Source organism: Lepus europaeus, chromosome 8 (genome assembly GCF_033115175.1).
Source record: "Lepus europaeus isolate LE1 chromosome 8, mLepTim1.pri, whole genome shotgun sequence".
Classification (NCBI taxonomy): Eukaryota; Metazoa; Chordata; class Mammalia; order Lagomorpha; family Leporidae; genus Lepus; species Lepus europaeus.
This window is the reverse complement of record NC_084834.1, coordinates 50264705-50408883: the sequence shown is the minus strand read 5'-3', so window position 1 is coordinate 50408883 and position 144179 is coordinate 50264705. Positions and strand designations below refer to the sequence as shown.

Sequence of the window (144179 nt, the reverse complement as noted above, 5' to 3'; positions counted from 1 at the left end):
GAGAGAAACAGGGAGACAGAGAGAGACAGAAAATCTCGACATTTTTCTCCACACATTTGTACTATTTTTAAGAAAGATGAAAGGAAGAAGCATTCTTATTGGAAAATCATGAATTAAATAATATGTGCAAATGGAATTATGAAGGAATATGGTTAGAGTTATGTGAGAAGTAAGTACAAAAATGAAGCTTAGGGGCCAGCATTATGGCTCAGCAAATGAAGCCACCACCTGCAGTGCCGGCATCCTACATGGGCACCAGTTCAAGTCCAAGCTGCTCCAATTCTGATCCAGCTTCCTGCTAATGAATCCAGAAAAGCAGCAACAGATGGCCCAAGTGCTTTCATCCCTGCACCACATCGGAGATCCAGAAGTGGAGCAGCCAGGACTCAAACCGGTGCCCATATGGGATGCCGGCACTGCAGTCGGCGGCTTTACCTGCTACGCCACAGCGCTGGCCCCACAGGGCGTGTTTAAGATTTATTTTATTTATTTGAAAGGCAAAGTGATAGAGAAATGGAGAGGCAGAAAAACAAAGAGATCTACCATCGACTAGTTCACTCCCTACATGTCCCCAGTGCCCAGGGTGGGGCCAGGATGAAGCCAGGAGCCCAGAACTCCTTTCTGGTCTCCCACATGAGTAGCAGGGATCCAAGTATGTGCGCCATCCTCCAGTGATTTCCCAGGTGCATTAACAGGAAGTTGGATCAGAAGCAGGTCAGTTAAGACTCAAACTAGTTCCTGGATATGGGATGCTGGTGTCATAAGCTGCAGCTTAACCCACTGTGCCACAATGCTATCCCCATTAAATCACAGGACTTTTTGTGAACATTATTATAACCTTCATATGCTACCATGGGTCAAGATAAAAAAGAACAAAAAAGGTAATAAAACCTATAAGATATGAAGAAGCTTCTCCTTTCCAGTCCCTTTACTGGAATTCTTATGAGAGTTTTTCTTCATGAAGAAGCTCTAAGAGGATATATGTCAGACACTTGATTAAATACACTGGCACATGTAATAGGTGAGGAAAAAGCAGGGCAATATTTCTCCCATTAAAAATCAGAATGGAGGGAGAAGGCATTTTGCTTAGTGAGTAAGACATACATGTCTCACATCCCCACACCAGAGTGCCTGAGTACAATGACCAGCCTCAGCTCCCTAACCTCCAGCTTCCTATTAAAGCAGACACTAAGGTGCAGAAGGCAATGGCTCAAATAATTGGGTTCCTGGATTGCGTTCCTGACTCCCAGCTCCGATCCTGGCCCAGTCCTCTCTCTCTCTCTAAATCTCTCTCTTCCCCCTCTCTCTGCCTCCAAAATAAAAATAAATTTAAATTACTTTTAAATTAGAAGAAGAGACATTGGTTAAGGCAAATGCTGGAACCACAGAAATTTCAAAGGCCACTTTATATTCTAATGGTCAACCGATTAATTCCTAACAGCCATGTGCTCTTCAAACACTATATTCCATAAATATAATTCCTTTTATTCAATTTTTTCCAATGTAACAGAACATATAATAAAGAAAAAATGGCTTTTCATTAACTAATCCTTGGTCTGTCAAAAAGAAAAGAAAAAAAAAACTTTTTGTCTGCTCATGAGTTAAGTCTTCTGCAAAGTGAGAGACAAAATAAATAATAATTAAAATTTGCACCATTTTTCCTCTGGCAAAATTTATATAATTCTGTCTCATTATTATTCCTTTTCCCTTTTCTTCTCAATTTGCATCAAACCTTGGTTCAACATAGTCTCTGACCACATCGGCAAGGTTGACATAGGAAAAACTACCAGCCCAAGCCTGGATCCAGACAGTTGAGTGTTTAAGAACAATTCTTTTTAATGAGCTGACAGGAAACTCCATAGATACAATATAATGTGCTTCTGGAGCAAAAATCAATCGATTGTGCAACTTAGATCCAAATACCTCTTTTAAAATTCATATACTGGGTTCAGTACTGTGGCACAGTGGGTCACAGTCCTGGCCTGCAGTGCCAACATCCCATATGGGCACCAGTTCAAGTCCCGGCTACTCCACTTATGAACCAGCTCTCTGCTATGGCCTGGGAAAGCGGTGGAAGATGGCCCAAGTCCTTGGGCCCCTGCACCCACATGGGAGACCCGGAGGAGGCTCCTGGCTCCTGGCTTCAGATCGGCTCAGCTCTGACCATTGCAGTCATCTGGGGAGTGAACCAGCGGATGGAAGACCTCTCTCTCTCTCTCTCTGATTCTACCTCTATCTGTAACTCTTTCAAATAAATAAATCTTAAAAATAAAATGCATTTACAAAATCAAATGATACAGAAGAAAAGTGATTGTGTTGGCCTAACTATGCCAGTTACTATTAACCCTAACTTCCTCTTCTTATTTATCATGATACAACTTTTAGTGGACAGTGTGTGTGTGTGTGTGTGTGCAGATAGACACAACTGTTCTTTACATTTGCAATGTATTACACAATTCTTTTATTTTATCATGTGATATTATTTACATATATATAACAGCCTCTCTTTTTTCTAGTTTCTTCTCATAACCCTCCTACCATCATAAAGCAAAGGGTATATCTTTGTATGGGAGATCCCCCAGACCAAGCATGATTGCATTCTATTTGATAGACATGGCAGTACATCTATTCTTTAAACAATTATGTGTAGTATTAAATTTAGATAAAATATATGTGTTTTCCCTAACATATAAAACCTAAATTGAGCATAGCCAGAAGCTGATTATACTATGAGTATTTTCAGCCTAAGCTGAATTAATTCTCTTCCAGTTCTTTATATCCAGTGCTCTCAGCCTAGGTACCATGGCTCTAAGTTCCTAATTGCTATAAAATAGCTTTCTTTCCTTTAATTAAGGCTAATCACCTACCTCTAAAAGATGACCTCCAGAATATAATTTTCTATGAAAGGGCCCAGTCAAGAACAATTTTACATACTATAACCAAACCTAATAAAATTCACAATGGCATCTCTACCTTTCCTGAGGAAATAAAAATACAATAATATGCCTATACTTAAAATAATTTTATCTAAATTAAACATTTTCTTACAGTTCTTTATCTTTCCATCTTTACATATCCTTAACAAATGATTAATGTTCAAGATTTCAAACTCAAATTTCTTTCTTTTAATTTTGGACAAGTTTACAAATTTAGGGTTTGCTGGTTTTACTATGGGGAGCATGTACTTTGACATGAGGATCCAGTGCCTGCTTCATTTTTCAAGAAGGAATTTCGGAATCTCTTGCTAAACTCTTTAGTTATTTAAATAATCAAATAAAATATAAAGCTGTTATCTTTAAATTTTAAAATATAGAAATAACTAATTGGAACTTTTCTTAAATAACTACCACTAAAACTAGGTAGTTATTCATTTATTCTAGACCTGTTTCCTCATCCAGAATACAGTCAAGATAAGAAAGAAAGCTACCTTAGTAAAAAATCTCCAAGATTTACTACCAATAACATATATATACATCAATCATACCTAATGAGAATAAAGCTGCAAATGTCTTAAGATTTTTTTTTTTCAAAAACAATGCAGTAACAATAAATTTTCTACTTGTAAAATGAACTAACTTCTGCTTTCAGGCAGGCAAGAGCAATTCTTAGTGGAGCATGTTCTTACACTTGCAGACATCGTCCATGGCCATGATGCTATAACCCAACCAAATCACCCTCCCTCTTCTTCCTATCAAGAGCATTTGCTAGTACTTATGACTTAGCTAAGAACTGAAAATTGAGGTATAGTTTGCAGGAAGAACTTTTTTCCAGCAAAATTGCTCACATCAGCTCTCAAAAATATCCTCAATATATGGAATGAAAGCTTTCAGAATCAAAATGGAGTCACTTTTTGTCTAGTCCTAGCAGAATCAATAATAATAAATAAAACAGGGAGCTTATGAAGGAGAAGTTCTCAAGATGTGTGCCTGATAACAATAACTATTCACAAACCATACTGGCAGAACCACAACCTTGCACCAAGGCCATCACAACCTTACACAAAAAACATTCCTGCAAGGAACTCAGCCCAACAACTCTGTTTAATATTGTACTGACATCACCCTAGCTATTGATTCTTACACCTAAGATTTACTGTCTAAACGTAAATTATGTACTCCTTTTTTCATTTTACCTTTAAAACTTACCCTTGCCTCAATCTCTGTGAATACTCACATACTTTAATAGGGCATACATATTCCCATTGCAATGCTGGGCTATTCTCAAATCAATAACACTATTCTATGGGAAATGTCTCTGATTGTTATTCACATTGACACTGAGATTATAAGCCAGTCTGCCTAATGTCTCCTAATTTCCAATTCCACTTACAAGTAAGACACTGATTCACAAACGGAGCAGAATGTGTCCAAGGCAGGAGTCTCTGAGCACTAAATGGTGGCAGCGTTACTGAAAGAGCTTCCCAAAATTCAAGCATGACTGAAACAGAGGAAGCCTGACGCACCCAGGAGAGGGATTCAGGAGACAGTTGTGGCAGTAGAGAGGCCAGGAGAAACATTCAAGAAAAGGAAGGAAGGTGAAGAGTGCAAAGTTATAACCATTGGATACTTGAAGAATTGGGAAAATACTTTAAATAAAGCATGAAGTACAAAACGGGGACAGGAAGTTGTATATAGTATGATCCCATTTTTTGATACAATTATGTGCTTTCTTCCAAATATTAACAGGGTTTGCAGGTAGGAGTTTTCCCCCAGTAGATTGCACTCTTAAATTTTTCATTATATTTTTCTGTTATCTTTTAAGCATTAATTGTGCTTTGGGTGATAGAAAAGTACACACTACACTGACATATTTCATGAAAACATGATTTTTTTATTATCTGTAACTGATATAACATGTTGTTCAGTTCCCACACTCAGCGGAATTAGGAACAAAATTAAACCTTTTAATTCAGGCTATTCATTTTCTTCCAGTTGTACAACATACACCTCCAGGCTAGAAAAGAGTAACTTCCAGGTAATAGTAGCCACTTTGGGGTAACCAACAACTGAGGGAAAGACTCAACTATGCACTGTCTCCCGGCTCTCGCCATCTCTGGCTTTGCCTTCTATCTTTGGGAGCTCACCTTGTTCATGCTGGGGTCATCTGACTTTTGGGCCCCATGCAGGATCTCCAAGGTGCAAAGGGAGACTTCCCAGGTATCCTCTCAGGTGGATAGTGAGTTCTCTCCACTGTTCCCAATCGCTGGCATGCACCAAAGAGGCTGCACAGCACCAGCTCCCCACTGGCCTGCACAGCAACACCAGCACAGTCCTTGCTCACGTGACTCAACTGAACTGCACAGGACAATCCAACCTGAGCCAGAACATACACCTCTTGTGCTGCGTTTTATTTCTTCTAGACAAAAGGAGGTGCTTCACACTTCCTATTCCCAACAACAGTTTTTCCTCCAGAGTGAGACCACAAGAGTTCCTGCTTTTTTAATGCCCCCTTTCCCCAAGAGGTCTGCCCAGTCAGAGTAGCCAGACACATATGTCTTACCACTTGTTTCCTCAAGCTCTGCCTGGCCACTGTGTTTATGTGGGCCTTTCTTAGGTTTCCCTTATTTACATCCATAGTCCTCTTCCCTCAGCAGCAATTTTTCCCTGCTCCGGAACCATAAGGTGGAAGTGCTGCAAGGAAGCAATTAGCAATTTCACAGGGATTTAGAAAAGCAATTTAGTATTTTCTGAGTACTCTGGCACGTATTTTCTACCTCTGTAATCCCTTCCCCAGAATATTATCTTTAAAGTGTCGAGAAGGGAGCCCTTGGGTCATTCTGAGTCACTGACTTCTTGGTAATTCTCAATTACTGTCCACAAGATAACTTATCCAGAAATATGTTGCATTTTGGATTTCCAAAGAACGTGTTGCCTTAAGAGAGGGTGATAAAGACCTGTGTGCCCCTGATAACATAGAAGTGCCTGGCCTCCACAAATTTTGGTATTCCATAATGTTAGCTATTGTTACTATGCTGCAGAAAGCAGTGGGGGGGCAGAAGCTAACTTAGAGTGCCAAAATAGGAAAAGAATTGATATTTAAAGTGCTGACTCCCATATCCACATGGGGCCATACCAAGCTAAAATGACCACCAATACCATCAGCAATTTCAAGGCCTACCCCTGTCCAGTGGACAAGGAGCACACATGGGTACCTCTTATCTCACTTTACATAAAGTACACTGCAATACTGATCCTGAAGAGAAATCTTGCCACCACTATTAAATTCTATCATCTGGTGAAAAGAATAAATTAATCATGTACAGAAACACAGTTTGAAATAAAAGTACATAAAATAAAATGCTATACTACAGGGTTTCACTATTTTTAGAAAATGTCACGCCAGAAATGAAAAATAGATACACAATTGGAAATACAGAGTTGTACAGCCTGTTATACTAGTCACTGAGAGAGATAAACAGAGGGAGAGGAGGAGACAAAAGAATCTAGCTAACCTAAACTGAAATCAGGAGGTAAGGGGGATGGGGAGGGAATGAGCAGGTGAACTGCTGTAGAAGATGAATTTTCTTAGGAAACATAAGGAAATCATTCAATTAGGTTAACTGATTTTTGATAGATTGATAGATTGGGTTACAGATAGAAGCAGTAACAAATTTAAGAGCTCTTATTTTCATTTTATTTATCTTCTTTGAATGAGGTAAAATCCCAATATGCAATTGGTAAAAACACTACAATGTTCCTCCTCATTTAAGCAACTCTACTTAACAGAACAAACTCATATTTAATTATTTGGAGGTGAGGGTTTTCCTCAACAAGCTACAACAAACGACAAATACATATAAGAGAAAATCTGGTAGGTCATTTGCAAGCATATCAAATTAAAACTAACAACTACCACTTTAAATGCTCTTGACTTTTTATGTTGTGTAAATGTAAAACATAGTTTAAATTGTTTTAAAATATGCTACTTGATACACTGCTCAGGATGTAGTCATTCCAGAAATCTATTTTGAAAGGCAAAGCAATGCTGCTGACTTGACTGCAATCTTAACAGTCAGGTAGAAAATATCACGGGTGCAAGAAGCCCTTTCTCCTGAGTACATCAATTAAAGGAGTAAAAACCAAGATGCCATTGCAGCTATTTCAGGTGAATTCTAAGGTACTACTGGAAGCGCACATCACTTTGTCAGGAAAAAAGCAATTTTTGTTGCAGAATGGTTAATGGTGCTTCAAAATCACTAGAAGTATGTATTTTGTAAATGATGGTTAATGTCATGTGTTGACTCAAGTAATGTTCAAATGTACAATAGTAAAATAAAAATTGCAGAGGGGGAAACAAGAAGTTACAAATGTAGAACTGTGTTTTGAACTGAAAGGAAGTTAGATCAAAACAAACTATTTTCATATTTTAATAGCTCCCAAAACTTGAATTTTCCTATAACCAGAAAGGCTAACTTCCTGATAAGCTCATACACAGTCAGTGCTTATGCCTCTCTCAAACTCGTTATATTTGATTATACTTTTCTGGATGCCAGAGAAAATCTCACTGAGATGAAAATACCCTTCAGAGTAGAATTTCTTCTCCAAACACTACAACTTTACAACTTGAAGAGTCACAGTGCCCTCTAGTGACCCAATGATAAGACCCACCCATTTCTAGTTCACTTTTCAAAGAACAATAGTTCAGTGAAATCTTATACACTTTCAGAGTTTTTCCTATAAATATTTATAAATGCTAAATTTTGCTTCTGGGAAGAAAAAAAGTGTAATTTATAATCAATTAACCACCTAGTACACTAGAGAATGACTCTACTTAGTCCATGGATCCCGGCTACATTCTACCAGAAGGGCAAACAAAAATATCTAACTCCAACCCTACAAAACAAGGTACACCAAAATGTAGGGACGTAAAAAAAATTAATCTAATATGTTAAAAGGACAAGTTTGTGAAGTTGTAGATTTGTATTCTAGTCCCAAATTTTTTGATGCCTGAAATGAGGCCAAGGAATTTATCTCACTACACTTCACTTTCTTCATCTATAAGTGAAAAAAAGTTGGCAGTGTATGTAAGGATGTAGAGAATGGACACTAAACATTTCTGGTGGGAAGACTGATGCTACAGCCTCTCTGGAGAGAAAATTTACAATAGGGGCTAAAGGTTGTGGCACAGCAGATTAAGCTATGGCCTGGGATGCCGCCACCCCATATGGGCATCAGTTCAAGTCCCAACTGCTCCATTTCCAATCCAGCTCCCTGCTAACATCGTGGGAAAGGAGCAGAAACTGGACAAGTACTTGGGCCCCTGAAACCCATGTGGGAAACTCAGATTGAGTTCCAGGCTCCAAACTTCCGCCTGGCCCAGCCTCTGCAGTTGTGGCCATTTGGGGAGTCAACTAGCAGATGGAAGATCTGTCTCTGTCTTGTCCTTTCTGTAACTCTGCCTTTCAAATAAATACATGAATTTATTTTTTAAATTCACAATAACACCCAAAAAGACTCTAATGGACATTGCCTTAGTGCCAACATAATAACTACCATTTAATTAACTCTCATATGTTGTTCTAAGTACTTTATGTATATTAACTCACTTAACCCTCAGACCAATTCTATGAGATAGGTACTATAATTAACCTCATTTTACATATGAGGAAGCAAGGCACTAAGCCCAAATTTACACCATCAATAATTGGTAAAACCTATATGCAAACCCAAGCTGTATGACTCAGAGTCCTAATCACAGAATAGAAAGCAATGATTTTTATTTTCCTTTTTATGTCCATTTTCCAACATGTAATTCTAAAAAATCTTGTTTTTAATGATTTATTTAGTGCATGTATGCTCTGAAATACTTGCTAGCTCGAAATGTCTATGATTTTGAACACAATAAGTAGAAAATAGCCATGAATTTTACAACCAGAGGGGAAACATTTACCATCTCTCTAGCACGTCCCACATTGCCGTGCTCCTCATAATCACCTGGGCAAATCAATGTACAAACTTCCAGCTTCCCTTTCTCCCCAATCCAAATCCCCTGAGAATAAGATCCAGGTGATTCTTATGCTCTGACAGTTTGAAGAATTACTGACTTACTCCTTTGCATCATTTTAATCCCCTGACTGACACATAAATCTGCACTCGAAAGCCAAATGCAGATCAGAACCGTCATCTACTACTGTCCATTATAGGAATATAATATTGAAAAAATTTAATTTCACACTCAATTCATTAATTTTCTTGAGGAAAAATACTTCTTAAATCAAAAAATACTAATAAAATGCTTAGTTTAAAAAATCAGGAAAGTTAGGCCACCAACACTGAGCAGAAAATATATTCACATATATGAGTATATTCATTGTAAATGGCTTTTTCATATTTTTCAAGTATGTGCTATTTAAATAAACCAATATCTGTCACGTAGTACACACAGGTTTGCAAAACAAACTGAAGACTCAAGAAAAAAAAAAGAATATTTAGTACTATGTTGGGGGGGGGGGGTCCATTACTGCAACAAAGCAGTTTTATTTAAACAAAGGGTGCCCTAAAGTTCTCAATAGTCTGCTTGCACAAAGGAAGGAAAATCTATCCTGGGCATACAGTGAAGGCATTTATAAATAAAGAGTTCCAGAAGGAAAGACACATGGGAAACTCTTCCACAGAGTTCCAGAACTCAAACATTTGTCTCTTTTACTGAAGCCACTTGGCATGTTTCTAGAGCAGCAATTCATTTTGGGGGCATGATAACCTTAATGCCTCTCAAACTGTAGAAAAATAGTAACTCTAACTCATAGGGTGATGCCCATCACCACTTCAGGTCTATCATATTGGACACTGACTTCAGCTCATAGTAACCCCTTGTCAGCTGGTACATGAAGACATTTTTCACAAGGTATGCCCTCAAGGAAACAGTGACTGACCACTGATCTAAAAGAGGGTAAGTAAATAAAAATGAAAGATAAAGAACGAAACCCAGTCATTTGCAACAAGATGGAGCAATCTGGAAAACATCATGCTGAGTGAATTAAGCCAGTCCCAAAGAGAAAAATATCATTTGTTTTCCCTGATCGGTGACAACTGAGCGCCAAAGGGGAAACCTGTTAAGTGAAATGGACACTATAAGCAACAATGAACTGATCAGCTCCTGTCCTGACTTTAGATGTACAATGTAATACTTTATCCTTTTTAGTATTTGTTGTTGTTGTTGTTGTTCTAGTACTAGTGGTTGAACTCAGTAATTAACACACAATTATTCTTAGGTGTTTAAATTTTAACTGAAAAATGATCCCTGTTAAATCTAAGAGTGGAAAAAGAGAGGGAGGAGATGAACAATTTGGAACATGCTCAATCGGACTGGCCGCAAATGGTGGAGTTAGAAATGTACCAGGGGATTCCAATACAACCCCATCAAGATGGCATGTACCAATGCCATCGCACTAGTCCAAGTGATCAATTTCAGCTCACAATTGATAGCTCTGATAGGTCTAAGAGTCAAAGAGATCACACAAACAAGACAAGTATCTGCTAATACTAACTGATAGAATCAAAAAGGGAGAGAAAGATCCAACATGGGAAGCGGGAAACACATCAGACTCATAGAATGGCAGATGTCCTAAACAACACTCTGGCCTCAGAATCAGCCCTCAAGGCATTCGGATCTGGCAGAAGAGCCCATGAGAGTATAGCAGGCATGGAAAGCCAAGATATCATGGAAAAAAAAAAAAAAGACCTAAATGAATGATCTCTGTGAGTGAGATCCCAGTGGAAAGAACGGGGCCATCAAAGAAGGAGGTACCCTTCTCCGAAGGGAGGAGAGAACTTCTACTTTGACTATGACCCTATCGGAATAAGATCAAAGTCAGCGAACTCTAAAGGCTTCCATAGCCCTGGCAACTCATGACTAGAGCCTAGGGAGATTACTGACGCCATGAACAGGAGTGTCAAATTGTTAAATCAGCAACAGGAGTCACTGTGTACTTACACCCCATGTGGGATCTGTCCCTAATGTGTCGGTTAAAGCGAAGTGATGCTATAACTAGTACTGAAACAGTATTTTTATACTTTGCGTTTCTGTGTGGGCACAAACTGATGAGGTCTTTACTAATTATATACTGAAGTGATCTTCTGTATATAAAGAGAATTGGAAATGAAAAAAAACAACCTGGTGTTAAAATGGAAATGGCATAGAAAATTAATTAATTTGAAAAAAAATTATGTAGGATCTCTGTCTTTAATGTGCTGTACATTGCTATTTAATGCTATAATTAGTAATCCAATGGTAGTTTTTTCACTTTATGTTGCTATATGGGCAAAATGTTGAAATCTTTACCTAATATATACTAAACTGATCTTCTGTATATAAAGAGAATTGAAAATGAATCTTTACATGAATGGAAGGGGAAAGGGAGCGGGAAAGGGGAGGGTTGCAGGCGGGAGGGAAGTCATGGGAGGGGGGAAGCCATGTAACCCATAAGCTATACTTTGGAAATTTATATTCATTAAATAAAAGTTTAAAAAAAAAAGAATATTTCATTCTCTTGAGAAGGAAACAAGTCTTTCCCAAGGTAAAATTATGTAGGCATCTTATATCCTTATCTTTTTTGTTCCCACACTTAATATTTAGTATTTGTTAATCTCTTCAAGTTTTTTATGTTACCTTTGATATAGGTATTTATAAGGGAAAGCAAAACAAAACATTATAGGAGAATGCTGACATTGATTGAATTTTGTATAATTTCATCAAGCAAATGTTAATAAACTACCAAATGTACAGGTGGCATTTTATTCCATGCTTAGAACACTAGCAGCAACAATAAAAGCTGTGACTATAAAAAAAAAAAAAAGAGTTCACCTCCAATTTCTACCTCTCAGAAATACATCCTGATGTAACAATACCAACAAAAACATATAAGGTTACTTCAAAAACTCATGAAAAATACATATTATGGAAAACTGTGTGTGGATTACAAAATTTTTGTACTAAAATAAACTTATCTTTTAATTCAATTTTCCACAAAAATCTCTGAAGTACTATCACAAATACACACTAAAAAATACTTAAAAATCAAAAACAGAGGGCAAGTGTTGTGGCACAGTGGGTCAAACTTCATATAGAGTCCTAATTCCAGTCCTGGCACATCTACTTCCAATCCAGCTTCTCGTTAATGTATTCTGGGAGGTAGCAGATGACGGTTCAAGTGCTTGGGCCTCTGTCACCCGTGTCAGAGACCCAGATAGAGTTCTGGGCTCCTGGCTTCCACTTGGCCCAACTCTGGCTGTTGCAGGCTTTGGGGAAAGACGACTCTCTATCACTTTCTCGCTATCTCTATCTCTATTTATCTCTGCCTTTCAAGTAAATAAAAATAAATAAATAATTAAACATTGTTTAACTTCTTAAAAAAATAAAAACCAAGACCAAGATTAAGTTAAAAAGATCAATGAAAATAGTTTGGCAAGAGTAGCAACTGAAGCAACAAGAACTGTGGACAGCCTTCATAGTTGGTTTGATTGCTTGGGTGACTTGCCAGGTGATACCTTCCCCCAGGCTATAACTGCAAACTCTGCTTCAATTACCTTACCTGAGCTTTCATTCTGCTTTCTTACAGTCCTGGAAAATGTTCTACTTAAGGCAGCATATATACATTTACCCCAGATGCACTATAATTAAGGTGGCAAGAAACCAAGGAAAAGAGCAGTCAGTATTAGTTCAATTATTTCCTTTGCACGGGTAGCAGATGGACTCCAAAGTCTAATAACCCTTTTGTACCTCCACTAAGACTGACAATACATCATTATACTCAGATGGGAGGAAGGAGAAGGCGCCTAGCAACTAGGACTTGGAATGCTTGAGCTTTTGTCAATTTACGTCATAATCTTAATATTAAACAGGCTTGCTCTCATTTGCCAGTCATCACCTCATTTTATGTTTTTCAAATACAAGAAGATTAAAAAGTCTTTCCTGAAAGTACTTTGGCCTCTTAGATATAGAACAGTAGTAGTATTTAAGAGTCTCCCCTTACAAATACATACATAAAACTGCCATGAGCCTTGATGGAAATTATATCAGTAAGTTGGGAGGCCTACCATGGGTAATATTTTTATTAGCCACAGTATGCAACATAACCCAGACTCTTTTTGGAATCACTGGAATAACAAGGACCAGTTCTCAGATTCCATTATCCTTATGTTTGAGTGCTTTAAATACATAAGAATAAGTTATTAACATACATTTATGTTTTAGTTTTATCTGTCCCTTTCTAATCTCTATTTGGCTATTTATAATGCAAATAAAATGTATATGTGTTTGGATTATGTGCTCAAATATTTTTTACATGCCTTTGGCATAGTCTGCTCAATTAATAATTAATGAAGGAAAGAAAGAATAAAAAAGGAAAGAGAACTGAGAAAGAATCAAAATCAAGGGATAGTTAGCCATGTGCCCTGCCTTATAGCACAGCATAGCAGAAAATTCTATTAGTAGTGGACAATAAGGAGAATGGAAACCTCCACTTAACTCCAATGTACTAGTGTGGTGTTTAATTATGTCAATCCAGGAGCAAAAATAAGACTGTTGATCATTATTTTGACTCTATTGTAAAGATAAGAAATATTGGGAAAAGTTAATTTCTATCAGAAAATCAACAATATGGTTGAGGAATAACTTAGCCCATTTTGTACTGCTATAATCAAATAGCTGAAATTAGGCAATTTGTAAAGAACAGACTATTTCTCACAGTCCTAGAGGCTGAGAAATCCAAGATCAAGGGGTTTTTCTTCTAGCAAGGGTCTCCTTGCTGTATTATCCCATGGTAGAAGGCAGAAGGGGAAGAGAGTATGAAAGCACAAAAGGGAATAAGAACATGCTTTTATAATAAACCCATTGCCATGATAATGACATTAACCCACCACCTCTCAAAGGTCCTACCTCTCAACATTGATGCATTGGGGATTGAGTTTTCCCCTCATATGAACTTTAGCTGAGATAGAAACAGTACACCCACTCCTCAAGACTCAGGCAAACAACTAAACATATGGCTCACATGACTTTTTCATTGCAAACACCAATGAAAAAGAAGAAAGATAATTATATAGATCATATATCTGAGTCACTGAACTCTTGCAAATCATTTTGACACAAAAAAGTGGAATGATAAAACATTGCCAGCAGTATTATCATTAATTATGATGATAAATATATAATCACAAATGTTATCCCTAACAGGACCCATCCTCCCCAGTAGCCATGGCTATTTAGAGTCTTCAGTAACTTCAAGAGGGCAGAAAATTAGGATATTTTATGGACCACATACCTCCCACCAAGTCAGGGAGAGAAAGGAATGTCCCAGTCCCAGCTTGATTTGAAAAAGGAAACTTTTTCCAACATTGTATTGATTAATGTTAGTCAAATAATCTAACATTTTCTTCATTCTTCTTTCAGTGCTATTAACTCTCCTGTCATACAACAACCTCCTGTGAGAAAAGTTCTGAGGCTTTATCTCATCCTTATCTTCTCCCCATCATCCTATGGGCCATAGCCTTATACTTGGAAAATCTCAGGTTAAGTAAAAATTTAAAAGGCCATAAAATAGTACAGAGAGGGGGGAAAAAATGAGAAAAGCTGTTGTACTGTAAAACAATTAGAGAAGCCAAAAAAGAAAGAAAAGGAAAGTCATTACAGCCAAGTCATTCATGGCTTCTCCCTTGAGTGGACAATCTCACATTCCTGTTTCAATGCAAAGAGGAGGTTGGATGTTTCTGCCTTACCTTTCACAGCCATTACAAATTATCATTAGACCTTTTCAAAACTAGGGTTAAACCTCTGTTAGCTTTAATGTTTTAGAATTCCTTATGTAAAGGAATAAAAGGAGTAAGATATCCTTCTCCACGGTCCTAGTTTTAGCTGGACAATTGACCTCTTGTAGAACTTTGAGAATGTTTTGTACCCCTTCCAGGTTAAGTCCCTGGCTTCTCCATTGACAAAATTATCTTCCTATACTTTGTCATAAATTGTAGTGAGATCCAAAAAACTTCTCAGAAATTACGAAGCATTTTGTAACTTTTTTTTCCTCAAAAGATAAAAAAGAGATCATCTCTCCAATGGGAGAGAAACATGAAATCTACAGTATTAAGTCATTTCAGATGCTCACATATACAGCATTCTTAAAAAAGAAACTCAAACCTTCAGCCCTGGATAACCTCTCACAATGGAGCCACTGTTTTAATACATTCTTATAATGCCAAGGCTTTCAAAAAGAGGGTAAAAATACCTTCTTTGGGCAATTTGTGTGCAAATGGAACAGCTTATTAAAGATTCCCTCAATGAGAATGTGTAAACACTGGCCTTGGCCACAAAGAAACAATTTCCTGGGGCAAACTTCATGGTCTGATTTCCCAGAAATACCCTGGAAACTGAACAAAAGGAAACGCCTTATACTGCTTTGTCTGTAGCCACAAAATATACACATAGGGTCCCACCAAGCCTGAGTTTAACCCTATGCCCCCTCAAAAAGAACAAATAGAGTAACAAGAGTCTCCTTAAAAGGCCACTGTACACGTAAAAACAGTATTATCCACACTACCTGCACATGAAGGTCAGTATAATTATGGCCCAAGACTCCGACCATTCTTGAGATTGGAAATGTGAACAGGTGCCCCGTCACAGAATTTTCTAGGCAAGAAAACATTCAAAGTTGCTGCCACTCCCCTCTGATCTACTAAGCTGAAATCTATCCTGGAGAGGGGAATTGGGTAGCATTTGCCAACTAATTCAGTTCAGAGTATTTTGATAGACTTAGGTGAATATGTACAAAATACATCTACCAGATATTAACTTGAAATAAAACCTGTCATTATTGTAATTGTGGACCTAACAAAAGAAAGTTTAGAACAAATCAAACAATTTTTGTACAAACAGCCTTCAAAAAGTTCATGGGAAACTACAGATTTAAAAAAAAACTACCAAAATAAATTTATTTTTCAATTCTATTTTCCACAAGCTAACTGTATCTCTGCTACTATCTTATGTCCAGAATCAAGTTTATTGATATCTTTCTGTCCTCATCCAATTCTGCAAACTAGTTTACCACCAAGGCTAGTCACGTCCTTTAGCACACTGGATCTACGGAGTCAACATCGACTTCTCCCTATCTGATAGTGCTTATGCTCAGTTGATCATCATTCCCTATTTCCTCCACCACTACCACGGTCCAGACCCTTGACATCCTGTTCCATCGGTTTCAACCCTGCCTTTCCACCATCTCTCCTCTCAACTAGTTGCATTTCAAAATTATCTTGAAAAATGTGAAAATACCCAAACCTTTTACACAATAATCTCTGAAGGGTAAGCACCTGTTACTTTCCTGCTTTGCTCAAAAGAATAAGACCATTTAATGTAGTGAAATATGCATTTCATTTTTAAATCAGTTCTAAACTGTATTACTTTACAGTAATATTTGTACGCATATTGTCAGAGAACATACTAGCTATTTCTGACCCCAGAGTGTAAAGCGCCTGTGCCATTCATTTTGTAGGAGAGATTTTTCTCACCTGAAATTACCAGCGGGCTATAAGCTACTGTAACTCAGTTGAGAGTAGTTATTGATTGCAGGATGTAATTAAAAGGGCACAGATCTAGGTAGTCATCCATCACCAGAGCCTGTGACATGCTCTGGTCCCCGGGGTGGCGCTGAAGGCAATGGTGGTGGTGCAGCCCTGACTCAGCCCGAACGCTCTCTTTCCGCGTGGCGCACACCCGGGCCTGGGAGCCGGTGGGCCTGGTGCTGGGCCTTGCGGAAGTCGAGGAGAACCGACCTGGCCCACGCGGCCTAAGGCCGGACTGGGCCCAGGAAGCCCTCAACTCGCAGGACCCTCAGGTCCGGAGGCAGCGAGAGCGCCCGCGGCCGAAGGCAGGCAGGACCTGTGTGGTGCCAGGGCTTGTGGGTTGGTCCTCCGCGGACCGTGCAGAAGGCGAGCCAAGCAAGCCGAGGGCTTCCTCCTCCAGCCACAAAGCCGCGGTCCTGCCCTGTCCTCCCAACCCCAGGGTCTTTGCGGGCGGGGCCTACCTTGCTCTGCGACCTCATGGCGGGGCCTCAGGGACTGGCGGTGAGGAGACGCGAAGCCCGGAAAGCCCGAACCATCCAGCCCGCAGCTTCCGTGAGCTTGCGGAAGAAGTCCGGCGGCGGCTCCTTTCAGGCCTCCTCACGTGGGTTTGGGCTTAAACTGAGTCAAGCCTGTGGCGACGCGGCGTGTACCCTGCTTAGCAGCCACCAGAAGCGTACCATCACCAGCCACACTGCTTGCCGGGGTTAGGAAGGCGCCTCCTGGCGGGGGCTGCCGGGGGAGAGGCTGGGGGCGACGCCCACCCAGATTCCGGCCTGGCTTCAGGAAGGGGAAAGGTTGGCCAAGGAGCGCTAGAGGGGCTCCTTGACAATGGGGAAACAGCAGTACCCAGAGAACCTGGCCGCAGAGGAGGAGGGGAAGAGGGGAGGAGAGGGAGAGGAGCAGGGAGGGGAAAAATAATAATTCCCCTTTCTTCCTCAGAGTTATTGTCAAAATTAAATTATTATAAGGTGCCAAGCAGGTAGCCAGCCATCTGCAACACCGACACCCTATATGGGTACCCATTTGAGTCCTAGCTGCTCTACTTCAGATCTAGCTCCCTGCTAATGGCCTGGGAAAGCAGCAGAAGATGACCCAAGTGATTGGGCCCCTGCACCCATGTGAGAAACCCAAATGAAGCTCCTGGCTTCAGCCTGGCCCAGCCCTGGCCATTGTGGCCATCTGGGGAGTGAACCAGTGGGTGGAAAATGGCTCTCTCTCTCTCTCTCTGTAACTCTTTCAAAATAAATAAGTACATCTTTTTAAAATAATGAGGTTAAATACATAAATATATATATATATATATATATATACTTACATATGTGCATTTTATTTTTAAGCAGACTACAAACCCTTAGGTTTATTCTAGTTTGTCATAGGTAAATATTGCAAAGAAATAGCATTTTCTACAGAGCTATTGTCTCTGCACTCAATTATGTTCTAAATACCAGAGACAGCCTTCTCTATTTATAGAAAAGCAAGTGAGAGTATGTAGAAGCCCTCTGGGCTGCCAGCACTTTCCCCCTCATCGGTAATCATTCTCTGCTGTCCTTGGCAGCCCTCCCTGAATCTGCAAATAATCCCCACCCTCTAATTTCAAAGACAAGAAAAAGCAGACCAACCAGCAGGTAAACTGCCAACCATGTCGCTTCCACATTGTGGTTCATCAGACCTGGTTAGCCTCTGAATTCCACTGGGGAGGGGGAGGTGAGAATGCAAGAGCAGCTGCCGCTGAGGTGCTCACATCTGGTGAGGGTGCTGCTTCCTGCGCTTGCCTGTGAGAACCTAACAGTGTGTCTACATGTAAATCAACAGAAAATTACTGAATGGATGCAATGCAAGGTGGAGGGCCAAAACTAGTTTTAGGCCATGCTGCACAACAGACCCTGGGGCAGAGGTGAATCCTCCTTAGATCCCAAGCCCCCACTTGAAATTTAATCCAGGCCGTAAGAATAATCCATAATGGGGTTTCTAACGATTCCCCAATATACCAAGTAAATTTCAAGTTCAGATCTGACTATAACTTTCAAAAAATCTTTCTCAGGAAATACATCAAAACTCCTTACTTTGATAGTTAGAAATGTGGACAAGTTTTTGTTTGTTTTTTGTTTTTTGCTTTTTTTTTTTTTTTTTTTTTTGACAGAGTTAGACAGTGAGAGAGAGAGAGAGAAAGAGAAAGGTCTTCCTTCCATTGGTTCATCCCTCAAATGGCCGCCACGGCCGGCGCTGCACCCATCTGAAGCCAGGAACTAGGTGCTTCCTCCTGGTCTCCCATGCGGGTGCAGGGTCCAAGCACTTGGGCCATCCTCCACCACCTTCCTGGGCCACAGCAGACAGCTGGACTGGAAGAGGAGCAACCGGGACAGAATCTGGTGCCCCACCCGGAACTAGAACTCGGGTGCCAGCGCTGCAGGTGGAGGATTAGCCTAGTGAGCCGCAACGCCGCCAATATGGACAAGTTTTAACATCAAATAGAGAGGTCTTCAAAATGTTCGTGGAAAATGCATATTGTGACAAAACCATGTGTGCATTTCAAAAAAAAAAAAAACATGTTTACATGAAAATAAACATCTTTTAATTCCATCTCTCCATGATCCAACATCTTGTACATGTTGCTAAACACAAACTTAGGAGATTCTCCAATTAAACTGTTAATGCAAAATTCAATTATTTCCTTTATTCAGTTGATTATTTATTTAGAAATTATTATGTTTAAGGTACTGATATAAAATTTCAATTGGAAAAATACATATTTTTTCTCCTAGAATTTTTTTTTAAATTTTTTTGACAGGCAGAGTGGACAGTGAGAGAGAGAGAGAGAGAGAGAGAGAAAGGTCTTCCTTTTGCCGTTGGTTCACCCTCCAATGGCCGCCGCGGTTGCGCGCTGCGGCCGGCGCACCACACTGATCCGATGGCAGGAGCCAGGTGCTTATCCTGGTCTCCCATGGGGTGCAGGGCCCAAGCACTTGGGCCATCCTCCACTGCCTTCCCGGGCCACAGCAGAGAGCTGGCCTGGAAGAGGGGCAACTGGGACAGAATCCGGTGCCCCGACCGGGACTAGAACCCAGTGTGCCGGCGCCGCTAGGCGGAGGATTAGCCTATTGAGCTGTGGCGCTGGCCTTTCTCCTAGAATTTTTAATACAGAAGTATAGTCCTGAACTATTTGAAGTTATAAAATCTTTTGAAAATCTGATTTTAAAAAAGACACAGCTACTTTTACCAGAAATACACAAATACATGTAAAAGTTTCATGAGTTTCAGGAGTTCAGGAGAACCTGAAGCTGATTAAGAACTGTTAATGGAGAAAGAAAGCTAGGAATGAAGATAATAGAAAGTAGCATAATATTAAAGCAACTAGATCTATAGTGAGACTCAGGTAAAGGAGCATTTATATGGAAGTAAAGTGATCAGGTAAGGATTCCTGAGGGAGGATAGTGTTGGGCTTGATGAGCAGGACTTGGCCAGTCTGAAGTAGGGATGGTGAGACAGCATTCAAGGCTGCAGAAATGGCATTAGCAGAAGTAGGGGATCAGAAAAGCAGAGAAAATTTAAAGTCTCACTAGAAAATTGTATTTCATTTGATAAGAATGCCAAGTCATTAGTGATTTTTTTTTTCTTTTTTTTTTTTAAGTTTTTTTGTTTTGTTTTGTTTTGTTTTTTTTTTTTAATTTTTGACAGGCAGAGTGGACAGTGAGAGAGAGAGAGACAGAGAGAAAGGTCTTCCTTTTGCCGTTGGTTCACCCTCCAATGGCCGCCGCGGTAGCGCGCTGCGGCCGGCGCACCACGCTGTTCCGATGGCAGGAGCCAGGTGCTTCTCCTGGTCTCCCATGGGGTGCAGAGCCCAAACACTTGGGCCATCCTCCACTGCACTCCCTGGCCACAGCAGAGAGCTGGCCTGGAAGAGGGGCAACCGGGACAGGATCGGTGCCCCGACCGGGACTAGAACCCGGTGTGCCGGCGCCGCAAGGCGGAGGATTAGCCTGTTGAGCCACGGCGCCGGCCAGTCATTAGTGATTTTTAAGCAGGGAGAGGCACGATCAGAAGGTGCATTAGAAAGGTTATTTTAGTGACAATAAAGGTCTAATTGCTGTGATTAAAAATAGAAGCATATCCCTATGGTAAGAAGTAAGGAGTCAGTGGCAGTAAGGATAGTATGAGGAAACTTCAGAGGTAGGATATGATAAAGCAGACCATTGATTAGAATGTGGAGGGTGCAGAGGAAGAATTGGGGATGATTACAAAGATATTCCTTTTTAAAAGATAGGAAACATAGGAAACAAATACACATTTTGAGTGGAACATCAGATTACTGGGGCAAATTGAGTTTAAGCAATCAGTTATTCCTGAGAATAAATATAAGGTTTTACTTCTGAATCTATCACTCAGAATACCAATAGTATTAATAGCTGTAATATTAAGAGAAAATGGACTAAAACAAAAATATTGAGACTATCAGGGAATTTATCAATCCTTCAAGAAAATTTTTATTCCTTATTCAAAGAGGTAGAAATACAGTGATTAGTTTGCAACTGATATCACATTTCCAAATCATAGTCTCTTAACTTTAGACTTTACAAAATAACTAGTGTGTAAAAACAAAAAATGCATCAGTATTTAACAGAAGATGTGAACAATGTTATCAACCTCAGCAAAAACACTTTTCTGCTAAAGAGAAAGACTCTCATCAAAAGCATTTGGCAACAGACTCCTGACAATACTAGGCACCAGAACCTTTATCAAAAACCAGATTCTTGCCTCAGCCTGTCAGGATACGTAGACTGAGAGCTGAACAGATCCGAGGAGATTATCTAGTACAACCTTCCTTCCTTGTTAGGGGGAAAAAAAAAGCCAATGTCCAAGGACATTCGGGAAGTCACTTTGCTAATAAATGACAGAATTGGAACTGGAACTTTTGTCTCTTGACTCTCATACCAGGTGTACTTTCCTCTGCCCTGTATTTTCAAATGCTTCTCTGGGTCATGAATTCAGCCAGTGCACTTGGAGCTAACCTAAGCCCCACCGAGTAGGCCTCAGGAGCATACTCAGCTGCCACACTGATGGATGATTGGGACTGCCTCCAGCTGTTTGAGCAGAACCCCTCAAGCAGCTGGCTGAGGTGAGGGATGAGTGACTACACACATGTGGACTTGCTATAGAAAGGATTAGAAAGGGGAAATAGCTTCTTCATGGGTGCCCTCCACCCACACTCTCTGAATTTCTTTTCCAATTCTCTTAGCTGCCCAGTGGCTGCCAAGAGATCTGTAGCAAAAGATGCCAATGGCCTCCACTCTCCAGCCTGCCATTCTATTTCACTGATTTCCAGACCCCCAAATTAACTACCACTATTCCTTCCTTGAAAGTGTGCTATAGCTTAAAAAAATCACTATTCTGTGGTACAAGGAAGCAATGCAATGAAAATAATGCTTGAACTTCAGAGTAAGAAGCGACTATGACAGGTCCCTTTCCCCAACAATGTTACAGGAGCAGAACCAAATGCTTTATCAGAAATGTCTAGAAAATCAGACTACCTTGTAGAAGAATATAGGAATCTATTCAGCAAATTGTCCAAGGGATTCTAATAGTCATCCAGGTCAGAAAATCTCCAATATAATATGTGCAGAATTGTGTTTCCTGAGATTAAATGTTGTATGTTCCATTTCAATAGGTAACAAAAGGCAACACAAAACTGCTATAGATTAAATGCAACACAGGTCAGTACTAGAACTAAAAGATTTTGAAATTTCATCCCCCAATGATTTTTCATACAAAAGAAGGTCTCATGCTTTGCAGAAATTTACAAAGTCATATGTGGAAAGAATGTTCAAATGTTTTTGTTTATTTTTCCTATTTTCTCTTTAGATTTCAAATGATAAAATTCCCAAAAAAGATGCCAATTCAACTTAATTCCTGAAAAAGAACAAAGAAACTAATTGTAGAACAAAATTTAACAACCAGTGCATCCTTCGTATGCTAAATCATTAATGTGGTCTCTACTTAGGTTCCAAACAAAGATTTATGTTCCCCAAAATATTCAGCTCACTTGACACTTTACATAAGAAAAAACAGCAGGCCTCTCATTTAGTAAGAATCTACTTCATGGCTATTTATAAATGGCGTAGAATAACAAATCATTAGGACATGCTTGAGAGGGCAAAAAAGCATGAATAACTGCACTTATTATATTTCATGTGTCAGTCCACTATCTCAGCATTTATAGAGCCCACAGGAGGAATTTCTTGATATTTCTTCCCAGTTAAAACCAGCTGGCAAAATTTATAGTTTTTCTGGTTCACAGAAAACTATGGCCTTTGTACAGGAAGAGTGTTGAGCTTTTAGTAAGTGGAGAATAAATGATATTACCAAGAAATATTACTTTTCAACTTATTTTATAGCGGCTCTATATCACAGTCTAACTTCAGTGTTTCCCCAGAACCTTCTAAAATCAGAGAAAAAGAAATCATATTGGAAAATTAAATTAGTCTTACAGAATGAATATCTCAAGAGAGGAACAATTCTCTGTGTTAGATGAAGTTTCTTTTAGATAAAGTCAAGTTGTGCCTGCACACAAATGTTTCCTAACAAAACATTGTGCTGATTAGTTGAAGTAAAGCTTACTCAGCAAGATCTGTTACATGTTGCCCTGCATCAACACTGAATATTTTTTCTATGTAATGGATAGCAGAAAATTTTAGAGAGAATGGATTTGTTCAGATTATTTATCAAGCAACACATTCAGGAGACCATAAAATAAGTTTGAAGATATTTGAGGGGCACTGAAATGAAAAATATTGTGATGTGATGGAGACTCTTAACAATGTATTTTTAGCATAGAGGGAGATCCTGAAGAACTGACAATTTTCTGTTTCTCAATCTAGTAATGTTCTTTTTTTTTTTTTCTTTTTCTTTTTTTTTTTTTTTTTTTTTGACAGGCAGAGTTAGTGAGAGAGGGAGAGAGAGACAGAGAGAAAGGTCTTTTTTTTCCGTTGGTTCACTCCCCTAATGGCCGCTACAGCTGGCACTGCACCGATCCCAAGCCAGGAGCCAGGTGTTTCCTCCTGGTCTCCCATGCAGGTGCAGGGACCCAAATACTTGGGCCATCCTCCATTGCACTCCCGGGCCACAGCAGAGAGCTGGCCTGGAAGAGGAGCAACCAGGACGGAAACTGGTGCCCCAACCGGGACTAGAACCCAGTGTGCTGGCGCCACAGGCAGAGGATTAGCCAAGTGAGCCGTGGTGCCAGCCGTAATGTTCTATTTCTGAATCTAGATGATTGCTTTGTGGAAAACATACACACATACATATATATAATACTTTTACATATTATTTGTATATTATCTTTATTATACTTTTCTGCTCATACACATACATTTGTTATGTTTCAGAGTAAAAATGATTAAACAAAAAGAACACATCTTTTTTTTTTTTTTTTTTTTTGACAGGCAGAGTGGATAGTGAGAGAGACAGAGAGAAAGGTCTTCCTTTTTGCCGTTGGTTCACCCTCAAATGGCCGCTGCGCTGATCCGAAGCCAGGAGCCAGGTGCTTCTCCTTGTCTCCCATGCAGGTGCAGGGCCCAAGCACTTGGGCCATCCTCCACTGCCTTCCCAGGCCATAGCAGAGAGCTGGCTTGGAAGAGGGGCAAACGGGATAGAATCCGGCTCCCCAACCGGGACTAGAACTGGTGTGCAGGCGCCACTAGGCGGAGGATTAGCCTGTTAAGCCACGGCGCCAGCCAAGAACACTTCTTGAGGCTGATGTTATAGAATAGTATTAGGCTAAGCCTCTGCCTGTGGTGCCAGCATCGCATATGGGCTCCAGTTCACGTCCAGGCTGCTCCTCTTCTGATCCAGTTCTCTGCTTATGGCCTGGGAAAGCAGTAGAAGATGGCCCAAGTCCTTGGGCCCCTGCACCCATGTGGGAAACCTGGAAGAAGCTCTTGGCTCCTGGCTTCAGATCAATGCAGCTCTGACCCTTGCAGCCATTTGGGGAGTAAACCAGCAGATGGAAGACCTTTCTCTCTGCCTCTTCTCTGTCTGTAACTCTACCTCTCAAATAAATAAATAAAATCTTAAAAAAAAAAAAAGAATATATCTTGACTCATTCTGCTTCTTAATGAGAACATATTAAAATTACATTGAGGGGCCAGGTGTGGTGTTGCAGGTAAACCCACCGCCTGCAGTGCTGGCATCCCATATGGGCTCCAGTTCATGTCCAGACTGCTCCTCTTCTGATCCAGCTCTCTGCTATTGCCTGGAAAAGCAGTAGAAGATGGCCCATGTCCTTGGGCCCCTGCATTCACATGGGAGACATAGAGGAAGCTCCTGGCTCCTGGCTTCTGATCTGTGCAACTCCGAACGTTGCAGCCAACTGGGGAGCAAACCAGCAGAGGGAAGACCTCTCTCTTTCTCTGCCTCTCCTTCTCTCTCTGTGTAACTCTGACTTTCAAATAAATAAATAAATCTTTTTAAAAATTACATTAAAGTGATGCTATTAAGTTACAAACCCATAGAACAAAAAGAATAGGGAGTAGGAAAAAGCGATGTCAACTAAATTTAGGAAAGTAGAAAGTACATGGACTTATTATGGCTAACTTAGATGATAAGAGAAAACCAAATGCCTGAAGGGAGAAGACAGGATGCAACCTTTGAAGAACCAGGAAAAGTCTCAAGAGTTGGATCTAGCACATAGTCCTAAAGTTGGGGTGCTGGTGGGACTGAAAATAGAATCAGCCATCACTCCTTTAAGAAGCAGTTAATTCAAACGCTGTCTATTCATCCCAGCAAAAGTCTACAGAGAAGTTCAGTCATGGGAACTTTGGAATAGAAGCATTTGGGCACAACTGAAGGCAGTGATGCTATACTAAGTGAAATTCTACATACTGAATAGTGAGATTATTTACAGAGCTTGTTAACGTGACTCCTAGAAAACTACCTGGGGAAACTGACCATGTATAAAGAGAAGATGTGCATTCTCAGAGTTGAGCCTGAACAATAATGCAGTGTGCTCCTTAGCCAAATAGCCTACAGAGAAGCCCATCAATCAACAGACTCCCTTCATGCACACATATACACATACAGACACAAACAGAGCTTTAGTCTCTCTCTCTTAACTGTGAACCAGCAAAATTTGTCCACTGTTTGGAGAGAAATTTTTGATATAGATGATTATTACAAAAATAACTAAAAAGAAAAATGGAGTTCAGAGGACAATGATCAATGCTGAAAACAAACTAAAACTTTTAAACTGTGAAAATAAGATCATCATTTTTTTTAACAAAATTCTTTAATAAAATTTATAAAAATGCATCTTTGAGAATAATTTTCCGGGCTTGAGTTGCTTTCCTTTTTCACCTCCAAGGAAAATACAAAATTATCAGCACCCACACACAAATGCACTCAGAACTACAGTGACTTTCTATACACAGAACTGCATTAGACACAGTAGGAACTGCAGATATTTAACTCATAAAACAAGAATGGCATATAATAAAAAAGATTAAAAAGCTCCCAAAAATTTAAATGATGATTTCAGAAATCAAATATCAATTTCTAGTTTAAGAGCTGCTTAGTACATCAGTGAAAAAGATCATGACACTAATTAAAAGATCCTCAAAGCTCCCAAAAAATAAAAACAAATTGCAAACAAAAAGTTAGGAATTAGAATGTCATCAGACTTCAGCAGCAATACTGGACTCCAGAAAATGGCGCAGTATCTTAAAATTCTGAGGGAAATGTGTAGAACGTCAGTTAACAGAAATCTCAGAACAACAACGTGAGAAACAAAAAGTCTGCAGCTAGCCTACACTGAAACAAGAAGAAGTAAAGCTTCAGAAAAGGCGGCTCTAGGAAAAGAGATAAGCTGATAGATTACCTGATGTGTCTGAACACATAGAGGAAATTCATATTTCTGACTTTGAAGCTAAATTAAAAATGAAAGAAATATCAAGAAAACTAGGAAAATCAAAAGGAGAAATAGAACAAGTATTTACTCAAGAGAAAGGAAAAGGCTATACCAGTGGCCTTCAGCTTCCAGCCAAGATGGATTTACAGAGACTGTTTTTTTTTTTTTTTTAGTTTTCATAATAAATTTTTAATTTTAGAATCATTTAGACTTCCAGAAAATTTGCATAGAGAAAAAATAAAATCTCTGTATACCTTTACCTCATTTCTTTGGTCATTAATATTTTTTGGTGCCTTTGTCTCAACTAAGGAACCAATAGGATACACTACTTTAAACCCCACAGGTGATTCTGAGCCCACTGTTTCTCCGGCCGTCATTCCTGGTCCTATGATCCAATAGGACCACACACTGAATTCTGCTGACGTCACACCTCTCTAGGCTCCTCCTACCTATGTGATTGTCTTCCGTGTTCTTGACGACTATTGGAGTTTTGAGGAAGCCTGGTTAGGTGTGCTGTAATTGGGGTTTGTCTTACTTTCTTTCATGATTGGACTCGGATGGTGGGCTTTCTACACAAAGAACACCAGGAAAAATGTCTTCTCACCACATCATATCAAGGGTGCATGGGACTAAGACTCAACACGCACATTGCTGTTGACGAGGGACTGGACTCCCGTGTAGACAGGACTCATCGCTGCTGATGCTCTCCTGAACCCCAACACTAGACAGGCTCATCACTGGTGCTGTCAACCTGGACCCAACAGAAAACAGGCTCACCACTGTGGAGGCTGATCTGGACCCAACAGAAGACAGGCGCACCACTGGTGATGTCAACCTGGACCCCGAGAGTCCACCCCCTGTCCACTGCTGATGTCGGCCCTGCCCCCGTAGGAGGCCGTGTGCTCACTGTGGAGTCCTCTTCACCAATGCTGGCCTTCTGTACTCCATGGACGCAAAACTGGCAGTTCAGCCACACTCAGGAGGGAGCCTTCCCTCAAGCGCTTGTTCTTCCATGAGACTGTCTACTTCTCATGTTTTTTTTTTTTTTCTGTAGATTCTACTTATTTATTTGAGAGGTAGAGTCACAGTGAAAAGGAAAGACAGAGGGAGAAAGAGAAGTCCTCCATTCACAGGTTCACTCCCCAAATGGCCACAGTGGTCGAGCTGGGTCGATCTGAAGCCAGGAGCCAGGAGTCTCTCCTGGGTCTCCCACATGGGTGCAGGGGCCCAAGCACCTGGGCCATCCTCCACTGCCCTTCCAGGCCATAGCAGAGAGCCAGATCAGAAGAGGAGTAGCCGGGACTAGAACTGGCACCCATATGGTATGCCGGCACTGCAGGCGGAGGATTACCTACTGCACCACAACACCAGCCTTCCTCATCTGTTAACTTAGGACTCATGAATACTTGCTTATATGTTGGGTTTTAATCTGATACAATATTTATCTTTTTGGTCAAATTGCTCTGGCTTTGGCCATTGGCAGCTCTTTCAGGCTGGCCCCTGTCTGTCGGACACACCCTCATGCTTTTATTTATTTATTTTTTTATCAGTATATAACTTTCTGGCATAGACGATGCTCCAGTCTCATCTCATGAATTCCATGACCAAGTTCTAAAACCAGCCGTTTCTCAAAAACACCTTGGTTCCTCTTCCTGACTGTGGTGCTGGGCGGGAGGCGGGCATGACTGTACCACGTGTGCAATCTTGCACGCCTGAGATTAGTGACATTACTGCACACACTGCCATGGCGACGTCGTAAACGTCATTCCTAGTCACACTACACGACACAGTCACCAAGCCTAGGCTTTGAGTGGGTCCCTCCATGAGGTTCACAGGGTGATGATGCAGGCAGATGGCCACCACGATTAGCTGAGCTCGTGAGGGTGGGGCCCCTTGATGCCACCAGTGGCTTTCTGAGGTGAGAGAGGGGCCGGGCTGCCCGCCTGGCTGGGCAGAGACTGGTCTTTAGCACTTGAAAAAAAAAAACCAAAAAGACAAAATCCATAAAACAATGGTTGACAAGACACTAGATAGTAGGCAAGAAAAGGCAGTGATCTCCAGGAGAATATTCCATCCAATGTAGTAAGATGCACGTTCTTGGCCGGCGCTGCGGCTCACTAGGCTAATCCTCCGCCTTGCGGCGCCGGCACACCAGGTTCTAGTCCCGGTTGGGGCACCGGATTCTGTCCCAGTTGCCCCTCTTCCAGGCCAGCTCTCTGCTGTGGCCAGGAAGTGCAGTGGAGGATGGCCCAAGTCCTTGGGCCCTGCACCTGCATGGGAGACCAGGATAGGCACCTGGCTCCTGCCATCGGGTCAGCGCGGTGCGCCGGCCACAGCACACCAGCCGTGGCGGCCATTGGAGGGTGAACCACCAGCAAAGGGAGACCTTTCTCTCTGTCTCTCTCTCTTACTGTCCACTCTGCCTGTCAAAAAAAAAAAAAAAAGATGCATGTTCTTTTCAAGTACAAATCGTTTTGTGAGCCATAAAAAACGTCTTCATGGTAAACATGCTTCTGAAAATATGCTCATTGTCATACATTAAGGAATTGTAAACTAAAACAAGGAAGAGATATCATTACACACCTATTAGAATGACTGAAATATAAAACACTGGACCATACCAAATGCTGGTGAGTATGTAGAGTGATAGGAGTTCTCATTCAGTGCTGGTGGAAAGGCAAAACTGTACAGCCTGTCTGGAAGACAGTTTGACAATTTCTAATGAAACCAAACATATCCTTAGCATACAACCTAGCAATTCCACTGCTTGTTATTTGACTCTGATGAATTAAAAATTTACATCCACACAGAAACCTGCACACAAATGTTTATAGTCCAAAAGGTGAAGGCAACCAAGATATCCTTCAGCAGGTGAATGGATAAATGAACTATAGATAATGGAATATTATTCAATGCAAAAAAAGATGAGTTATTGGTAATAAAAAGACAGAGAAAACATAAATGCATATGACTAGGTGAAAGAAGCAGACTGGAATAAAAAGAATAAAAAATATGATCAAAGATGTAAAAAAGGTGAAAACTACAAAGCACTGTTGGGACACTAACAAACTAAAGAAATGGAGAAAGATACCTTGTTGGTGGCTCACAGACTTTCATGTTGCTAAGATATCAGTTCTCCCCAACCTGACCTATAAATTAATGCAGTCCAATGAAAAACCACACCAGATTTTTTGTAGAAATTACAAGATTATTTTAAAATTCACTGTAAATGCTGAGGATCTAGAGCAGCCATTTTGAACTTTGAAGATGAAACAACTTAAAGGATTAACTCTACCTGATTTCAAAATTCACTGTAAAACTACATAAAAGTGTTTGGTTGCAACCCTGAGACAAAACAGGTTTGTGCCATTTCAGTCCTGCCATGTGGCCCACAGCCACAGAGAACAAGGTCAATCCTGTGGGGATGGCAGGAGGCAGGAGTTTCAGGTGTCGAGTGAACTTCCGAATGCAGCTGGAGAGGTTGATAGTCACCATTCCAGATTCAGTAACTGCTTACCACCTGCACCATTCTGGCTTTGAGGCCTCGGGCCCACATATAATTCGGCTCATCTCAACACCTAGAAACTCTTCTCGCTTGTTGCCAACTAAGCCTCAGCACACTGAAAAACAAAGGACATGGCCCCAGGAAGTTCCCAACGCAAGAGTTAGGACTCTAATTACATCCTAACCAGGAAGGACTCCATTCCTGCCTCCACAAGTAGGACATCAAGATGAGGAAGACACACTACTATCACCTCAGTCAACCCATTTCCCCACACCAGCCTGCGTTCACAATAAACCTTTATTCTGACAAGCAAAAGAAGAACGAACCATGGTAAGAACAATGGAATGTTGGCGATAAACAGAATAATAAAAAAGCCTGTGCTGGACATTTTGTGCCAAAGTTAAGACATCATTTTGGGGGCTGGCACTGTGGCATAGTACTAAGCCTCTGTCTATGGCCCCAGTACCCAATATGGGCACCAGTTCATGTCCCAGCTGCTCCTCTTCTGATCCAGCTCTCTGCTTATGACCTGGGAAGGCACTGGAAGTTGGCCCAAGTTCTTGGGCCCTTGCACCTACATGGGAGACCTAGAAAAAGCTCCTGGCTTTGGATCGGCCCAATTTCAGCCGTGACGGCTATTTGGGAAGCAAACCAGCAGTTGGAAGACCTCTCTCTGTGTCTCTCCCTCTCTCTGTCTGTAACTCTGCCTCTCAAATAAATATTTAAAAAAAAAAAAAGACATTAGTTGGGACACTCACATCCCAAATCAGACCCACATCTGGTTCCAGCTCTGTTTCCAATTCTAGCTTCCTGTTAATGCACAGCTTGGCAAACAGCAGGTGATGGGTCAAGTAGTTGAGTCCCTGCTGCCCATGTGAGAGACCTAGATTGAGTTGCAGGCTTCTGGCTTCAGCCTGGCTTAGTTCTGGCTATTGAGGACGTTTGGGGAATGAGTCAGTGGATGAAGATCTTTCTATACATCTCCATCTGTGTGTATATGTGCATGTCTACCTTTCAAATAAAATGCAAATAAACAAAAATCTTTCTTGAAAAGCTTAGAGAAATAGATCCACATATATATATATGGAGTCTGAATTTTATAAAGATGCAAATAATATGCTGAAACGATTGGCTGCACTGGCAAGAAAAGTGATGTCTTTCCTTACCTATTGCTAGGTTCATGGCTGGCACTCCTGTAACAAAGGACGGAGTAACAAGAGAAACAAGTACGCATGGAATTCATATAAATTTCACATGACATGGAAACCTTAAGGAATGAAGAGACAGGGAAGACTGTACTTTTATGGACAGCTATACAAAAATATGATTCCTGGGCAGAGGGATATGCTCTAATGGGCATCAAATGAGAAGAATGCAAAAAGACCTGTTTTTTCAGATCTTTATGTCTTCACATATAAACAAATTGTTTTCCTCTGGGTCGAGGGAGGACCCCTCTAGAATGGGGTCTTATGACCAAATTTCAGGGAAAGTTTATCTAGGATTCCTGGCCCGCTTCAGGGGAAAAAAACAGGAGTAGAATTCTTCTTAGTTTCCACAGCCTTCTTCTGCTGCTTCCTCAAACAACAATGTGTCCAGTTATCCTGTCTTTATCGATATATTAAAGAGATGAAGAACTTTAAATGCATACCCGACACCATATACAAAAATTAATCCAAAATGGATCATAAGCCCAAATGTAAATTCTAAGACTATAAAAATTCTAGAAGAAAACTTATGAGAAAATTTTTGTGACCTTTAATTAGCCAAAGATTGCTTAGACACAAAGCAATAAACATGAACTAGAAAATGAAAACAATTAATAAAATAGACCTCATCAAAATATTTAATTTTTGTTTTTCAAAAGCTAAAAGAAGAAAGGCACAAACCAGGAGAAAATATTTGTGAAGTATAGATCTGATAAATGACTTGTATCAGAAAATATAAAGAACTTAAAACTCAAACCTAAAGGAATTGTTAAAATGAGTGGATTATGTGTTGTGGCACAGTGGAGTAAGCCCCCACGCAGGGTATCCATATCCCATATCTGAGGGCTTATTCAACTTCTAGCTACTCTGCTTCCAATCCAGCTCCCTAATAATGCATCCTAGTAGGCAGCACTGATGGCTCAAGTGCTTGAGCCCCAAGCACCCACATGAGAGACCCCGGTGAAGTTCCAAGCTCCTGGCTTTGGCCTGACGCAGCCCTAGCTGTTGCAGGCATTTGGGGAGAGAACCAGAAAATGAAAGATATATATATATATATATATATATATATATATATATATATATATCCTCTTCCTCCTCCTTCTCCTTTTCCTCCTTCCCCCACCATTTCAACTAGATGAAAATAAGCAAAACATAAAAAATAAAAAATGAGCTAAAGATTTGAGCACACTGTCACTAAAGAAGCCACATAGATGGCAAATAAGAATATTAACCATGTTTAATATCATTAGTGATTAGAAAAACAAAAATTAAAATCATAATTATCGGGGTCAGCGCTATGGTGCAGTGGGTTAATCCTCAACCTGCAGCACTGGCATCCCATATGGGCACCAGTTCTAGTCCCGGCTGCTACTCTTCCAAACCAGCTCTCTGCTATGGCCTGGGAAAGCAGTAGAAGATGGCCCAAATCTTTGGGCCCCTGCACCCACACAGGAGACCTGGAAGAAGCAGCGGGCTCCTGGCTTCGGATCGGCGTGGCTCCGGCCGTTGCAGCCATTTGGGGAGTGAACCAGCAGACGGAAGAACTTTCTTTCTCTCCCTCTCACTGTCTGTAACTCTACCTCTCAAATAAATAAATTTTTAAAAAACAATTATCTATAACTACCTACCTATGAGAGAGGTTTCAATTAAAAAGACAAAAGACTGGCCGGCGCCGTGGCTCAACAGGCTAATCCTCCGCCTTGCGGCGCCGGCACACCGGGTTCTAGTCCCGGTCGGGGCACCGATCCTGTCCCGGTTGCCCCTCTTCCAGGCCAGCTCTCTGCTGTGGCCAGGGAGTGCAGTGGAGGATGGCCCAAGTGCTTGGGCTCTGCACCCCATGGGAGACCAGGAGAAGCACCTGGCTCCTGCCTTCGGATCAGCGCGGTGCGTCAGCCGCAGCGTGCCGGCCATGGTGGCTATTGGAGGGTGAACCAACAGCAAAGGGAGACCTTTGTCTCTCTCTCTCTCTCACTGTCCACTCTGCCTGTCAAAAAAAAAAAAAAAAAGACAAAAGACTGACAATACCAAGTGCTGATGAGGATATGGAAGAACTGGAGTTCTCATATACTGCTACTAAGAATGTAAAATGATACATTTTGCAAGACATTTTCTTTACAAAGTTAAACATCTGCCTACCATGTGATACAACTATTCCACCCTGACATACATACTCAAAGAAATGAATAAAAAATATGCCCACGCAAAGATTTGTACATGACTGTTCATAACATTTTTACATGTAATAGCCCAAAACTGAAAATGCAACCTAAATATCCAACAAATGAGTAAATGGATTTTAAAAAGCTATACTATGTACAAACAATGGAGGACAATTCAGCAAAAATCCAAAACAAAATAAAACAAAAAAGTTCTGTAAAGTACAACAACATGAATGCATCTAAAAATAACCACAGTGAGTGAAAGAAGCCAGACCAAAAATGACTATATACTCTGATTCTACTGTACAAAATTTTTGAAAATGCAAGCTAGTCTATATGACAAAAAGCTTATTAGTAGTTGGGGCCAGCATTGTGGCATAGCGGGTAAACCCACTGCCTGCCATGCCAGCATCCCATTTGAGTGCCAGTTCGTATCCCAGTTGCTCTACTTTCAATCCAGCCTCCTGTTAATTGTCTGGGAAAAGCAAATGGAAGATGGCCCAAGTGCTTGGGCTGCTGCTACCAGATGGGAGACCCAGATGAAGTTCCTGGCTCCTGGCTTCAGCTTGGCTCAACCCTGACCATTGCAGCCATCTGGGGTGCAATGGAGTGAACCAGCAAATAGGAGATCTCTCTGTTTCTTCTCTCCCTCTGTCTCTGTAAATCTGAATTTCAAATAAATAAATTAATTTTTTTAAAAAGCCTATTAGTTGCCGCCTACTGAGGGATAGGCAGTTAAGTAGGAATTACAAAGGAGTATAACGAAACTTCTGAGGGTGATTGTTACATTCAATGTCTTGATTATGGTGTGGTTTCATGGGTGTAAACATGTCAAATCTTATCAAATTTTCCACTTTAAATGTGCAGTGTATTATGTTGCATATTATACCTCAATTGAGATGTTTTTAAAAGCTATGAATCAAATAAAATGTAATCATAGATATGAATACTATTTACACAGTCATACTAATATAAGCACTGAGAATTAGTTTAACCAAAATTGTGAAATACTCTTTTTTGAGGAGACTTGAGGCTGGATTGTTTCATTTGCATTATTCTGATCTCTAGCAAAGTTCTGCATCTTGTCACATACTCATTGGTCTTGGAAATTTTTCCGCTTTCTGTTAATTGTGTCCTCATGCACTTAGCTAATTTTGACAGGCTTTCCTGTGCTATCCTCACTAATGTAAAGGAGTTCCTTGTATATTCCAGATACCAGTCCCTTTTTGGTTTACACATACTGCATTGTTTCATCTCAGGCTGTCTTTGTCTATTAATTCCTTCTAACTCCTTCCCCTTCCTTGCAGGGCACCTCACCTTCCCTGTCCAAAACATCAGACAGGTCAAGACTTCAATCGACATTCTACATCAATAATTTTAACTTACACTCACAGCTGTCTTAAAATCTAATATTCTGAGTAAACTACAAAGGCTGTGTGATTCTGTAATAGAGAATCAATGAGTCTTCATGGTGAGTAAATTTACCTCAGCCAACGGAATCTATACTAATTATAGAAAACTGCAGGCTATGTCAAAGTAGTGATAAGGGAAATAATGAGTTCTATAAAACCCAGCCCACTCCCCAACTTTGCCGATATCCACTTATTTGTTTATGAGGCAGTAAAGTGTACGGGCAAACCAGTGGAGTCTCACAGACATGACGTCAAATCCCAGAGCTCCTATTTCCCATGTAAAATGGAGTTGGCAATATCTACAATCCGGGGTGGGGGCGGGGAGGGTAGTGGTGGGAATGTTCGGGGATTAATTGGGATAGCCCAGAAAGTACTCAGCACAGTACCTGAAGCATAGTAAGATCTAATATATGACATCAGTCATTACCATGGCTCTTCCCCTTTCAAACTAGCAAACAAACAAACAAACAAAAAAAAAGGCAAAACAAACAAAAAATTTCTTCTACTGACCCTTTAAAGCTAGGTTTAAAAGACAGTTTATCAAATCATACTCAGGCCCAGCTTGGTTGAAGCATTTCCATCACTCAAGATTTTCAAGGTCCTAGTGTAGGCTGAATGAGAAGGGGGCTCTCCAGGGAGATAAATGGAGAATCACCCCCCACTGCCTGCATTGGGACCAAGAGCCTGAACTACAAGGGAAGAAAAGCAAAAAACTAAAATGGTTAAGCTTGTGACCCACCTGCCACCACCACTGACTCCAGTGACAGCCTCTAGCTGATCAAGGCACTAGCTAAATGGAAATACACAGAAGAGCAATGGTTTCTGGACCATCCCTTCCACCATGGCCAGGTGCAGAAGTACCAAAGAGCACCAGACTCCAGAGAGAGATGCAGTATTATTACTGGTTTGCTGCTTGCTGTTTTACCCATGATCCATGTCTTGGCAAGCTCTTGTACTCTGGGAACTTCTTTGGATGAGTGATGGATCTAAACCAGGATGCGAGGAGGTGTCACTGCAACACCATGCACTTCTTGGTAGCAGAATGGAGTCAACCATCCAACTAATGCAAAAGTTGAGGTGCTTCTTCTCAGAGAAGATGGATGGACACCCCAAGATTTACACAGAAAACTTACTAAAAATGGCAGCAGAGAAGTGAGGAGTACTAGTGTAGACAATGACAACTTCCATTCTATTTCAGAATAAACGTTCAACTTCTCTAGCCTTCTATGCTGTTTGTAGTGAAATAGTAGAACAAGCAAGCAAGCATCCATTCCAAGGCTTTTGTATTGGTGGTTGTTGCTGCATGTTTGAAAGGTGATCTATTTACAATAGCCATCTTACATTCAGTTTGGAGTTAGATTTCTCCATGAAAAAAAAAAGAGGTCATCTTATTTATAATAACCAAAAATAAAAAAAGTCATTCTTGTGAATAACAGTGGTATTGAAAGTTTCTGTTTGGATTTTTACTTAAGAACTACCATTTGGGGAAAAAAAATGCTCAAATCCAGCTTTCACAAGCCAACACATGGCACACCACATTAGCACACCACTGTTTAAGCCACAACTTCATCCCCAAAATATTAATCATTCCCTTTTCTGTGGTCTCAAGAACATTATTCATTTGTCTTATATGTTGTGAAGACTACTATGATGAGCTCAGTAGATGACTGTTTCCCACAATAATGTGTGAAATCTCTAAAATCAGAAATAATAATCCAGAATACCCATTTTTAACACAATGAAGGCTCTTCTTAAATATAGCTGACAAACAGGGTAAGTACTTTACATAGTATAAAATGATAAACAGATATGGCAAAGAAGAGAGAAATAATATTTTGACCTAACACAAATAAAACTATTTTAAAATCATATAAGGGAATAGAAGAAAAAGAAGAAGAGGAGGAAGAAAAAAGGGGTAGTGAAGAACAATCCTATAGTACATTTAGAATATAATAATGTCCTGCAGTATAGTCCCTTCTCAAAGTACTTAAATTACATATGCCATATGAATTTTATGATGGATCTTAAATTGCTATTTTTAAATCAATATTTATCAATTATTGATGAAGGGCAAAGTATCAGCCATCTTTCATATTTAATTTTATTAAGAAAGTTAAAGTCAGTTCTCCCAACAAGTCATGGTAAAAGCTTATATGGAAACTTTTGCTTCTGAGTGAAAATTAAGTGCTTAATTAAAACAATCTTTTATGGGACCCCATCAGTAACACCCATTTTTCTGAAAAAAGGTGTCATACCCACACATCTGTAATGTGAAGGCTAAATTCTCCAGTCTAAAAATATTTCCATTCTGCTTTAGTAATGATATAATAATGAAAGGAACATCTAAATAAAATATGATTTCATCTGTAAGCAGAAAGTTTCGTATTTTTTTATTTTGAAGTGAAGTAAGAAAACTACATTTATTTTAATATCCAATGTCGGAATAATGTTTACCCTACTCCCTGGTGGTTAAGATCATTGTTAAATAAAAAATGAGTACTTAAGACTTTCACATTATTCTTGTCATTGCAATATGTTTCAATCATCTCTTCCAATAAACAACTGCTCCAAATTGGAGTAATCATTTTATTTTCTCTTGTGGTGGTTTCTATGGGCCAGGAATTTAGGAAAGACTCACTTGGGTGATTCTGGGACTTTTCATATATTACATGTATTGTATGAGTCCTTAGAATTTTCTGAGGTCTTACAAAGAATATTCTAGCCTTATCTAGGCCTTAAATCTTTTTTCCTAAAGTCCTTTTAGAAAACTTTTTACTGTATGAAACACTGGTCTAAATCCTTCACATTTTCTGTAAATTTCATTCAAAGGTGAATAATATGTTCTTCAGCTCATTACTCTCCCATAATTTTCTCACGGGCAGTGAGAAGAAGCCATGTGGAACCCTAAACTTTCTGCCTGGAAATCTCATAAACTGACAACTGAGTTCAGTAGGCACAGATTCTATGCTCTCCATTCACACAGGCAAGAATTTTGCTAAACTTTCAGCCACCACATAACAAGGATTTCCTCTTTAATTTCCAATTACATTTTCCTCACTTTGCTTTCAACACTCCCAGACAGCCTTTGTGAGGCCCTGAAGCTTCTGCTAACACTTTCCACAAGAACCTTCTAGCTCACACTCACGCCCTTTCTACACAATTCAAGATTGTGTGATGGTCTTTTCCTAGAAGACTTTGTCTGCCACTGGTCCAAATCACAGGATCACACTGAGATTTTTGTTATGTCAGCATTCCATTTCGTCATTACATTCTGCTCCAGTTTTTTACTGATACAAGACAAATCACTCCAAAATTTAGTCACTTAACACTCATCTCATTCTAGTTCATGATTGCTGTAGGTCAGGAATTTAGACTTGGCATTTCTTTTATTTATTAAGTGCCAGAGAGAAAGGGGAGAGAGAAAAAAAAAAAAAAACATAGAGTTTTCCTATCTCCTGTCCACACCCCATCCAGATGAACCTCTGGATTTCTTGGGACAATTTAATTCTAATTGTTTTGTCTCATAAGTATGTTCATACATCTTAATTTTTAACGAGGAAAAAGGTCCCATACCTACAAGTCTTCCACACTAATACCTCTAACATGTCCTATACCAATACAAAACCATAGGTTCGGGAGAAAACATACTTTGGCAACCTCAAAGTAGAAAGAGTACAGATTTTGGAGTTATGTAGACCAGTGTTCAAATCTCTAGGAACTCTCATATTATCACTGAGATTTTCAGCAAATTACTTTTCTCTGGGCCTTACTTGTATTACTATTTATGGTACAATATATTTACTTACCTGAGAAATTTTGGGGATTCATGCAAGAACATAAAGTGCATGAGTGGTCTGGAAGCTAAAATTTTAGCAGTAAACGTTTAGTATTATCTTCTTGGATTCCTGCCTAGTTTTTATGAAATACCAAGAGAAAAGAAGTAAAAGTGTAACTGAGAAGAAGAGAGGGCCTTTTCTTAGAATAAATTTGCTTTTCTTCCACAGCTATAGGATTTATTTCTCTGAAAAACAGAGATTCCTCAAAAGTAGGGCTGCTAAGGGAGCAGCAGAGCTCATTGAGAACAGGGCTTAGATTCCAACTCTGACCTTTGTGAGACTACCTAGTTAGGGGTTCATACTCATTCTAATGCAAGCACATGAAAACAATTAACCAGCTAAATTCCAGGCAGACTTCTCAATAGTATGGCTTATTTAGATGTTAGCAGGCAATACTGCAGTGGCCAAAATAATCTAGTTTACCACAGAGTGATTTCTACAGAGAATGTAAAGTCATATCAGCAAGTTTGTTACAAACCACATCTTGGCAATGGAATAAAGCTTGAATATTCAGTTGGCAGTGTGTATGTGTACCTTCTGTATGACCATGTTTACCCTAGAAGATTAAAGTGAAGATTAAAAATAGCCTAGATAATTTATGTAAGAGGGATAATAACAAAATCAAAGTGATAGTTTCAATATTTGAGTTGCATGAACTCAAATAGTTTGAACACCCAGTTTTCATTTATACATAAATTTCTAACCTTCTACCTTCTTTTATTGTCTAACATAGGTCAGTATTCAGAGTTCACTGATCAACATAAAAAGACATAGCCCAGTGGGTCTCAAAACTTCACATTAAAACCCACTAAAAATATGTTAGAATTATTTATATCTCTACACACTGAAGGACAGAAAATACAGCTTTCCCAAGTTCATTACTGAGATACACTCTTATAATAAAAACAGATTAGTAACAGAAAAACAAGCAGGTTTACCAACATGTGCTACATACCTCCTGTGGGAGAAAAGTAAGGCAGCAGCTTAGGAGTCTGCCTCAAGAAAGAACAATACATTTTAGAACAGTGACAGGACAAACGAAATCCCAGAATTTAAGGATGGGAAAGTTGTGGGAAGGTAAATTTATGACTAGAAAGTCTGCTCATAGATTCCTCTGGCATCACAATGTCTAAGCTGATGAGCAAACATGGTATAGAATTTACATCTAGTCTTCAGATGGGAAACAGGGGAGGAAAATAGAGAGATCTTTTATCTTTGTGAAGCTCTGTCTTTTAGGCAAACAGAAGGCAGAGAACATTTTTTAAATTTTTTTCTATTTTTAACTGACATAAAACACATATTTATGGAGTACCATGTGATGATTTTATACCTATATACACTGTGTGTCATGTCTAATAAGAGTAAACATATCTATCTCCTCAAATATTTATTCCCCTGCATTTTGATTCTATCAGCTCAATAATTCTTTACAACTTGGAGAGAAATATTTTTATTTCCTTTAAAGCAAAGATGTGGGAAATTTTTTAAAATTTTACTTTATAGAACAAAGAATTAGACAGACAGAGGTCTCCCATCCACCGGTTCACTCCCCAAATGCCTGCAAAAGTCAAGGCTAGGCCAGGCTGAAGCAGGGAGGAAGAAATTCAATCCAGGCCTTCCACATAGATGACAGAACCTGATTACTTGAGCCAAGACCTGCTGCCTCCCATAATGTCCACCAGCAGAAAACTGGAATCAAGAGTGGAGCCAGAACTCAAAGCCCTGCATTTCGATATGGGTTGTAAGTATCTCAACCATTAGCTTAACCATTGGGCCAAGAATCTGTCCTGGTACAATTTTTACAAGATGTAATAGTTTGATGGTTAGATAATCAAAATGGCAAGACATCTTAACCATTTAAAAATTTGCATTTTATATCTAGCTATTATGACCTAGAGTGGATTTTCTGTATTGAATTTCCTGTATTCTTAGAGAGATCATTTTTCTGAGGAGAAAAAAAATTAATAAATAAGTCAATGATGTCCACAATATTTGTAAACAGTTAGGCCTTAAAACTGGAAACAAAGAAAATCAGTCCAGTTCTCCAAGTAAGTAACCTAAAAATCAGCCTTTGCTCATAAAATGACAACACAATATCCTTTTCTAGGAGGTTTATATAAGTCATTTTTCTCATGAGTTGAGTCTTGCTTCTTCCTTCTATCACCTACCCACTGATCTTCTTACATCTATCCAAGACCCTTGAAGGAGTAGATTATTTTTTTGTTTGAAAAAATTTTAATGTAGTAAAATAACATCAAGTTTGCCATTTTAACCAAATGTACCCATCGGTGGCACTAATTATATATATAAGATTGTGCAACACTTGTTACTACTACCTAATAGGCTCTGTTTGCACAGAATACAAAGTCATTTTCTTAGAAAACAGTACTGCAGAAGTCAGCCCTGATTTTTATATGCTTCTTTCATTTTTCAAGGCTCCCAGATGTCATCTCCCTGCAATAATGATTTACATGCTCATAGAGAGTGGAACAACATGTTTTCCAAATGTCACTCTCAGCTTTCATTTAAAAGTGGTATTGGGGCCGGTGCCATGGCTCACTTGGTTAATCCTCCACCTGCGAATCCGGCGTCCCATGTGGGTCCCGGGTTCTAGTCCCGGTTGCTCTTCTTCCAGTCCAGCTCTCTGCTGTGGCCCAGGAAGGCAGTGGAGGATGGCCCAAGTGCTTGGGCCCCTGCACCCACATGGGAGACCAGGAGGAAACACCTGGCTCCTGGCTTCAGATCGGCGCAGCGCTGGCCGTAGCGGCCGTTTGGGGAGTGAACCAACAGAAGGAAGACCTTTCTCTCTGTCTCTCTCCCACACTGTCTATAACTCTACCTGTCCAATAAATTAAAAAAAAAAAAAAAAGTGGTAACACAGGACCAGGGCCAGCACTGTGGCATAGGGGGTAAAGCCTCCACCTGCAGCGCCAGCATCCCATATGAGCACCAGTTTGAGTCCCGGCTGCTCCACGTCCAATCCAGCTCTCTGCTATGGCCTGGGAAGGTAGCAGAAGATGGCCCAAGTCCTTGGGCCCCTGCACCCACGTGGGATACAAGGAAGAAGCTCCTGGCTCCTGGCTTCAGATCGGCGTAGCTCCGGCTGATGCAGCCATCTGGGGAGTGAACCAGCAGATAGAAGACCTCTCTCTCTCTCTCTCTCTCTCTCTCTCTCTCTCTCTCTCTCCTCTCTGTGTGTAACTCTGACTTTTAAGTAAATAAATACATTTTTTAAAAATAAAATAAAAATAGTACCAAGAGTCTGAGGTATTGGGAAATCTAAAGCCTCTACAAGTCAAAGATCATAGCCATTATCTCAATCTTTTTTTTCTTTCTAGAAAGAAAATGGAGTTGAAAAAGTATAAAAAGTAGACCTTTTTTTTGTTAGAAGACAAAAATTATGGTGATCATCTATTCAGCTAAGAAAGCCAGCTTTCCAATTTGTGTGAGTGTGTGTGTGTATAGAATTTAAATCTATCTTCTCTTCATTTGGTTGTGGTTTTTTTTTAGTTTATTTCTACGTGTGTATATTGATCTGCTCTTAATCAAGAACACAGAACATATGAACTTAGGTTCCTTGCCAGAAAATACAGCCTCAAGTTGGCTACTGACCAACTTTTATCAAAGTCTACTTGCAAAAAATAACATTACTGAAAGGACACACAATCCATTCATTCCTTGAGAAGTTTAAAATTTATCCCTGTGTATCAAAATAATATTTAGAGATATTAAACCATAGTTTTACCCCCCATTTTCCAGTACTCAGTCGTCAACATTAAGGCAGCATCAATAGCTTTCTGTATGAATTGCCATTGTGCTAGAGCCAATGTAGAGGGGGGGAAAAAGAGTCAAGTTTCTGGCTTTTGAGCTCACAAGTGAACTTCAATGAATCAACAACATAGTCCTAGCTCTTAATTGCACTAGTAAGGTGCATGAAATGAATAAGTGATTGACTTTAAAAAAAATAATTTTCCTTAAAATTACCAAAATCTGGAGCTTGGCATATATGAGGATGCCATGAATATAGAGTAAGAAAGCATGTTTGAGAACATAAAATAAAATATGGGACCTCAAAAGTACTACGGATTCAATAAAAATGAGGAAGAAAAAGATCAAGAATGAGTGGTGAGGTGTTTGATACTCATGTAAGTATCTGAGAAAGGTCCCAGAAATTACCCAAATCACAGTTAAATCTAAGAGGTAGGCACATCCAGTTGCCAGAGTGTACTGTGAAAGGAGATGCTGTAGAACTCTATGGAAGGTTTTTGACTCTTTGTGGCTATCACCTCTGTGAGTTTATAGCAACTCACAGAGTTAGTGGTGAGTTGGGGCTGCTGTTGGTCAGTAGAGCTGGTGATTGGAAGAGAGAGGTAGATGAGAAATGGGGAAAACCAAGGACAAACTGAAACCTGCCAGTACTTAGGTACCTGTCTTCCCCACCTTGAAATAATGAAAACGTTGCAATAATAATAATAATAATAATACCGGCTACTTTCACATTTGCCTTCTAGATTTCCTGAAGCTTAATTTATATCCAATTCTAACTTGGAATCCTAGAGTGAAACAGAGTTTGTGAGTTCACAATAGAAGGATTCACTTAAGAGTTAGCCTACTGAGGGATAAATGAGAATTAGAGGACATGTTAAGTAAAAATACATAAAATGGACAAAAGAAAGCATTCCACTTAATGTGCTGTACACTGTTATTTAATGCTATAACTAGTACTCCAACAGTATTTTTTACTTTGTGTTGCTATGTGGGGGCAAACTGTTGAAATCTTTGCTTAATATATACTGAACTGAACTTCTGTATATAAAGAGAATTGAAAATGAATCTTGATGTGAATGGAAGGGGAGAGGGAGCGGGAAAGGGGAGGGTTGTGGGTGGGAGGGAAGTTATGGGGCAGGGGGAGCCATTGTAATCCATAAGCTGTACTTTGGAAATTTATATTCATTAAATAAAAGTAAAAAAAAAAGTGGAAATAAACAAAGTGTGGACAAGAAACCAGAACACACAGGAGGGTAGGAGGATACAAGATTGCTAGGTTAGTTAGAGGAATCATAGAATGGATGACACAAAAGCCAATTAGAGTATACAAATAGAGTAATTCTTGAGAAAGTTACTGTGATGGTCCAAGTTAGGAGAAGATGAACATAAGCTTAGATTTCCCAATAATTCAGGGTAAAAAGAGGCTCAAATGAATCACTTAGAGGATTGCTATCATAAAAGCACTGAAAAGGGTAGTGGCAATGTGAAAGAAAATGAAGAACATTGTCTAAAAGACAGATTAATCTACAAATATCTAAGAGATATAGTCATCTACAAATTCCATTCTTCCTTCAATGCCAGACTAAAGGCAAATCTCCCAAGGGATAAAACATTGACCGGCAGGTTAATAAAAAATGCTTTTAATGATTTGTTTCAATGATAAAAATGGTTTGGATACATGATAACTGAGTTGGGGCTTATACAGTATAACTCCTTAGCACCAACTCTCCCAGATGATATAAAACAACTGAGATAAGGCAGCTTCCTGAGGAGTCTAGACTGACCCATTGTCCTGAATGGTGTTTATCATACTTATTAATATCTACCCTAGTTCAGCATCCTATGAACCATTGCATCTACTGGTATGGAAATAAACGAAGACTGCTCAATAAGAATAAAGACTATTTATTCAGAGTTTTCTCTATTAAGGGAATCAGTCATCAACAGTCCTATTTGGAAAAGACTCAAATTAGGCAAGTTGAAAGCTTTATAGTGACAAAAAGGAAAAGTGTCATGTATTCTCTGATCATAGGTTACTGACAAGGGAAATAAAGAATTTAGTTACCTAGAAGATTTGGAGAGTTTATTTGATGTTTTCTGAATGATCTTAATTTAGAAGCATTCTGTTGCTTTATGTAAAACCTTGGTCATTGACCAAGCCCTGACCATATTGGGTCAGAGGATGTGATTTGGCTTCCTGGGCATCTATGTCAGAATTCTACTGTCATATATGGTTTGTCCTTTTTCTGCTTGCATATTCAAATCACTGGGAAGCTTTGAATGATAGCATATCATGCTTAATTAATTTAGTGCCTTCAGTAGTACATATGTCTACAAGTCTTACTGTCTAAACTATATAATTGTATTTAAGTAGATGAAAAACACCAATTATCATGGAAGTCTCCCAAGAGGATGAAAACAGGTAGCTGTTAACAAGGTAGATATGCTGGACTACCTTTTTTTTTTTTCACTGCATCCATAATAACATAATCTTCCCAGATAACAATCCTCATCAAGTCACAACTAAGTTCAAAAGTCTACACTTGATTCCTGTTGCCAGTCTCCTTTTGGTAATGTCACACTCCCCATTCATTTATTGTTCAAACAGTTATTGAACACTCACAACATGTTAGGCACTGTGTTGAATATTAGAAACATAGTACCTCTAGTCAAAAAATAACCAATGATTCTTATGGAACTGATAAATATCAATACAGGACAATGTAAAAACACAGAGGAGGAACATTCAACCCAAATAGGATGCCTCCCAACTCTCCACTCAGTAGCAGATAGCTACTGAGGGTCTCCCAGACCTCCACACCGCAGCGAGAGACTACTAATTTCTTCTGGTCCTGTGCCCAGTGGCAAAGACTAATCTACATGTGATGTCTCCTGACCCTGCACCAGCCGCAGTAGGCAGCTTCAATAGGCACTTCCTTCCTGGTAAAGATCAGCCTGCAGAGATTGAACAGGAAAAGCATAGAGATGGTCCCACCAAAGAGGCCATGCACAATGCCTTCCATCCTACAAGTCCAGCATCTCCCTCCCAGAAACACTAGGACTCCCAGGGAAGGAATTTCTATCAATGAGTGCCATTAACAAGAACCACGTAGGAGCCCAAACAGAGTAGGAAAAACAAAACAGAACAGAATAGCATTAAATGTGCCCTGGACACTAACTGTCACCAGAACTACAATCCACCAAAATATGCCAGAACCCAATTTTTAAGCCTAGATAAAGTGACTCCCTGCTAAAACAGAAGATTTAAATAGGATCATGAGTCTCCTAGGGCGGGCATTGGGCCCAGCAGTTAAGATGCTTGTTAGAACATCAATGTTCCATTCCGAGTAGCTGGGGTAGGATCCTGGGTCAGTCTCTGATTCCAGCTTCTTTCTAATGCAGGTCCTGGGAGACAGTATGTTATGGCTCAGCTAATTGGGTCCCTACCAAGTACACAGGAAACCTGGATTGAGTGCCTAGCTCTTGGCTTCAGCCTGGCCTAGCCTCTATTATTGTTGGCATTTTTGTTGTGAATCAGCAGATGAGAGATCTCCCTGTCTCTGTCTCTCTCTTCTCAAATAATAAAAATAGTCAGTAAGTCTCCTAACATAAAATTCAAAATGTCTAGAATAAACAAAAATCATTTACAGTAAAAAACAGAAAAAACACTATTTAAATAAGAAAAGATAACCCACTGACATTAAAAACTATGTGATGGGGGCAGCACTGTGGCGTAGCCGGTAAAGCCGCCACTGCCTGCAGTGCTGGTACCCCAAATAGGCACCGGTTCGAGTCCCAGCTGGCTGCTCCACTTCCCATCCAGTTCTCTGCTTTGGCTTGGGAAAGCAGTAGAAGATGCCCCTGCACCCACAGGGGAGACCCAGAAGAAGCTCCTGGCTCCTGGCTTTGGATGGGCATAGCTCCAACCGTTGCAGCCATCTGGGGCGTGAAGCAGCAGATGGAAGACCTTTCTCTCTGTCTCTGCCTCTCCTCTCTCTCTGTGTAACTCTAACTTTCAAACATAAATAAATCTTAAAAAAAAAAAAAGACTATGTGAATCAGAAACTGAGATTATCTGAGAAGGATTTTAAAGCAGCCATCATAAAAAGTGCTTAATAAGCAATTTTAAAACCTCTCAAAACAAGGAAAAATAGAGGAATCTCAGCAAAGAGATAGAAACTACACATACACACACACACACACATATGTATATGAGGAACCAAGTAGGAATTCTAGCACTGAAAAACACATTATAAAACATCTTCATGGGGGCTGGCACTGTGGCTTAGTGGGTAAAGCCACCACCTGCAGTGTCAGCATCCCATAAGGGCACCTGTTCGAGACCCAGCTGCTCCACTTCTGATCCAGCTCTCTGCTACGCTCTGGGGAAGCAGTGGAAGATGGCCCAAGTCCTTGGGTCTCTGTACCCACCTGGCAGACCCAGGAGAAACTCCTGGCTTCAGATCGGCACAGCTCTGGCTGTTGTGACCAATTGGGGAGTGAACCAACAGATGGAAGATCTCTCTCTCTCCCTGCATCTCCTTCTCTCTGTGTGTAACTCAGACTTTCAAATAAATAAATAAACCTTAAAACACACACACACACACACACACATCTTCATGGGAGCGGTGCTGTGGCGCAGTAGGTTAATCCTCCGCCTGCAGAGACAGCATTCCATATAGGCACTGGTTCGAGTCCAGGCCATGCTCCTCTTCTGATCCAGCTCTCTGCTATGGCCTGGGAAAGCAGTAGAAGGTGGCCTAAGTGCTTGAGCCCCTGTACCCACATGGGAGACCTGGAAGAAGCTCCTGGCTCCTGGCTTCAGAATGGCTCAGCTCTGGTTACTGCAGCCATTTGGAGAGTGAACCAGTGAACGGAAATATCTCTTTCTCTCTCTCTCTCTCTCTCTCTCTGTCTTCCCTCTCATTGTCTGTAACTCTACCTCTCAAATAAATAAATAAAATCTTAAAAAATAATGTACACTAGGGGATAGTATTGCAGCATAGCTGTCACCCACAATGCTGGCATCCCACATGTGTGCTAGTTCTTGTCCCAGCTGCTCCACTTCCCATCCAGATCCCTACTAATGTATCTGGGAAAAGCAGCAAAAGATGGCCCAACTGCTTGGGCTGCTGCTACCCACATGGGAGACCTGGAGGAAGCTCCTGGCTCTTGACTTTGGCCTGGCCCAGCCCTGGCCATTGTGGCCATCTGGGGAATGAACCAAGAGATAGAAGAAATTCTCTCTCTCTCTCTCCCTCTCTCCCTCTCTCCCTCTCTCCCTCTCTTCTTTCCCTCTCTCTCTCCTCCTACTCTCTGTAACTCTGCCTTTCAAATAAACAAATCTTACAAATAAAATAAACTGTCACTATGTGAGTTCAATAGAGGGGATGAGAGAGAATAGAATCAGTGAACTTGAGAACAGTTCAATAGAATTTACACAATCTGAACAAAAACAAATGGGCAAAAACATAAACGAACAGACCCTCAGGAACCCATGAGATTTAACACTATCACTGGAGTTTCAGAAGGAGAGGAGAAAGAATGTGAACCTAAAAGAAAAATGGCTGAAAGATTTGTATAGGCAGACTCACTGCAGCGCTGGCTCTTTGTCTCTAATGAACGAGATCCCGCAGGTGGGAATTCCTGCCAATTTCCCAAAGGGAAAAGTATGTACTGCTTTCAGGCAGGAAAGAGGAGGTCAGAAAACTCTTCCTATACGGGTTGATTCTCAGCCTTCGACTCAATGAGTCCTCTTGCCAGAGAAGCATATTTGGGGATGACATATCCTGTCCCCTGCAAAGGCTTCACAGAGGAGGAGACTCTGGCCCTTGAATTGTAGTTTTTCAGGTGGGTGGGGTAGGTTTACCCAAGCCAGGTATTCAGGAATTGTTCCCCAGATTCCCTGCTCATTATCCTCCACAGATACTTCCAGTACATCAAGACTACTAAGCTGATCTCAATGTTTTGATGCCCATGCATTTTGCTATTGCTTATGTTAGCAGACCTCTGGCTTCTAAACTCTACATCTGCCTCCTTATTTACCTTCTTGCCTATAGTCTGATACTTACTGACAATATCATGTTACTTGTGGTCTAATCAGTGATTTCCAAACTTTTTGGTTTCAAGACTCCTTTATATTCTTAAAAAATTACTGAGTAGCTCAAAAAAACCTTTTGTTTGTGGGTAATAATATTTACCACATTAGAAATGAACATTGAGAGAGCTAAAATTTCAATTAAAGGGGCCAGCACTGTGGCACAGTGGGTTAAAGTCCTGGCCTGAAGCACCGGCATCCCATATGGGTGCCGGTTCTAGTCCCGGCTGCTCCACTTCCCATCCAGCTCTCTGCTATGACCTGGGAAAGCAGTAGAAGATGCCCCAAGTCCATGGGCCCCTGCACCCACCTGAGAGACCCAGAAGAAGCTCCTGGCTCCTGGCTTCAGATCAGCACAGCTCCGGCCATTGCGGCCATCTAGAGAGTGAACCAGCCATACACATAAAAAAATTAATAAATTTGTATTCCTTTTCTCCTGTTAAATTTTTGTGAGTTAAATTTGCAGTTCCCCAGTTACTGAACTTAATTATGAATAGGAAAACTCTTTCCTTTCTGATACGTTATTGACCTATCCAAGCTTGGTGTCACCTATAGGAACTGAAGAGTATCTTTTCCTCTATTCTTCCTTTGTTCGTGACCCAGGCCTCTATTACAAAAGACAAATTAACAAGGGAAAACATACACGTATTTATTTAACATAAGCTTTACACAACATAGGAGCCTTCATAAGGAAATAAAGACCTGAAGGAACCAGAGAATTTTTATGCTAGGCTTAATGAAGAATGGAGAGTCATGGAGAAAAGTGATAGGAGAAAAGGACGTGATGTAATAAACTGGGGGAAACTTAGCAAGGCCTCTTGGCTCAGATCCCTCTCTGTGACCTTGTCTTGGGAAATGAAGATACTACTTTCTTCCAGATACAGAAAGGTACCTCTCACATGAGGATTTTACAGCCTGCTCCAGGAGAGGTGAGGGAAAGTCAGGGAGAGATTCCTGAATGCAAGGTTTCTTTTTTTTTTTTTAATTTTTAATTATTTTTCAATTAATTCAACAAAGTCCATAGATACAATTTTAGGAATATAATGATAGTCCATCTCTCCCAATCTAATGTTTCTAAAATTCCTTCAATTTCAATATATTCAATATACCAAGGTGCCATTTTGAGGGGTAGCATGTCCTGAACCTCATCACACCCATGACCTAATTAACTTCACTCTTATACCTACCCCACTGATTATAATCACTTGCTTATATGTCTCTACTTTCTACTGGAACTGCATATGCTAAGTCGGAGACAGTGTCTTATTCATTTCTGTTCTCAGTGCCTCCACAGCACCTGCAACACAGAGAAGGTTCTCCATAGATCTTAGATGAATGCGTAATAGGAACAAAAATTAGTCCTTCTCCCCTGCACTTCCTGCTCACTGAAAAGAATTGTACCTTAGTCTGCTCAGCTTCCCTGCCATTTTTGAGTCATTAAGATGACCTCAACTCTGCCAGAAATTGAGAGGTTTTGAGAAAGAAATGGAAAAACTGAAACGAGAAGAAAACAGGAAGAAAAAACAAGAAGACATGAGGCAATTGGGAAGAGGGGGCTCAGGAAAGAGGCACCGGGACTCTGAGAGGTGGGAGAGAACAGAAGAGAAAACAGAGAACTCCTGCAAGTGTTACTAGGGTTGCAAGCTTACGACTTTTAATGAACTTCCTGAGGCCCTAACAAATGTGGGAATTACTTTTTAATTACTTTTGATTGTTAGGCTGTGTTTCTGGTGCTGTGCCAAGACCGAGCCATACCGGGACCTTGGAATTTATTTGGATTATAAATGAGGCATGCGTGCGCACACCAAGTTAATATGAGGCATATTCCACTGAAAACCCTTACGTTTCATAGTATTTTCTGTACATTTTTGTTAAGCATGTGCAGGAGTTTTGGTTTCAGCCTAAAATGTTGACTCTACTGGGACTCAGCCATGTCTGGCCATGTCTACTGAGGGAGTGGCAGCCCACAGTTGTCTGTTTATACAAACTGATTTGACTAGGAGCAGAAGTAGCTATGGGGAGTAGAGCTTTTCAAGGCACACCAAGGGTGATACCTGAGATCTGAAGGGAACAGCATAGTGGTCGTTATTCTCAACTCTTACAGGCAAAAGCAGAAACAAAAAGAAAACCTGTCTCCCCCAAAGAACGTAGGAGACACAGCGTAAGAAGAACTCTTTGTTTGCCCACCTGACAAAATACACAGGGGTCTTCAAAAAGTTTGTGAAAATGCGTATTATGAAAAAGCTGTGAATGGATTTCAGAAATGTTTGCCCTAAAATAAATGTATCTTTAATTCCATTTTCCGTGAACTTTTTGGAGTATTCACAATGTTCTGTGTGGAATGCAGTTTCTTTCTGGGCCAGTGTTGCCTGCAGAACAAGTATCCTTGGTCCCTCAAATTTGCAGCTTTGGGACTGTAAGTACAGTGACAGCGGGAGGTGACCACTTTCATTTTTTCAGGTAAGAGCTGTCCTTAGCAGAAGGTTTTATGAGAGTGCATAGATGGTATTCCTACACATAACTTAAAAATATACTTGGCAGAAGTTTTCAGGAGGCCAAGGCTCTCAGAAGACAGTAGAATTTGAGTTACAGTCCATATGGCTCACTTGTCACCACTGGTTTCTAATACAAGTGACAAAAGCCTCAGGCAGTGTTCTGCTGCAGTCTTGTTAAAGAATGTACCCCCTATATCACTGTGTGGATTTCTTGCACACATTTTATTTAGTGAATAAATCCTACTTCATTTCCAAAACGATTGAGGCAGCTGGCTAGTTTAATGAGAAGCTATCAGTCGAAAGAAAGTTTTTTTCCTACAATCATGGACATCATGGTCAGAAGCCCAACTATTAAGCATTGACTTAGAGGTGACACTGCATTAAGCTTTCTCAAGATAGCTGCACAAACATGACCCTTGTTCTTTGGAATTCTGCAGTCTGAACTGGGTTGAGAAGTCATTTCAGGAATGGTGGGATTGTAATTTTTCTGTTTATAAGAAATAAGAAAAAGGAAAAGTTAGCAATCAGGGACACAAGCAGGTGTGTGACCTATCCTCAGTGAAGTGTCTAACCTGTGTTGTTGTTTTCTGTTACAAAATGAGCCCAAGCCAGTGGAAACTGTTACACCATTTATTAACACTATTTTGCATTTTAAAAGATTATTTATTTGAAAGGCAGATCTTCTTCTGTCTGCTGGTTCACTCCCCAGATGGCCACAATAGCTAGTGCCAAGAGCCACGAACTCGATCCAGGTCTCCCATATGGGTGCTAGGAGCCCAATTACTTGAACCATCTTCCGCTGTCTTCCCAGTCACATTATCAGGAAGTTGGATGGAAAGCAGAGCAGAGAGAACTCAACCCTGTAGTGCCCCTTCAATATGGGATGCCAGTGTAGCAAAAGCATCAGCTTGATCCACTGCAGCACATCATCTTCACCACTATTTTGCATTTTTATATCATATGCACCCAGAGGATCACAAATTTCTTCTTTTCTCAAAGAAGTTTTAAGGTTAAAAAAAAGTGCTGTTTTGTTAACAGTGCATCTGCTAATTCCTCAAAGAGTTAACTCCCGCGGATGCCTTTGGAGTTCACTGATAGCTGAGTGAGAATGTTCCAGAGGTGCAACAACCTGCAAAGAACTGTACCAGAACCTTTAAATAAAGAGCAGGAAATGGATCAAAATTAGCATTCGGGAGTCTGAAATATCAGGAAATATCATGGCTCCTTTTCTGTTTTTCATTCTGTACAAGCAATTTTTTAACTTTCTCCCAAGAAATAAATCTTTTTTCATTTCTAGGAAACAAGGAAAAAGGAAAATCTAAGAAGCCATTAGTTTCACTTTTTCTTCAGAATTCCTGTGCACTTCTATAAGAGATTTATCTTGACTCTGGTGCCAGCAAAGGGAATCTGAAATTTGATCTGTTTCTGGTAGTAAATGAAAGAAAGATTTTTTAGACACCCGATCAAATCTCATACTGTTTCACAGATGTTGCAGTGAAAAAGTCAAAGACTGTTAAAGTTTGCAATTAGAAAACTCTTTTGCATTACCGGGCTTGCAGCTAAAACAAGGGTACCATGATCAGTGTGGAGATAGAGATTTCAGTCACGGGCAGACATTACACAGGTGTCCTTCATAAATGTCAGAGACAAAATTGACTATTCCTTGGAGATTGGAGTTTTCAGGGCAAAAGCTGTAGCCACATTCATCACAGAAGCAGGCAAGATGCCATTGCTCCAAAAGAGAGCCAAGCCAAGCGTGCTTAGCTACGTGAAGGTTTTGCAGCCATCTAGTAATCAGGGGCTCGAAAGTGGAAAGCCGAGCACTTGCGTAGAAAAGTCATCAAGGGAAGTAAAATCACAGACCTTCAGTTTCTACTTGTGGAAGCTTATGGGAGAATTGCAGCCATTTTCTCAGGGCTTTTTATGGCAAAAGGAAATCAAATTATTCCAGGAGGAAAATATGCTGTGGTTTTCTTTCCCGAGGAAAACAGAATTTGCTCTCTCCTATTATGTTTGACTGAGGTCAGAACTGACATTGTTGCCAGTGTGTCTGCTATTAGAAGTCTTGAATAATGGCAAGCTAAAGTACTGAGCAGACACAGAAAACCCCAAAGGTTTTCTTTTTGAAGCTAATATGAATCATTCATTTATTTCAGTAGCTTGAGACATTTCTATATAAACACACTTCGAAGTCTTAATGATGCTATACATAACATGAGTCATTTAAAACCCCATCTCTTTCATTAGAAAGTCCAGTCTTCGACCTGGCTCGGTCTGAGCAAAAGTTTTATGATTTGAAAGTTCTCTATATTTTAATGTTAAATCCACAACTACTTCATTTCATTATGGTTTTTGACCTAAATTTTTAGCTCCCTCTAAAGCATTTGGAATTTTTCTGTCACTCATTAAAAACACTGATCAAGAGGCGGGCACTGTGGAACACCCTGGCCTGAAGCGCCAGCAACCCATATGAGCACAGGTTCGAGTCCATTTCCCTTCCAGCTCTCTGCTGTGGCCTGGGAAAGCAGTAGAAGATGGCCCAAATCCTTGGGCCCCTGCACCCACATGGGAGACCCAGAAGAAGCTCCTGGCTCCTGGCTTCAGATCTGCGCAGCTCTGGCCATTGCAGCCATCTGGGGAGTGAACCATCGGATGGAAGACCTCTATCTCTGCCTCTGCCTCTGCCTCTCTCTGTTTAACTCTGACTTTCAAGTAACTAAATAAATAAAAAAAAAAAACCACTGATCAAGAAAATTCAACAGGATTCATGAAGTTTATCCTAACCCAAGCATAAAATTCTTAGAGAATTCTGGATGGTGATTCGTGACAGTGCAGGTTAAGCTGCTATAACAAACACACCTAAAATATAGTGGTCCAAACAGGATGGAACTTTATTATTCTTCCATGAAACAATTCATTAGTTCATGAAACCACCTACTTTTCCTTAGAAGAAGCAGAGGATATTTCTTTATGAAAGACAAAGTAGATGTAAATGATAGGCATTATACGTGAAAAAGTATCCACTGGGTTAAGGTCTATTCCAGGTTAACACGGTATGTCTGCAATAACAAGTAGGGTCAGTTAAACATTGCTTATGATGTCAAGTCAATGTCATGTCACACACAGAGCTACGGGATAGGGTCCAGGTAATGGGGCCCTATTTGATCACTTTGCATACACACTGCTGGAGTACTGAGTGAGGCAGCAGATGTCCAAGAACATGGTCTTTGCCAATCACAGACAATAAGACAGTAAAATAAAATAGGCATTTATTTGCAGAGCACAGAGCAAGGAGTTGGGCAGCTATCACTTAATTCCCAAGCTCCCTAAGGGGTTAGGTATAAAGATTCTTATGAATTGAAGTTGAGATGGAAAGATGAGTGATCAGCTCATGTCCAAGTTCCTGGCTGGTCAGTTATGCCCACATCTTTCCTTTAATTGGTCAGTGGTACCCTGCTCTTCAGAGAACTTTTATGATCGCCAAAAAAGCCTCAGTTGGTTTGGGAGAATGACATGCAGGTGGTAGCTACATTCTGCCTCTGACCTGGAATTACCCTGCCTAGACCTGGAAATTTCCCTAAACAAACCCCTCCAGACAATACTGGCCATCAAGTTTTCATCCATTAGAAAAAAAACAAAAAATGACTCCTTGAGTCCAGTGATTAGCACCTTGTAGGGCCAGTGTACCATTCCCTCAATTCAGTGAATTCCTTTTGATAAGTGATTAATCCCAAAAGACATCAAGGATACCCTGGACTAAGGACAGATGAGAGGCTGGTCCTGGGGATATCTGTGTCTACACTAGGGACATTCATAATTGAGCTCACCAGCACGGTGGCTGACCTAGTATGTTACTCACTTCTTTCTCTACCATCCTTTCCCAGCATGGTGACTAAGAACATGAATGATGGAACCACACATAACCTAAATTATCATACCACGCTCAGACTCTCCTTAGCTATGTGAACTTGACACAGTTATGCAATACCTTTATATCTTTTTTTTGCCCATAAGCTAGAACATTAATAATACTCACCTTATTAGATTATTAAGGATAAAATATAATAAAGTGGCTGGCATAAAGGGTATTCCACCAAACCCCAAACAAAATTTTAACTTGAATCCTGATTTTATTTTTTTTTAAGATTTATTTATTTATTTATTAACTTGAAAAAGCAGAGTGACAGAGAGAGGGGGAGAGACAGAGAGATCTTCTATCTGCTAGCTCACTCCTCAAATGCCCACAATGTCAAGGGCTGGGCCAGGCCTAAGTTAAGAGTTGTAACTTCATCAGGGTCTCCCATATGGGAGGCAGAGACCCAAGTAATTGGGACATCACCCACTGCCTTCCCACATGCTTTAGCAGGAAGCCGGATTGGAAGTGGCACTCTGATATGGCATGTGAGCACAGCAAGCAGTGGCTTAACCTGCTGTGCCAAAATGCCTGCCCCAAATCCTGATTTTAGAGATGTTTACATGTAAAGGTGAACATATGAGGTTTAGAACTTATTTTTAAGGAGTGCAGCTACAGAACCTGGAAAGACCAACAACGTTAGTTCCAAAGACTGAAATGAAATCAGGAGGGTTAATGTCAAGAGTGCCTACTGTCACACAGCTCGACAGGGCTTAAGGGCAACATGTCAGAGTATGGGGAAGAAGGTACACACGGACACAAGACTGTATTTCCAATGAAAGGTTTTATTGCTTGCACCAAATCACACTAGGGCTTCACTACTCTGCATACCCCTCTATATAGTTATTTCATTAATCCACAAACCGTAACACACACCTAGCATCAACGCAGTCTCAAAGGCAATCCAACTATAGTAATATAAGTATAGAAAAAAATATGGCATTATTCTTAATCATAGGGTTGAGGCACATTCCTTCATATTACACATGACTAAATATTATTATATAATGCTGCATTCTCAAGGTTCATATCACGGTCATGAAAAGTCAAAGTCCAAAGTCCAGAGTCCGAAGTCTCCATTACCACTCGGAGAGACAGATCTCAGAACAGTCACTTACAGGCAGGAAGTCATGGGATGACTGTCACTCTGGGCAGTAGGCTCCGAGTTCCCAGGCAGACAGCAAGGGGAGGAGTTGGAGAGGTTCCCTGCTGAGAGGTCTGGACCAGCTCTGTGGTAGGATCTGGCAGCAGGCTGATGAGAAGCGTCCAGGCATCAGCTCCGATGGAGTTTGGTCCCGTAGTCACCTTGTGCCGCTACAGAATAACGGGCTGGCCTTTTAGCTCCAGAAACGTGGCGATCCAGAGGTTCCCAGGTACCGGGCCATGATCCCTGAGGGGAGGGAAAGCTGTGAAAAGAGCTCTCCTTTTATCCTTGCCACTCCAGGGGAAAAGGCTCCTGGTGGGGGTCCAGGTGTCAATCAGTCGTGTTCTGGAATTTCCCGGGGCGCCACCAATCTGCTGTCTAGGACAGGGCGTATCAGCTGTGTCCGGTGCTGCCAATCACCGTGCTATTATTGGGGGGACTTGAGGTTATCGTCCTTAGCACACACGTTATCAGACCATCCTGAGGCGTCTGTTCAGCCTGATGAAGAGATGTTTTTCTTGGCAGACACTTAACTTAGCATAAGTGATGTCATCAGCTCCTAGCTTAGCATAAGTGACTCTATTCTTATTTTAGCTTGTTTGTGGTTAGTGGTGCTCTGTAACTCATTTGGGACTACCATGAATTTCTCCATGGTCCATCTCCTATTAGTTGTTGGGTAAGCAGTGACCCGTGACTTGTCTTTGGGACTCCTGTGGGACTCCCCACAGTCAACACTATGTTCCAATACACTATGGTTAATAAAATGACAGAAAAGTGTCCCTGGTATGGAGATGAAGAGCAGCCGGAATCAGCTCTGGCCTAGGTTGTGGGGCAGGGAATGGGGAAGACAGGATGGAAAGGAAAAGCTTCACAAAGAATTGATTCATAAATAGAATTTTTAAGAATAACAAAGAGATTTACAGCTAGTAAAGGACAACTCAGAGAGAGGAGAGAGCAACTACAAAATCAACAATGTCGGAAAACACAAGATAGCTCAGGTTCCTGCGATGTAAATTGCTCTCATCCTGGATGAGAGTTCACAGGAATCCACATGGCCAGCAAAGATAAGCCATCCTCATTCCCCGAAGGGATAGCTTCTAAGGAAAGGAATTTAAATCCATTCAGAGAAGAATCATAAAATAAATGTTTGTAATCGCCTAGCCCTGTAAGATAATATAAAAGAGAGGAATGAAATCTCTAGGGCAAAGGGAAAAATAGACTTGGAGAGCCTATTTCCTGAAGAAAAGCATGTACTAATCGAAAAGCCTAAGATGACAAATTTGAGTATCCTTCATGTTTCCAAGAGCCTAATCCCAAACAAGTCCATTAACAAATAGATCATTCTTTTCAAAAAGAAAAAAATAATTTAAGCATATTTTGTTTCTGGTCTGATTTTTAAAATGACTTTCCTATCCGTACAATGACCCTATCATTTTGGTTTTAAAGTACACTGAGCATTACTGCAGTTCTTGTGCTAATATTAGTACCTAAGTCCCATCAGTTGGATTCTGTACATACTCTGAGTGCCCACGGAAATACACAGGATCTGTAAAAAGAGTTAACACAAGATTTATTCAAAGAAGAATATGAGTGACCTAGGCCCAGGAGACACAAACCAAATGACTTTCAATGAATTTTGGAAAGTATTCCAGTGATCAGATTTTACTCAGAATTTCTGTGCTATGGAGTGAAAACATTGTGCTTGGTCCAAGAAGGCAGGCTTTAGGTAAGAGCACAGGGTCAAATTTCTTACTGGTTGAAGATAATTTTCTTTAGAATATGATTAGCTACAAACAACTTCAGAGACAGGGAGAGTATTGTCTCAGAAAAGAAAGCTCTTTATTATTTTTAAGGACTTTTCTGGAAATAGAGAAGGAATATATAGTGAAGCAGAAATGATTGCTTGAGGTTGCTCCAGGTGGCTAAAACAAAACTAAACAAATCCTTCGTGCACATTACTCAAGGCAAATTGATCTGATAATATTAATAGCTCTGGGGCAGGCACTGTAGTGTAGCAGGTAAAGGCACTGCCTACAATGCCAGCATCCCATATGGATGCTAATTAAAGTTCTGGCTGCTCCACTTCTGATCCAGCTTCCTGTGAATGGCCTGGGAAAAGCAACGGAGAATGTCTCAAGCATTTGGGCCCCTGCCACCCACATGGGAGACCTGGAGGAAGCTCCTGGCTCCTAGCCTCAGCTTGGCTCAGACCTGGCCATTCATTGCAGAGATCTGGGGAGTGAGCCAGCAGATAGAAGATACCTCCCTCACCCCTCTCTCTAACTCTGACTTTCAAGTAAATACATATAAGTAAATCTTTAATAAAAAGATTAATAGTTCTGTCCTGTCACTCCTCAGATAAGTCTCAGTAGGTGTTTCTCTTAAGTGCTCTGCAGGTTTTTTGGGGCAAGTCATTCTCATGAGGTATTACGTCTTTTACAAATACAAAGAAGATACACAAATTATTTGGAACTACTAGATAGTCTATCTTCTATATAAAAACTCCCATCAGAAAGGCAAAGATTAAAAGAATATACCATTCTTTTTTGGGCCGGCGCCGTGGCTTAACAGGCTAATCCTCCAACTTGCAGCGCCGGCACACCGGGTTCTAGTCCTGGTTGGGGCGCTGGATTCTATCCCGGTTGCCCCTCTTCCAGGCCAGCTCTCTGCTGTGGCCCGGGAAGGCAGTGGAGGATGGCCCAAGTCTTTGGGCCCTGCACCCGCATGGGAGACCAGGAGAAGCGCCTGGCTCCTGGCTTCAGATCAGCATGATGCGCCGGCTAAAGCGGCCATTGGAGGGTGAACCAACGGCAAAAAGGAAGACCTTTCTCTCTGTCTCTCTCTCTCACTATCCACTCTGCCTGTCAAAAAAAAAAAAAATATATATATATATATACTATTCTTTTCTAACTTAATATTTTGTTATTTTTGAGAACCTATTTTTAATTTACATTATAGCTAATGGTTTTACTAAATCTTAATGGTTTTACTAAATAAGGAGTTCAACAAACAAAAAGTAAAATGACAGTAGTCCAGCAGAAAAAATAGGCCAGCGTTATAAATAATAATCAAGTAATAAAATGTTCAACTTCACTCAAAGAACATATTATTCTTATATTAGCAAAACTGGCGATCCTCATTCTGTTATTTAATGTGTAGAATATGAAAAAAATTTCCCAGAGTTTCTATAGTACTTCCATTATTATGCCTTTGTTATCAAAAGCTCAGTCCATGTCTCTGGTGCCAAATCAGAATAACAAGGACAAGATTTCAGGGTAGGCCAGCACCACAGCTCACTAGGCTAATTCTCCGCCTGCAGCGCCGGCACCCCGGGTTCTAGTCCCGGTCGGGGCGCCGGATTCTGTCCCGATTGCTCCTCTTCCAGTCCAGCTCTCTGCTGTGGCCCAGGAGTGCAGTGGAAGATGGCCCAGGTGCTTGGGCCCTGCACCTGCATGGGAGACCAGGAGGAAGCGCCTGGCTCCTGGCTTCGGATCGGCGCAGCGCAGCGGCCATTTTGGGGGGTGAACCAACGGAAGGAAGACCTTTCTCTCTCTCTCTCTCTCTCTCACTATCTAACTCTGCCTGTTAAAAAAAAAAAAAAAGATTCCAGGGTAAAGAAGTGAAAGAGCTATCAACAGATGGAGAAGGTAGCAGACTTCCATCTTAAGAACTACTGCCCTGCTGAATGGGGGTGTTTGGGGGTTTTTAATGTGGCTACAAGGAAGGAAGAGTCAGAAATAAGGAGGACAAAGGATATGGGCTGCTGCTTGTTGGCCCCCAGCCAGGTAATAAGAGGCTGTTTTGAGTCACAATAGTTATCCAACCCAGTTACATGTTCAGATGGCCAGTTGAGCTTCTGTGAGCCTGCGGACTACATGCAGGTGGTAGTTACTTTCTGCCCTGGACCTGGAATTCACCTGCCCAAACCTGGAATTCTCATAAACAAAACCACTACAGACAATACTGGCTGTCAAGGTGTTATCTAATAGAGAACAAATGACCTCATGAGTCTGGCGATTGGAATCTCGTAGGGTGGGCTGTACCGCTCCTTCAATTCAGTGAGTTAAACTAAGGGAGCATGGCTTGGAGACTGGGGCCTGATGCCATCTAGCCTCCACATTCAAGGCACAAGGCACTCATATATAAAATTTCCAATCACTTCTCTTTTAAGATTTATTTATTTATTTGAAATGCACAGTTACAGAAAAGCAGAGGCAGAGAGAGAGAGAGAGAGAGAGAGGTCTTCCATCTGCTGGTTCACTCCCCAAATGGCCACAACAGCCAGAGCTGAGCCAATCCAAAGCCAGGAGCCAGGAGCTTCCTCCGGGTCTCCCACGTGGGTGCGGGGGCCCAAGCACCTGGGCCATCTTCTACTGCTTTCCCAGGCCATAGCAGAGCATTGGATTGGAAGTGGAGCAGCTGAGCCTCAAACTGGCGCCCGTGCCAGCACTGCAGGCAGCAGCATTACCCATGATGCCACACTTTTGAAGGTGATTTCTAACTGGTCAGTTAGAAAATGGTAATTACTTAATTCTGTGCATATTGACAAATTCTTTAGGCTTTTGAAAATCTTGTTTGTCACTAAACAAAAAAGGATTGACTGAGACTGTCCCTGAGATTTTACCAAGGCCTACGTGTAGGTCTGTGTAAGGTATGCTGTATAGTAGGATTCCAACAACGAACACAGCAGGAAACAAACAAACAAACAAACAAAAATCCTGCTGTCAGGAAGCATATGTGGTGGTAAAAGAAAAGCTCCAGCATATTCAAATTTTAAAAAGCTTATCTGAGCAAACAGCAAGTCATGAATCAGGCAGCTCCAAATCAGAAGTGTTTCAGGGACTCCACCAAAGGAGTGAGAGAGGAAGCTGCTTACAAGGTGAACACAGAAGAAAATACTCGACTGTTAGAAGTGGAACAATGGCCTTATTTGGATGACTAACGGAAAGTTACAGGTTAGTTGGCAACTTGTGATTCTGAGAGCTTGCATTTTGTTTTCCTAGACTAGGATTGTTGACACTCATTAGGTCTAATGACCTCTGTAGGGAAGGAAAATTAATTTTTTCCTCAACCTTCACAAAAATCTTAGTTGGAATTACCCTGCAACAAAAAACAGACTATCAAGAGAAAACCAGTTTAGTAACACATACAGCCAACAGCAGGCAGGAGAAAGCTCAATGAAAAAAACTACCCAAAGCTGTGGCTTAGAACTCCAGCATATACAGCTTCTTCAATAAAGGAAAACTGATTTACAGAAACATGATAGGGCAAGGAAAGGACTGTGGGCTTCCAGGAGAAAGAAATTGTGGAAAGGTAAATCTATGGCAATAGTGTAACAGAGTAAGTAAGGTTTGTTTGCAGATCCCTCCTGCCCCATGATCTCTCTGTACTGATAAGAGTTATCCTGGTAAAATGCAATTTAGATCCTGCCTTTAGGCAGAAAAATCAGAAGGCTAGAGAGAGCTTTTCCTCTAGTTGCTACCTCTTAAATTCCTTCAACCCCAAAATAATTTCATGTCAAAGAGGCATATTTTGGGGGGTGACATATTCCGGTTTCCTTCACTTCTCAGTTAATTATTTTAACAATGGATTAAATTAAAAAATAAAAGAAACAAACCCCAAAACGAAAATAAACCCCATTTTAAGGAGTTTATTCTCTCTACCAACTGGTAGGTCCTGCCCATGGAGACAGCATTTGAGAGGCTGCCAAGAAAGTCTCCTAACCCCAGACACTGACACCAACAATTTTACACAACCACAGTGCCGCGCCATGGGGTCTACCAGCCTGTTCCTCCTAGCTTCTCTCCACAACTTTGAAATATAAATACCCAAATGGATCAGCCTTATTTTAACTGTTCTTAACTATCAAAATCTTGCTGGAATTATTTAGCCAGTCACTGTGAAAGAGAGTGAGACTCCAGGGAAATCCGAAAGGAAAGAAAGACTATTCGTAATAAGGAAGATTATTGTGCCCAAGGTCCTGCTAACTGCGCAGGTGATTTCTACTCTAGACTTCCTCCTGCTGGCACCAGGACTGAAAGCATTCTCAAAATAGTCTTCCCCTACTTGCAAAGCAGCATCTTCCCTAATCTCCAGTCACTGGGCCAGGTTTTCCTGCTTTGTTCCTTTTCCTTTTCTTCCCTGCAAGAATTTCTTCAAATTCCCAAGACCCTTCTCTGTTATGCTTAGGTTCCTGAGCAATCAGTTGGGGGCAACATTTAATGATTTACAGCTTTACTTGGCTCTCCTTACAGACTATTTTAAGATCGAGAAGGAGATTTTCATGTCACAGAATTGAGTTGTTACAGAAATAGAACAAGAAAAAGAATTTAACACCTTTCATTACACCCTTGCAGTTTTGGCTCCTTGTCCCTGGGGCCTTGGTCTCCTCAGGCCCCTCTCCACAGGATAATGAGAGCTCTGAATCTCCGGCACAGACAGGCTGGAGATGTAAGACCATAAGGATGCAACTATAGGCTGAGGAATTAGCAGAGGATCAGTGATAACCAACTTTCCCCTTCCCCTTCCTCCAAGTCACTCTCTGTCTTCTTTGACAACCTAACTGGCTTACAAAATGCTTTTTAGAAATAGTAATTGCTCTTTCCTGTTTCAAAGCAGAAAAACAGAGAAAGAAAGAGAGAGAGCGAGCGAGAGAGAGAGCGAGAGAGAGGAATTCCACTTTCAAAAGGGACATGAGCCAGTAGGTTGGGATCAGCTGTTCAAGAAAAGAAGTAAACAATTAATAAGCATAGAAGGAGGAAATAGAATGGGAGAATGGGATGTGGAAAATGTATTGGATATGACTGCTAGATTAGGTCTTTGCAAATTGCAATCCAGAGGCTTTTGGGTATATATATATATATATATACACATACACATATCCTTGAGAAAAATTATCTTCCTTATTATAATGTCCTTTTATTCCCTCTGATGCCCTCAAATGAAATTTTTCTCTCACAATCTGAGCCAGAATCTCAGTTTTGCTCTTACTAGCTGGTCAAATAATTGCAACTAGGATTTTTCACTTGATAGTCAAGAGCAGTTTAAGTTGGGGAAATGCTGAATTATGTAAGTTCAAACTGTGTTGGTATTGCCAAAATTACCCAGGCTTTCAATATGTGATATAAGAGATGGAGTGGAGGTGAATACATTGCAGTGTTCCCTAAGTTAACTTTCCCACTGATCTCTTTTCCTAAGTATTTTTTATCTTGTCACAGAAGATGAACACATATCAGGAGATACTGAAATACACATATCAGGAGAGCAGAGATACAGGTTGTTATGTCATCACAAAACACACCAAACACTAGAGTAAGGGAAAGGGTTTATTGGGGAAAACCCAGCAGACCAGAGGGAAGGGGCGACGAAGGGAAAAAGGGAGAGAAGGAGAGTATAAGAGAGAGAGACAGAGAGGAGCTAGTGAGGAGAGAAGAGAGAGAGCAGAGAGAAGAGAAATGAGAGGAGAGGAGAGCAGATGAGAGGAGCCAAGAGAGCCATGTGTTCAGGAACAGGCCCTTTTAAAACTTTGTCAGAGGGCGGGCAGGGAAGCAGGAGCAGCGAATCCCATTAGGATGAGGGTGGAGTTTGACACTGGTGGTTGGGCCATGTGGCCACCTGGCTTTCAGCAATGGCGGCGGGAGCCAGGGCATAGGATGTAAATCAGGGTGTAGATCGCGCCATAGATAAAACTGCGCCAGTTTCCTAACACAGGTATTCTCTGCTCTGAGTCTCACATTCAAGCTGTCTATCTAGCCAAGTTCTCATCTGCAGGTGCTGGGGAAGTGTGACTTTCCTGCTCATTCATGCGTTGGCCCATTTCAGTTCCTTGTGGTTGGTAGACCTGACATTCGCATTTTCTTGCTGGTGGTTGGCCAGGGGTTGCCCTCAATTCCTAGAAGTTTCTCTCAGGTCCTAGACCCTTGACTCTCTCCATCTTCATGTCCTCAGTGGGGAATCTCCCTTGCATGAGAGAACTTCTAAATCTACTTTCTTCTTTTTCCGTTCTCCAACTTTCCCAGGGCTGAAATACATGTGTTAATTTCAGTTCGTTCTCTATTCCAAGATGGATGCATCCCTCTGGAGTCAGCAGCTAAGTCCTATCACAGAGCCAGCCTTTGCTGTACTTCATAGATTAAAAACTCTCTGGTTAACAGTAACTGAGCTGTTATCTACTTGCACCTTCTGGGTTCAAACAGTCACTCAACCTTGGCTTCTATCCCCAAGTCCCATGCCTCTAATTTTTAATGAGGAGGAGGATTGATTTCTATGGGTCACAATGCCAGTCCCCTTTTATCTCCTTTCAAAATGTCTTTTCTCCTTTGTTCTTTGCTTCTCATAAAGACAAACCCAGAAACTTGTGCATTACTCTTCTCAGTGGGTAATAAATTAAGAGATTATCTCCATAGATCATTGCTATAAAACAGCTTTATTAAGTGCATAATATAGGATTTTAATACTAAAGGCTTTACAGTTCTACAAATTATAGTCAAAATATTATTAAATATTAAATAGAACTAATATCAATGTTGTTTAGATAAATTTATAAGAGCAAAAATTCTTTGAAAAAGCTAAAAATCAACTCTTTCCTATTCCCTCTGCTAAGTAGTTGCAAAATTAATGTCATCTGAAAAGCACTTTTTATAGAAATTTTCACTTCTAAATTTTTAAAAAAGAAAGATTTCAGAGAAGAGTATCACTAATGGTTTATGACATGTAGATAGTCACTGTGATAAACGATAAATACATACCATCTTTATAGTTATTGAGAGTGGAACTAATGCAAGGATTTAAATTAGATGAGAGAAATAACAGTCATGTAAGGGATGGGGACAAGGAGAAAGAAAAGAGGGGATAGAAAGCGGGGTTGGGGAAGAAGGGAGGCAGGGAAGAGATGACAGAAATTTTGAAGAAGAGATGCGGAGAGCATTAGCACGTCATGAGGAAGAAGCAAAGATAATGGAATCATCATGACATTTGTTGGCTCAGGCAGTTCTAGGATCTGTTGTTTGTGCATCTAGTGACACACACAAGAAATAAAAACAGTTGTAATTCTATCAGGGCAGAGCTTTAAGAAATCTACACATTAAGCCAAAAGTTCATTGATCTTAAGTTCCAAGATTTGGGCCACAGGAACCAAGAAAAAATGCAATCAAGGGAATATCAGATTCCATAGTCAATGTGGAGCTGTCTTTTGAATTTATCTCTGTATAGTTAGTTGTATTGTTCTGAAGAGCAGAAAGTCTTTCTTTTTTAGAACAAAAAAAATCTGTGGTTTGCTTGCATGACAAAATGACTATATTTCCTAAAGAATGAAAATTACACACGATCAGTGCTATCCTTTCAGTAGCACTTATATCCTAACTATTCTCAGAAGAAACTAGAAGTATAGAGATTTTCTTTAATATTTTTCTTTTTCCAATCACACATAGGTCTCATTTTTCACAAGCATTCTGTATCATCTTTTATAATTTATTTATTTATTCATTTATTTATGAGGCAGAGAGACAAAGAGAGCTCCCATCTACTGCTTCACTTCCCAAATGCCTGCAATGGCTGTGGCGGGGCTGGAGCTAACACCAGGAGGCAAGAACTCAATCCCGGTTTCTCAACAGGGGTGACAGGAACCCAATTACCAGAGCCATCACTGCTGCCTCCCAGGATCTGCATTAGCAAGAAGCTGGAGTCAGGAGCCAGAGCCACCCATAGAACCCAGGTATTCAAATATGGGATGAGGACATCTTAACAGCTAGGCCCACCGCATCCTGTGTCATTTGGATATAGGGTTTTTTTCATATATATTTTGTAGAACTGCCATAACAAAAAGCCACAGATTGGGTAGCTTAAACAAGAGACATTTGTTCCCTCACAGTGGAGACTAGAATAAGATCCAGGTGTTGGTGAAACTGCTTTTTTCTTAGGCTTCTCTCCTTGACTTATAAATGCCATCTCCTCCCTAGGCCTTTGTATGATATTGTGTGTATGTGTGTGTGTGTTCTAATGTCCTCTTTTTTTAAGATTTATTTATTTACTTGAAAGCCAGAGTTACACAGAGAGAGGAGAGGCAGAGAGAGAGAGGTCTTCCATCCTCTGGTTCACTCCCCAGTTGGTGGCAATGACGTTGATCTGAAGCCAGGAGCCAGGAGCTTCTTCTGGGTCTCTCATGTGGGTGCAGAGGCCCAAGGACTTGGGCCATCTTCCATTGATTTCCCAGGCCATAGCAGAGAGCTGGATAGGAAGTGGAGCAGCTGGGTCTCGAACTGGCACCTATATGGGATGCCGGCACTGCAGGCAGCGGCTTCACCTGCTACACCACAGAGCTGGCCCCCTAACAGTTATATTGGATTAGAACCTCTCCTGATGATCTTTTTTTAATTTCATTACTTCTTTGAAGAGCTTATCTCCACAATTTGAGGATCTTGGGGTTAGGATTTCTGCATATGAATTTCAAGGGAATATAATTCAGTCAATAGCAATGGTTTTTAAGAAACTTTGCACTGATAGAGTAAACTCTTATCTGTAGATATGTTATCCTGAGTGACTTTGCAGCCATATTTAATGCATCTCTCTCTCGTTCTCTCTCTCTCTCTCCCTCTCTCTCTCTCTCTCTCCAAGAAGACAAAACCCAATATAGGGGAGGAAAAAAATAATGTTCCCTCTACTCTTCTGAGTTCTTATCTGGGACTCATGTAACAAAAGATAGACCAACAAGAGAAAAACATATTAAGACAGTCAGGTAGAGATTAGCCTATGCGTGTACTAGAGGCTGAAGAAAATGATAAGTTTTAAAGAAAATAAATTTATGTGCAATGGAACAATGAAACAAGGTGTCCTGGCCTGTCCTTTAACCAAAGGGATTGCCTGAATTGAGGGAGTGATACAGCTGACCCTGTATTCACTGGATTGGAGTTGTAATCACTGGACTGAAGGAGTCACTTGCTTCTCCAAATAGATAAGACCCTGATGGTCAGTGCTTTATGGAGGGGTTTCTTTAGAATTCCACATCCAAAAATTCCCCCACCCAGACTTTCCCAGAAGAAGGCAGGGGGGAGAAGAAACAGGATCCATACTCGTGTCCATAAAAACCCCAGTCTGAGTGCAGACGGGGCTCTTAGTCCTTTCCTGAGATGTCTGCCTAGTCCATCAGTTGCAGCAATTTCTGTCTCTTCACTTTTTCCAATAAAATTCGTAGGCCACATTCTTCATCAGTGAAAGAGAAAGTTCCCAGGGTTCGAATCAGAGGTAACAAACACACAGAAGTTTATTCACGTGCATATTTCACGTGTATATTTCACGTGTACAGGGGAGAAAACGGAGAGAAAGATTAACTCTCACAAAAGGCAGTGGAGGATGGCCCAAGTGCGCCCTGCACCCGCATGGGAGACCAGGAGGAAGCACCTGACTCCTGGCTTCGGATGGCGCAGCACCGGCCGAGGTGGCCATTTTGGGAGTGAACCAGCAGAGGGGGACCTTTCTCTCTGTCTCTCTCTCTCTCTCTGTCTATAACTCTACCTGTCAAATTTAAAAAAATAATAAATAAAAGAAAGAAAAAAGAACTCTGGCTTCCATCGCATTTTTTTTTTTTTTTTTTTTGGACAGGTTGAGTGGACAGTGAGAGAGAGAGACAGAGAGAAAGGTGTTCCTTTGCCATTGGTTCACCCTCCAATGGCTGCTGCAGCTGCCGCGCTGCGGCCGGTGCACCGCGCTGATCCGAAGCCAGGAGCCAGGTGCTTCTCCTGGTCTCCCATGTGGGTGCAGGGCCCAAGCACTTGGGCCATCCTCCACTGCCTTCCCGGGCCATAGCAGAGAGCTGGCCTGGAAGAGGAGCAACCGGGACAGAATCCGGCACCCCGACCGGGACTAGAACCGGGTGTGCCAGCGCTGCAGGTGGAGGATTAGCCTATTGATCTGCGGTGCGGGCCGGCTTCCATCACATTTTTAACAAAGAACAATAAATTTTAGAGAAGAAACAAGACAAAGAAAGATCTTAAGTCTCTAGCAGCAGCAAATTGTGGGAAGGCAAATACACAGGAAACTAATGGTAGATAAAGGATGGCTAGTGAAATGTTCTGTGTAGCTTCCTCTTGTGCCATCCCCAGGGTGATAAGGACATGAAGTTATTTCTGGTAGAAAAGTGAGGAGACACATCTCTGTATATTCATTTCTTGATCCCAGGCAAATAAGGGGAAGGCAAAGAGCTTTTCTTGTATGTGCTGCCTCTCAGTTTTGTTGTTGTTGTTGTTTGTTTTAGGGTTTATTTATTTATTTGAAAGGCAGAATTATAGGGGCAGGGGAGACACACACACAGAGAGAGAGAGAGAGAGAGAGAGAGAGAGAGAGATCTTCCAGCTGCTGGTTTACTCCCCAAGTGGCCACAACCGCCAGGTCTGAGCCAGGCCTAAGCCAGGAGCCAGGAACTTCATCCAAGTCTCCCACATGAGTGGCAGGTGCCCAAGCATTTAGGCCATCTTCCACTGTTTTTTCCAGGCCATTAGCAGGGAGCTGGATCAGAAGTGGAGCAGCCAGGACTCTATCGGGCGCCCATATGGATGCCGGCATTGCAGGTGACAGCTTTACCCACTACACCACAATGCCAGCCCCCTCCTCTTTTCTTTTTGCGTATTTGTTCCTTTAACGTTTTCTTAATTCATTGTCTTTAACAAAAGGGGATTATAAAGCAATGAAAAACATGGAAATCATACCTATAACTCAGATGAGCCTTTAAAGAGCCTAAGTGATGGATTACTGAAATTAGTGTTTACATTCTACCTTGATCACTCACATGATGCTAAGTTTCCTACTATTTATTTTACTCTGTGCTTAAGTTTCTTTCATTAGAAAACCACTTTATGGGCAGACATTCTAGCCAGCAGGTTAAGCCATCACATACTGGAATGCCTGGTATCGTGTCTCATCCCTAATTCCAGTCCAGGCTCCCAGTGTTGTACCTGGAAGGCAGCGGATGGTGACTCAAGTACTTGGATCCTGCTATCTACATGGGAGACCCAGTTGAAGTGCCTAGCTTCTGGCTTCAGCTTGGCCCTACCCCAGCCTGTTATAGGCATTTGAGTAGTGAACTAGCAGATAGGAGATCTCTCTCTCTCTCTGTCTCTCTACCTTTCAAATAAACAGAAAAAAAAATTTAAACCAACTTTATTAAGGTATAATTGGTATAACTGTACATATCTGACATGTAAAACTTAATAGTTTGGACAAATGCACCTACCCATGATACCATCACCACAATTATGGTAATATACAAATCCAATGCCTGCCCACGTTTCTAAAGTTTCCTTATTTCTCTCTGTTTTGTTATTTTGTTTTTCGCTTCTGTGGTAAGAAAAATGAACATGGGATCTACTTTGACAAATTTTGAAGTACAAAATACCACATGGTTCACTATAGGCACTATGTTGTACAACAGATTGCTAGAACTCATTCATCTAGCATAACTGAAACTTTATACCCACTGAATAACAACTCCCCACCCCCACCTCAGTCCCTGGCATCCATTATTATATTCTGTGAGTCTATTACGGACAACACACATAAGTGAACACATGCAGTTTCTTTCCCAGTATAGCTTATTTCACATAGTATAATGTTCTCCAGGTGTATTGCAAAGGTAGAATTTCCTTCTTTTTCTGAGTCCGAACTATATCCTTCACTATGTATATACCACTTTTTCTCTCCTCTGCTCATCTGTCTATGAACACTTGGGCTGTCTCCATGACTTGGCTATTGAGAATATTGCTGCCATGAACATCTGAGTGCAGTTATCTCTTCAGGATCTTCATTTTAATTCTTTTGGATATATTCCCGGAACTAAGATTGCTGCATCATCTAGTAGTTCTATTTTTACTTTTTAAGGAAACTCCATACTGTTTTCCATTGCTGATGCAACATTTTACAATCCCACCAACGGGGCATGAGAATTCTAATTTCTTTACATCTCCACAAATACTTGTTATCTTTTGCTTGGCTTAATTCTTGTTTCTAAAAGCCATCCCCACCAGGTATGTAGTTACATCTTTAATATTCTTTACATGTCTATACTACCCAAAGTGTCCTACAGATTCATGGTTGTTCTCATCAAGATCCCAGTGGCATATTTTTTAATGGAAATAGAAAAAGTCAATTGTAAAATTCATATGGAACCACAAAAAATGCAAAATGGCCACAGCAATCTTGAAAGAGAATGAATTTGGAGGCATCACATCTCCTCACTTCAAATTATATTACAAAGATGTGCAGTAGCTCTGGCCTCAGAATCAGCCCTTAGGGTATTTGGATCTGGCTAAAAAGCCCATGAGAGTTTCGCAGGCATGGAAAGCCAAGACATTGTGGCAAAAAATGACCTACCTCACTCTCAAGAGTGAGATCCCAGTGGAAAGAACGGGGCCATCAAAGAAGGAGGTACCTTTCTCTGAAGGGAAGAGAGAACTTTCACTTTGACTATGGCCTTGTCTAAATAAGATCGGAGTTGGCGAACTCAAGAGGCTTCCATAGCCTTGGCAACTCATGACAAGAGCCTTGGGTGATTACTGACGCCATAAATCAGAGTGTCAATTGTTAAATCAACAACAGGAGTCACTGTGCACTTACTCCCCATGTAGGACCTCTGTCCTTAATGTGTTGTACTATGTGAATTAACTGTAAAACTAGTCCTCAAACAGTACTTTATAGTTTGTGTGTCTGTGTGGGTGCAAACTGTTGAAATCTTTACTTGGTATATACTAAATTGATCTTCTGTATATAAAGATAATTGAAAATGAATCTTAATGAAGAATGGGATGGGAGAAGGAGTAGGAGATGGGATGGTTTGCGGGTGGGAGGTTGGTTATGGGGGGAAAAAAAGCTATAATCCAAAAGTTGTACTTTCAAATTTTATGTTTATTAAATAAAAGTTTTCTAAGAAAAAAAAAGAAAAGATGCGCAGCATTTAAAACATTTAATTGGCATCAAGATAAATGGATCAATAGAACAAAATACAGAGCTCATAAATAAGCTCACACAAATAAGGTCAACATTATTAATTATGAAGGTTCTAAATCATTAATTATGACATTTCTAATAGGAACAATAATTGAGTAAGGAACAATAAGGAACAGCAATAGGAACAATAATTCAGTAAGGAAATTGCAACGAATGTCCAAACCTGACTGATTCAGACACCTGATAGTTCCTGACATTGGCACACCCCTGCCCCCTTGTGGCAAGTGTTAGGAATATGAGAGTGTGGGCAATGTTTAAGAGCAAAAGTAAAATCTGGCGATTGTAGAGCAAAAACCTTGAGACACCTTACTTATAATGCATACTAGCTTTTTAATTATTAGTTTATTGTATGTTTAGGGATTTTTTTCAAGAATCTGAAACAAAAATTTCAGGAGTCATCCAATCATCCCAGGGGAATTATAGTACATTTGTGTTTATTTTAATTTTTCCTTCTCCCCTAGATAGCAAGGATTTGTACAAAACATCCATGTTTTTATGTCATTAGTATGGCCTTTTTCCTAAGTTGTGGTGAAATATACATAACATAAAATTTACTAGCTTAATTATCTAAGGGTGTAGTTCCATGGTATATTCATACTGCTGTGACACCTAAAATCATTTATTGAGTATCCTAACTCAAAAAATAATTATGACCATTATAAATAGTTCAAAGAAATATTAAAACAGAAGTTAAAAAATTACCTGAAATTCCACTAACAGAAAAAATCATTTTTTATTTTTATTAAGATGTTAATGAATATCTCACCAAACACCTGCTGGAGTCCTTGTAACTGGTGAGAATCATAAATCTTTTGGCTCTAAGCCTGCCTACCATTTTTGTCTCATAGTGACTCAGCTGGTCACTGCCTGCTCTTCACTATGAAGACGACTTCCTGGGGACAGCTAAGCCTCCATCTGCAGCGCCCACATCCTATGTGAGTGCCAGTTCATGTCCTGAATGCCCCTCTTCTGATCCAGCTCTCTGCTTATGGCCTGGGAACACAGTACAAGATGGCCCTGTCCTGACATGAAAGACCTAGAATAAGCTCCTGCCTCCTGGCTTCGGATCAGCCCAGCTCCAGCTATTGTGGCCATTTGGGGAGTGAACCAGTGGATGGAAGACCTTTCTCTCTGTCTCTCCTTCTCTCTCTCTGTAACTCTGCCTTTCAAATAAACAAATAAACCTTAAAAAAAAAAAAGATTACTTTCTATCAGGGGTTGACTTGTAACAGAATGACTGATGTTCAAGATAGCAGTGGAAGCAGCAGAAAAAACAATCCATGTGAAATTGTATTTACACATCCTGTTCTTCAAAGTTCCTAAGTCATTTCTGCTCCAAGGAAACTTTCACATCCTTTTTCTTCCATTTACTCCTTTCTACTGTAAAATCCCTCCCACCTCCCCTCACCACTTTTCTAGCTGCCATTAATCCTCAAATTCTCTTCGATTTGTCACACAGAAGAATTTTATCTCTTCCCCAACCATCACAGCTATGCCAAAAGGAGCCTGCTCTTCATCGCAAAGCATATTTGTCTTGCACAATCACTGTTTTCTTCCAGAGAACTAACGCTGCCATTTAAAACAATAATTAGTGTCTTTTCCTCTAAATATATTTATATATACAGTTTCTTTTTTGTTGCTTTTTTACCAAAAAAAAAGGAAGTTTTAAACTATCAATTCTGCTACATTGCACAATTCTGGGGACATCATTCACAACGGAGTCTTTGTGAAGTTCTATGCCTGTGTGGCTGCATGAAGAGATCTTTGATACTAGCTACTTTTGTCAGAGGACAAAATTATAACAGTTTAGTGTAAAGATCTTAATTGGCTATATTTATGATTCTAGAATCAGGCAACACTTCATTTCACCAAAAGAAAAAGTTCTGTCCTAGCCTGAGCAGGGGAGCTTGGTTACATAAACAGAGAACAGCAGAAACAGAACAAAAAGCAGATTGTCTTGGTGGTTAGTTTCTTGTGGAGCAGGGACAGGGAGACAGAACAATGGAAAACAATGGATGGGTTAACATCTGCTAACTTCAAGTTGCCTTTTTGTTGTAGGATTAAGCTCAAGGGGCCTTTACTATCATGCTGTTAAAAACTGGCCTGTTGGGAAAATTTGGCTCTTATAGTTCTCTCCTGGTTTCTGGAAGGTCATCTAGCTTGGGTTTGGTGACATGGAACTTTCATGTGAATGACTCCATTTTGTTCTTTGTTCTGTTGGGGCCTACCAAAGAAGCCTAGTCCAAAACAATGGTCCTCTGTAATTTTTTCTTAATACTTTGAAACTCCACAGCATCATGGATATTTTCCCCTGTCACTAAATATGATTATATATCATTATTTTTAATCCTATTGTAGGAGATCAGAATGTGTACTATCCCAAAATATGACTTTTTGACAAAGGGTTATTTTTACATTATTTGAAAAACAGCAGACACAGAAAAAGTTCTACAAACAGAGTAGATCTTGCCCTTCTGTAAGGAAACTTATATTTATAAAGGAAATCTCCATTGGTAAGGGTGTCTTGCACTGTGTACCTGGAAAAAAATGAATGACTAAAAACACCAGATAATCTTATTAGCACAAAACACTGCTCCACTCTGATGTGCATGACAATCCTTACTTGTTTTGTTTTGCTTTGTTTTTTACCTGGTTACCTCCCCATAACAGGCCTTCTCCAGATCCTTTTCTCTTTTGTATCCATACCCATAGCTGAGCATTACAGTATACCATAGAGGTCAATTTGATAGAGGCGGGTAGCTAGTAAGTGATGAGGGACAGAGGACTGTTTGGTACCACCAAAACCCCACCCCCTTCTGTGCAAACTGCAGGTGTTAGGGTATCACTGCTTAAGAGCAGATGCCAGCTAGAAATTTCCAACAAGGCTGCAGGCTCAGCGCACCTGCTCCTGATCATGTACCAGATGCCATGACATGTCCTAGATTTCCAAAAAAGGGTCACAGAAATGGGTGGTACTCAAGCTCTGCCCCAAACTCCACCTCCTTTAAATACTCAATTAAATACTGCTCCAGACACCACACCCTGTCCTTTAAAAGGATGATCCTAAACTTTATAAATTGCAGTTCACTCTATCATGAGTTTGCCCACACTTTTCTTAAGTGTGTACTACCACTTTAAATAAATCTGGTTTCCATCCTCAGCTTTTTCAATGTCTCTTCCTTGAGTTCTTTCCTTAACTGGAGATAGGAACCTGGACCAAGTCTACACAGGGGTCTCTCTCAAAACCGTGTGCACCCTCACAGCCATGTGGCTGCCTGAGCTGAGGTATCAGATAGTGTATGGCTAGCCCAGGAAAAGACAGAAACTCAAACTGACATTGTGAGATTCAATGATTAAGTTTACAGCCCTTGTCTCTACTGTTGAGGAACAATGCTTTTTTCTTTTTCTTTTTTTTTAACTTTTACTTAATAAATATAAATTTCCAAAGTACAGCTTTTGGATTACAGTGGCTTTTTCCCCCACATAACTTCACTCCCACCCACAACCCTCCCATCTCCTGCTCCCTCTCCCCTTCCATTCACATCAAGATTCATTTTCAATTATCTTTATATACAGAAGATCAATTAAGTATATATTAAGTAAAGATTTCAACAGTTTGCACCCACACAAAGTGCAAAGTACTGTTTGAGTACTATTTATAGCATTAATTCACATTGGACAACACATTAAGGACAGAGATCCTACATGGGAAGTAAGTGCACAGTGACTCCTGTTGTTGAAAATAGATCTTTGTAAAAATTAAGGCATAGGAGACAGAGGAGGAAGAAGAGTTGCAGCATGGGTGGGAGGGAGGGCAGGGTTGGAAGTATCACTGTGTTCCTAAATTTGTGTATATGAAATACATAAAACTTGTATACCTTAAATAAGATAAATATATAAGATATGTTTATATATGTATAAATAAATATACACTATATATAGTATATATATACATATATAAAGATCTTTACAGAACTGAGTTACAAAGTCACCATTAAAAAAAAGATAGAAATTCAAAATTTAGAGTACAATTTCTACTGAATGAATTATCACCATCACACCATCCTAATGCTGAAAAGTGATAATAAATCTGGGGAATGGAGGGTTAAATCCCTGCCTACGAAGCTTGTATCCCATATGGACACCAGTTCGTGTCCTAGTTGCTCTAATTCCCATCCAACTTCCTACTAAAGGCCTGGGAAAAGAGGAAGAGGATGGTCCAAGTGTTTGGGCCCATGCTACACATGTGGGAGACGCTGATGAAGCTCCTGGCTCCTGCTGGACCCAACCCCTGCAACTGCGGCCATTTGGGGAGTGAATCAACAGTAGACGGAAGGTCTCTCTCTCTCTCTCTCTCTCTCTCTCTAACATTCAAATAAATATGTAAATCTTTGAAAAAAAAAAAAAGACAGCAAATCAGTAGGTGAGAGCCCTCTGTAGTTGAAGATGATATTTAACTCTGAATTACAAGCTGCTGCTTTGAGTTACTATTCCCATGAGTCTATATGTGATGTATGTATGTAAATGGATTTTTTTATTTTTTATTTTTATTTTTGACAGGCAGGGTGGACAGTGAAAGAGAGAGAGAGACAGAGAGAAAGGTCTTCCTTTACCATTCCTCCAATGGCCATTGCGGCCGGCGCACTGCGCTGATCCGAAGCCAGGAGCCAGGTGCTTCTCTTGGTCCCCCATGCAGGTACAGGGCCCAAGGACTTGGGCCATCCTCCACTGCACTCCCGGGCCACAGCAGAGAGCTGGCCTGGAAGAGGGGCAACCGGGACAGAATCCGGCGCCCCGACCAGGACTAGAACCCAGTGAGCCAGCACTTTAAGGCAGAGGATTAGCCTATTGAGCCACGGCACCGGCCTGTAAATGGATTTTTGTTTGTTTTTCTCTTGTTAATGTACCCTTTGTCTTTTGTTTTAGGGGTTCCCAGCTAAGAACTTAAAAATGTTAAACAATAATTTTAGAGGCTAGTGCTTTGGACTAAACTCCTGCTATAGGTCCAACATACCAGACCAAAAATCAAAATGGAGTCACCCATATTAAAGTTCCATGTCAGCAAACATAAAATAAGTTATCTGGCCTTCCAAAAAATATGGAGAGAAAGGTAACAGCTACATTTCCCATATAAGTTAATTTCAGCCAACCTAACAATGAAGTTACGTGATTTAAAAAAAAAAAAAAGTTATCTTTGTATTGTTCTGTCTCTCTGTTCCTGCCTTACAAGAGAAGTAACTTTGAAATTGCAAATTCACCCTTTGTTTTCTGTTTCTGCTTTCTTTGTCCTTCTCTATCTGTGAAACAAACCTGTGCAAGTCATATTCTGTTTTATAAAATGAGTGTTTGGTGATTTTATAATCATAAATAAAACCAATTAAAACCTTTAAGCTAAATTTGATGTAATTTTGTCTTTGACAGCTAGATAGGGGAAAAATTATTTTTTCTTCCTCTACACAGTATAAAGTTCCAAAATACATAATTTTTCAATGTTTATAATCAACATACATAACTAACCACTTACATGTAGATACCTGAGTTATTTCCAGTTTGTCATAGTTATACACAATGTTGTGATTAACTCCTCTAGCTATCAGATCATATCCTTAGAATATATTCTGGAAACAAAATAAAGGGTGTGCCACATTTTGACACATGTTCCCAGTCTCCATCTCGGGAAATATCATCTTTTCAAGAAGAGACTTGGCCAGCGCCATGGCTTAACAGGCTAATCCTCCACCTTGCGGCGCCGGCACACCGGGTTCTAGTCCCGGTTGGGGCGCCGGATTCTGTCCCGGTTGCCCCTCTTCCAGGCCAGCTCTCTGCTGTGGCCCGGGAGTGCAGTGGAGGATGGCCCAAGTCCCTGGGCCCTGCACCCGCATGGGAGACCAGGAGAAGTGCCTGGCTCCTGGCTTCGGATCAGCACGATGCGCCGGCCGCAGCGGCCATTGGAGGGTGAACCAACGGCAAAAAGGAAGACCTTTCTCTCTGTCTCTCTCTCACTATCCACTCTGCCTGTCAAAAAAAAAAAAAAAAACAGAGACTTATTTATTTACTTGAAAGGCAGCGAGAGAGTTACAGAGAGGAGGAGACAAAGAGAAAGCTCTTCCATCTGCTGGTCCACTCCCCAAAATTCACCAATGGCTGAGGCTGGGCCGGACCAAAGCCAGGAGCCAGGAGCCAAGAGATTCCTCCAGGTCTCCCACATGTGTTAAACTTTCACTGTTTTCCCAGGATCATTAGTAGGCAGCTGGATCAGAAGTGGAATAGCCAGGACGTGAACAGGCACCCATATGGGCTGTCAGCATTGCAGGGAGCAATTTAACCTGCTACACCACAACACTGGCCCCAGTAAGTACCATTTTTTTAACTACATGGAAGCCCTTTATTCTGCATCCACTTTCCAACAATGGACATATTATATTCTTTCTCCTTTTCAATATGATAAGTTAAAAAAAAAAAAAAAAAGATCTCTCAATAAGTTCTTCTTTGCTTTTCCCTGATTATAAACAAAGTGAGATACCTATTTTATATATTTTTTGGCCATTTGCACTTCTCCATTTGCAAATAACATCTTTATCTTTTGTTCCATTTTTCTATTGATGGGTTTATCTTTCCTTATCAATTTGTAAGTTATTTAAAAATATATACATAGATATAATGCGGGATTTTATTTTTATACATTTGTAAATCCCCTTTTACCTCAAGCATCTTTTGTTATTAAAACTAGACCATGAAAATGAGACATTTCTTCAATAATGACTTGGGAAAAGTAAAAATTTCAAATTATTAACCTTGAGTTCCACTTGATATCTAAAGTATAAATGATAATCTCAAAAGCCAAGACCTTGACTGCAAAAGTTATATCTTAAGACAGGAAAATACCGAGCCAAAACATGACACAGTTAGAGCATAAAATGTATGTTATACTCAATAGATTTGAAAAACTGCAAGATGATAAAAGAGCTGATTTTCCCACTCAGATGAATTAAATGAAAACCTCTCATGGTTCAACATTGAAGAATCTGAAGTTCTGATTCTAAAGCAATGAAACTTTTTTATGTGATCAGCAGAACTTAATATATGCCCAATATTGCTGAATGATGTTGGTGCTCAACCTTAAGCTCCCAAGTAAGGACTGTATCTAGATGGGCCTGGAGAAGACTACAGAAACTCTTAAAATATTTTGGTGAATCCAAGAGCAGAAACCTGATCCTTGCCTGCAGGGTGAAAACAAGGATACATCAAGCCTCAAAGGAAGTCCCCAGGGCTAGGAAATGTGGCAATGGCCAAGGAGAAAAAAGTTTCTCAATTTGTAAAATCAAATAAGTAACTGATCGGGGGGTTGTGGCACAGCAGGTTAAGCCACCACTTGGGACATCTATCTCCCATATCAGAATGTCTGGTTCAAATCCCAACTCTCTATTGCTGCTGATTCCACTTCCTGCTAACACACACTCAAAGAGGCAGTAGGCGATAGCCCAAGCATTTGGGCCCCTGCCACTCACATGTGAGACTCGTATGGAGTCCCTAGCTCTTGGATTCAGCCTGGCCTAGCCCCAGCTGTTGTGGGCACTTGGGGAGTAAACCAGCAAATGAAAGAGCTCTCTTTCTCTCTCTCCCTCTGTCTCTGGCATTCTGAGTTTCAAACAAATATAAACATACATATAAAGAATTAGCTTTGCGGCCGGCGCCGCGGCTCACTAGGCTAATCCTCCACCTTGCGGCGCCAGCACACCGGGTTCTAGTCCCGGTCAGGGCACCGATCCTGTCCCGGTTGCCCCTCTTCCAGGCCAGCTCTCTGCTGTGGCCAGGGAGTGCAGTGGAGGATGGCCCAAGTGCTTGGGCCCTGCACCCCATGGGAGACCAGGAGAAGCACCTGGCTCCTGCCATCGGATCAGCGCGGTGCGCCGGCTGCAGCGCGCTACCACGGCGGCCATTGGAGGGTGAACCAACGGCAAAGGAAGACCTTTCTCTCTGTCTCTCTCTCACTGTCCACTCTGCCTGTCAAAAAAAAAAAAAAAGAATTAGCTTTGAAAGACTCAGCAAACTAGAAGAGGCATTGGGTGAAAAACATGCCTTGACACACAGGACATGGACTGTGCGAGCCACATGCTGTGGCAAAAGCAAAACGGTCAGGGACAAAACAAAAATACCAACAACTGATGCAGTGGGAACAGAGCCTGGAAAACGAAGCACACTGCATCAGACAACAGCAGAAGACAAGTGCGGACCAGTTTCTTCTTCCACAACACGAAGGCACCACGTCATGACCTGAAACATAGATACCATCTAGGGAGTAGGGGTGCAGGAAGCAAGGTGCACAGAAAACCCTGGAATCAGAAATCACTACATTAACTAAGATTACCGGAAAGTAACCAAATTACATTTTTCACTGTCAAACAAAAAAGTTTAAAAGTGTAGTAACATTGATTTTTAAATAATGAGAGCAACCCTTTTAACCTCTAAAATTCAAACTAAAAACATGTATCATACATATTGCCAATATCTTTCCCAGGTTGTAATTTACCTTTCATTCCTTTGGGATTTTTGTTGTTTGGGACTTTAGTCTGCTTTCACCTTATAAGATCTTGGGGTTTAATTCTGGGTTAGATATAATGCTTTAAAAGTTTCCTCAGGGCCAAGGCTGTGGCATAATGGGTAAAGCTGCCGCCTGCAGTGCCAGCATCCCATATGGGTGCTGGTTCAAGTCCCAGCTGCTCCACTTCCGATCTCTGCTATGGCCTGGGAAAGTAGTAGATGATGACCCAAGTCCTTGGGCTCCTGTACCCTCATGGGAAAGCTCCTGGCTCCTGGCTTCAGATCAACCCAGCTCCAGCTACTGCAGCCATTTGGAGAGTGAACCGGTGGATGGAAGACCTTTCTCTCTCTCTCTCTCTCTCTGTAACTCTGCCTTTCAAATAAATAACTAAAATCTTTTTAAAGTTTCCTCAGTCCCCAAATGATAAATATATTCAACTATGTTGTCTTCATTATTCTTATGACTTGCTTTTTTTGTAACTAAAAATTTGATATATCTAAATTCATTGAATAGAAACTAAAAGAAGAAATTCAGCTATTTTTTACAAATAATAATTAGTTTTTATAATATAATTAATTTGTTTATATTTTCATTGACACCTCTTCTAAAATGTTTATTTATTTATTTATTTATTTGACAGGCAGAGTGGACAGTGAGAGAGAGAGACAGAGAGAAAGGTCTTCCTTTGACGGTGGTTCACCCCCCAGTGGCCGCTGCGGCTGGCGCGCTGTAGCCAGCGCACCACGCTGATCCAAAGCCAGGAGCCAGGTTCTTCTCCTGGTCTCCAATGGGGTGCAGGGCCCAAGCACTTGGGCCATCCTCCACTGCACTCCCGGGCCATAGCAGAGAGCTGGCCTGGAAGAGGGGCAACCGGGACAGAATCCAGCGCCCCGACCGGGACTAGAACCCGGGGTGCCAGTGCCGCAGGCGGAGGATTAGCCTATTGAGTGTGGCACCGGCCTTTACTTATTTATTTTTATTTGAAAGGCAGAGATAAAGAGAGACATAGAGACAGAAATCTTCTATCTACTGATAGACTCTCCAAATGACTGTACTAGCCAGGGGTAGACCAGGCTGAAATCAGGAGCTCAGAACTCAATCTGGGTCTCTCCTGTGGGCAGCAAGGACTCGACTTCTTGAGCCATCACCTTCTGCCTCCCAGGGTGTACATTAGCAGGAAGCTCGATTGGAAGGGGAGGCAGGGCTTGGACCCAGGCATTCCAATATGGGACGTGGATGCCCAAGCAGCACCCTGACCACTGCACAAAATGCCCACCTCCTGCCTAAGTAGATTTAATGACAGCCTTATCATAATCTACTGTATACATACAGTCATATTTGTATGTATAGAGAAAAAAAGCAAGACAGTCTTCATCTGAATTCTCCTTCATTTATCCATATGACTAATATTAGACCAGGCTATTTTAACATCTGAAACACCATAACATATTTATTATATGATTAATCAATTATCTGTTCATTAAAATTTATTTTAAAAAACTTCCTGGATATTCTCATGAATTTCTTCCTTCTGATAAAATTTAATTTTGTTAAAGTGTTCTCAAAAATATTTTAAATATTTTATTTATAATTAATGAAATTATAGATTGTTTTATAGTATAGATTTATATTATTTTATAATACTATAAGTTATTTTTATTTTGTTGAGACATCCTACTCAAAATAAGCTATTTATTTAACATGGAAATTAATAGCCTTCATATATACAATCAATAATCAGTTACATGATTTAAGGGTTAAAAAAAGTTTATTCGGAATACTGTTAGTCATCTTTAATTACAAAAATGAAATTCCTAAGAGAAGCTAACTTCATAAAGAGAAGAGTCTTATTTAGCTCACAATTCTGGAGGTTTATACATAGTCCAAGATCAGGCAGCCCCACTGGTTTAAACTCTGATGAAAATGACAGTGATCAAGCGCGGAATTCAAGCAAAGGAAGGATCACAAGACAGGCCAGGAAGCAGAGAGGGAAAAGGGCCACACTGGGGTTTTATAATCTACCCTCTCGTGAGAACCACTTTCTGAAGGCACACCCTCAATGAGCTAAGAACCTCCCACCCATTTGGCCCACCTCCTAAACAGAATGACTGGATTGAGTTCCCACCCTCTTAGTGCCATTAACTTATGACTGGGGTTTAAGCATCTGCATGAGTTTAGGAGCCAGATCTAGTTCAAACCATGGCAAATACCATGGCAAATACCGACAGTTATACTTAGAAGAATTTACCAAGAAATATGTGAAGCCTACATTCGAAAAACTTAACAACATTCCTGAAAATATGAAGTACAGCTAAATAAATAGAAAGTTGTCAGTTTCTCCTAAGTTGATTTATAAATTCAATGCAGTCTCAGTAAAAAGTACCAGCAAATGTTTTAATGGAACCAGACTAGACAATATGATACTAATGATACTAAACTTCATGTGGAAAATAAACATGTAAGAATAGTTATAAAAACACTTTAGCACTACTGCAATTAAAACAATGCAGTATTAGTACATTAAATAGGCAGGCCAATTGAGGAAAATAGACATCTTTAAAAATAAACTCAAACACATATTAAATGATTAAAAGACCATCTCACTATAGCAAAAATTGACTTTTTCATATATTGAGTTGGAACAACTGCTTAGCTATCTTAGAAAAAATAAAAATTGGTCCATACCTCACAACACACTCCCCTCTCTCCAAATGGATGAGAGGTCTAAGTGTAAAATAATGAAACTCAAGTACTAGAAGGAAGCATGACTACATTCTTCATTAACCTGATATAGGGAACAATCCATAACTAAAACACAGAAACGATTTTTAAAAGATTATTAAGATTGACTACGTTAATATTAGCAACAGGGGTAGGCATTTGACCTGGCAGTTAAGATGCCCACATCCAATATCTGAGTGCTTGGGTTCAATATCTGGCTACAATTCTAATTCCAGCTCCCTGCTAACGCAGACTCAAATAACTGAATCCCCGCTACCCACGTGGGAGACTTGGAAGCAGTACTCTGCCCTGGGTTCAGCCTGGCCCAGCCCCAGTCATTGTGAGCATTGAGGAAGTAAAACGGCAATGGAGTGCGCGCGCTCTCTCTCTCTCTCTCTCGATTTCTCTCCATTTAAAGAAAAAAAAAAGCTACTTCAGAGCAAACTCTCACCCTCCCCCCCCCCCAAAAAAAAAGGCAACTGACAAACCAAGAAAAACTACCGGTCACACGTATCACAGATAAAAGACTAATGTTCCTAATATATAAGCAGCCTTTAAAGTTAAGGGATAAAATATCAAAAACGTGATAGAAAAATAAGCAAAATAAATGAACAGATAATTCACACACATACATACCCAAAAATCCACATAAAAATCATCTCAAATCTATGAAGAGATTTTCAGCCTCACCCTTGAAGAGAAAAATGAAAAGGAAAGCAATTCGTCTCTTGGCAAGGCTTAAGGAAACAGTCACTCTGATAACACTGCTACAGGAAAGTTACTATAACTGTTATAACAAAACGTAATAAGTGGGAGAAATAGTCCAGTGCTGAGCGCAAATGATAAAAAATCAGTAAGACACACTTCCTGTCCATGAAGACATAATCCTGTTCCCTGTGTTTGAGAAGCAAACAGTGGAGGAGAGACCTGGGCACATCAAGTTCAGTGTCAGTTACTGTACTAAATGCCGCAAAGTCAGGACAGTAAAGAGGGCATGTAGACTAGGAAAAGGGTTTTCTGGAGGCAGTGATGCCTAAGCCAGAAGGAGTGCGCCGGAAGGGAGGAAGGGGAAAGGCAAGCGTGAGGAGCGTGCTGGTAGAGCGTTGCAGGGGCTTACAGTATAGAGCAGCACTCAGTTCTACAGCAGACTGAACCCCACCAATGGGAGCAAATACCCCATCCCTGACAGCATCTGAGCGCCATCCTTAACTCTCCTCTTTCCAGCTCCCAGGCCTGATGAGCACCCTCAAGTGGGTGCATCCATTCCATCAAGTTACAGTGCAGTGAGCTCACCTGGGGGCCACACAGATTTTTTATAATCTGATTATTTGGTGTGAATATTAAAATTTCCCTTCCAAAGACTGATTTAGCTTTTGGAGAATACTTCACCACGGGACCGGTCTCAAGGTATAAATAGTCAGGTGTGCAACTCAGATGTAATCATTCCCACAGCAATGTACATAGCAATTTGCAGAGAGCAGTAGGCTATCCAACACAAAAGCCGCCTTGTAGATTACGGAAATGGTCTAGCAGAGAAATGATGAGGGTCCAGCACTGCCACAGATATGGAGAGGAAGCACCAGAGTTACCTGCAATCACATCCTCTCTTCCACAGAACGAAAAACTACATTTTACATTATAAGGCCGAAGTATGAAAATATCTTAATCCAGTATTATATTAGTAATAACAGAGGCAAGTGTTTGGCGCAACACCCTATTAGAGTGCCTGGGGCACTGGTGGCTCTACTTCTGATTCCAGCTTCCTGATAATGTGCACCTTGGGAGGTAGCAGGTAATGGTTTCAGTCCTGTGGTAAAAGGTTTCAGGCCTGAGGTTTCAGGCCTCAGTGGGAGGCCCAGATTGAGTTCCTGGCTACTCGCTCTTATTGACCCTGCCCTGGCTGTTACGGGTATCTGGGGATAAACCAGTGGATGGGAGATCTTTCTCTCTCTGTCATTCTGTCTTTTTTTTTTTCTTTAGATTGATTTATTTATTTGAAAGTCAAGTAGCCAAATACTTGGGCTACCTTCCGCTGCTTTCCCAAGACATCAGCAGGGAGCTGGATTAGAAATGGAACAGCCAGGCCATGAACCGGTGCCCAGATGGGATTATGGATTTGCAGGGGGTGGCTTTACCCACGGACTCATAATGCTGCCCCCTACTCTGCCTTTTAAACAAAGAAACAAACAAAATAAATATATGACATATGCATTGGGGGACTTTAGAACTTATTTTTCTTCTTTCAGAATTTGAGCTCTTATTTAATATTGTTCCACCAAAACAAAATATGCTGTTGGTGGTAATGTTCACTAACGTAGAATTTACCTTAATGTAGATGTGTACACTTTCATATCAACCTCATAACTGCAACAATGAAAACACAATCATAAGGATGGTAGAATTTTTAAAAATATATATATAAGATTACTCATTATAAATGAGCCTTGTGAATGTCATCAGCCACTTCTGAAAAAGTGGCACTTTGTATTCGTTACAGAGGGGCTGGGAGAGCACAGAACTTTGCGAAAAAAACTGATTTTTTTTTTTAATGTTCGTTTTCTGGAGATCGGGCAGTTTCCCTAAAAAGTTTCTCTCTCTCTCTCTTACTCTCTCCTCCTCTCTCTTTACTCAGTCCTTTTTTAAACAGATTTATTTATTTTATTTAAAAAGCAGAGAGAGCGAAAGAGGGAGAATAAATGAGAATCTACCACCCACTGGTTCACTCCCCAAACAGCCACAATGACTGGGGCTGGGCCAGGTCGAAGCCAGGAGTGAAGAACTTCATCCAGCTCTCCCACGTGGGTGGCAGGGGCCCAAACTTGGGCCATCTTCCACTGCTTTCCCAGGTGCATTAGCAGGGAGCTGGATCTCATTCCCTTGTCTTGACTATAATCTGTCAACATTAGTTATTCTAATACACTTAATAGTTTCATATCTGTAGACAACTTTACTTAACTTATTTATTTATTTTTTTTTAAACTTTTATTTAATGAATATAAATTTCCAGTGTACAGCTTATGGATTACAATGGCTTCCCCCCCCCAATAACTTCCCTCCCACCCGCAACCCTCCCCCCTCCCGCTCCCTCTCCCCTTCCATTTGCATCAAGATTCATTTTCAATTCTCTTTATATACAGAAGATCAATTTAGTATAAAGATTTCAACAGTTTGCACCCACATAGAAACACAAAGTGAAACATACTGTTTGAGTACTAGTTATAGCATTAAATCACAATGTACAGCACATTAAGGACAGAGATCCCACATGAGGAGCAAGTGCACAGTGGCTCCTGTTGTTGACCCAACAAATTGACACTCTAGTTTATGGCGCCAGTAACCATCCTAGGCTGTCGTCATGAGTTGCCAAGGCTATGGAAGCCTTCCAAGTTCACCGACTCTGATCATATTTAGACAAGGTCATAAAAGACAGAGTGAGGATAGTAACCAATGATCCTAAGAGTGGCATTTACCAGGTTTGAACAATTATACAGCATTAAGTGGGGAAGAGGACCATCAGTACACACATGTTGGGAGTAGAGCCATTGGTGGTAGAGTAGAGGTTATGATTACAAAGGAATGAGGCCCAAGTGCACTAGACAGGGCCTAGAACAAAGGACAGAGTCATTATTAGAGGAGCTAAGAAAGGTGCTGTCTAAGCTACAATTAAGTTTTCTGATTGAGAGGCAAATAGAACCTGATAGAAGGGGCTTGATAATAATCTGGTGGGCTTTAGGCCTTGTAAATTCAGAGGCCCAGACCTATCTATCTCTTCACATGGGGTATATCCTAAGGGAGGTGTGAACCTCCTAGGGGAAGGCACTCTGTTGACTTTCATTACTTGGCTGGCCTGGGAGGAGAGCTGGCCAGGTAAAGGCAGGTGGCATCTCTAACAAGAAATTTACAGTTCTGCCTGCAATGTTGCTGACCCTACTTGACCATCCCCTCAGCTGCAGTGGTCACTTTGGAAGCTGGGCTGAGTGAAGGGCTTTTCAGCTTAGAGCCAATAAGATCTGTGGCTCTGACCTGGGCATCCTTCGACTCCAGGGCAGGTCCATTTCCAGTGATCCAACTCTTGGCAGAGCTGCCAGGGCTCTTCACAAGCTGACTTCTGCTGAAGCCCAGGCTTACCTCATGGAAAGCCACTGCAGTGGACTGGCCTGTTGGGTCTCCTTGAGGGCATATCACTGTACAGATCAGCCATTAATAGGCCTGCCACCATTGCTTCTGATGCCGAGCTTTCTTTTCCTCCTGGTTTGTGTTAAAGCAGACCAGAGGATGCAAGTCAAGGGAGTGCCCGTTTCCCATCTCTAATCTTCGGTGGCCTGAACTACAAGTCTATAGTCACAGGCATGTTCTGTAGTAGTTTTTCTAAGGTAGACAATGCCCATGAGGAAAATTATATTCTCACTTTAAAACTTTCTTTCCCTTTGGTCTGAAAGGGAGGTTTTTTCTACTTACTGTATACTTCGCTGATGGCGAAGTGAATCTAGCTATGAGATTATTATTTGAGTTCTTATTTTGGCTATGCTATTGCAGAAAAATGTTAGCCATCTCTTTTATAAGGTCTAAAGATTAAATTGTGCATCCTACAGATTCCTTCATAATAGAATTAGTTTCCTACCTTGAAGAGAATAGAGAAATGAAAGAACAAGTTGGGCTTAGAATAGAGAAATGAGGGAGCAAGTCCTAGATCACTTGCTGACAATAGCAATATCACATGAATACTTAGCAAACCGTTTCAACCATTAGATAACAACTTAAGAAAACATTTACCAGAAGGTCCAATGCCTTCTATAAATTTTAAGAATCATGTATTTGAAAACACCTCTTAAATATCTAACATGGTGTAGTTTGTTTAGCCAGTAAACTTAAGCACAACCATCTAAAATGTTTTTAGTTTCTTTCTACCAACAAGTCTAAAACATATGATACACAGATTCAGGTCCCACAAATTAAAATGTATCTTTGATTGATTTTAGCAGCTTAAATTTATGGACAATCTTATCTATAAGCCATTTAAAATAAAACTCTTAATAAAATTTCCCCATGTGGACATACAATATGTACACACATATAATATAGCATAATAGACCAATACATCAATTTTAATAATAGCTTTTAAAATCTTTAACTCTTTTTGTAGATTGCCAATTGATTTGAATTGCTTTTTCTTTTTAGTAACCTCAGTTAACCATACTTTCTCTCAGTTGGTACTGTTGAAGGACCCTTATGGGGGAGAGGGACAAGAAACTAGGCCTGGGCAGATACCAGGGGCTTCTTGGGGGGTTGGATGTTCCCCAGGGTCCAGCGGGCATGTTCTCTGGGAAGGAAAAGTCTATCCCCTTTGGAGAGCCTCTAGGCGTGCCCAGAGCAGAGCTGCCTCTCCCCTTTGGAGAGTCTCAGTATTCTCCTCAGCATTCTCTTCACCTGGTTCCCTCAGCACTCTCCTCAGCATTCTCTTCAGCTGGTTCCCTGAGCACTCTCCTCAGTACTCTCCGGTATGCTAATTGCCCCTCCGAACCGGCCAATCCCATATGCTAATTTGTTGACTATATAACCTGTGTGGAACTGCCGCTGGGGGCTCCTCACCGCCTTAGGTGGGGGCCCGTTTGCGCAAACGTACAATAAATACCTCATGCTTTTTGCATCAACTGGTCTGGAGTCTGGATTTTTGGGCGTCCTCTCGAGCAAGTGGGCATCTCTACAACTGAGAGGTCCAACATTTTGGCGCCCAACGTGGGGCTCGGGGTCGCCCTCAGACCCATTCTCTGCAGGACCAGTTGGAGGTATAATTAAGTGTTTTCTGTATGTTGTCTTTGTCTTGAGTATTCTGATTCTGATTCTGACTGAAGTATTCTGACTGGCCAGTATCTGACCTGACTCTGTGGGACCAGTGGGGGAGGCAGGCGTGCCCTGCAACCCCTGGTCCGTTCGGGACCAGTGGGGGAGGCAGGCGTGCCCAGCAACCCCTGGCCCGTGCCCCGGAGGACGCTCCGGGATGAGAGGGGAAACCCTCGGTCTGTTCCCCCGGAAGACGCACCCGGGGTGGTCTGGAGGTGGGTCGGAGACCAAGTCTCCCTCCTTCCCGGGGAGGGCTGGTCAGGTAGCCGCTCCCAAAACTATTTTAGCCATGTGGTTTGTCTTACTTATTGTATATGTTTGTGCATTGGCTGTTCTTTTTGTTTGGGTTGAAATCCTTGCACACATGGGTCAACAAATAACCACCCCTTTAAGTCTCACTCTAGATCACTGGAAAGACGTTCGAGAACGCGCGCGCCACCTCTCAGTGGAGATTAAAAGGAAACAATGGGCAAAATTCTGTTCCTCAGAGTGGCCGGCCTTTGAGGTCGGCTGGCCAAGGAACGGCACTTTCTACAATTGGAAAACCCATAACCCCTCTTTCTCTCAGGACCCCCAGGCTCTGACTGGGCTGATCGAGTCAATTTTATTGACTCATCAGCCCACCTGGGATGATTGTCAGCAGCTTCTGCAGACCCTCCTCACTACTGAGGAAAAGCAGCGTGTCTACCTTGAGGCACGGAAAAACGTCCCTGGAGCAGATGGCCGACCGACCCTACTGCTAAACGAAATCGAGGAGGCGTTTCCCTCAACCCGTCCTGATTGGGACTACACCACCGTTGCTGGTAGGGAGCGACTTCGTCTTTATCGCCAGATTCTCCTTGCGGGTCTCAGAGGGGCTGGAAAGCGCCCCACCAATTTGGCCAAGGTACGTGCAGTAGTACAGGGGGCTGAGGAAACGCCGGCAGGCTTCCTAGAAAGATTAATGGAAGCCTACCGTATGTATACCCCGTTTGACCCCCTGGCAGAGGACCGGCAGGGAGATGTAATCATGTCCTTTATAGGACAGTCAGCGCCGGACATCCGCAATAAATTGCAGCGGCTAGAGGGGCTTCAGGGGTATACTATACAAGATTTAATAAAGGAGGCAGAAAGGATTTACAATAAAAGGGAGACCCGAGAGGAGAAGGAGGAAAGGATCCGCAGGGAGCAGGAGGAAAGGGAAGACAAAAGAGATAAAAGACGTAATCGAGAGCTTAGTAGAATTTTGGCCACCGTAGTGCAGGATACAGAAAGGAGTAGACCAGGACAGAATAGGGACTTGGGAGACAAACGAAAGCCTCGGGTGGAAAAAGATCAATGTGCCTATTGTAAAGAAAGAGGACATTGGGTCAAAGATTGCCCGAAGAAAACACAGGGACCCAAAGATCCTGTCCCTGGAAGAAGACGACTAGGTGAGTCAGGGCCAGGAGCCCCCCCCTGAGCCCAGGATAACCCTTGAAGTGGGGGGCAGACCGGTAACCTTCCTGATTGACACGGGAGCCCAGCACTCGGTACTGACTTCAGAAAAAGGGCCTTTAAGCTCCAAGATTTTCCTCAGGCCTGGGCAGAGACTGCGGGAATAGGGCTGGCCGTCAACCGGCCTCCCTTGATCTGAAGCCCACGGCCATTCCCGTGTCAGTTCGTCAATATCCGATGGGCAAGGAAGCTAAGGAAGGTATCCGGCCACATATCCAGAGACTGTTACACCTAGGCATTTTAAAACTTTGTCGTTCACCTTGGAACACCCACCTACTACCAGTGCGGGAGGTTAACAGGAGAACGGAGGATATGCATACCTTGCCTCCGACCCACGTATGGTACACTGTGTTAAATCTAAAAGGTGCATTCTTTTGTTTAAGACTGAGCCCTCAGAGCCAATCCATCTTTGCTTTTGAGTGGAAAGACCCAGAGACCGGGTTTTCAGGACAACCCACCTGGACAAGGTTGCCTCAAGGATTTAAAAACTCGCCTACCTTGTTTGATGAAGCTCTGCACCTAGATTTGGCCGACTTCCGAGTCAACCATCCGGACTTGGTCCTCCTGCAATATGTGGACGACCTCCTCCTTGCCGCTGAAACTGAGCAGAGCTGCCACTCTCCTCAGCATTCTCCTCAGCAATTCATTGCCCCGGGCACCAACGAGGAGACGACTCCGTAGCAAGGGGAAACAGGATGGCAGACGAGGCCGCTAGGGCGGCAGCCCTGAGCCAACAGGTGCTCCCGTTAAAGACAATTGAGCCCACCCAAGTATCGAGGGAACCACCTTTCCTCTATTCGGACCAAGACTTAGATACGATTCAGCGGCTCGGTGCAGAGTATGATGAACAAATAAGGGTTTGGAGGCTCGGAGAGAAAATAGTAAGGCCGGGCAGTTATGGGAATAAGTATCTTCTAAGTTTTTGTAGACATTTTCTCCGGATGGACTGAGGCATTCCCCACAAAACGGGAAACCGCCCAGGTGGTCGTCAAGAAGATCATAGAGGAGATCTTCCCCCGGTTCGGCTTGCCTAAGGTAATCGGGTCCGACAATGGCCCAGCGTTTGTCTCCCAGGTAAGTCAGTTGGTGGCCAAGGCATTAGGCATAAATTGGAGATTGCATTGTGCCTGTAGACCCCAAAGTTCAGGACAGGTAGACCAAATTAGCGTTGGAGACTGGCGTTAAAGACTGGGTCCAACTCCTCCCTATGGTGTTGTTCCGGGTCCGAAAACACGCCCTCTCATTGCGGGCTGACACCATACGAAATCCTTTATGGAGGGCCCCCACCAGTAGCAGGCTTGCTTGACCTTGCCAGTGACTCCGTTGCCGATGCCCCTAAGTTACAGGCCCGGTTGAGAGCGCTCCAGATCATCCAGAACCAGGTCTGGAAACCTCTTGCAGCAGCCTACCAATCTAAGACTCTGGAGCCCCGGTGGAAAGGCCCCTTCACTGTGCTGTTAACAACTCCCACCGCTCTCAAGGTCGACGGAATCGCTGCTTGAGTCCATGCCTCACACGTGGGGCGAGTACCACCTCCCCAGGGCCCCGAGGATCCGGATAGACCAGCTAAATGGAAGCTCCAGCGCACTCAGAACCCACTCAAGCTAAGACTTTCAAAAACTGTTTAATATTTATGATGTTCCTGGCCTTTCCCCATTGTTTTTCCAACCCCCATGCTCCGCAATTGTTAACGTGGAACCTAACCCAGTCCAGTAAGAACAGAGTTTCCTCCCTCCAGTGAGGCAGGTTCTCCCCAGGCCGGTTCAATAGATTTTAAGATTAAAATCTTTGCAAAAAGAAAAGGAGGGAATGAAGGACCCTTATGGGGGAGAGGGACAAGAAACTAGGCCTGGGCAGATACCAGGGGCTTCTTGGGGGGTTGGATGTTCCCCAGGGTCCAGCGGGCATGTTCTCTGGGAAGGAAAAGTCTATCCCCTTTGGAGAGCCTCTAGGCGTGCCCAGAGCAGAGCTGCCTCTCCCCTTTGGAGAGTCTCAGTATTCTCCTCAGCATTCTCTTCACCTGGTTCCCTCAGCACTCTCCTCAGCATTCTCTTCAGCTGGTTCCCTGAGCACTCTCCTCAGTACTCTCCGGTATGCTAATTGCCCCTCCGAACCGGCCAATCCCATATGCTAATTTGTTGACTATATAACCTGTGTGGAACTGCCGCTGGGGGCTCCTCACCGCCTTAGGTGGGGGCCCGTTTGCGCAAACGTACAATAAATACCTCATGCTTTTTGCATCAACTGGTCTGGAGTCTGGATTTTTGGGCGTCCTCTCGAGCAAGTGGGCATCTCTACAACTGAGAGGTCCAACACTGTTAATACATTATTGGCTTCATCTGTTTACAGAGCCATCCCAAAGTACTGAATACAATAAAAGTGGCTGGAAAAAGTCCATAGGAACCTATAGGAGGACAGCTAAACACAGAACCAACAACGCTTTAGTTTTATGAGCAGCAGATATTCAAATTTTTGAAAAAAGCACATATTTAAATAGCCCATAGCTCTTAATAAAAATTCAGCTGTTTTTGAACAATTAGAATTTAACAGACATCAAGAGAACATAATAGATTACTTTAACACATTGCTTTAACAGAGCATCAGAGTTTAATTCTATGTCAAAGAGAAATTGAGCTTCCTGTGATCTTTTGCTGTGAGGTTTCCTTCCTTTACCTTCTTTCATATTGGTGACCATGTTTCTGTGTTTCTGTGTGTAACACATCTTTAAGCATCTTTTGCAGGGCAGGATGAGTGGCAACAAATTCTTTCAGTTTCTGTTTGCTATGAAAAGTCTTAATTTCACCTTCATTCACAAATGAGAGCTTTGCAGGATATAATATTCTGGGCTGGCAGTTTTTCTCTCTTAGTACCTGGGCTATGTCTCGCCATTCCCTTCTAGCTTGTAGGGTTTCTGATGAGAAGTCTGCTGTGAGTCTAATTGGAGATCCTCTAAGAGTGATCCGACGTTTCTCTCTTGCACCTTTTAGGATGTTTTCTTTATGTTTCACTGTGGTGAGTTTGATTACAACATGTCGTGGTGAGGATCTCTTTTGGTCATGTTTATTAGGGGTTCTATAAGCTTCCTGTACTAAGATGCCTCTGTCCTTCTCCAAACCTGGGAAATTTTCTGCTAGTATCTCACTGAAAATGCCTTCTAATCCTTTCTCCCTCTCCATGCCTTCAGGAACTCCTAGAACCCGAATGTTGGGTTTTTTAATAGTATCCTGTAAATTCCTGACAATATTTTTTAGATTTCTAATTTCTTCTTCTTTTCTTTGGTTTGCCTGTTTCCTTTCCTGTTCTCTGTCTTCTAAGTCTGTTATTCTCTCTTCTGCTTCGCCCATTCTGTTTTTAAGGCTCTCTAATGTGTTTGTCATTTGATCTATTGAACTCTTCATTTCATTATGATTTCTAGTCACTATCAGAGTTTCTTGTTCCACTAGTTGTTTCATTTCATTTTGATTCCTCCTTAATATTTCACTTTCACGAGAGAGATTTTCTATCTTGTCCATGAAGGATTTCTGTAGTTCAAGAATTTGTTTTTGAGAACTTCTTAATGTTCTTATCAATTTTTTGAGACCTGTTTCTTGCATTTCTTCGATCTCATCATCTTCATAATCTTGAATTGGGGTGTCTTTTTCATTTGGGGGCATCATAGTTTCTTCCTTGTTCTTGTTAGCTTGGTTTTTGCGTTTGTTGTTTGGCATGTTGGAGATATTTGGTTTCTTCACTGTGGTGTTTTTTCTTGTTACACTATGGCTCTATATTAAGTGGACTGTCTGCTTTCAGTGGAGCCTTAGAGGCTTGAGATGGGTGTGGACTGAGAGCTGTGTTTGGTTCCTCAGGGTTGAGGGTGTGTCAAGGATGACACTCCCAGGTTAGGTGTGGTAAATCTCTCTTTCTTTTTTTGATTTAAAAGGGAAGTAATTCCGCACAGCTGAACGTAATTGGAGGTAGTTAGCAGGCAAATGATATACCCACAGGAGCCAGAGATCGGAAGCTCTTTCCCAAGGTCCACACAGGGAATCTCTGCTGCCCTCAGTGTGGGCTCCAATTCTCCTGCAGTCTCCCACTGGGTTGCCAAGTTAGATGCTAATCTCCTGTTATTTCACCCCTCCCCCCAGAGTCAGGTTTTTCTGCTAGGCTCAGGGCTGGTGCAGACCTGAGGTCGCCCTGCTTATGACGTATGTCCAAAATGGCGCCTGCTCTGTCTTGCTCGCCTGTGAGAGGTGAGCGGAGAGAGAGAAACTTGTGTCCGTATCAGTCACTTTTTTTATTTTTTTTCTCTCTCTTCTAGTTAGCCTGGTGAACTTTTCCCCACGGAGTTTCAAGCCTCGTTCCCTCTAGCCTCCTCTTTCTGCTTGCCTGCTGGTATCTCGGGCTATGGAGGTTCGGCTCACCTCGCGTTCCAGCGCTGGTGCGTTGAGTCTGCCGCTGGTGTCCCGAACTTGGGCTCCCACGCTCTCCACGCAGGTCCACTGTGAATCACTAGTTCCGGAAGAGTTTCCTCTGCTGTTTCATCCCCTACTCTTCCTTGACACTACAGTATCTCCACTTATATTAAACTTTCTCTCCCCCCGGACTAAGTGTGCTTCCTGCCTATTCCGCCATCTTGCCGCCTCTTAACTTATTTATTTTTTAAAATATTTATTTATTTATTTGAAAGTCAGAGTTGCACAGAGAAAGAAGGAGAGGTAAAGAGAGAGAGGTCTTCCATCCGCTGGTTCACTTCCCAGTTGGCCGCAATGGCCGGAGCTGTGCCAATCTGAAGCCAGGAGCCAGGAGCTTCTTCTGGGTCTCCCACGCAGGTGCAGGGGCCCAAGGGCTTGGGCCATCTTCTGCTACTTTCCCAGGCCATAGCAGAGAGCTGGATCGGAAGCGGACCAGCCGGGACTCAAACCGGCGCCCATATGGGATGCCGGCACTGCAGGCCACAGCTTTTCCCACTATGCCACAGAGCCAGCCTCAGCTTATTTATTTTTAGGTGAGATTATTCTCTTACATCTGCACCATTCTCGAACCAGCGGCCATATGGGATACCAGTACTGCAGGCAGTGGCTTTTCCCACCACACCACAGCACCACCCCCATTTATACTACTCTCAACCAACATCACAGTTATATGTGCGTGTGTGTGTGTGTCTGTATAAATACACATATATATATGTACAGATATTCACACATAATATACAACATGCTTTGTAGTGACAGATATTAATATAGGTGCATCACAACAAAATCTGCCTTTTTTCTCCTCTGAATGGTTGCCTAGCAACTTAGGAAAGTCATCTTCATAAACTCCATCACTTACAATTGGGTTAACTGAATCAATAGTAACTGAAATTACAGTAGCATTTCCTAACTGCAATAGCAAAAGACTGTCACACATGGGACATGAAAACCTGATCAAACTTGCAAAAGTTCACCTTTTAGAAGTGATGTACATTTTTAAAATTTATATATCTGGTATTTTATGACTTGCTTGAGAATTGCTTAACATCCTTTACCACATAGGCTTTTTTTTTTTTTTTTGACTTTTTGACAGGCAGAGTGGACAGTGAGAGAGAGAGAGAAAGGGAAAAAGTTCTTCCTTTACCGTTGGTTCACCCTCCAATGGCCGCTGCAGCTGGCGCGCTGCGCTGATCCGAAGCCAGGAGCCAGGTGCTTCTCCTGGTCTCCCATGCGGGTGCAGGGCCCAAGCACTTGGGCCATCCTCCACTGCCTTCCCGGGCCATAGCAGAGAACTGGCCTAGAAGAGGGGCAACCGGGACAGAATCCGGCACCCTGACCGGGACTAGAACTCGGTGTGCCGGCGCCGCAGGCGGAGGATTAGCCTAGTGAGCTGCGGCGCCAGCCACCACATAGGCCTTTAATAGTATTTGTCTCTTACCTAATGCCATCTGGTGTAGATCAGCTTATTATATATAGCATAATCTCTAAAGAATTCTCTGTATTATTTATAAATATTATAATATGGGTTATAATAAGTTATGAAAAAAATGCAAACACATCTGGAGGTCATTTAGCAAAAATCAATAAGGCCTTTTTAAATCGAATCATTACTCATTTGTTAATCTGATTGGCTCACTAAACATTTCCATTGTTTCACTAAACATTGCCAGTTTGTTCAAACATGCCTCAGAGTTGATCAAAAGAATCCGTGGCTACATTAAAGCACTAATTAAGTTTTTCATAACACTATTCATCAGAAAGTTATAATCTTCTCACACTGATGAATCTTTATTTGGGCAATAGAAATTTGAACACTTCAGCTACACAAGAAAAAGGAAATAGAGGCTTATAACCATCATCAGGCAGTCTATATAAGAGAAACTATGCATAAAAGATTACTTTGCCCAAGTTTTCTAAATCATTACTTTAAACCTCCATGTCTCTTTGTCTATGCCAACGTAACTATCACAAATTCCCATAAAAATGGTTTCTTGCACATTTTTAAACTATCAAAACCACAGTCACACATATTTATAATCCCAATAGACTTGCCCTTAAAGAATTCCTATTGCTTTTAGCAGGATACACCCATTCCCCAGAGTACAGTCAGCTTTCTTAATATATACTAATGAGAGAAAACATCCTATTAATAAAGCAGGTGGCAACCATTACAAACATCTTATTAAATATTAAATAAAGGGGAATTTTCTGAGCCAAAAAGCAATAATGCGCCATGTCCACAGTGTACACTACACTTGCAAAGGAGCTCTTTTACAGAGTCTTCAGAGCTGAGTGGTTTGACATCTCACTCTAAAAGACATGAAGATCACTAACAGTTTTTGATAGCCTGCTTTCTGCCAGGCCCTAGACAAGGCACGTTATATATGTTATGATTTTGCAGAGAAGTGACTGAGGTTCTTACAACTTAAATAAGTTATCTACTAAAGGACACGTAATCTTAAAGGGCTAGCCTAACTCCAAACTGCATGCCCCTCCCACTTCCTTACACTGTACACAACACTAACTGGGAGAATAAAACACAAAAATGTAAAGGCATTGTAAATGAACGCATATCTCAGCCCAAGTTTCCAAGTTTCCAGATCCTCCACTCCATTTGCAGATAATGTGGTTTTTCAAGAGCCTCTACCCTTGGTGGCAGGAGGGAAAATGACCAAATGTCAAATCCGGTTTAAACCTTAGGCCAGTCCAATAATTAGAACTGTATCCACAAGTAAGGTCTAAGGCCTCTCTATACCAAATCTCCCCTGCCACAGAGCAAGCAAGACTCGTGGCCTATGAGGCAGTACAACTGGCACCTCCTCTACTCTAGGAATTAAGTGCTCCTTGCTCCTTGATATGCTAAGGTGGGAGAAAAAATTATTTTAGAAATCCTCTCTTAGGGTGGGTGTTTGGTGTAGCAGTTAAGTTGTCACTTGAGATGCCCACATCCCTCATCTAAATACCCATATTCAAGTTCCTGCTGTTCTGTTTCAGATCCAGCTTCCTGCTAATGCACACCCTGGGAGGCAATAGGTGATGAATCAAGTAGTTGGGTCCCTACCAGCCATGTGGGAGACCCGGACTGACTTCCTGGTTCCTAGCTTCAGCTTGACCCAGTCTTACCTGTTTTAGGATTTTGGGGAATGAACCAACAGGTGGAAGATCTGTCTTTCTGTCTCTCTGCCTTTCAAATCAAATGAAAATAAATAAACAAAAGTATTTTAAAAATAGAAAACCCTCTGTCTAAATAATAGCCTGGTTTACACGACTATGATCTCAGAGCAAATTTAAATTAAGGACATACATTTCTCTTTTTTTAAGATTTTTTTTATGTTATTTTATTTTCTTTGAAAGGCAGAGCATCAGAGAGAGAGGGGGGGGGGGAAGACAGATCTTCCATCTGCTGGTTCATTCCCCAGATGGCTAAAACCAGAGCCAGGAGCTGTGTCTCCACCCCCCATATGAGTGGCAGCAGCCTAAACACTTGGGTCATCTCCTGTTGCCCTCCCAGCTGCATTAGCAGGGATGCTGGATTGGAAGCAGAGCAACCACCCCTCTAATATGGGATCACAAGCGGCAGCTTAAGCCACTACACCACAATGCTGGCCCAGACTTCCTTCCTTCCTCATCCGGAGTCAAAGCTATGATTATATACTCATAAAGGCAAAAAATAAAAAGCTGTTAATAGGGGGCGGTACCATGACACAGTAGGTTAATCCTCTGCCTGTGGCGCTGGCATCCCATGTGGGTGTTGGTTCTAGTCCTGGCTACTCCTCTTCCCATCCAGCTCTCTGTTATGGCCTGGGAAAAGCAGTAGAAGATGGTCCAAGTGCTTGGGCCCCTGTACCCACGTGGGAGACCAGGAAGAAGCACCTGACTCCTGGCTTCAAATCAGCTCAGCTCCGGCCATTGCAGCCGGGGTGAACCAGCGGAAGGAAGACCTTTCTCTCTGTCTCTCTCTCTCACTGTCTGTAACTCTACCTCTCAAATAAATAAATAATCTTTAAAAACAAAAAAAGCTGTTAATAAATATCAAACTATTTTGGACCAATCATGAAAGCATGAGTGGATGCAGCTGGTGTAATAGCATATTTATATATATTTTTTTTAACATTTATTTAATGAATATAAATTTCCAGTGTACAGCTTATGGATTACAATGGCTTCCCCCTCCCATTACTTCCCTCCCACCCGCAACCCTCCCCTCTCCCGCTCCCTCTCCCCTTCTATTCACATCAAGATTCATTTTCTTTTTTTTTTTTTTTTTAATTTTTGACAGGCAGAGTGGACAGTGAGAGAGAGAGATAGAGAGAAAGGTCTTCCTTTTGCCGTTGGTTCACCCTCCAATGGCCGCCGCGGTAGCGCGCTGCGGCCGGCGCACCGCGCTGTTCCGATGGCAGGAGCCAGGTGCTTCTCCTGGTCTCCCATGGGGTGCAGGGCCCAAGCACTTGGGTCATCCTCCACTGCACTCCCTGGCCACAGCAGAGAGCTGGCCTGGAAGAGGGGCAACCGGGACAGGATCGATGCCCCGACCGGGACTAGAACCCGGTGTGCTGGCGCCGCAAGGCGGAGGATTAGCCTAGTGAGCCGCGGCGCCGGCCAAGATTCATTTTCAATTCTCTTTATATACAGAAGATCAATTTAGTATAAAGATTTCAACAGTTTGCACTCACATAGAAACACAAAGTGAAACATACTGTTTGAGTACTAGTTATAGCATTAAATCAAAATGTACAGCACATTAAGGACAGAGAACCCACATGAGGAGCAAGTGCACAGTGGCTCCTGTTGTTGACCCAGCAAATTGACACTCTAGTTTATGGCGCCAATAACCACCCTAGGCTGTCGTCATGAGTTGCCAAGGCTATGGAAGCCTTCCAAGTTTGCCGACTCTGATCATATTTAGACAAGGTCATAAAAGACAGAGTGAGGATAGTAACCAATGATCCTAACAGTGGCATTTACCAGGTTTGAACAATTATACAGCATTAAGTGGGGAATAGGACCATCAGTACACACAGGTTGGGAGTAGAGCCATTGGTGGTAGAGTAGAGGTTATGATTACGAAGGAATGAGGCCCAAGTGCGCTAGACAGGGCCTAGAACAAAGGACAGAGTCATTATTAGAGGAGCTAAGAAAGGTGCTGTCTAAGCTACAGTTAAGTTTTCTGATTGAGAGGCAAATAGAACCTGATAGAAGGGGCTTGATAATAATCTGGTGGGCTTTAGGCCTTGTAAGTTAAGAGGCCCAGACCTATCTATCTCTTCACATGGGGTATATCCTAAGGGAGGTGTGAACCTCCTAGGGGAAGGCACTCTGTTGACTTTCATTACTTGGCTGGCCTGGGAGGAGAGCTGGCCAGGTAAAGGCAGGGGGCATCTCTAACAAGAAATTTACAGTTCTGCCTGCAATGTTGCTGACCCTACTTGACCATCCCCTCAGCTGCAGTGGTCACTTTGGAAGTTGGGCTGAGTGAAGGGCTTTTCAGCTTAGAGCCAATAAGATCTGTGGCTCTGACCTGGGCATCCTTCGACTCCAGGGCAGGTCCATTTCCAGTGATCCAACTCTTGGCAGAGCTGCCAGGGCTCTTCACAAGCTGACTTCTGCTGAAGCCCAGGCTTACCACATTGAAAGCCACTGCAGTGGACTGGCCTGTTGGGTCTCCTTGAGGGCAGATCACTGTACGGATCAGCCATTAATAGGCCTGCCACCCATTGCTTCTGATGCCAAGCTTTCTTTTCCTCCTGGTTTGTGTTAAAGCAGACCAGAGGATGCAAGTCAAGGGAGTGCCTGTGTCCCATCTCTAATCTTCGGTGGCCTGAACTACAAGTCTATAGTCACAGGCATGTTCTGTAGTACTTTTTCTAAGGTAGACAATGCCCATGAGGAAAATTAAATTCTCACTTTAAAACTTTCTTTCCCTTTGGTCTGAAAGGGAGGTTTTTTCTACTTACTGCTTACTTCGCTGATGGCGAAGTGGATCTAGCTATGAGATTATTATTTAAGTTCTTATTTTGGCTATGCTATTACAGAAAAATGTTAGCCATCTCTTTTATAAGGTCTAAAGATTAAATTGTGCGTCCTACAGATTCCTTCATAATAGAACTAGTTTCCTACCTTGAAGAGAATAGAGAAATGAAGAACAAGTTGGGCTTAGAATAGAGAAATGAGGGAGCAAGTCCTAGATCTCTTGCTGACAATAACAATATCAATACCTACAAAAAGAGTTAAAGATTTTAAAAGCTATTATTAAAATTGCTATATTGGTCTATTATGCTATGTTCTATGTGTGTACATATTGTATGTCCACATGGGGAAATTTTATTAAGAGTTTTATTTTAAATGGCTTATAGATAAGATTGTCCATAAATTTAAGCTGCTAAAATCCATCAAAGATACATTTTAATTTGTGTGACCTGAATCTGTGTATCATATGTTTTAAACTTGTTGGTAGAAAGAAACTAAAAACATTTTATATGGTTGTGCTTAAGTTTAATGGTTAAACAAACTACACCATGTTAGATATTTAAGAGGTGTTTTAAATACATGATTCTTAAAATTTATAGAAGGCATTGGACCTTCTGGTAAATGTTTTCTTAAGTTGTTATCTAATGGTTGAAACTGTAATAGCATATTTTTAAAAATTATTTTCCATTTGAAAATATAAGCAGTTCATTATGAATATATTGTACATTAGGAGAATAAGCAATGGATAATCAATTGTTACAGAATCTTTTAAATGGGTTTCCCCATTCAACTTTAATTAATTTTCATTGTTAAATTAAGAGTTCATAAAATAAAATACACACACACACTCACGTACATATCATTTTGCACGATACCTCCCTTTCCCCTACTTCATCCAAGATAGGAAGAGTAATGTTAACCCTCTGGTATGTAGTTTTCCACACATGCATTCAAATGTGTAGATATGCAGACATATGAACAGGGATCATTTCATACCACCATATAAACACATTGCTGTACACATTGCTCTGTAACTGGATTTTTCTCATTAAATAATCATTAAAAACCTAATTCTCAAGTTGATTTTTAATTTAAAAAAAAGTCTCACACAAGTGGTAATGTGCACATATAAAATTTTTTTAAAGATGTATTTATTTATTCAAAAGTCAGAGTTACACAGAGAGAGGAGAGGCAGAGAGAGAGAGTGGTCTTCCATCTGATGGTTCACTCCCCAGATGGCCACAATGACCAGAGCTGTGCTGATCCGAAGCCAGGAGCCAGGAGCTTCTTCCAGGTCTCCCATGTGGGTGCAGGGACCCAAGGACTTGGGCCATCTTCTACTACTTTCCCAGGCCAAAGCAGAGAGCTGGATTGGAAGAGGAGCAGCCAGGACTAGAACTGGCGCCCATATGGGATACCGGCACTTCAGGCCAGGGCATTAACCCGCTAAGCCACAGCGCCGGCCCCACATATCAAAATTTTATTTGACTGCTTGTTGAGGAGCCCAGCAAATGACAACATTGATTCAATTCAGATACAAGAAACTTGGACTATATAAACAATGGAAAAAGGAATGCTATAAATAAAACTGCTGTATTAAAATGATCATCGCCCTACAGGGAAATAAAATCATGACCTTTAGGGTTATCTTCTTTACTATACAGAAAAACAATCATTACACTTTATTAGATTTCTACAAGTTAACCTCTAACTTTACCAAATTGTAAAATGCCTAGGCCCTAATCAATCGTAAATACTAAGTCAAGCCAAGTATCTTTTCCCAAGAGAGAGCTATATGACCTTCAGGCTGACTTCTTAGAAAATGCTAAGGCAAAATATGAAGGTCGTTATTTTTGCCTTATTTCCAACTTTTCTAAATATAATAGATCATGGCTATTTCTCTGGATTAACAGACAAACCTCAAATTCAGTTTTAATAACTGCATAATTAATGCATAGTATAAAGGTTTTTTAAATAGCCCCAAAATTACTGTATTGATGGACATACAGATTTTTTTTCAATATTGTGGCCAAAACAAATAATGTTGCTTTAATTCATTGTAATTTGTCTTGAATCTTCTATCACATAAGGCAGAGTCTCAAAAACAAGGGTATCCAAATCAAAAATATATATTCTATTTTAATAACTATTCCACACACTTATGAGTTTTGACAATTTTGGATGTAGTCCTGTGTATATTTTTGAACTAGTTAAATAAAAATAATCTTAATAAGACTGAAAACACAGAAACCCTACAAGCTGTGGTTATCTGATGAAAAGATAAAAAGGTCTCAGGCCAAAAACTAATGACCATGACTATTCAAAACCTGAATCACAAATAAATAAATAATACACATGTATATATACAAGGATACTTTAAAAAGTTCATAGAAATGAAATTAAAAGAAACTTATTTTGGTGTAAAAAATTTGTTGTAAAATGCTCAAAAACACACAATTATCATTGGAAGGACAAATTAGCACATTAATAAATGTAGAATGACAAAAAAATAGTTTAAAGGAAATATTGGTGTATAAAGGCCTATAGCACAAAAGAACCCAATCTAGACTTGCCCTGAGAAGATGACAACTGATCTTGAACCAGTCAGATATGGGTACAGGGAGTGGGGAAGAGGGTCTGGTAGGGAGGGAGAATATTCCAGGCAGAGAGAACAGTGTGTGCAACACCCTGCAGCCAGAAGATGACAACTTTGAGGAACTAAGAGATAAGAAACAGGAGCCTCAGAAGAGAAGGCGGTGCTATAAGGAAGTAAGCAGAAGAGGCCCCTGAACTGACCCATGGACTGCTTGTTAAAGAGTTTTTCTTAAATCCTGAGAGCCATGGGAAGCCACAGAAAGAATTCAGGGGGAAAACTGAAATAATCTGATCTGAATTTTGAAATCCAAGACCTGAGGAGGAGGATTTGGTTGGGAGCTCAAGTGGATGTGTGGGGAAAGCACTTGTGTGGTCATGGAAGACTGGTGGTGGGCACTGCAGTACAACAGGTAAAGACTCTGCCTGCAATGCTGGCATCCCATGTGGGCACCAGTTTGTGTCCCAGCTATTCCTCTTCCGATCCAGCTCTCTGCTATGGCCTGGGAAAGCAGTAGAGGATGGTCCTGTACCTGCGTGGGAGACCCAGAAGAAGCTTCTGGCTCCTGGCTTCGGATCGGCGCAGCTCTGGCTGTTGCAGCCAATTGGGGAGTGAGCCAGCAGATGAAAGACCTCTCTCTCTGTCTCTCCTTCTCTCTGTGTGTAACTCTGACTTTCAAATAAATAAATAAATGTTAAAAAAAAAAAAAGATGGAAGACTGGTGCTGTATGTGTAGAAATGGGAGTGAGACATCAGTAGATCTGAGTGATACTTCGAATATACACAGAATTTGGATCTAATCAACAGGAAAGAGTATTTGAAGTGAAGGAGAAATACCAGGAATGACTGGCGCCTAGTTTGTGGAATTAAATATATGTATAAGTGGATTCCAAGGCAACACCACTGAGAAAGAACCAGGTTGTTGAGGCGAGACCAAGATGAAACTGAGATGGAGACATCAAGTGTGACACTGGATACTCTGACCTGAAATGCCATGGGGAGATCTGCACTGAAAAATAAAAATTGTGAGTCCAAAATAAAAGGGCAATTGAAAAGATGAGTATGAGTTAGATCTTTTAAGGAGAAAGTATCATATGGAAAGAGGAGAAGAAAAAAAAGAGAGAAAAGAAAACAAGGAGAAAGACGAGGAGAGAGGATGCTAGGACTGAACTTGAAGGCACTGCCATATGTGAAGCAGAGAGAGAGAGAGAGATCACAGAGCTGGAAGAGAAACAGAAAGAGAAACGTTTCTAAGAATGAATGTAGATTTAAGTGAAAATCCTCTCGAGTATTACACATATTTTATTAATGGTAAAAAATACTACAAGTTTTTTTAGTGTAAAGAATTTTAATGTTTTGATATACACAGATTCAGATAACCAAATATGTATATTAATGCATAGGAAAAACTGAGATAAAAGAAACACACAAAAAGCTGTAATCATAGTGGTTGTCACTGGAGAGAAGAGGTGGCTTCAGAGGCATGGTTATGTTTCCCTCTTTTATTCTACTATTATTTGATTACATTTACTAAAATACATACATACACATAAACACATATACACCATTTTCTATAAAGAAAAGGAGAATTCCCTAAACAGCCAAAGGAAAAAAAAAGCAAAGGCATGGATATCATTTATTTTTGAAGGTTTATTTCTTTTATTTGAAAAGCAGAGTTACAGAGAGGAGAGAGAGAGTTCTTCCATCCACTGGTTCACTCCCCAAATGTCCACAACAGCCAGAGCTAGGCCAGACCAAAGCCCAGAGCCAGGAGCTTCATCTGAATCTCCCACATGGGTGGCAGGGGCCCAAGTACCTGGACCATCTTGCGCTGCTTTCCCAGAAGTATTAGCAGGGAGCTGAACACAAAATGAAGCAGCCAGGACTCAAATCAGTGCCCACATGGAATGCCAGCATTGCAGGTGGCAGCTTAACCCGCTATGTCACAATGCTGGTCTTATCATGGATATCATAAATAATAGATAGAGCTAAATTTTTGAAAACTGTAACTAACAAAAGAAATACCTGATAAACAGAGTTACCTTACACCCTAACAATCCCATTCCTATTTACATACCCAAGAGTAATGAAAACATATGTCCACACAAAACCCTGTACATGAATCTTCATGGCAGCATTATTCTTTATAGCCAAAAAGTGGAAAAAACAAATGTCCCAGTCATACATATTATTCATCAATTAAAAAAAGAATGAAGTGCTGCCAAATGCTGAAACAATAGATTCACCTTGAAAACATGATGCCACATGAAAAAATCAGATGAAAAAAATGCTTATTATATGATTCCATTTATATGAAATTCCTAGAATGGGCAAATCCATAGATACAGGAAATAGATTGATGGCTGCCAATGGCTGGAGGTAGAGGGGATGACTCCTAAATGAGGATGGATTTTCTTTTGAGAGTGATAAAAATATTATGTAATTAGTGATAATATGAAGAGACTTCAAAAGGACATGGAAAATGGGATTAAAAGATAAGCTTATTTTAGTGCAAAAAATTTTTGAACTCCATGCGTAGTTTTTTTCATCATATACATTTTCTTTGGACTTTTTAAAGACCCTCACAGATGCTCAATCTTATGAAATGAGACAAATCTACATTTTACACTTTAAAATGGTGAATTCATGGCACAGATTCGTATTCCGGTTTTTGTTTTATAATGAAAATGAGAGCTACCTGGGGAGATAGAGAGAATGGCACGACTCCTCTCTGGAGGAGAGTTGCTCTTGCCAACTTGTAAAATTCTCCAGTAAATGTCTTCTCTTTATACTCAGGAAAAGAGAAAAAAAAAAACTACTTAAAAAGATTGTGATATGAATGTGATAAAACACATTATTTTTGATCCTACCTTGGCCAGGTAGATCCTTCCTACATCCAGCAAAGAATAAAAAGAGGATGAAACTCCAAGCAGTTACAAAAACTATATCTGAGAGCTTAGCATCCCCCCAGACATCCAAGTTCCATCAGTGCAGCCTACAGTCCTTTTTTAAAAAAAAAAATCCTAAATGTATTTATTTATTTGAAAGGCTGAGCAATAAAGAAAGGGGGAGAGACAGGGGGGAGAGAGAGAGAGAGAGAGAGAGAGAGAGAGAGAGAGAGAGAGAGAGGGAGGAAAGGGAGAGAGAGAGATGTCTTCCATCTGTGGCTCACTCCCTAAATGGCCCCAACAGCCAGGTCTGGGCTAGGCCAAAGCCAGGATCCAATAACTCCATCCTGGTGTTTCACATAGGTGTCAGGGGCCCAAGCACTTGAACCACCCTCCACTGCCTTCACAACCACACCAGCAGGGGGTTGCACTGGAAGCAGGGCAGCTTGAACACAAAACAGCACTCTGATATGGGATGCTGACATTGCAAGTGGTGGCTTAACCATCTGTGACCCCCATTCCTTTTCTTTTCTATGCTGTGCCAATTATTATATGACTACTTGTTGGCTGCAAAACTATCCATCTATGCTCCATTTTGTGGCACTGAGACTGAACCCTTTACATCACAGTTTGTTCTGTCAGTTGATGCCCAGTTGGGCTTTCCTAGTGGGGTCAAGGATGGGGGGACTGGGGAGAGCCTGAAGGACTGGTGGAGGAGGAAGAAGAGACAGACCTTCCTACAGCACTCCACACAGCTTCTTTAGTCCAGCAGGGGCAGTGGCTTCCTGTACCACTGGTTGAATCTGGCTTGAGGGTTTTCTAAACTTTCAGAACCAGCCTCAAGCATGCTTCAAAGGCTCCAGCACCACCTGAGCAGCACTCCAGCCACAGAGATCTGAGTCTCAGCTCTGCAGGGCTCCTCAGGGTTTCTAACTTTCCATAATTCCCATTCCTTCGTTCTCGCCCCAGGATTGGTAGCTGCTTCCTGCTACCTGCTTCTTGTTTCCACTTTCAGTTAGCTAGTTAACAACTGTATTCCTAGTTAACAACTCTATATATGAATTTCCCTCTCTTAAAATAATTGGTGTAGTCCACCCACATTGCAGCACATATCAGTACCTCATTCATTTTTGTGAATGGATAATATTTCACAGTATGTTTGTGCCACAATCCATTTGCCCATTGGACATTTGGGCTTTTTCTACCTGTTGGTCATTGTGAATAGTGCTGCCATTAAGTGATAGAAGCCAGACATGTGTATGATTCCACTGTATGGAATATCTGGAATAGATAATTCCATAGACGGGATGCTGATCAGTGATTTAAATATGCTTGCCAGAGGAGTGAGTAGGGAGCTTAATGATATGGAATTCCCTTTTAGGTGATGAAAATGTTTTGGAACTAGATAGAGGTAGTGGTTTCACGATAGTAGATGTATTAAATGCCACTGAAAGGTTCACTCTAAAACTGCTGGTTTTACATTATGGTCATTTTGCCTCAGCAGAAATAAGTAATCATGTGGCTTTTGTCTCCAGATTAGGCCCTAACTGATCACGGACCTTCAAGACACAAACATTTGCGATCAAGTTATTTTCACCACCTGGGCCTCACTGCCTCTCACCAGCCTTGCTCATGTGTATTCCTCCAATCCCCATGGTTCAGGAGGTAGTTAGAGCTGTGCTGTATAATAAAGAAGCCGCCAGCCACACGAGGCAATTTAAATTTAAATGGAATTCAATAAGAAAGCCAGCTTCACAGTCACGTTTCAAGCACACGTGGGGCTACACAGAACATCCCCACCATCACAGAAAGTCCTGTTGAACAGGATTGTCTGCACTTCACCAAGGGCCCATCCCAAACTGTCTCTTCACCAACCTGTAGTCACAGCCTCCCTAACAGCCTACATGAGAAAAATGAGGGAAGAAGCAGGTACAACAGGGACAAGCGTCCTTTTTCTCCACTTCACTCAATACTTTTTCACCCCAGTGGCCCAGTTCTGATCCGTCCCTCCCCCTAGTGACACATCAGTAATGACCACATTTAAAATAATACATTTATTTGATTATAGTGTAGTTTGACTTGTAAAACTGAAAGCTCCTCCAGGCCCATGTTTGGATTTTTCTCAGATCACTCCCCACTTTGAGTGGTGTATTTCGTGAGCATGAACAAGTACTTGCTGATGAGGCTAGCTCTGGTTTCAGTGGATTGGTTCCAAACTGAAAAAATAAAATCTCTGCCAGTACAGTGGTAATGCCCTGCCTAAATAAACAAAAGTGATTTACAATGCTTTACTCCTATGATTTCTTCTGGTTTTTATTTTTTAATGAGAATACCACTTCAAAGACATTCCTAGTGTGGCTCAGCCCAGATCACTTCAGTAGGAGATGGTAGCTTCCCTTGATGAAAACCAGCCCAGCACTAAACCCTTTTTGTTCCTGGGTCACAGATCAGATCCAAGATCAACCTGAGTGAAGCCAGCCAACCACAATGGCCTTCCCTCAACATATTTTTCTGAGTGAGCTGCCTGCCCTTGGTTGTGTGGTTTTCATGGGAGACCCCTGAGAATCTGAATGGAAGGTCCCCATCAGAGGAAAATCTTGTAAGACTTTGTGCAAACTCACATCAGATCCTAAAGTATTATTATGTAAGTTACAACAACTTTTTCAGTATTTCAGAATACAGTGAGAGGAAGATTTGGGTTTGAGCAGTTTCGACTGTTTTTGTGGCCTAAAGTCTGGACAGGGCTGTAAGGGTATAAATCTCCTACTTTACTATAGGTATAAAATTGTCATTGTACAAGATTTTTATAGGTATAAAATTGTCATTGTACAAGATTCTCATATGCACTGGTAAGTAGCTCAGCTTTGTTAAATGGAGAAATAATAAAAGGAAATGTTGGAAAAGAAAGTGCATAAACACACTGAACCCAAATGATGATGGACTTTGAATATCCAATAAAAAATCCATGTTATCACTAGCACCATCACACTCCCATCTCCTAGTTCTACTTCCTATACTACTTCCCTCTCTCCAAGCTATATCTGGCCAGTTTTCAGAACAGTAAACTCAAAGAAGGAACCCAATTTAAAATCCTTAGCAGTTGAATCATATGGTCTAGTAGAAGCCATCACTATTTTTCCTACATCCCCTCAGGTTTTATCATTTCTGGGCCTAAGACCTGATCTCCAACTGCAGGCACCTGCATCTCTTTGCCTGAGAATTTCTCATGCTGCAAAAGAGAAGTGCCAAGGAATCAACCCACCTTGAAGGAGTCCTTATCCAATGACTATCACAGTTAGTGTACAGTACTCAGTTCCTTTGCCTCTTGGGTGAGATCACTGTGAAAACTATGCCCCACACTGGGTTCCAGAGTTCTCCAAAGGGGCTAAGCGCTAGTTTTTCCAGGATGGCAAAAATTGCTGCCTTCCCTTACTTGTTTCACACCTCAGTTCCCTATTGGTATTTACTGGGATTAGTGGCCGAGTAAACTACTTAGCATGCAGATCTTTGTTTCAGTAGCTGCTTCTGTGTGTTCCCAAATAAAGACATATGGTAATAATGGTTATAATTTGTTAAGAATATGTCACATGAAATACACTGTTCTACAAGTTTTATAAATATTATGTCAATTAAATTTCACATACAAATAAGGTGTATACTATCACCATTGTCCTCAGGGCATATATTGGAAAACCTGGAGCACAAAGAGGTTAAATGCCTATCTATTGAACACAGTCAGTTTGACTCCAGGTCCTGTGCACCTGTGTTATGTAGGGCTATTGACTGCCTCAAATGGGTCTCTGAGAACTAACCAAACGAATAGAAACAGGAAAGGAATAAACTCAAAAAATCCAGAAGTCACAATAATCAATCATGCTTTCTTTTAAAAATGATTTGTATTGATTTATTTTCATTCTTATTTGCAAGGCAGAGAGACAGAGAGCAAAAAGCAGACAGATTAAGATCTTCCATCCTATATCACTCACCAAATACCCCAACAATCAGAGCAGGCCAGGACAAAGTCAGGAACATGAAACTCAGCTGGGGTCTCCCAGGTGGCTGGCAGTGACCCAAATACTTAAGCCATCTCCTGCTGGCTCACAGGGTGTGCTTTAGCAGGAAACTGGAATTGGAAGTGGAGTCAGGACTTGAACCAAGGCACTCTGATATGGCATGCAGACATGTCGTCCCAGGTGATGTCTTAACCACTGCACCAAAAACCTACCCCAGAACTCATAAATTCTTAGGGCCTGTCAGAAAAACGGTAGACACAGTTCATGAGAGGTAAGGAAGAAAGAGGAACAAAAATCAATGCAAAGATGATAGGAGATATGACCGTGAATAAAAATGTAACAACTGTGGATAATTAATGATTCCAGCAAATATTTTTGCTACCTCTCTATGAGAGGTGGAGCCTATAGTCTCCCACCACCCACTTAAATCTGGCCTGGCCACATTGACCTGCCTGGCCACTAGAATGCACAGGAAGTAACACTCTGACTTCCAAGATTAGGCCTATGAAAGTTCGCAGCTTCTGCCCAGGTCTTAGTAGGCAACTCTGTCAGGGAATCTGGCATTACCATGAGCGAAGTCCAACTTGCCTAAGGCTTTCATGCCTAGAGGTCACACATCAGTGCTACAGTTGACAGTGCTGACTGAGCACAGCTTTCCAACCATCCCTGTGAAGGGCAAAAATATCTTGGACCTTCCAAAGTTATAACATTCCGGTGTGTCCCAGAGGAAGGCAATAGAGGTATTCATCATATGTAGAGAACTTAAAGACGATTGGAAAACAGACAAAAATGTGGTCTGCTTTTTATTATCACCATGAGCAGGCAACCCTAAACAATGTCCAGGATAAACTATTTTTTACCAGAAAACATCTTTTGTTGACTAAATCTCTAAACAATTGCTATAGTTACTGCTGATTTTAATAATATGCCTGTATACTGGGCTGGCACCATGGCTCACTTGGTTAATCCTCCACCTGCAGCACCGGCATCCCATATAGGCGCTGGTTCTAGTCCTGGTTGCTCCTCTTCCAGTCCAGCCTTTGGACTGGTCCAGTTCCAGCCCTTGCAGCCATTTGGGGAGTGAACCAGCAGATGGAAGACCTCTCCATCTATTTCTACTTCTGTTTCTCTGTATCTCTGCCTTTCAAGTAAATAAATAAATCTTTAAAATATCAATAATAGGGGCCAGCGCTGTGGTGCAGTGATTTAAACTCTGGCCTGAGGCGCCAGCATCCCATATGGGCGCTGGTTCTAGTTCTGGCTGCTCTTCTTCCGATCCAGCTCTTTGCTATGGCCTGGGATAGCAGTAGAAGATGGCCCAGGTCCTTGGGCCCCTGCTCCTGCATGGGAGACCCGGAGGTAGTTCCTGGCTCCTGGCTTCGGATCAGCGCAGCTCTGGCCGTTGTGGCCATCTGGGGAGTGAACCAGCGGATCAAAGACCTCTCTCTCTGCCTCTCCTCTCTCTGTAACTCTGCCTTTCAAATAAATAAAATAAATCTTTAAAGAAAATATAAAATAAAATAACAATAACAAAAACAACAAGTAAATAGATCTTTTTAAAAAATACCACTTGAAATCTCTGTATTGGAGTACCTGGGTTTGAATCATGGCTCTTCTCCCTATTCCAGCATTCTGCTAAGTGGGTACCCTGAGAAGCAGCAGGTGATTATTCAAGGAACTGAGTCCACGCTACCTGCATAGGAGACCCAAACTGGGCTTCTAGTTCCTGGCTTCAGCCTGGCCCAGCTCCAGCTGTTGTGGGCTTTTGGAAGTAAACAAGTAGATGTTCTCTTTTTCTGTCTTTTTTTTTTTTTTGACAGGCAGAGTGGACAGTGAGAGAGAGAGAGACAGAGAGAAAGGTCTTCCTTCTGTTGGTTCACCCCCTAAATGGCCATTATGGCTGGCACTGCGTCGATCCGAAGCCAGGAGTCAGGCGCTTCCTCCTGGTCTCCCATGCAGGGTGCAGGGCCCAAGCACTTGGGCCATCCTCCTCTGCCTTCTCGGGCCACAGCAGACAGCTGGACTGGAAGAGGGGCAACCGGGACAGAATCTGGCGCTCCAACCGGGACTAGAACCCGGGGTGCCGGCGCCGCAGGCGGAGGATTAGCCTAGTGAGCCGTGGCGCCGGCACTAAATTTAAATAGCATTTACAGAATAAAAATTTGTTCTATTTTACTTAATAATTTCAAATCTAAAGAATAAATCAATTGCATCCCAGCTCCGCTTTCAATTTTAGCTTCCTGCTAATGTGCACCCTTATATGCAGCCAATGATGACTTAAGTACTTGGGTATCTGACATCCATATGGGAGACGTGGATTGAATTTTAGGCTCCTGGCTTCAGCATGGCCCCAACCCATAGGGATATTTGGGGGTAAACAGCAGATAGAAGATCTCTCCTTGTCCATCTGTCTGGTTCTCCACCTTTCAAACAAAAATAATAAAAGAATAAACTTTTTACATCAAGAAAATATTATATTAGTATTATAGCTTGATAGATCCCTAAATTGTGATTTTTTCAGACTTTTCAGCTTTCCTGAAATTAAATTACTGGTTACTAAATAATTATTTCCCTAAAATATTATTATATAGGACTATACCAAAATAGGTCAAAGTTCAAATTATATTGATTAAACAGAAAACCTACTAAGTAAACAGAGATGCATTTTTCCTTTTTTAATGGAAGTATCTAATTTCCTTTCTTTTTTTAAACTAGTATGACTATATATAATAAACAAAAGAAAATGTTTCACTATTTTGTGGGCATCATTATTAGTTTAATTTCCTGTATTAATGAAAATAGTTATTTTGTAGGGGAAGAAAGTGCTAAAAATTTATCAGTTCTGTGTATTGTACACACAAGAACATCAGACCAGTTCATCAGGCTGCTAAATATCGCCAAATGGCCAACATTAATACCACATAGAAGAAGCACCTCCCCAAGCCCTTCAAGAGTTTGCAAAGTCATGAGACATAATAAAGTAATCATTATTTTAAGCACTAAGCTTTGATTATGGCAACCAATGGAACAGAATAGAAACTCCAGAGATCAATTCATGCATCTACCACCAACTTATCTTTGACAAAGGAGCTAAAATCAATCCCTGGAGCAAGGATAGTCTCTTCAACAAATGGTGCTGGGAAAACTGGATCTCCATGTGCAAAAGTATGAAACTAGATTACTATCTTACACCTTTCACAAAAATCCACTCAAAATAGATCAAAGACCTACATCTATGACCCAATACCATCAAATTACTAGAGAACATTGGGTAAACTCTGCAAGACATTGGCATAGGTAAAGATTTACTGGAAAAGACCCAAGAAGCACAGGCATTCAAAGCCAAAATTGACAAATGGATTACACAAAGCTGAGTAGCTTCTGCCCTACAAAAGAAACATTCAGCAAAGTGAAGAGACAACTGACAGAATGGGAGAAAATATTTGCAAACTATGCGACTGATAAAGGGTTAGTATCCAGAATCTATAAAGAGCTTAAGAATTCAACAACAAAACAAACAATCCAGTTAAGAAATGGGCAAAGGATTTTAACAGGCATTTTTCAAGAGAGGAAATTCAAATGGCTAATGGACACTTGAGAAAATGCTCAAGATCACTAGCCATCAGGGAAATGCAAATCAAAACCACAATGAGGTTTCACCTCACTCCAGTTAGAATGGCTCTCATACAGAAATAAACAAACAACAAATGCTGGCAAGGATATGGGGGAAAAGGTACCCTAATCTGCTGTTAGTGGGAATGTAAACTGGCACAGCCACTGTGGAAGACAGTATGGAGATACTGTAGACCTACCATATGATCCAGTTATCCCACTCCTGGGAATTTACCCAGACCAAAAAAAATCAGCTTATGAAAGAATGTACCCCCCGTGTTCATTGCAGCTCAATTCACAATAGCTAAAATATGGAATCAACCCATTTGTCTATCAACTGTTGACTGGATAAAGAAAATATGGTATATAGCCACTATGGAGTACTACTCAGCTGTAAAAAAAAAAAAAAATGAAATCCTATCTTTTGCAACAAAATGAATGCAACTGGAAACCATTATACTTGGTGAAATAAGCCAGTCCCAAAAAGACAGTTACCATATGTTTTCCCTGATCCAAGGTAACTAATAAAATACCTAAAATGTAATGAAGTAAAATGGACATTTTGAGATTCAATGATTGTTTACAGCCCTTGTCTCTTCTGTCAAAGAACAGTGTTTTTTTTTTTCTTCATACTATGTGTTGAACTCTTTTACTTAGTGTAGAGTAACTTTATGATAGTTAAGTAAATTGAAAGTATATCTTTGTAAAAATGAAGAGTGGGAATGGGAGAAGAAGGAATAAGAGTTGGAGTGTGGGCAGGAGGGAGGGTAGGGTAGGAAGTGTTACTATGTTCCTAAATCTGTATATATGAAATGCATGAAACTTGTATAACTTAAATAAAATTAAAATAAATAAATAAGATTATGGCAAGAGGAAACTGAAACATTTACAAAGCTGATAAATTAGGAGGTTATTGACTTTATGAACTGATTTAGTATGAATTACTGAAATTGATGAGGTTGTTTATGCAGTACTTGATTTGACTTATTTTTTTTATTTTTTTATTTTTTTTTTATTTTTGACAGGCAGAGTGGACAGTGAGAGAGAGAGACAGAGAGAAAGGTCTTCCTTTTCCGTTGGTTCACCCTCCAATGGCCGCCGCAGTAGCGCGCTGCGGCCAGCGCACCGCGCTGTTCCGATGGCAGGATCCAGGTGCTTCTCCTGGTCTCCCATGGGGTGCAGGGCCCAAGCACTTGGGCCATCCTCCACTGCACTCCCTGGCCACAGCAGAGAGCTGGCCTGGAAGAGGGGCAACCGGAACAGGATCGGTGCCCTGACCGGGACTAGAACCCGGTGTGCCGGCACCGCAAGGCGGAGGATTAGCCTGTTGAGCCACGGCGCCGGCCTTGACTTATTTTTTTAAAAAACATTTATAACTAATTATAATGAACCGAGTAGTTCTAAACTATGTTCCCTTGGTTATTCTGATAAAACTCCTGCCTAAATAACCTGATTCCAAATTCTTGAGAACTAAGGTAAAGAAAAACACTCACTAAAGATAGTTGGAAATCTATAATATTCTGAGAATTCTAAGGATTCTGGAATTAATGACTTCTTCAATAATCCTTTTCAATCTCTTACAATGTACCTGTTCTGGGTACTGAGAATAGTAAGGAGGACAAAGGTCCTGATTTTACATAGTTTATATTCAGGCAAACTATGATAATAAATTTACTTTGAGATGTATTATCTTGGCCGGCACCACGGCTCACTATGCTAATCCTCTGCCTTCGTCGCCGGCACACCGGGTTCTAGTCCCAGTCGGGGCGCCGGATTCTGTCGCAGTTGCTCCTCTTCCAGGCCAGCTCTCTGCTGTGGCCAGGGAGTGCAGTGAAGGATGGCCCAAGTGCTTGGGCCCTGCACCCACATGGGAGACCAGGAGAAGCACCTGGCTCCTGGTTTTGGATCAGCGCGGTGCGCTGGCCACAGTGCGCCGGCCGCAGAGGCCATTGGAGGGTGAACCAATGGAAAAGGAAGACCTTTCTCTCTGTCTCTCTCTCACTGTCTACTCTGTCTGTCAAAAAAAAAAAAAAAAGAGATGTATTATCTTTCAGAGATCACTGGCATATTCAAATGTCTGTATATGATAAGCATCCAGAAATAAAAGCAAAAAGTAGCAAAAGAACTAAAATTCAGAATTAGACTGATTAGGATTTGGTATGTATATTACACCCTGATAAAGTCTGAGAGTTTTAATCATATGGCTCCATTAACGAGAAGTCCAATATGAGCATGGGCGCACCTTCTATGCTCAAAGGTCATGAGAGTTGTTTCTATGTCCCTTGGAGCTGTTTCCCCTATGTTAGGTTTATTCTCTGGCAGGCCCATTTTTCTCCCCAGAACAGTACACATGGCTATGGAAAGTTCTTGGGTCATGTTAAGAGTCCATACACAGTGTGGAACATAGTTCGCACTCAGTAAGTATTTGCTGAATGGAAGCTCAACTTACAATTCCAGATTCTAAAAGGTGATCCTCTTTGTCCTAGCATTCATTGCAAACCTCAAATGGATTAGCCTTGTGTTGACAATGCATCCATTTCTAGACCAACCACTATGTATTCATGTACAAAATATGGACTCTAGATATCAATTAGAAAATAAAATTATTCTAATTTTGGTTACTGGATACATAATGAGATGTCAGATTGCTTCTTTAGTATTTATTGAGACTGCAGATGTTCTTTGTTGTATATATAGTATATTAAGTGTATATTAATGTGTTTAAATTTTAAAAAATCACTTTTTTAATTGGCTAATCTTGTTCCTATATCATCCATGAAAACCCCACTGTCATCCTATGGCATGGGAAAGAGGCAGTTCTTGAAAGGAAAGGATATGTCACAGACAAAGTAATGAAAGATATTCCCTAAGGTGTAAATGAGAACAAAACGTAGTAACCCCAAGAAGAGAGTCCAAAAACAAATACTCATAACAAAAAGCTAGTAAAATAAAGAGTCAGAAAGTAGGAGATAGCCCAGAATGGTGTGATATTTTAGGAAGTGAGAGACAGGGATGGTTTTACAAGGAATTCAACAAAGTCTAATCCAGCATATAAAAGAGGAAAAGAACCAAGAATACTTGTAAATTCCAATCTAGTGTGACTTTCTGGATACGTTAAAAATATGTAATGAACATCTACTGTGGGCCAGGCTTTTTGTTAAGGACTGGAAATTTATTGTTATCTTCACGTGGTTTACAGTCTTCTTGGGAATATATAACGGCAAATCGCAAATACAGTGTAAGAGTTTGTCTCTGGAAAACACCTGATCCAGGAACCATAAGATTACTGTCTCAGAGCCTACAGAGTAATTTTTCAGACATTAACACTTGGCTCTATGGCCCATATCAATCAATCAACAAAAAGGTGAATGAAAAAAGAATTTTTAGAACTGTTAATTTCCAGTAATGTAATTATTATTGACAATCATTATCATGTTCCCATTTGCCACAAACACAGAAAGTTGACTGCAAGCCATGTTTATCAATTCCATGTTCCAGAGGATATGATTAAACTATCATTTTAATATGATGGGTTTCATAAAATTTGTCCTATAACATTTTAATTCTAACCAGTGGGATGAGGTTCTCTGAGTACTGAATTCTTTAATATGGTTAAGAATATTTAAGGAATCAAAGATAATCTAAATAGATGGGGAGACAGAATATGTCCATGGAAGACTCAATGTAATAAAGATGTCAGTTCTCCCCAAATTAATCTATAAGTGTAATACAAATCCTATCAAAGTCCCAACAAGGTTTTTTGTATATGAATGAATTTTAAAACTTACATGGAAAAGCACAGAACTTAAACTAGCTGAAACCATTTTGAGAAAGAAGAATAAAATGGAAAGAATCACTCCCAAACATTAAGATTTACTATACAGCTATGGTAATCAAGACAGCATGATATTGGCAGAAGGATAGACAAATAGATTAATGGAACAGAATGGAGAAATTAGAAATAGACCAAAACAAATATAAACAGTGGATTTTTTTTTTTTTTTTGGACAGGCAGAGTGGATAGTGAGAGAGAGAGAGACAGAGAGAAAGGTCTTCCTTTGCCGTTGGTTCACCCTCAAATGGCCGCTGCGGCCGGCGCATCGTGCTGATCCGAAGTCAGGAGCCAGGAGCTTCTCCTGGTCTCCCATGCGGGTGCAGGGCCCAAGCACTTGGGCCATCCTCCACTGCCTTCCCGGGCCATAGCAGAGAGCTGGCCTGGAAGAGGGGCAACTGGGATAGAATCTGGCACTCCAACCGGGACTAGAACCCGGTATGCCGGCACCGCAAGGCAGAGGATTAGCCTAGTGAGCCGCGGCGCCAGCCTAAACAGTGGATTTTTGACAAAGGTTCAAAACCAACTCAGTGCTCTAAAGCAATGGGACATCCATATAGTCAAGGAAGTAAACTTAGACTTAACCTTATATTACACAAAAATGAATCTAGAATGGATCAAACACATTAAATGTAAAATGTTAAACTATAAAAATTTTAGGAAATTTTTTTTTTGTCATAAGACTAAGCAGAGTTTTAGATTTAACACCAAAGGGGGGAAAACCCATAAAAGGAAAAATTTATGAATTAGACTTCATCAAAACTAAAAACTGCTTCTCCTCCAAAAACCATATGGAACACTATAGACTGGGAGAAAGTAAGCACAATACACACATCCGATGAAATAGTAGCCAAATATATAAAGAACTCTCATAACTAAATGATTGTTTTTTAAAAATCTAATAAAATTGGTAAAGATATGAAATGACATGTCACTGAGGGTAAATGGATGGATAATAAGCACATGAAAAGATGTCCAACACCATTAGCCATCCAGGAAATGCAAAAACAAGACAGTACCACACTATCAGAATGGCCACAATACAGAAAAGTGACAACACACAATGTTGGCAAGGCCAAAGAGAGACTGGAGCACTCCTACGTTGCTGCTGTGAGTATAAACTGCTGCAGTCATTCTGCAAAACAGTTTGACAGTTTACTTACTACAGACATTTAACTATCATACAAATTAGCAATTGTACTCTTGAGCATTTATTACAGAAAAATAACAACTTACGCTAACCAAAAAGTTTGTATATGGATATTTATAGATGCTTTTCTTCTTTTTAAGATTTATTTTGTTTATTCGAAAGGCAGAGTTACAGAGAAAGAGAAGGAGAGACAGAGAGAGATCTTCCATCCTCTGGTTCACTCCCCCAAATGGCCACAACAACCAGTGCTCAGTCAGGAGCCAGGAGCTTCTTCTGGGTCTCCCACATGGGTGCAGGGGCCCAAGTGCCTGGACCATCTTCAGCTGCTTTCCCAGGCACACCAGCATGGAGCCAGATCAGAAGTGGAGCAGCTGGGACTGGAACTGGTGCCCACATGGGTGCCGGCACTGCAGACAGCAGTCTAATCTTATGTGCCACAGTGCTAGCCCTGATATTTTTTGCATAATACCTAAAAACTGAAACCACTCAGATATCTTTCAATGGATGGATGTTTAAGCAAACATAGTGCATCCATTCCATGAACTACTATTCAGAAATAGAAAGAAATAAACTACTGATGTATTGATGCATGCAGCAATGGAGGAATCGCCAGAGAATTGAGCTGAGTAGAAAAGGTTATCCTTAAATCTTACAAAGGACAAGATTCAATTTGTATAACATCCTTTACATAACAAAATTATAGAAATAGACAAGATTCCTGGTTGCTAAAAGGAGGACAGGAAAATATATGGGATCATTAGGGTGATGGAACTATTTTTTATCTCACTCTGGTATGAAAACACATAACATAATATATTGCACAGAACTAAACACATCAGGGCTGGTGCTGTGGCATAATAGGCTAAGCCTCGCATGCTGTGCTGGCATTCCATATGGGTGCCAGTTTGAGTCCTGGCTGCACCTCTTCTGATTCAGCTCTCTGCAATGGCCTGCGAAAGCAGTAGAAGATGCCCAAGTGCTCGGGCCCCTGCATCCCTGTTGGAGACTGGGAAGGAGCTCCTGGCTCCTGGCTTCAGATCGACAAGTTCCAACCATTGCTGTCATTTGGGAAGTGAGCCAGTGGCTAGACCTTTCTCTCTGTGTCTCCCTCTCTCTTTATATAACACTACCTTTCAAATAAATAAATAAAAATCTAAAAAAAAAAAAAAAAACCTAAGCACGCCCACATGTGTGTTTAGTACAAGTAAATCTGAATAAGATTATTGATTTGGTTGTGAAATAGCACTACAGTTTTGCAAGATGCTATCATTAGGGGAAACTATAAATGATACACAAACTCTGTATTATGCTTCTTACAGTTACATGTGTATCTATAATTATCTCAAAATAAGAATCTTAATTTTTAAACAATTATCTCTAGATTTTAGTAATCAAAATAATGTGCATTCCTCATATTAGCCCTTAACCAATTAGCTCACGTTAAGTCAGGACAAACAAGAATCCCTGGCCTTCGTAACTTTGCCCTTTCTTGGTTGCTGCAATATAGCAAATGATTACAACCAAAACAGAAGGAATCACCTTGGTTTGTCAGCCGCTGGCTACAGAGCCAGAAATGCAGAAAGATGAGAGAGAAGGTGGCAGCTGCTCTTAAGAAAAGCACATGTTCACTCCTCTCAGTCTATAAGCAGATCAAAAACTACAATGCAGAAGAGGCTATTGTCTGGGGCAGCCTCCTGTCACAGAAAAGAAGGCCATCAGGTAGCACGTGGTGTCCACCACAAAGAAAAACCACCACTAGTTTGACTGACCTGGGCAAGGAAGCTGGGCTGCTGCTGCTGCTGCTGCTGCTTCCCAAGCAGCCAACATAGATACAAAAAATAAAGGGAAGCCCCGCTGTCTCTTAAGAAAATATTTCAATTCCCTTTTTGGTAATGAAACCATCATTTACCAATAAACTGAAAAAATACAAGTGGGAAGTGACTTGCCAATATCTCAGACTTAGTAAATGACAAAGTTAGGATTCAAAACCAAGTTTTCTAACTCCAAGGCCAATATTCTCTCTAAGGCCAGCCACACCACGCTTGCTGATAGCTTTAGACAGTCTTTGGCTAGTAACTATACAAAGTGCTGTAACTGGCAGAAGAAGAGCTGTATGATTAAATTGATCATTCTCAACTTTCATCATGTGGATTTGGAATACAAGCTTGGAGAGATAAAACTCTGAGCTCGTATGTAGGAAAACTGTGTTGCATGCGAATATCTCATTTCATTAATAACATACAAAACGCGTTCAAGTACACTTGATCCCCACACAATCCTATAAAATAGGTAAGGCTGGGTTTGTTATAACCATTTATTAAAGTGAAAAAAATGAGGCTCAGTAAGACTAAGTGACTTGCCAAAGATGACATAGTTATTTTGTGAGAGATGGAGCTGGAACGAGAGCTCACATTCTTCATCTGCAGGTTCTTTTACACTTCTTTTTCTGTTTTATTAATTCTTCTATACACAAAAGGATGTATATTATGGTCAACCACCCACTTTAAGAACAAGAGCATTGTCCTTAATGTTGAAACCCCTGGATTCCCCGTCCTGAGGGCCACTGTGTTTCCAGTTCCCGGAGTGCAGAGTGTGTAGAACATACTGCCAAGGCCTTCCTAGCATTGTGCCCTGACCCACTTCACCTCTCTCCTCTCAGTCTTGAACTGTGTTTACCACTACTTTGCTTTTCTTCATATTTACCACATAGCTTTATCTAACTGTAAAAATACATTGTTCAGTTTTGCCTCTTTTTTATGTTTTAAATGAATTCATACTGTTCACAGTCTTCCACAAGTTGTTTTTTTCCCTCTTGTAAAAATTCTGTGTTGTATTTGTGAGCTGCATCCAGGCTGATGTTAAGTAGCTGTCATTTTTTCATTTTCCACTGCAGTCAGATATTCCACAGTATGAATTTCTCACGATTTGTCTAGTCTGTTGCTATGGAATATTTGAGCTGCTTCCAGATTGGGGCTATCATGAAGAATGCAACCATGAATATTATGGTATATGCCTCCTGATCCACAGGAGTAAGATTTTTCCTAGATATGAAAGTAGGGATATTAATGCTGGGTTGTAAGATTTATATATCTTTGGGGCCAGAGTTGTGGCATAGTGGGTAAAGCTGCTGCCTGCGACACTGGCATCCTATGGAAGCTGGTTCGTGTGTATCTTGGCTGCTCCTATTGCAAACCAGTTCCCTGCTAATGGACCTGGGAAAGCAAAGGAAGCTGGCCCAAGTGCTTGGGCCCCTGAACCCAAGTGGGAGACCCAGAATAAGCTTCTCTGTAACTCTACCTCTAAAAAAATAAAATTAGCTTTGCCAAAAAACTTACATACTCAACATTATTAATCAAAAAATTTTAAAGATTTTGCATAAATTTATATTTTGATAATTAGGTTTTTTTTTTTTTTACAGGCAAAGTGGACAGCGAGAGAGAGAGACAGAGAGAAAGGTCTTCCTTTTCCGTTGGTTCACCCCCCAATGGCTGCTGCGGCCAGCGTGCTGTGGCCGGCGCACCATGGTGATCCAAAGCCAGGAGCCAGGTGCTTCTCCTGGTCTCCCATGGGGTGCAGGGCCCAAGCACTTGGGCCATCCTCCACTGCACTCCCGGGCCACAGCAGAGAGCTGGACTGGAGGAGGAGCAACCGGGACAGAATCCGACGCCCCGACCGGGACTAGAACCCGGGGTGCCGGCGCCACAGGCGGAGGATTAGCCTAGTGAGCCGCATCACCGGCTGATAATTAGTATTTAAGAGTTTCAGCTTTATCCATATTTTCAGCAGTCCTTGGAATTATTATACATTTTCTTTTTTGCTACTATAATGGGTATAAAACCTCACTGTACATTGTTGTGGTTCTAATTCACATTTCCCTGATTACTAATGGGGCTGAGCCTTTCACCCATGTGCCTGTCTGTGCTTGGTTTATTTCACTTCACATAGTGACCTCCAGTTGCAATGACAAGACTCCATCCTTTCTGATGGCTGAGTAATATTCAATTGTGCATATGTGCCACATTTTTATTTTCACCTACTTGAAAGGCAGAGTGACACAGGGAGACAGATCTTCTCCCTTCTGCTGATTTACTCCCTACATGCCTGCAATAGCCAGGGCTGAACCAGGCTCCAGGCTGAAACCAGGAGTCAGTAACTCTATCCCGGTATCCTACATGGGTGACAAGGACCCAAACACTTGAGCCATCATTTAATGTCTCCCAGGATGCATTAGAAGGAATCTGGGAGGCCTGGGCTGTGGCAGAGCAGGTAAAGCGGCTGCCTGCAGCGCAGGCATCCCTATGGGAGCTGGTTCATGTCTTGGCTGCTCCATTTCCAATCCAGCTCCCTGTTAATGACCTGGCAAAGTAGTGGAAGATGGTCCAAGTCCTTGGGCCCCTGCAACCACATGGGAGACCCAAAAGAATCTCCTGGCTTCGGATTGGTGCAGCTCTGGCTGATGTGGCCATTTGGGTAGTGAACCAGCAGCAGATGGATCGATCTCTCTCTCTCTCTCTCTCTCTCTCTGACTCTGCCTGTCTATAACTCTGCCTTTCAAATAAGTAAATCTTTAAATAAAGAAGAAGGAGGAGGAAGCTGGATAGGAACTTAGAGTCAGGACTCAAATTGAAGCTCTGATATGGGGTTCAGACATCCAAAATGACAGCTTAATGCTGTGTACCATGATGCTCACCACCACCCCCTTTTCTGAGGGATTGTTTTGTTTTGTTTTGTTTCATCTCAACAAGCAGTCAACGATCAAACTTACTCGCTTTCTTCTCTATCCACAAATTATTTCCCTGCTGTTATCTTACAATGCAACACGAGTGAAATTATAAACAGTGGCTCTTCTTGCAAAACTTTTATACTTTGGAAGGAGCAAGTTCACTCTTGATGTCTTTAATTAGCATCATTGGTTCTGTCTGTAAAATAAAATTCTTTGTTGGAAACAAGACTGATGGTTAGACATGACCTAAAAGCTGAAACTGTAGCTGTGTCCCCAGGCATCTTTTCTACTGAAGCCATGCATTTTGAGTGTTTTTTTGTTTTTTTTTTAAGAAACCAGTCATCTGTTATGCTATCAGCTCAGGAAATAGCAAGTGCAAATTCTAGAATTACTTTCTCCTAAGCAGGTAGGCAAGACTTTCTCCAGCTCATCAAGACAGAGAAGAGAGCACTGGGTTCTTCAAGGAGATCAAGTACTGGGCACTGTGGACAGCCATGCTGCATGGGTACTGGTTAGCCATGCTGGTCACTACAGCTATGAGTTCCTTATCAGCTCTGCTGAATTAGCCTACTTCTTTGTTGCAGATACCATCGTAATAAGCAAAGAAGCCTCCTGAATTCCCGTGGCCAGTAAGACAACACTTTAAGTATATTTGGTAAAAATCATACCTTCTTTTCTAGCTCCTCCATGAGCTCTAAATTGTCAAAAGGCAAGTCCTTCTTGTAGGCAAAGGGATGACAGCTGATGGGCTTGGACTTCGCATCCTGCTGAGTCCACAAAGGCACATGTGAAGAGATTGCTGCAGGACGCTGAGGCAAGAAAGAACTGACATGAGAAGTGAAACTCACACTAAGATGCAATGAGTTGATCAGCCTTTGTCCTGACTGTCGAGGAACAGCTTTCTATTTCATTCTTTTTGGTATTTGCTTTTTCTACTTAATACCATTGGTTGAACTCTTTACTTAACACAGAATTATTCTTAGGTGTTGAAATTCAATTGAAAATTGAACCCTGTTTTAAAAAATGAGTGGGAATAAGAGAGGGAGGAGATGTACAGTTCAGCACATGTTCCCTCCATCTTACACCTAACGGTAAAGCTAAAAACTTGCCATGGGACTCCAAATCCCATTAAATTGGCAGGTACTAATGCCATCTTACTAGTTAAAATGATCAGTTTAAGTTCATAACTGATCATAAAGATAGGATTAAGTGTCAAAGGGATCACATAAATAAGACCAAATGTCTGCTAATAATAATTGATATAATTAAAAAGCAGAGAATGATCCAACATGGAAAGTGGGCCACAAGCAGAATCAGAATGACAAATGCCCTAAACAGCACTCTGGCCTCAGAATCAGCCTTTAAGGCATTCGGACCTGGCTAAAAAGCTCATGAGAACATTTCAGGCATGGAAAGCCAAGACACTGTGGCAAAAAATGACCTATATGAAAGATCTCTGTGAGTGAGATCCCAGCAGAAAGAATGGGCCATCAAATAAGGAGATGCCTTTCTCTAAAGGGAGGAGAGAACTTCCACTTTGATTATGGCCCTGATTAAATACCGACGGAGTTTGTGAACTTAAGAGGCTTCCATAACCTTGGAAGCTCATGACAAAAGCCTCGGGTGATTACTGACGTCATAAATAAGAGTGTCAATTGTTAAATCAACAACAGGAGTCACTGTGCATTTGTTCCCCATGTAGGACCTCTGTCCTTAATGTGCTGTACTAAGAATTAACAGTAAAACTAGTCTTCAAATGGTGCTTTATACTTAGTGTGTCTGTATGGGTGCAAATTGTTGAACTCTTAACTAGAGTTGATCTTCTGTATATAAAGATAATTAAAAATGAATCTTGCTGGCGCCACGGCTCACTAGGCTAATCCTCCACCTGCGGCTCCAGCACTCCGGGTTCTAGTAACGGTCGGGGCACTGGATTCTGTCCCGGTTGCCCCTCTTCCAGTCCAGCTCTCTACTGTGGCCTGGAAAGCAGTGGAGGATGGCCCAGGTGCTTGGGCCCTGCATCCGCATGGGAGACCAGGAGGAAGCACCTGTCTCCTGGCTTCAGATTGGCACAGTATGCCGGCCATAGCAACCATCTGGGGGTTGAACCAATGGAAGGAAGACCTTTCTCTCTGTCTCTCTCTCTCTCACTATCTAACTCTGCCTGTGGAAAAAAAAAAGAATCTAAATGAAGAATGGGATGGGAGAGGGAGTAGGAGGTAGGATGATTTGGGGGTGGTGGGCAGGTATGGGGGAAAGAACTGCTACAATCCAAAAGTTGTACTTATGAAATTTATATTAATTAAAAGCTTTCTATAAAACATATAAAAGGGAAACAAGCATATTTCACACACATGTGTTCAGGTTTGTTGCGGGGGAGGGTTTACTGCCACATACAGAGCTATGAAAATTTTCTGGATAATTGAATGTTGAATATGAATAGGAATTTTTCTATCTCTAGTAGCAAATCACAGTGCCTATGAGTGGTGTTAAAAAAAATTCATGGAAAATGTGTATTATGAAAATACCATGCATGTATGTAAAAAACTCTTTTGGCACCAAAATGAACTTTCAATTCTGTATCCTGTGAAAAAAATAAAAAGAACTGACATGGTCATCTTTCTGTTTGTTTTGTTGAGCTTTTTTTTTTTTAATGTAGACAGACATTGATTGCTATCAACTGCCCTATTTGTACTGCTTTTGCTGTATCCCATTGGATTTGGTATACTGTGTTTTCATTTTCATTCATTTCCTCTTTTGTTTCCTTGACCTATTGATTGTTCAGGAATATGCTGTTTAATTTCCATGTGTTTGTGTAATTCCCAAAGTTTTTTTTATTATTAATTCCTCCTTTTACTGCACTGTGGTCATAAAAGATACTCAATATGATTTCTATTCTTTAAAATTTATTGAGGCTTGGGCCGGCATTGTGGCATAATGGGTTAGGCAGCCACTCGAGATGCCAGACTCCTGTATGGACACTGGTTCAAGATCAGCTGTTCCACTTCCAATCTAGCTGCCTGCTAATGCACCCGGAAAAATGGCAGAAGATGACCCGAGTGCTTGGGTCCCTGCACCCATGTGGGAGACCCAGATGAAGCTCCTGGTTCCTGGTATCAGTCTGGCCCAGTCCTAGCCATTGCAGCCATTTGGGGAGTGAACCAGCAGATGGAAGATCTCTGTGTAACTCTGCCTTTTGAATAAATAAATACATATTTTTAAAAAATTTATTGAGGCATGGTTTTTGACCTACCATATGATCTGTCTTGAAAAATATCCCATGTGCTGTTGAGAAGAATGTATATTCTGTGGTTGTTGGGTGGAAAGTTCTGTAGATATCTATTTAGTTCAATTGATCTAGGGTGGGCACGGCACTGGGATTCAGTTCATTCTCCTCTAAGTAGGAGGTATTTCTCTACACCATACTGCTTGGGGCTGGAGGAGGGGTGATATAGGCAGTTCTTTCCTTCTAGCTTTTTCAATATGATTTATCATGTGAACTTTTAATTTAATTTCATCTACTTGAAAGGCAGAGTGACGGAGACAGAAACAGAAAGATCTTCCATCCACAGGTCCATTTCCCCAAATTATTACAACTAGATTAGGTTCATAATTTCTATTTATTTCATATTTTATTTTTTTTAATTCTATTTATTTGAAAGTCAGAGAGACAGAGACAGAGTTCTGTTCATTCTCCAAATCCCCACAACAGGCTTGGCTGAAGCCAGAAGCCCAGAACTCAGTCCTGATCTCCCACATGTGTGGCAGGGATCCAACTACTCAAGCCATCACCTGCTGCCTCCTACAGTATGCATTCCCAGGCTGGAATGAGAAGGGCCAGGGCTTGAATCCAGGCACCTGATATGGGATGTAGGCATCCTAGGTGGCAGCTTTACTACTGTGCCAAACACTTGCTCAAGGTCAATAATTTTTAAATTTCTCTTTTTATAATAGGAGAAATTATATAAGGCTATAAGGTACCCACAAATCCTTTTTAAAAATTATTAGTTAATAATATTTGTTTAATTTTATAGGGTACAGAATGATTTTTTTATATATGTATATACTATGGAACAATCAAATCAAACTAATTAACATGCCCATCACCTCACATACTTAACACATTCTCTCTTATACCTACCTAAATTTTTCTCATTTCCAATATGATTTCTTCTTTATTCAATGAGCTATAGAATTTTTTAGAATGTTAACATATAGAGTATTTTAGTTTTATTGTCTTACCGATTTTACCAAAACTGTCTTGAGAGAAAAAAAATAACACATTGTCTATAGAATATTATTTCCTTGAATTCTTGCTCCATGGCCCTGAATATAGACAATTTTTATAAGTGATCCATTTGAGCTTGAGAAGAATGAATCTACACCAACTGTTGTGTTTTTCTATATGTGTCTCTTAGATTTACCTTGTCAGTTCTGTTATTTAAATCTTCTGTATCTTTACTGATTTTTTTAACACCATTTACAAATTACTGAGAGGAGGATTATTAAAATTTCTCAAGGTGATATTTACCAGTTTGATCAATTATAGATACCTATTAAATACATAAATTTCTATTTTGTTTTATATATGTGAAAAGTTATGTTATTAGTTGCATTTATTATTGGAACAATAAATTAAACCTTTTAAAATTAACTATATGCTCAGATCTTCTTTCATCCTTAAAGTCTACTTTATCTAAGGGTAATATGGCTATACTAACTTTCTTGTCACTTGTATTTGTCTTTTGTTTTTCTTTTACTTTCAAACTTTTGTGTCATGATGCTGTATGTGAATGTATGTTATCCAATTGGACAATGCTTGCTTTTTAAAATGTTTATTTATAATTGACACAATTATACATGTTTATGGGGTACAGTGAATATTTACACATATATATACATACATATTTATAGCATAATCGGGTAATTAGCATATCCATCACCTCAAATGTGTATGATTTCCTTTTTGTTAAAAATCATAATACATGTAAAATCTGTTTTTCTTTAATAATACACAATAATATTTTGCAATCAAGCAAATATATACCTACATTAGTTATAAGTGGCTAGGTAATATTCTATTAAATAGATGAACCATAATTTATTGTAAAAACATTTTTATTCCCTTATACATTCAGGTTGCTTATTTTTGCTATTATGAATAACTCTTCCATGAACAACTTTGCTTTTACGACTTTATATACTTGTTCTATTACTTCCTGAGTATACATTTATAGATATAGTTTTGCTAAGTCAATTTTCAAGATTTCTAAGTCTTTGAAATCTTCTTGTTCATTTACCTTTCTGAAAAATGATTCAATGTATTCACTTGACATAGTCACCCCTGCCCTGCTGGTCAATAAATCCAAGTATTACCCAAGTTATATAGTGCCAAAGAGCTTCTTACCAGGTGTGGACAGAAAAAGAATAAGCCAACTCTCCAGGATCCTGTGGGATGTGTGCATTATGGTCTTTTCCCCCAAGGAAAACAAAACAACAAAGACAAGGCAAAAATTCAAAGAAAACTTTGGAAGGCTATAATCTGCTCTTCCTTGGTTTTAGCATTTCATGATGATGATTATGTCATTTGCAAAGGACAGACCAGGTTATTCTGCTCAGACAACATGTATTTCTCTTCTCCAAAGATGTTAGCCCTTTATGTCTTCTTTCTGACATTTTTTTAAAATGCTCTCTCTGGAGAACAGAAAAGAATTAAAAAACAAGGAAGAATTTCTGGCAGAACAATATGGTCTGCACCATTCAATGTGCTCTGTCTTTCCTCCTTGTTTCTCCCTTAATTCATAACTCTTCAGAAAAAAAAATTTACAGATGGAATTATTTTCCTTAATCTCTGTGTAGTTTAATTTGGAAACATTCCTAGCCCAACATGGCAAAATAATTTAGGACAAGTAAAAACGGTGAAGCTGACCTTGACCAGAATTCAAGCAGTCACTCAAGGTTGGCTCTGTCATAGGGATCGGGGTTCTGAAGGCAAAGCTATGGCATAGGAGTAGCTAAGGGAGAGAGACTTCAGCACCCCTTTACCTCATGGGATGGGCCAAAGCTTAATGGCTGGAGACATCAGAAGGAGGGAATTCGAAGAGTGGTGTGATATCCTAAGACGTTCACCAAACTAGGAATATAATGGATTCAGTTTGTGACTAAAGACCCAGCTATCCCAACTACCAACTTGGATTTATGTCACCACTGAGAAGCAGTATTACGTAGGCAACAGCCTGGGCTTTGGAGTCAAGCAAAGTTAAATAGAAGGCTTTGTCCCAAAACTCAATAAGCCCAGTTACTAGAATTTTTTAAATGTCTAAAACATTAATCTTGAGAAAGTCTTTTTTTCTCTTTTTTCTTCTAAGGCTTTTTTTTTTTTATTTACAGAGAGAGAACAAAAGAGAGAGAGAGAGAATCTTCCATCCACTGGTTCACTCCCCCAAACTGTCTCAACAGCCAGGAAGGACTTGGCCAGACTGAAGGCAGATGCCTGGAACTTGCATCTGGGTCTCAGGGTCCCAAGCACTTGAGCCATCCTCTGCTGCTCTCTCAGGCACTTTAGCAGGGAGCTGGATCAGAAGTGGAGAAGCAATGACTCAAAACAGTGCTCACATGGGATGCTGGCATCACAGATGGTGGCTTGACCCACTGTGCCACAACACTGGCCCAGAAAGCCTCTCTGGAAAACCAATCATACTGTCAGTAGAGAGGCGGACTGCAGCTGCCTGTGAACAGCTCTCCCACTTATTAGGGCTCTGATCATGGATAAATTATCTAACCTCTCTCAGCCTGAGTGTCTTTAAAATGGGGAAAATAATGTTCACCGTATGAGGCTGCTATAAGGATGAAATGTGGAAAGCGCTCAACAGGGTTCAGAATGCTATTGCTATGATTCTAACTACTTATCCTTTCTAGACTGCTATAAACTCATCTAGAAAGTTAAAAAGATGGCACTTGTTGATTATTACAGTGCTTTGCAGAATCTACCTCCAATATCTTACATTTAAAATATTATACATAGAATAGGCATTTGACACAATGGCTAAGACGCTGCATGGGAGCCCACATCCCATATCAGAGTGCCTTGGCTCTACTCCTGAATCTGACTTCTTCCTAATGCACACCCTAGGAGGCAGCGGGTGGCAGTTCAAGTGCTTGGGGCCCTGTTTCCTACACTGTGGATGCAATCTGAGTTCCCAGCTCCTAACATCAGCTGGGCCATCCACAGCAACTCTGGGCATTTGAGAAGTGAACTAGCAGATGGGAGCTCGCTCGCTCTCTCTCTCTCTCTCTCCTCCCGTTCTTCCTCAATCTCTCTCTCTCTCAAATGACAGTTTTAAAAATAAAATACTATGCAAGTGCAAAATCCATACCTACATTATCACAGCATTTTATATACTTTGTTCACTTGTAAACTATTCTCACATAAACACAGTCATCACAGTTGTGGCACATCACCAAATCTAACAACTGATCCCTCAACTTCCATATAGTCCAGGTATGTACAGAACATATACCCTCAAAGCTCTTCCCCTATCCCCACGTCTGTGAGCTCATTTCCTGTAATACACTCCCTGTTCAGCTCTTTCAGCTCCAGGAGTCTCCATATTCCATTGAATATACCTTGTACAATCTCAGCTCAAGGGTTTTTCACTAGTTATTCCTTCTTCCTGGAATGCTCTTCCTGTAGATATTCGCACAGCTTTCTCCCATGCTCCTCTCAAATCTCTTAGCAGGAAAGCTTTCCCTGACTGCAATGATAATCAGTCCCTATCTCCATGCCTTTGATATTTATTGCCTTATATATTAATGTACATATTTATTCTTGCTCAAGATTTTGTTCCTGTTACTTCCTAGATCCCCAGAATCTAGGAGTGTGCCTAGTAGGACCCTAGTGTGCCTAGTAGGAGCTCAGTGCATATCTGTCAGTTGAAGGAATGAAGGAATGAATGAAAACATGATCAAAGAATAAAATGAGAAGCTCTTACTTCCCAAAAATATGCTTATTAGGAGCTTTCATTGCTTCAGCTATCGGAAATATAGGAAATTCAGATACATATTTGGCAATAAAAAGAGAGGGGAAGTAAAAAGGATTTTAGGCTGGACTAGAATTTACTCAGTTAGCTTTCTGAAGCTACTCAACTCTAAATATCCTCTATCCAGCTATGGAGCCAAAAAGACACGAATGGGAGCTATGAGTTTTAGGAAGAAGTAGAAACCCATCTCCACTCTGCCTACCTGAAGTCCTACTGGCTCCTTTCCTTTACCCTGAATGGAAAAATGAGGGGGGAAATAATGAGTTTTGATGTTTTTCCTTACTCATCTCCTTCTTGAGCTAAATGAAGATAGTGACTAACCCAGAACATAGGAATGCAACCATTTTTCCATTATTCACAATAGGACTCTCTGGTTTGTTTGGGTTTTTTCTACATTTTAGGTTATTTTGCCCAATAATCCAAGCAAGTGTTGTAAATGTAATTCCAGATCTAAGGAAAATGTGTGAAGAGAACTCTTTTCATGTGTAGCTTTTACCCAATCCTCTCCCTCCACCCCCCCCCCCCCGCCCCGCCAATACAGAAATGAACTTATCTTCTCTATTGGCATAAAGAAGGGTCAGGACCTGACAAACAGAATCCTTTTTGAAGAATTCCTAGCACTATGCTCTAGTCCCATGGTCCTTGCCTCTCTATATTGTTCCTATTAATTATTCCAGCAGAGTTCCTGATATTGAAAACAACTAAGCAGTCACAAGGAGGAATTTCTTATAACACTAATATTTTTTATTACTATGTGATCAATGATAAATAGAATAATCTGTTTAACAAGCTTTTATGAATACAAATTATGTCCCACTTTTGTGGTAGACACCAGAAACAATGGCTAAATCTGAAGCATCCCCTGGCCTCAGGAAGTTTCTAGTCTAGGAGCAGGGGATGAAGAAGTGTGGTGATAGAGGAAGGCACAGGGAAGTGTAGAGCAGCAGAAGTGGCTGGAAGGAAGTAGTTTTTGTCATACTGCACAGGGGGATGTGGAATTCATTCATTCACTCATTATTCATAGAATACTTACTATCAGAAAGATCTTGTTGTAAATGAAATATTCCTAGCAATATTTTTAAAGTCCCAGATTCCTACTTATATTATTTCTACTTTCCATTTTCATGGTACAGATATGCTTACTTGCTTTCTTAATGTACTTGCAGCATCATCTGCAATAAAGGTTCTTCTTATATAACACATCAAACCTAAAGAGCTGAACACTTTTTAAAGCTGCATGTTTTAAAAGACTTTTCACAAAAGTATTCATTTGTTTGAGAGACACAGAGAGAGACAAAAAAAAAAAAAAAAAGATATCACCTTCTGGTTTACTAACCAAACACCTACAACAGCCAGGTCTGGATCAGACCAAAGCCAAGAGCCAGGGAACTCCATCCAGGACTGCCATGTGGGTGGCAGATACTCACCTAATTGAGCCGTTACTTTCTGCCTCTCTTGGTACACATTAGCAGAAAAATGGAATCAGGACTGGAGCCAGGATTTGAACCCAGGTATTCTGATACAGGTGTCCTAACCAGCATCTTAATCACTGGGCCAAATACCTATCCCTAAAGTCTATTTATACAGTATGTTTGCATGAGTATAACAGTAATATTATAAAATATTTGGAAAATACAGAAAAAATACAACAATAATTTCACCAAAGACACATACAACCTCTCTTAACTTGTATTACACACACACGTACATATATATGAAACACAGTTTATACATACTGGGATTAACACTGTATACAGCCTTACAGTGTGCGGTTTTTGCTGAATAATAAAACATGAATTATCCTAAAGGAGCACATACAGCCTTTCTATGTGATCATATCTGCAACAACACAATCCATTTCAATGAATTATTTATAAATTCAAATAAAGGAAAATATGCTTACGTAATTCATCTGTTGTACTTACAAATTCTTATACAAATTTTTGTTTCTATTAAAGTTTTAATAAAGCAGAAAACACTTATGCAAATAAGTTAGCCGTAGGATGCCCTGTTTTTGCTGTAATAAGGCATCCCTATGAATTTGAGATCTGTATTATTTTCTTCCTTTCTTAAAGGGCAGGAAACAAACTGTAATACTTTGTTCAAATTTATGATAGTGACATGGCACAAACATCTTTTTTTTTTTAATTTATTTTTTTGACAGGCAGAGTGGACAGTGAGAGAGAGAGAAAGGTCTTCCTTTGCCGTTGGTTCACCCTCCAATGGCCGCCACGGCCAGCATACAGCGCTGATCCGAAGGCAGGAGCCAGGTGCTTCTCCTGGTCTCCCATGCGGGTGCAGGGCCCAAGCACTTGGGCCATCCTCCACTGCACTCTCGGGCCATAGCAGAGGGCTGGCCTGGAAGAGGGGCAACCAGGACAGAATCCGGCGCCCCGACCGGGACTAGAACCCGGTGTGCCGGCGCCGCTAGGCGGAGGATTAGCCTGTTGAGCCACGGCGCTGGCCGGCACAAACATCTTTAACAATAACCTTACAAAGTAATTGGCAAAAAAATTTAAAAATCAACTGGCTTAATGAAAATTAAAATGTCCTTAATTCAGCATATTTTGAAAATTTATAACAATAACTTTTGAAACATTAATTTTCCTGTTATAAAAGTAATACATGATTCTTAGAGAGAATTTTAAAAATGGAAATGTCGGGGGCCAGCGTTGTGGAACAGCAGGTTAAGCCACTATCTGCAGTGTTAGCATCCCACATGGGAGCCAATTTGAGTCCTAGCTGCTCCACTTCTAATCCAGCTCCCTGCTAATGTGGCCCGAGATAGTAGCAGAAGATGGCCCAAAATGGCCAAGGAAGAAGGAGAGGGAGAGGGAGAGAGAAAGGGAGAGTCCTTGGGCCCCTGCACCCATGTGGGAGATCCAGATGAAGCTCTTGGCCCCTGGTTTCAGCCTGACCCAGTCCTGGCCATTGTGACCATTTGGGAAGTGAACCAGTGGATGAAAGATGAAAGATGAAAGATCTCTCTCTCTCTCTCTCTCTCTCTCTCTCTCTCTCTCTCTCTCTGCATCTCCCCATCTCTCTGTAATTCTGATTTTGAAATAAAAATAAATAAATCTTCAAAAAAATTGGAAATGTAGAAAAAGAAACTCAGAAATACTGTTATCACCCCAACATACCTTTCCAGTTTGCTGAATATTTTTCTATTCAAATGATTAAAAGTATTTTAGTATGGAGGAAGCTGGAAAACATGCTGAGTGAAATAAGCCAGTCCAAAAGGGACAAATATCATATGTTCTCCCTGATCGATAGCAACTAAACGAGCATCTAAAATGATGGCCATTGAAGTGAAATGGACACTATGAGAGACAATGACATGATCAGCCCTTGTCTAGACTGTTGAGGAACAACTTACTATTTTATTCCTTTTAGTATTTTTGTTGTTGTGGTTGTTGTTGTTGTTGCTCTGTTTGTTCTACATAAAACCACTGGTTGAACTCTGTAATCAATGCACAATCCTTCTTAGGCATTTAAAATTAACAGAAAAGTGATCTATGTTAAACATAGGAGTGGGAATAAGAGAGGGAGGAGATATATAGGTTGGCACATGCTCACTCGGACTTACCTCCAATGGTGGAACTAGAAATGTGCCAGGGGATTTCAAATCAATCTTACCAAGGAGGCAGGTACCAATGCCAGTGCACTTGGTAAAGTGAGAAGTATAAATACACAACCGATCAAAAAGATAGGGTATGTGTTGAAGAGATTTCACAAATAAGACCAGTGTAAGCAAATAATGAAGGATAGAATTAAAAGGGAGAGAATGATCCTGCGGGGGAAGCAGGACACACAGCAGACTCATAGAATGGCAAACGCCCAAAACAGCACTCCTGCCTCAGAATCAACCCTTGGGACATTCGGATCTGGCTAAAAGGTCCATGAGAGTCTCACAGGCAGGAAAGCCATGACACAGTGGCAAAAAACAATCTAAATGAAAGACCCTGGTGAACAAGACCCCAGCAGAAGGAACAGGCCATCAAGGAGAGAGGCGCCTTTCTCTGAAGGGAGGAAGGAACCTCCACTGTGACACGGCCTTGACTAAACAAGTTCAGAGTCGGTGAACTCAAGGGACTTCCATAGCCTAGACAGCTCATAGCAAGAGTCTCGGGTGATTGCTGACGTCATAAATAAGAGTGCCAATTGTTAAATCAACAACGGGAGTCACTGGGTACATGCTCCCCACGTAGGATCTCTGTCCTTAATGTGTTTTCCTATGAAACTTAAAAACACTACTAGTGGAACAATACCCTATACCTTGTGCGGTTGTGTGAATGCAGCCTGTTGAAATCCTTGCTTAGTATATACTAAGTTGATCTTCAGTATATGAAGGTAATTGAAAATGAAACTCGATAAAGGGCGGGATGGGAGAGGGAGAGGGGAGGGCCACGGGAGGGAGGGAGGTTGGGGGGGAAGCCACAACAATACAAACGTTGTACTTTGTAAATTCACATTTATGAAATAAAAATTTAAAAATTTAAAAAAAAAGTATTTTAGTATAAAGTTATATTTAAAAATGATTAAAAGTTATAATCACATTTGTCTCCTGAATTTTAGTTGACATTATGAAATTTTAAAACTCCCCTATATAATTAAAAATACTAATTTTTTATAACATAATGGCTCTCATATAAGCATATTTTAATTTAATCACTTGCCTAGCAATCAATACTTTACATATTTCTGTGTCTTTAGTGGAAGTGAATAGACTTGCACAGAAAGCTTTTCTGTGTTAGTCTTTTTTTTTTTTTTAATTTTTTTTTTGACAGGCAGAGTGGACAGTGAGAGAGAGAGAGAGGTCTTCCTTTACTGTTGGTTCACCCTCCAATGGCTGCTGAGGCCTGCGCGCTGCGGCCGGCGCACCGCGCTGATCCGAAGCCAGGAGCTAGGTGCTTCTCCTGGTCTCCCATGGGGTGCAGGGCCCAAGCACTTGGGCCATCCTCCACTGCACTCCCGGGCCACAGCAGAGAGCTGGCCTGGAAGAGGGGCAACCAGGACAGAATCCGGTGCCCCGAGCGGGACTAGAACTCGGTGTGCCAGCGCTGCAGGTGGAGGATTAGCTATTGAGCCATGGCGCCAGCCCTGTATTTAGTCTTATTTCCTCAGCTTAGTGCAATGGTTTTTTGATATGTCAACCAGGCTAGGCTACAGTCACCAGTTATTCACTCAAAGCTAGTTTAGGTGTTCTTGGAAGGCATTTTGTACATGCCAGACTGTGAGGTACAAAACTGATTAACTTTAATAAGGATATTCTCCTAGACAATCTGCCTTAGTCAATTAATGGAAAAGCCTTAAAAGCTGAACTGGGGCCTCCCTGGAGAGGAAGTCCCGCCTGTGGACAGCCCCACCTGCAGATTTCAGACTTACATAGCCAGTCCCCACAGCTCGTAAGCCAATTTCATACAGTTAATCTCTGAGTACAAGGGGGGTTACAAAAAGTTTATGGAAATTTGCATTGTATTTTTTTTTAATTTTTTTAAAATTTTATTTAATGAATATAAATTTCCAGTGTAGAGCTTATAGATTACAATGGCTTCCCTCTCCCATAACTTCCCTCCCACCCGCAACCCTCCCCTCTCCCGTTCCCTATCCCCTTCCATTTGCATCAAGATTCCTTTTCAATTCTCTTTATATATAGAAGATCAATTTAGTATAAAGATTTCAACAGTTTGCACCCACATAGAAACACAAAGTGAAACATACTGTTTGAGTACTAGTTATAGCATTAAATCAAAATGTATAGCACATTAAGGACAGAGATCCCACATGAGGAGCAAGTGCACAGTGGCTCCTGTTGTTGACCCAACAAATTGACACTCTAGTTTATGGCGCCAGTAACCACCCTAGGCTGTCGTCATGAGTTGCCAAGGCTATGGAAGCCTTCCAAGTTTGCCGATTCTGATTATATTTAGACAAGGTCATAAAAGACAGAGTGAGGATAGTAACCAATGATCCTAAGAGTGGCATTTACCAGGTTTGAACAATTATACAGCATTAAGTGGGGAAGAGGACCATCAGTACACACAGGTTGGGAGTAGAGCCATTGGTGGTAGAGGTTATGATTACGAAGGAATGAGGCCCAAGTATGCTAGACAGGGTCTAGAACAAAGGACAGAGTCATTATTAGAGGAGCTAAGAAAGGTGCTGTCTAAGCTACAATTAAGTTTTCTGATTGAGAGGCAAATAGAACCTCACAGAAGGGGCTTGATAATAATCTGGTGGGCTTTAGGCCCAGACCTATACTTCCTGAAGTCTCCTAATATATCTCTTACTGCTTCAGCTTACTTAGTTGAACCCCAACTGATCCATTTATATTCTCAGAAGTATACATATTAGAATGGCTTTCATACAGAAATCAACAAACAACAAATGCTGGTGAGGATGTGGGGAAAAAGGTACTATAATCCTCTGTTGGAGGGAATGTAAACTGGTAAAACCACTAGGGAAGACAGTTTGGAGATATCTCAGAAATCTGAATATGGTCCTACCATACAACCTAGCCATCCCACTCCTGGGAATTTACCCAAGGGAAATGAAATCAGCAAATAAAATAAAAGAGTTATCTGTATCCTGTGTAGCTGCAATAGCTAAGATATGGAATCAACCTAAATGCCTGTCAAATGAAGACTGGATAAAGAAATTATGGGATATGTATTCTATGGAATACTACACAGCAGTAAAAAAAAAAAATGAAATCCGGTCATTTGCAACAAAATGGATGAAGCTGGAAAACATCATATTTAGTGATTTAAGCCAGTCCCAAAGGGACAAATACTATATGTTCTCCCTGATCTGTGATAATTAACAGAGCACCTAAAAGGAAACATGTAGAAGTGAAATTGACACTTTGAGAAGCAATGACTTGAACAGCCCCTGTCTTGACTGGTTTATTCCCCAAATGCCCACAAAAGCTAGGTCTTGGCCAGGCCAAAGCCAGGAGCCATGAACTCCATCTGTAGTAGTAGTTAGGCTGCAATAGCCTAACACTGGGTCACTAGTTGTGCATTAGTAAGAAATTGGATGGAAAATGGAGGCAGAGGGGCCAGCGCTGTGGTCTAGTAGGTTCACATCCTGGCTGCTCCTCATCCAACCCACCTCTCTGCTTATGCCCTGGAAAAGCAGTGGGAGTGCTTGGGCCTCTCCACCCACGTGGGAAACCCAGAAGAAGCTCCTGGCTCCTGGCTTCGAATTGACCCGGATCCAGCCATTGAGACCATTTGGGGAGTGAACCAGCGAATGGAAGACCTTTCTCTCTGTCTCTCCATCTCTCTGTCTGTAAATCTACCTCTCAAATAAATAAATCGAAGAAGAAGGAGGAGGAAGAGGAGGAGGAGGAGGAGGAGGAGGAGGAGGAAGGAGGAAGGGAAGAAGAGGAAGAGGAAGAAGAAAAAGAAAATGGAGGCAGAACTCAATCCAAAGCCCTCCCATATGCAATGGGATCATTGCAAGTGACAGTTTAACATGCTGTGCCATAATGTCCACCACTAACTGAAGTATTTTTCCCCTCATGGCTCTGGTCTATCTACAGACTTTTAACTGAAAGGTTCATAGAGCACTAAATAACTGATAGACCTTAAAAACAATTCATTAAGTGAATGGGTTTTGCATAATCAATCATCACAATAAATGAAAAAAACTGAATAACATATAGTTACTATATAGTTTCTATATACTCCATTTTTAAAATAAATAAAATATAGGGATGGGCGTTTGGCCTAATAGTTAAGATGCTAGCTAAGGCCCCAGCATCCCACATCAGAGTACCTCGGTTTGATTCTTGGCTCTGACTTCTCTTTCCCGCTTCCTTGCAAATGTAAAACCTGGGCAATCAGTCAGGTAATTGAGTCCCTGCCACTCAAAAAATGAGACTCCAGGAGCCAGGAATGCTGTCTGAGGGCATTTAGGGAGTGAATCAACAGCTGGGGGTCCGCCTCTGTCTCTCTCCCTCTCAAATTAAAAAAAAAAAAATTACCAAAAATAGATGAAATCTTATTTCATTGTCAATATACTTTTCTAATTGGCTATTTCTCATTCAAAAACAAAATTTTAAGTTACTATATTCATTTTTATTATAATTTAAATATATTATTTTATTTAAAAATTTCCATTTTTAAATAATTTTTTAAAATTCTACACCATGAGACTTTTTTTTTGTTGTTTTTTTTTTCAAGTTCCATTTTCTTTTTTTTAATATTTTTTAGTTGAGAGTCAGAGTTTCACAGAGAGGAGAGGCAATGAGAGAGAGAGAGGCCATAGCAGAGAGCTGGATCAGAAGTGGAGCAGCCGGGACCAGAACCAGCACCTATATGGACCGCTGGCGCTTCAGGCCAGGGCATCAACCCACTGCGCCACAGCGCCAGCCCTATTTTTAAATAATTCTTTTGTTATTTTATTCACTTGACAACCAGAGAGACAGACACAGAGAGAGAAAGGAGGAGAAAGAGCTCTCCTATCACTTATTCCCCCAACCCCCGCCAAATACCTACAACATTTGGGAGCCAGGAATTAAATCTGGGTGCCCCACATGGGTGACAAGGACACAATTACTTGAACCATCACATGCTGCCTTCCAGGGTACACAACAGCAGGAAGCTGGAATCAGGAGTGGAGCTGAAACTTGAACTTTGGGACTCTGATATGAGATGCAGGCACCCCGAGTGTTGTGTTAATCACTATACCAAAACACCCACTCATCTATACATCTTATTTATATGCTGGTTAAGGATTACAATAACTAGAGAGGAAAAAATATAAATGTTTTCAAAACCTAAAAATTAAATTGTATATTAAGGGCCCTTGTAGCACATCAGTACCAGCCAGTTTTAAAAGTAGACAAGATGTTTGCTATAGATTTTAGCTTCAAAGGCTTCTTAGTTTTCAGCTATATTAAAACTTAATTTTCTGTCAGAAGCACAATGCTTTCAGTCTTTTTTTTTTTTTTTTTGGACAGGCAGAGTGAACAGTGAGAGAGAGAGACAGAGAGAAAGGTCTTCCTTTGCCATTGGTTCACCCCCCAATGGCTGCCGCGGCCGGCACACCACGCTGATCCGAAGCCAGGAGCCAGGTGCTTCTTCTGGTCCCCTTAAGCGGGTGCAGGGCCCAAGGAGTTGGGCCATCCTCCACTGCATTCCCAGGCCATAGCAGAGAGCTGGACAGGAAGAGGAGCGACCGGGACTAGAACCTGGTGTGCTGGTGCCGCAGGCTGAGGATTAGCCTATTGAGCTGTGGCGCCAGCCTGCTTTCAGTCTTTAACCTAGAAATTTAGATTAAGGGAACACAGTTGACAAAGGGCTCAGCCATGTGTTATCACATGACACCACCGTGCCCAAGGTTTTCTCTTGCCTACACATCACAGAACATCTTTCCTTATTTAGTTGCAGGGCACACTTTGCCAAGAAGGTCTGCAGCGTACAGGAGAAAGAAAAGCCATGATTCAATGAGAGTGGGTGTGGTCAGGTGCATATACCAATGCAGGGTTCAGGACAGCCTCTTGAGAACCTGTGGCTTTGCTGCTGCCAACAGAAACAATGGCCCTTCCCAGATCCCTCAAGAGCTGCAGTGGCTCTGCTGGGCCTCTCAAGGGCTGGAGACATTGGCCCTGCAGGCTAAGCCTGCAAGGGGAGGCTTCCTTGACCTCCTCTCTTCCAACTCTCCTGCCTCCTATTCTAAACCCTCCACATTTAGAAACACAGAAAAGTTTCTGCTTCCCAGCCCCCATATCAGCAATCTTCACAGGAGTTGCTCCTCTCAGTGCTTGCCCATGAGGCTTGGACAACATCAACTTTATGCTCTCTTCCCTCACTTTCAGGGAAGGGCCATGATGCCCCAAGCCAGCTAGCTTAAGCACAACCCCTGCCCCATGCCTGGTCTGTCTAGGAGTGGATATCTACGAGCCCTGACCAGGCCTTTAAAGAGTAGGTGTGTGGCCAGTAAGAGTGAAGCATCTGTAGGTAACAGTGGGGTGAAAAGCAGCTCTGCCTTCCTCTGGCCAGTATGTTATGGACATGGAACCAAGAACCACTGCAGCCATTTGGTGACCACAGGAGAAATCAGCCTGTGGTTCACACCAGTAACTCAGGAAGAGAAAATTAGAAAACTGCAGATAAATAAAACTTGACCAAACAGACCTTGACATCTACCCTACCTCTGTATTTTCAATTGACATGTTATTAAAATCTATTTAGTTTGGGCATTCTGTTAGACACAAAAGCATCAAGACTTATGTTTTCATAACAGCACTTTACTTGTAGATTTTTTGCCTAAGCGTGTTAACATGTTTCTTCTCACTAAAAGTCCAAATTTTCAACAAAGCTGTATGTGCAAGTTTGAGTTTCCTTCTACTTGTTCTGCTGTTGGCAGGTAAGACACCAAGATCTCAGTGTACTGAAAGATCAACTTAAAATTTTTTAGATACTGCTGCTGTATTTTTTTTTCCATGAACAACATGATTGCTGACCAATTCCAGTGCAGTAAACAATAAAACTAGGTAAACCACAGGAGACAGAAGCTTAATAATACTCCTCGTGAATGGCTAGTTCTGTCACTACTGTGGCCACAGCCGCCTCTCCAGCCACTGTCTGTGCCTCGGCTCTGAGGTGAAGACCTGGTCTAATCTGTACTTGCATTGTGAGCTGACGCTTCACAGGACAAACAGCACCACAAGGACAATTCTGGGGCAGAACAGAGTGGGGATGTTCTTAGGGCTGAGTGCAGGGAGCAGCTGGTACCACTTCTTAGCGAGATTAACCAAGTCATTAAAAACACAATGATTTTCAGGCATATGGTGAAACACACATGCTTATGTATAATTTTGATAATTAAGGAGTTGCAGATGTTTTGTCTCAGACCTACCTGCTAACCTGGCTGCTTTCCAAGCAGTTTTTGGAACAAAAGCAGCAGAGGTCAAATCCTAACGGTGTTCCCACAGCACAGTACCTGCTTTAAGATGAAAAACTGGAAAGCAGTGAGAATTATAGACTTCTGCAAGACTAACCAATGCTTTTATCATTACTTTTCCCTTAAAAACTGATAATAGCTCAATTTGAGTAAAAGTACAACAGAAAACATAAGCAACTGTTTATTGTTTGTTTTGAAAATTCTCATAAACTGAGCTCCCCGTGACTTCAATGTTCTCTCTCTTAGAAACCCTCTTAGGCCAGTGCGGAGGCTCACTAGGCTAATCCACCTGTGGCACCAGCACACCGGGTTCTAGTCCCGGTTGGGGCGCCGGTTCTGTCCTGGTTGCTCCTCTTCCAGGCCAGCTCTCTGCTGTGGCCCGGGAAGGCAGTGGTGGATGGCCCAGGTCCTTGGGCCCTGCACCTGCATGGGAGACCAGGAGGAAGCACCTAGCTCCTGGCTTCAGATCAGCGCAGCGCACCAGCCATAGTGGCCATTTGGAGGGTGAACCAACGGAAGGAAGACCTTTCTCTCTGTCTCTCTCTCTTACTGTCTAACTCTGCCTGTCAAAAAAAAAAAAAAAAAGAAAGAAAAGAAAAGAAAAGAAACCCTCCTAATGGTTCAGGAAATCCCAGGGATATTTCAGAGCAGTCTCTCCAAGGAAAAAAAAAAGTTGATTAATTTTTACCATCATTCAAGTGTTTTGCCAGTATTTCATATAAAGAATTGTTGATGCAGTGGATAAGCCTTTTGGACACTTGCTAACCATGGCAAAAACTTTCCTAAGGCCAGTCTCCAATGTCAGTAACAATACAGCACAGCCAGCCAACCTGTGTGACCTGAATAACTTAATCAGTGCGATTTCTCAATATGGTAATCTGATTTTTAATCTAAAAGTAGATTCCATCATCCTTTCTTCCAGTCCTGAAAGTACCTCATAAGTAACATGAGGAAAATAATCAAATCCTCTAAGTTTATATGAGTTAGGAAAGACCTATGTGCCAATGTAAATTTCGTTTGTTGAAGGTAACTCCTTAGCAACTGACGTAACCCTACACAGTATTTTGGAGGAATTTCTAGAAGTGACGCAAACCCGTGCCATAAGAATGCTTCTCAAATTGAATTCACACGGAGAACCAACGAAGACTTTTCAGCACATTAATAACAGACTGCCCAAGCTCCTCAGATGCCAAGAAACACTCCTTCCCAGTCGGTAAAAACACCTCTGGCAAACGTGCCCACTAGGGCCAAGGCGCACACGGAATTCCAAATTGCCCCTCGGTCACAGAGATAAGAAAAGCCAATGGATGACCCGCACAAAGAGCCCGGAAGTTGCACGTTTCCCTGGTAACCTAGAACTTAATCTTACCTACTTCCAGGCCGGGCCTGAGCACGAACAGATGACCTGTGGCGCCTCCTCAGCTCCTCCTCCTTCCGGCTGCTCAACACACCACGAGCGCTTCCCACAATGCACAGCACGGGCATGACACTTTCGGCTGCTTGTGAAACGCTTCCGGACACCTCTATATAAGGTTTTTAAAGATTTATTTATTTATTTGAGAGGCAGAGTTACAGACAGAGGAAGAGAGAGAGAAAGGTCTTTCATCCGCTGATTCACTTCCCAAACGGCCGGAGCTGGGCCAATCCAAAGCCAGGCGCTTCTTCCGGTCTCCCCCATGGGTGCAGGGGCCCAAGCACTCGGGTCATCTCTGCTGCTGTCACAGGCCACAGCAGGGAGCCGGATTGGAACAGGTAGGCAGCCGGTACCTGAACCAGCACCAATATGAGATGCCGGAACCAGAGGTGGAGGCTTAGCCTATTACTCCATAGCGCCAGCCCCATCTCTACATAAAAATGTTTTAAAACAAATCCTAGCTGTACTACTTATTGCTTGATTTAGGATAGTTCATCTTTCAGTGTCCTCATTGGTAAAATGTAAAAAAAGAACAAAAACCTCTCTTTTAGAGTGTGAGACAAAAACCTCTGATAGAGCAGATGTAAGAATTTAAATAGAGACCATAGTCATAAAGTGCTCAGCACAGATTGTCCCATTGTGAGCACCAAATACAGGGTGACAGTTATGGTAAAGGTGGTGGTGGTGGGGGAATGGTGAAGGCAGCATTGGTGGCTGTTGACTTCATAAACAAAAAAACATGGAGAGTGTTTGCTGGATTTTCTTGAATGTGGAGGTAGGGTTTATGGTGCAGTGTGCTGCCCTTGGCTTGTTGTGGCTGAGTGCCAATTGTTAAACATCAGTTGTTCAAGCTCATTTTTCATGGATGCATCTGTCCCATGGAAATCAGCAAATGCTACAGAGCAGGGTTTCCTCTCACCAGATATTTGACAGCACACCACTGACTTCAAGCTTGGTTTTGTAGAGTTTATTTTTTACTAAAGAAACTTGGCTAACCTCAGATTATTTTTCTGGCTACAGATTTCAAGAAATC

At 41.2% G+C, this 144179-nt stretch overlaps 1 pseudogene; it reads right to left on the bottom strand.

Annotated features, from left to right (window-relative positions):
• Positions 1-56538: 56538 nt before the first annotated feature.
• Positions 56539-143217, bottom strand: LOC133765260 (endoplasmic reticulum membrane-associated RNA degradation protein-like; annotated as a pseudogene).
• Positions 143218-144179: the final 962 nt, after the last annotated feature.